The 137,939-nt window shown below is 39.1% G+C and overlaps 2 protein-coding genes across 5 annotated transcripts; one reads left to right on the top strand and one right to left on the bottom strand.

The window, feature by feature from the left end:
- Positions 1–8,632: 8,632 nt before the first annotated feature.
- LOC148843813 (pathogenesis-related protein PR-1-like) lies at positions 8,633–10,017 on the top strand. The gene has a single exon (XM_088956760.1). It carries the CDS (start codon positions 9,296–9,298, stop codon positions 9,851–9,853), a length of 558 nt encoding a protein of 185 aa, XP_088812886.1. The 5' UTR covers positions 8,633–9,295; the 3' UTR covers positions 9,854–10,017.
- Positions 10,018–62,751: 52,734 nt separating this feature from the next.
- Positions 62,752–131,521, bottom strand: LOC148843812 (uncharacterized). Of its 4 annotated transcripts, none has more exons than XM_088959774.1 (16): positions 131,311–131,521; positions 122,456–122,535; positions 122,123–122,240; positions 121,832–122,010; positions 110,025–110,107; positions 109,653–109,837; positions 95,443–95,504; positions 95,129–95,237; positions 94,928–95,062; positions 88,267–88,386; positions 88,003–88,123; positions 87,750–87,906; positions 82,888–82,960; positions 63,947–64,074; positions 62,983–63,151; positions 62,752–62,916 (listed from the first exon to the last, which is right to left on the bottom strand). In XM_088959774.1, the coding sequence occupies exons 1-15, from the start codon at positions 131,381–131,383 to the stop codon at positions 63,029–63,031; spliced, it is 1,746 nt and encodes a 581-aa protein (XP_088815900.1). In that variant the 5' UTR covers positions 131,384–131,521; the 3' UTR covers positions 62,752–62,916; positions 62,983–63,028. The 4 variants fall into 4 exon arrangements, with proteins under 4 accessions (XP_088815900.1, XP_088815899.1, XP_088815902.1 ...); XM_088959773.1 differs by having other exon boundaries at positions 62,987–63,151; positions 131,311–131,520; XM_088959776.1 differs by having other exon boundaries at positions 62,987–63,151; positions 94,928–95,044; positions 131,311–131,520.
- Positions 131,522–137,939: the final 6,418 nt, after the last annotated feature.

Here is a 137,939-nt window from a genome sequence, read left to right as displayed (position 1 = left end):
GTTGGCTTCACGCACCCCATGTGATTTTTGACATTTCTAGAGACATTCCGTCGTCTCCGTCACTGAGAAATGAGGGAAATCTTAGAGATGAATAAATGGGAATGGAACATAGATTAAAAGCCATATCTATGTAGGTAACTTGAATCAAACTAAGGTTGTGGACTAATGATTTTGCTGTTTTATCAGAAAATGGAAAACAGTCAATTCGCAAAGCTTCTAGATGATAACAAGCTTAAGGGCCCAAACTATGCCGACTAGTATAGAAATCTTATGTTGGTCCTAACTTTTGAAAAGTTAGATAAGGTAGTGAAAAATCCTGCCTCGGAGCATCCGGGTGATAGGGCTTCTGAGGCCCGTAGAAGGGACTACCAAGATTGGGAGGATAAGAACTCCCTAGCCCGTTGCATTGTCATTGCCTCACTAGACAACTCAATACAAAGGCAGTTCGATCAGATCAAACAAGCCAAGGACATATTGGACAGTCTAAAGACAATGTATGAAGAGCAGAACTGTTCTACTCAACAGAAGGTCCTGAAACTGTTCATGACCGCGCAGATGTCCAAGGGGTAGAAAGTTCATGACCATTGTCTTCGGATGATGGGCTACATTAACGAACTTGAAGCCCTTGGATCCGGGCTAGATCTTGGCACGCAAGTGGATGCCATCCTGAATTCTTTGCCCTCTTCCTTCAATGCATTCACAATGAACTATAACATGAATAAGCTGAATGTCAGCGTCTAGGAACTCAGCAATATGTTGCAGAGGGCCGAGGATCTACTAAAGAAGGATGAGCATGTGGTTATGCTTATTGAATCTAACAAATCGGGTAAGAAAAAGAGAAAGGCAAAGAAGCCCCAGAAGAAAGCTACCAAACCCAAGAAGCAGAAGAAGAACAAGGCATCTGATGTCTGTTACTTCTGCAAGCAGACCAGCCACTGGAAGAGGAACTATCCTACCTACCTGGAATCTAAGAAAGGTAGCATCAAAACTTGTGTCATAGAAACTAATATGTTAGTTACTTTTGTGTCCTGGTGTGTTGACTCTAGGGCTTCAACTCATGCGTGTAACTCACTGCAGGGGTTCAAAGTTAGCAGAAGATTGAGTGGAGGTGAATTGACACTGTTTTTTGGAACAACTGCAAGTGTTGCAGTTGTGGCAATAGGAACCGTAGAATTAGTTTTTAGAGAAGGAGTGATTGTACTTAAAGATTGTCTTTATGTATAGAATTTGAGAAGAAATTTGATTTCTGTTTCTAAACTGTGTGTTGATGGATATACTGTTTATTTTAGTAATATGATTACTATTAAACGGAATAACAAATTCATCGCATGCGGAGAACTGGAGAACGGTCTCTATCTTCTACATCCTTCTTTAGAAACTAACTTAACCGAAACTACGTCGGTCAAAAATCCCAAAAAAAGAAATCGTGATACAGTAAATCCCACGTGCCTCTGGCATTACTGACTTGGCCACATCGGTGTTGACCGAATCACAAGGCTGGTAAAGGATGGTCCTTTGGATTTTTTAACTGTAGAAAATCTTCCCACTTGTGAGCCTTGCCTTCAAGTTAAGATGACTAAGCGGCCATTTGACGGTAAGCCTGAAAGATCTGCAAGCACGCTTGACCTAATACATACTGATGTATGTGGTCCCTTGAGTGTTAGGACACGAAATCAACACGTGTATTTCATCACCTTTACAGATGATATTTCATGATATGGTTACGTGTACCTAATGAGACACAAGTCTGAGTCATTTGAAAAGTTCAAAGAATTTAGACAGGAAGTCGAGAAACAGTTAGGGAGAGAAATTAAGGCTCTTCAATCAGATCGAGGTGGCGAGTATCTCTCTGACGAATTCAGGAACTACTTAAAGGTCAACGGGATAGTGTCACAATTAGCTCCTCCTGCCACACCTCAACTCAACAGTGTTTCAGAGAGGAGGAATAGGACCTTGTTGGACATGGTCCGGTCACTTCTCGTCCACTCAGAATTACCCACATCCTTTTGGGGATATGCATTAGAGACTGCTATCTACGTACTGAATTGGGTTCCAACCAAATCAGTTCCAAAGACTCCATATGAACTATGGACCGGAAGGAAGCCAAGTGTAAGACACTTGAAGGTTTGGGGTTGTCCTGCACACGTTAAAAGAACAAGTGCGGACAAGTTGGAATCCAAAACCAGCCGTTGCCTATTTATAGGCTACCCAAAAGATTCGGTGGGTTATCTATTCTATGACCCAAGTGAGCAGAAAGTGTTCTGGAGTCGAAATGCCCAATTCTTAGAAACCGATTACATCCTGGACACCCATCGTCAAGAAATAGTTCTTGATGAGGAGACTCAGGTGCAGTGGGAGATGTCCCACAAGCTCTAGGTAGTAACCAACCTAGAAGATCCACTCGGGTATCCAAGCCACCAGTCCGATATGGTTATGACCAGGATAGTTACCTGGTGGAAGCCTTGACTAGTGAAGAGGATCCCGTAACTTACGCAGAAGCTATGTTAGACATAGATTCCCATAAGTGGGTGGAGGCCATGAGAGTTGAGATGGACTCGATGGAGACCAATGGAGTCTGGACTCTAGTAGATCCGCCCTCCGGGGTAAAAGCAATTGGTTGCAAATGGATCTACAAGAGGAAGAAGGGCCCAGATGGCAGGATTGAGACCTACAAAGCTCGTTTGGTGGCGAAAGGGTACACTCAGAAAGAAGGTATCGATTATGAGGAGACCTTTTCGCCCGTGGCCATGCTCAAATCCATTAGGATCCTGCTAGCTATAGCAGCATACCATGACTACGAGATTTGGCAGATGGATGTCAAAACCGCGTTCCTGAATGGAGATCTTAATGAAGATATCTACATGCAGCAGCCGCAAGGCTTCATTGCTGCTGGTCAGGAACACATGGTATGTAAACTAAATAGATCCATATATGGACTTAAGCAAGCTTCTAGGAGTTGGAACATTCGTTTCGATTTTGTTGTCAAAACGTTTGACTTTGTGTAGAATCTAGATGAGCCCTGTGTTTACAGCAAATCCAATGGGGATAAGATCACCCTTTTGGTGTTGTATGTGGGAATGATGTAGGAATTTTGACTTCGGTCAAGGTATAGCTATCACAACAGTTCTCCATGAAAGATATTGGAGAAGCTTCATATATACTAGGTCTTCGACTCTATAGAGATAGATCAAAGCAGATAATTGGATTATCCCAGGCTGCTTACATTGACAAAATTGTCAAAAGATACAGCATAGAAAACTCCAAGAAAGGAAATGTTCCTTCCAGGCATGGAGTCACTCTCTCCAAGAAGATGTCTCCCAAGATTTCTGAGGAGATTGAGGAAATGAGAGACGTTCCCTATGCCTCAGCCGTAGGGAGCATCATGTATGCCATGCTGTGCATCGCCTGGACATAGCTCAGGCGGTGAGTGTGGTAAGCAGATTCCAGGCCAACCTAGGGTAGGAGCATTGGACTGCTGTGAAGAACATACTTAAATACCTTCGAAGGATAAAAGAGTTTTGTCTGGTATTCGATGGTAGTTTACTACAAGTTCTAGGGTATACCAATGCCGATTTCCAGTCGGACCAGATGATAGAAAGTCTACATCTAGGTATGTTTTCACAATAGGATTGTGTGCTATTTGCTGGAAGCCGTGTGGATGAAGAAATTCATACACAAATTGGGAGTGATTCCATCCAGCACATCACCCATCCCGTTGTTGTGTGACAACAATGGAGCGATCGCCCAGGCTAAAGAGCCTCGGGCTCACTCGAAGTCAAAGCACATCGAGAGGAAGTACCATGTACTGTGGGAGATCGTTCGTAGAGGGGACATTCTAATTCAGAAGGTAGCATCAGTGGACAATGTGGCAAACCCATTGACTAAGCCATTGACCTAGAAAGTGTTTGAGAAACACGTGGAAAGTATGGGACTCCGGCTTGTACCGAATTGGACCTAAGTGCAAGCGGAAGCTGTTAGACAGTTTTGTATGCCCTTAGCTTCAATCCAATTTGATGTACTTTTGACATTTAGTGTAAATAAATAAAGTACAAGTTTGATTCATGTTGTTTGGTATATTTCTGTGTAAGACCCTAAAACTAGACACTTATAGAGACTGGTGTTAGTTTTAAATGTTCACAGCCATTGGATAAGTCTGGGGAGATTTATCCTGCCAAGGCTGATACTGATGTGCCACCAAGTGTTGGGATGGCTTGTCTCGGCCATCAGGGTAAGACCCAAAGCACATGTAGTATGGGATTGCTTGAACCCTTGAACCGGACCAGATTTCCAGTATTGCCCTAGACCTTGGAGACAGATGGGCAAAACTGGAAAGTTACACCTGACCCTTGGACTCGATTATGACACTTCACTAAGTGTTGGATCGGGCTATCTTTGATATGTCAATCAATGAGATCCTTAGTGGGGGTCAAAACCTGGACATATTGGGGCAGTCTGAGAATTCATCTGAGTGAGTGATCATAGTGACAGGATCAGCCCCTTTGTCGGACAATGGTAATGATCGGGAATGCACTCTCTCTGATGGAAACCAAACTACCGGCAGTTGATTTCAATCGTTAGAATTATGTTTTGCAAAATTAATATATATATATATATATATATATATATATATATATATATATATCTGTATATGTACGGTTTCAAAAACATTTGCAAAAGGTTTTAATTCCCGGGATCCATGTGAGTAGAGAGTGCGGCACTGTTCCTTGCAGCCGAGGGAGAGGTCTTCTCTTATCGGGCAGTGCTTGATCATTAAGGGCTGAGAGGTTAAGTGTAAGACAATTTAAGATAATACCTGATGGGATAATCTTGCACCTGCCCATAGTCCCTGGGTTTTTATAAGATGACTTGGCCCAGGGACCACTTAATGTAAGTGTTGTGCCCATAGGGTCCATGTGATGGGCTCAAAGGGTCACTGAGTTCTTCAGTGAATTCGGCTGGGTCTTGTAATAAAGGCTAGGCCAAACCCATGTGGCTGGTGTATAGATCAATGCTTGGGTTCCACGCCATACAAAGAAGCCCAACTGGTCAGTAGATTGGAAACTAATTAAACACTGAACACTTAATGGGCCAAAAGCCCATTACGAGCTGGGCTGATATGATCACCCATCTATGGGGCGGATCTGAGATTAATGTTAGTAAAAAGGATTGGGCTTATGACCTTATCCACTCTGCAAGACCAAATTCAAATCAGATTTGAATCTGGTAACCTCCTGATAAGATCAGGAGTAAACTAACTTGATCTGCAGATAGGATTAAGATTATCCCCTATCCAAATATTGATTTGGATTGGGACAACTCCTAATTAGGAGAATTTCTTAATCAAGAAGAAAGGAGGAGAAAACTAATTCGAATACTAGATTTTGAACCAAGTTTTTTTCCATGAGAGAGAAGAAAGTCTTCTACAACAGAGATTTGATTTCAAGAACTCTAGAGAGAAGAAAAGTTGTTCAGCCATCTTCGTCCCAGGAGTTCTCATCCAGCCGCCGCCAATCCCTCTTGCAAGATTCAATCTTTGTAGGAGAAAGAATTCAAAAAATCAGTTCTTGACATCAGTCTTGTAGAAAAGACTAAAAAGGATTCAGTGTTCAGAGTTTCCAGTGGGTTCTTGCGAAGGATCCAGTGTGTAGGACGCACCCTGCTGGTTCCGTTCCATCAACAGCTGTGTCATCTTCATTAGGAGCGGATCTTGGCATCTTCTTTGGGCGTGAACACCAACTTTGGGAGATATTGTTTCTCCGGATCAGGTATAATCCTTCCTATTTCCTTTTGGTTCGGATCTGGTTTGATTATGGTTCAAGTAGAATCCTTGAATATTGTATTATAAATTTAGGGAATATGATTCCTAGTTGTGAGAAGGTAGGAAAATTTTTTGAAATTCGCCCACCCATTCTGTGCCCTTCATGGCGTCCATTAGATGGAACCTACCCTTCTTTCAGTATTTTTACCTATAAATAATTTATTTTATTAAAGGGTTTGCAAAAGGTTGTAAACCCATGATTCATCTAAGAAAAAAGTGTGACACTACATTTTACAATTAGGGAAGAGGTCCTTCCCTATAAGAAATGTATTGCAGCAGTTTAGAATATCACTTGAGTACGTGACCATTGTGATAGGATCATGCACTTTGTCAAATAAAAAGAATATCATAGTTAACAATCTCTAATGGAAACCTATAATTTCTATTATTGGATTTCCATCTGTTTTGAAGTCAATTTTCAAAATGTATTTAAACTTATAAATATTTTATTTTATGAAAAGAATTGCAAAAGGTTTTAAGCCCAGGGTCCATCTGAGCAGAGAGTCTGTCATTGCATTTTTCAATCAGAGAAGAGGTCATTATCCATGAGTAGTGTATTGTAGTAGTTTGGAATGTCACTTGAGTGTGTGGCCACTATGATAGGATCAACTTTGTCAGATAAAGAGAATATCTTGGTTAACAATCTTTGATGGAAACCTAAAATTACTAGTATTGGATTTCAATATATTTTGGAGTCAATTTGTAAAATGTATTTTTATTGATAATTAGTTTATTTTATGAAAGGGTTTGAAAAATGTTTTAAACTTAGGATCCATCTTAGTAGAGAATGACACTGCATTTCAAAATTAGGGAAGAGATTCTTCCCTATGAGTAGTGTATTGATATTATAGGTTAAGAGTTTAAGAGTAAAAGTCTTTTGGGGCTGAAACTTGATGGGCTTTTTCCTCACATTAAACCATTGTTCTTGATGTTCATAGGTGGCTAAAGCCCAAAGCCTACTTATGTTTGCGTTGGGCCGATCCCTATCCCAATAAGATTGGGTAGGTGGTTCACTAGTGAATCTGGCCCATGTAATTCATTAAATGGGATGAACCAGCATGGTTTATTGAGAAGGCTTAGTTGGTCCCATGCCATATAAGAATGAGGTAAGTGAACTAGTCAATGGTGTGAGCAAAAACAACTTGAGATTTTAATGCAATTACATGTGAGATTAGGTTGACTAGGAAATAGGGTAGTTGCATAATTTGGTTTTCATTTGATTCTAATAAAATTAGGACTCTTTCGTAATTAGAAACTTGTATTTCAGTTCAAAGCCTGATTTGGAAACTCCTTGTAGGACTCAAGAGTTTATCTCTTTATATGATAGAGAATAGGAGAGTTATGAGAGGGATTATCACTAGGGGTGATCATTTCAGCCCGACCCAGCCCGGCCTGCACAAGTCCAGCCTGGAAATTCCGGGCTTAGGCCTGGGTTTTGTGTTCAGGCCTGGCCCGGGCCCAGGCCCACATCAGGCCTGCAAATTTGAGGGCCGGGCTTGGGCTTAATACTTCAAACCCGGCCCGCATATACTTAAACTTACACATTTTGTGTATAATGTATACATATGTATACATGTTATTTTACATTATATTATATATTTTATATACAAATATTATAACATGACATGTATAATTTATATTATATGTAATATTTTATATTATATAATGTATAAAATAAGTTTATATGCATGTTATGCCATTTAATATATAGATATATAATGTTTTATATATGAGTGATATTGGCCCAGAATCAGGCCCAACCCAGCCCGGAACCCCGGGCCTGGGCCTAAGCTATAGCCCTTATCATAAGTGCAAAGCTCGGCCTGGGCCCGGCTTGGCCCGGCCCATGATCACCCTTAATTATCACCAAACTTTCGACCACCAAACCCTAGTTCGACTAAGGCCGAAAGTAGAGAGATATTTTTCTTTTTTCACATTGAGTTTTCGAGCAACAACACAGTTCTCAAGTGATTAACAATTGCATTCAATAGGAGATCAAGAGTTCACATCGATTTACACAAAAGGACTAGATCGAGTTCTTGCAATTGGGGCTGCAATATTTCATACTTGGGCATGTATCACCACTTTGGGAGCTGCAATTGTGATATCCACATTAGGTAACATCCTTACTTTGATCTAGACATCAAATTTTGATTGATCAATTCTAGATCGATCCTAGGAGAAAATTGTTTCTCCATGGAAATTTTGAATTCTCTTCTTTGTCTGATTCAAGACTTGATTTTTACACCAATTAACCCAACAAGGTTTTCCCTTTTTGGGCTTAAATCAGTCAACATAAGACTCTCAGGTAGATCCGATCCATTGACATCCCTACAAAAATTAGAAGAAAACAAGGGGCCGAATTTATTATTAATTATATAATCGGTCTGGATTTGAATTTGTTCAGAACATACAAAAACCTGAATTGAGGCCAAACCGAGCCAAATATTTTGATATTCGAACTTGGGCTTGACAAAAGAAAAAAAAACATCAGGATCAAGAAATCATATATATAAATTATTATATAAAAATGAAAAATATTATATATAATATATTTTTAATTAGGTTTGCGATCTTTAGTAACCGAGCTCGATCAAATAGCATAAAACTCACCCATTGACAACTCTATCTGGAATAGGCCCATGACAAATAAAAGGAAAAATCATTGTATTTCTCGTTCGCAGCAGATCTTGGTCTCGTTGGTTGGACTTGTTCAATTAGGATGGACTACTTTTTAATAACTTTATTCAGACCTATTATTCCGGGCTGTTCTTCCACTGATTCCGGTGGTTGGTCTTCTGAAACCTGTTTATTATTTATTTCTTTTTTGACTTTGGACACAAATTGACATCTTTTTCTATCACATTTTGCTCGTCTCATTCACCTAATCCCCTTACGACATTTTCACTCTCTTCAAACTAAAAAATTAACTCCAAGATACAAGCTACTTATCTGACCTGTTTTCTACCCGAAAGGTCTACTTTTGAAAAAAAAAAAAAAAACAAAAAGCAAAAGCTTCAAAGATAGCATCTTTCTTTTCTAAGAACTTCAATGGAGGAATCGGTCTCCTGCCCAGAAAGGTTGATGTCCATTGCTCCTCCAAATTAGGCTTAATTATGCTCTAACTTGCTTGCTTTCTTCCTTTGCCTAATCCCAACTACAAATGCTTAAATAGAAAAGTAGCATTAACAGATGTTTTCAAAATACTTCCAAAGCCATTCAATATTCTCTAATATATAGTATTAGAGAGAAAGAGAGAGATGATGATATTTGTATAATAATTTACGCGTAAATATAATGTAATAATGGGCCCACAAGAACAAATATGGCAATCATTAGAGAACATGGGTGCCACCCACAACGACTCCCAACCAATTTATTATATGAGTTGTCAAGTAGTTGTACTCACGCGGATGCTATAGACCAAATAGACACTTTTGAATTAACCTCCACCAAGATAGACAGAGAGCGGTGTCCATGGTCGTCCCCAAGCTGCAGAAAACAGCAGGCCGAGGCCGGGGCCGGGGCCGGGGCCATGGCACCATTGTTATTGTTATTCTTGTGGTGCTCTTCATGTGCAGGGCTGCTGATAGCAAACAAAGTGCATATCTGAATCAAGTAATTATAAGCCAGTTCTTAACGCCGCACAACGTGGCTCGGTCGGCATTACAGCTGCATCCATTGGTGTGGGATCCTCACGTAGCCCATTACGCAGAGTGGTATGCGAGGCGAAGGCGCAGGGACTGTGCTTTGGAACACTCCAACGGACCTTATGGAGAGAACATATTCTGGGGAAGCGGCGACGACTGGACCCCAGCTCAGGCGGTTGCGGATTGGCTGTCGGAGAGGAGGTGGTATGACCGGCGGAGGAATTCGTGCGCCTGGGACCGGGAGTGTGGGCATTACACGCAGATCGTGTGGAATAGCACCAGGAGGGTTGGGTGTGCCAGAGTCCTTTGCTTTGGTGGTAGAGGCGTTTTCATTACTTGCAACTACGACCCGCCTGGCAATTACATTGGTGAAAGGCCTTATTAATGTTTCATGACCTTCCCACAACGGCATTCAGGTCACCACATTTATGAGATTAGAATTTGTGCTTCCTACTGCTTCTTTTTAAGCTAATCCATCGGGTGTGGGTGTGTTTTATTCTCTCTCTCTCTTGATTGAATGCTAGCTATAAATGTGGTCTGTCTTCTGCATTTTTTCCTTCGTACTACGAGTTATAAATGAAAAATCACCCTGACAAAGTTCCCTACGACTCTTAAACGATAAATATTAGAAACAATGATTCTCGAGTTTAACTTTTCTTTTTGGTAAAGAATAATTTTCATTACAAGAACCAAAAAACAACAAGGCTACAGCAACAGAATAATCAAAACAACTCCAAGCCAGACAAGCGTGATCCAAAGGCTGGGTTTGGGATCAGTGTAAAACGTCATCGGGGTAAAAGTACACCAATAACGTTTTACACTGAACCGTGAAAGTGAGTGTTGCTTTTTGAAAAACGTGATAGGTGAAGAGTGTAAAGTTTTATATCAATAAAATTGATGTAGTAATTACATAGATAATCGATGTAAAACTCCACTCCATTCAATGTAAGCAAAATTAAACTGGATTGAAGTTTTACGTTGATCATGATTACACTCTCCTTCAGACGTGGACAGAATCAAACAGGTGTAAACTTTTACACCATTCTTGTTTTACACAGACTCCAAACGCACCCAAACCAACGTTGTCCATGCTAAAAAAAAGGCGAGCCACTCAGGGCAAATGCCATAAGAAAACAAAATAAAATAAATAAAATAAAAGACAGTTTCAACCAGAGTAATGAGCCCCTTCTAGCGAGATAGGATTAGCTGATTAATAACTGCTTAGCACACAACCAGAGCAACGAGCCCCTTCTAGTGAGATAGGATTAACTGATTGCAATAGTTGTTCAGCAAACCGTGGAACTTGTTGCTGCCAAATCTGGAGTTGAGGGTAGCAACATAACTTTCGAGGCCAAGAGTCGAGAGCCAAGGGTCCAACACGTCAAAGGCCCTAGGAGTATTCTAGGGGTGAGGACTCTAACGGTGAAGTTAGCCGAGAGCCGAGAGTCGAGGGTTCAACACGTCAGAGGCCCTAGGAGTATTCCAGGGGTTAGGACTCTAACGGTTAAGTTAGCCGAGAGCTGGGAGAAAGCCGAGGTCACAACAAGAGAGTATAGTAGAAAACTCAAATGTGTGTAAGTGAACCTTTAGACTTTGGTGCCCTTTTATAGTTGGAGTCACCCAGGAGAGGAGTAATGGGTAGTCAGTAACCATCCCATGAATCTTAGTAATGAACAAGGTTGTTATAAGGACGACAACCAAGCGTTAACTCTTCATAAGTGTGTTGGGAGTAAGTGTGGCTGAGAACGTGACACCTGTAGTAAATGCCCCACAGTAATGACCCATTGGAGTTACAATATCACCCTTAATCGAGGTCAAAATGGAAAAAATGCCCTTGAGTGATGCCACGTGTCATCATCAGGTGAAATGGCCGATTATACCCACATCACGTGCCCCCCACTCTCAAGGCCAAGGCCAAGGCCGATGATAGTGTTTGATTATATGTTAAGGCTCGGCCTCGACCGATGAAAGAAGAGAGAAGTTCAAAAATCTTCTAAGTCCCAGGCCATTAGTGAGGTAGTGCTGTTTGGAAGGCTTGTGCGTCTAACGTCAAGCGGTCATGAGTAGGATGGCTATGTGCATCGATTATTGGACAGTCGTAACTGGGATAGATGCATGCCTCTACTGTCTTATGGTCGTGACCCAGATGGGCGTGTGCATCTACTGCGATGTGGATATAACTAGCCATTTCCTCTGATGACAACATGTGGCACCACTCAAGGGCATTTTTTTCCATTCCGGCCTCTGTTAAGGGAAATATCATAACTATCACAAGTCATTATTGTGGGACATGTTCTACAGGCATCACGTTCTTCGCCACAATTACTCCCAATGCACTTATGAAGGGTAACACTCAGTTGTCATCCCTGTAACATCTATATTCATGAATGAGATTCACAAAATGGTTACTGACTACCTATTACTCCTATCTTGGTCAACTCTAGATATAAAAGGGCACCAAAGTCTAAAGGTACACTTATGCACACTTGAGTTTTATACTAAACCCTGTTGTTGTGACCTCAACTTTCCCTCAACTTCTCGGCTAACTTAATTTCTGGAGTCCTTGCCTTGGAAACACTCCCGAGGCCTTGTTGGAAGGGTTAGGATCCATCATATGGATGGCCGAACCATGCTAGATGGATGGGAGAAATTTCAAAAATTTTCTAATCCTTCCAGGAATCAAATTCCCTATGTTTTGAAAAACTGCATTCTTTAAGATTGGTCTTGCATTGAACTAGACCAAATTTGAAACCAACCAAAGAGGGAGATGTATACCTGATATGGATACCACAAACGCAGATCCCAAGATGAAAGTTCATGCCCAAATCAGTCCTAAAACCAGCCTCCATTGAATATGGCACAATGTAGTCCTGAAGCTGGTTCAGTAACTCAGTTTTCAGCAAAACTTCTACCCAACAGCATGAAATTCTTTTGGATTTTTCTTGCAAGAAACAGAAGAAGACTGATCTCCATCAATCCCAAATAGCTATAATCGAACTAGGGTTTCTTGGGAGACAAAAAGAAGAAGAGAAAGAGCAGAATAGAGAGGTGTTTTTGTTCAATTCGCCATCTTCTTCTTTTATCTCTTTATGGAGCACTTCTCCTAATCAAATTAGGAGATTATCCAAATCTAGTTTGGATTTGGACTCTATTAATAGATAAGCCTTATCCTCTAAAGAGAATGGGGGCTCCATACCCATTTCCAAACCCACATTTGCCCAATATCACATGACAACTTAAATTGTCATGTAACAACTTAATTACTCATATTAATTATGGACCTTAGGCCCATCAGCTATAAGGCACACGACCAAAGAGTGTTGCATCGCCAACTTAGGCCTGATTTGTATGGTGTGCGACCCCACAATGACCTCCCATAAGTCCACATGGGTTTGGCCCAACCTTTGTTAAAAGGCCTGGCTATTCATTGCTAAATGCAATCAACCCCTAAGCACATCACTATGGGCTCAAAATGGGCCCAACATTTACACTTAAATGATCATTGAATTCAAGCATCCTATGAAGACCTAATTATAATAGACTTAACTAAGATAAAGCCCATCAGATAACCAGCCCTGTAATGGTCTCTTACACTTAACCTCCTGGCCCATAACGATCAAACACTACTCGACAGGGAAGGACCTCTCACTTGGCTACAAGGTGCAGTGTCACACTCTCTGCCTGGATAGATCATGGGAATTAAAACCTTTTTGCAAACATTTTTTTCATAAAACATAATATATATCATATAAATATATTTTGCAAAACCAAACCTCAGACACAATTGAAATCTACTACTGGCAATTTAAGTTTCCATGAGAGAGAGTAAGCCCTATCATTCACTTTGTCCGACAAATGGGCCAATCCTATCACTATGATCACCCACTTAACTAAATTCTCAAACTGCCCCAACATACCCAAGTTTTGACCCTCAATGGATCTCACTACTTGGCATATCAAAGACAAGCCTCAGCCCCATATTGTCTATGTTTTTCTTAAACACTTTCTATGTCAGTGGCTTAGCCAATGGGTCTACCACATTCTCCTCTAATGCTACCTTTTGAATTTGTATGTCCCCTCTGCCAATAATCTCCCATAAATCCAGTGTTGTCACATAACAGTGGAATGGGTGATATAATAGGATTCCAAATTCCAGGATAAATTTCTTCATCCATACTACTTATTAAGAAGCCTCACTTATGACAATATGCTTGGCCTTAGTCGTGGAATATTTCTCTTACTACACAAGGTCCTAAAGCATCCAGATATAGACTTTCTATCATTTGGGTCAGGCTGGAAGTCAGCATCAGTATACTCGACCATTTGTAGTGAACTACCATTTAAGACAAGACAATAGTCTTTAGTCCTCCGTAGGTACTTTACTATGTTTTTTACAACAATCCAATGCTCTTGTCCTAGGTATGATTGGTATCTACTTACAACACTAACGACCTGAGCAATGTCTAGCCAAGTACACAACTTAGCATACATGATGCTCCCTACGGCTGAGGCATAGGGAACCTTTCTCATGTCCTCAATCTCCTTAGGAGTCTTAAATGACATTCCTTTGGAGAGAGTGACTTCGTACCTGAAAGGAACGAATCCCTTCGTGGAGTTCTGCATGTTATATCTGTTAACGATCTTGTCAACATAAGTAGATTAAGATAATCCAATTATCCTATTCGATTTATCTCTATAGAGTTGAAGTCCCAAGATATAAGAGGTTTCTCCAAGATCTTTGATGGAGAATTGCTGCAAAAGTCATACCTTCATCATAGTCAAAATTCCTACATCATTCCCAATGAGCAAAATGTCATTTACATACAGAATCATGAGTGTAACCTTATCTCCCACTATCTTTCTGTAAACACAGGGTTCATCCAAATTCTGCTCAAAATCAAATTGTTTAATTGTTGAGTCAAATCGGATGTTCTAGCTTCTAGAAGCATGGCCTCAGGAGAGAAGGTCTCAATTTTTCCATTAGGGCCTTTCTTCCTCTTGTAGATCCACTTTCAACCAATTGCTTTCACCCCAGGGGGTGGGCCTATGAGAGTTTAGACTCCGTTGGTCCTCATCGAGTCTATGTCCACTTCAAGGAGTTTATGTCCAACATAGCTTCCGTATAAGTCACAGGATCTTCCTCATCACTCGTAGCTTCTATCAAGTAACTTTCTTGATCATAATCATAACGAACTGGAGGTCTAGAAACCCGGGTAGATCTTCTAAGCTAGATATTATTATCTAGAATCTGTAGGTTATCTACCACTACTCCTAAGTTCTTTTCATCAAGAACAACTCCCTAATGATGATTGTTCAGGATGTAGTCCTCCTCCAAAAAGTAGGCATTTCGACTAACAAACAATTTTTGTTCTCATGGGTTATATAAAAAATGCCTTACGAAGCCCTTGGTTGGAACCCAGTTCAACACTTGTCCTTTTGACGTGTCTTGGACACTCCCATATTTTCAAGTGTCTTACACTTGGTTTCTTGCTGGTCCATAGCTCATAAGGAGTCTTAGGAACCGAGTTGGTTGGAAACCAGTTCAACATATAAATTGTAGTTTTTAATACATGCCCCCGAAAGGATATGGGTAACTCCAAATGGACGATGAGTGATTAGACCATATCTAATAGAGTCTGATTTCTTCTCTCCGACATGCTATTTAGTTGAGGTGTAGTAGGAGGAGACAACTGTGATATAATCCCATTGTCCTTTAAGTAGTCGCTAAGTTCGTCGGAGAGATATTCACCTCCCCAATCTGATCGAATGGTTTTAATCTATCTCCCCAACTATTTCTCGACTTCTTGTCTAAACACATTGAACTTTTCAAAGGATTTAAACTTATGTCTCATTAGGTACACATAAACATACCGAGAATAATCATCGATGAAAGTTATGAAATAACACTGTTGGTTTTGTTTCCTAACATTCATTGAACCACATACATCTGTATGGATAAGGTCAAGTGTGCCTGTAGATCTTTCAGGCTTACCTGTAAATGGCCTTTTTGTCATATTGCCTTGGAGGCAAGGCTTACAAATTGGTAGATCTTCCATAGTGAGAAAATCTAGAGGACCATCATTCACCAATTTTGTGATACATTTTATATTTATATGGCTAACTCAGTAATGCCACAGGCACGTGGATTTTATTGTATCATGTGTTCTTTTCTTAGGGATATGCTTCGACACAATTTCTGTTATATTTGCTTCTAGAGAATAACCATCCTTACATAGCTTAGAAACTAAAATAAAATTTATTCTAAGTAATGGTACATAAAGACAATCTTTCAATAGTTATAGTTGTCCCCAAGTAAAGCACAACCTCATCATCATTCAGCCTTCTACTTTCCTTGAACTCCTACAATGTATTACATGCATGAGTAAAAGCCCCAAAGTCAATACACCAAGACGGAGAATTGACCAACATATTGGTCTCTATGACAAGAGACTCAAAATTACCGTCTTTGTTCTTGTGGGATTCTAGATACTGAGGGAAATTACTCTTCTAGTGCCCAGTCTACTTGCAAAAGTGGTATTCATCTGATTACTTGTCTCTCTTCTGTTTCTTTGGTTTGCCTCCCTTTTTTTTAGGCCTCTTCTTACCCTTCCTTTTCTTTTTACTAGAGTTTCCACCTTCAATAAGCATGGCTACCGGCTTGTCCTTCTTGATCAGTTCTTTAGCTCTTTACAACATATTGTTGAGCTCCTACAAGCTAACTTTTAGCTTGTTCATATTATAGTTCATGAAAAACTGATTAAAGGGTGAGGGTAGAGAGTTCAAGATGACATCTGTCTTGGTGTCATCATCAAGTTAAGAGACAAAAGCCTCCAATTCATTTATATAACCTATCATCTACATGACATGGTCATGAACTAGTTGGCTTTCGGTCATCCTCATGGTCATCAATAGTTTGAGGACCTTCTGTCTTGCAAAATGATTTTGCTCCTCATACATGGTCTTTAGACTATCTAGGATATCTTTGCAAATATTAGTTTTGTCAAATTATCTCTAGATAGAATTGTCCAAAGAGGCTATGACATAACACAGTGCAAGAGAATTTTTCTCTTCCCATTCATGATATTCCCTCCTTTTTGCTTGAGAAGTCTTGTCACTCGGATGTTCCTGTGCTGGGATTTTGGCAACCTTGTTTAATTTCTCAGATGTGAGCACTAGATTTAGGTTATGATACCAATCTACATAGTTGGGTCCTTTCAGTTTTTTGTTGTCTAACAATTTAGCGAACTGCCTCTGTGCCATTTTTAATAAAAGGCATGTATAATTAGTCCATGACCATAATATTGTTTCATGTTATCTTTCATAGAATGGCCATTTTTCTATGTTCCATCTCCATTTGTTCATCTCAGAGATTTTTCTCTTATCTCAATGATGAGGACAATATTTTTGCTCCTAGAAATGTAGGAAATCACATACGTGCCTGGGCTAACTATTTCAGCTGCATAACCCCACCACTTTCTGTAAAGGATCACATATCCACCCATCCAAGGAGCTTTCCCTTTGGCCTCCATCAGACAAGGTTCATTTGCCATTTTAGGTTAAACCTTTCTGTTTGGTAAGTATAGACCCATCATATCGGGAGCCCCAAGGTACCGTGGAAGAGTCTTCCATTTTAGGATAGGCCCCTCCCACTAGTCTATGATGTCTCTATCATCACATGAAGCAATCCCATTGACTGTCTCAGTGGAATAGATAACCCAATTTTATGGTGCATCTCCACCCGCCAATTCAGCCCGTTTTCATGCTAATGGAAGAAGGCCTTTAGAGAAATCATCTTATGATATTCCCTATCTCATTGCACTTATATTAATCATGAGAGAACATGTATATCAGTCCCTAAGTCAGATTTAGGTCATACCATACTGACTCCTATCGACTTTCATAAAATCATATTGAAATGGGCCCTTAATGATCTAGGGTTCCTATAGCTTCCTCTTAGGGAGGAAGAAATTTAGGGGGCCCATTGGAAAAAGGAAATCATACAATGATCTATGGGCATCATGTAAATGATGTGCATTCAGCCATGATGTTAATAGAGAGCCACATAAGTCAATACATAGGCCAAGTATTTATGGCCCATTAACGAATCACATCCGCTCAACACATCACATACACATATGCATACAAAATTGATCGAAATCAATTTAAAACATGTAAAACCCATATCCACTTAGATTAAGACATGATCATCCCATCAATGGACCAAATTATCTAATAATTTTATCTTAGTATATGGGCTAAACTGCAAAAAGTTGTTAGGCCCATATATTAGTCCAGTTGAAATGGGCTAGTCTTGTTTTAATCTATCATAAAAGGGGTTTTCAAGTATGGGCCGAATTGGTCAATGCAATGGACCATCAAACCCTTGGCCTAAAACCAATTTTGGATCACTTAAACCATGATCCAAGGGGTTGTGACCAGACCCCCAATGAACCATAGGTTTGGCCCAACAAGATTGGACCAAAACTAGGTCAAATCGGCCTAGGGTTTGGTGTCCAAAACATACATCAATTCACATAGGTAATGATCTAAAATTATTAGTTATGATTCACAATCATATCAGCAAACAAATAGCAAATAAACAAAAATAAATGGCTAGGGCTGATAGTGTGATGGTATGAATCCAATTCGGACAAAAACTGTAGCCCTACAAAACTTTAAACTATAGATCGATCTCCATCTGCAAGCTCTATCTTCTCCGCAAGCTCCAGAAATTTCTCCAATGTAAAAAAATAGAAAAACCTTAATTTCTATTAAAAAGAACCTAATACATTCTTTCTAGAAAAGAAAAATAATTAATTACAGACCACATAAACAAATTAATGAATTTAGTGTACACAGAATTTGCTGCCAACAAGATTTCGATCTCCAACACACTTTTATCCCAAGAATTCAAGAATCTATAATAGAACAATTCCATAATGTATCAGAATATATTAATCAAAATTTCAAATCATTCGACCTCTCTGAGAACCGATTTCTCAGAGTTTTCTGCAAACTGCTCAAATCGGCTAGACTAGTTCTTGCCGATTTGAGTTTTGGTTCAAATCTGATTTGGTTCAATCTAGGGGCTGAACCTAGTGCTCTGATACCGCTATTGGAAGGGCTGGGGCCATACCATGCTAGATGGCTAGGCAAATTTACAAAAATATCCTAATCTTATAGGAATTGAATTCCCTATGTTTCGAAAAACTGTATTTTTCAAGATCTATCTTGCACTGAACCATAATAGATTTGAAACCAACCAAAGAGGGAGATGTATACCCGATGCGGATACCACAAACACAGATCCCAAGGTGGAAGTTCACACCCAAATCAATCCTAAAACCAACCTCCACTGAAGATGGCACATTGTAGTCCTAAAGTTGGCTCAACAACTTTGTTTTCAGCAAAACTAGAATCCAACAGCTTGGATCGAACTAAGGAAGGTGAACAAGAAATTCTTCTGGATTTTTCTTGCAAAAAGCAGAAGAAGACTGATATCTATCAGTCCCAAATAGCTGTAGTCAAAGTAGGGTTTCTTGGGAGACAAAAAGAAGAAGAGAAAGCATAATAGAGTGGTGTTCTTGTTCAATTCGCCCTCTTCTTATTTTTTCTTTGTATGAAGCACTTCTCTTAATCAAATTAGGAGATTATCCAAATCTAATTGGGATTTGAACTCTATTAGGAGATAAGCCTTATCCTCTCAAGAGGATGGATGCTTCATACCCATTTCCAACCCATATTCATCCCATTTCACATGACAACTTAATTAATCATGTAACAACTTAATTAATCACATTAATTCTGGGCCTTAGGCCCATCAGCTATAAGGCGCATGACCTAAGAGTGTTTCATGGCCAACTTAGGCCTGATTTGTATGGTGTGGGACCCCACAATGACCTCACATAAGTCCACATGGGTTCGGCCCAACTTCTATGAAAAGGCCTCGCTGAATTCACTACTAAACACAATGAACCCCTGAGCACATCACTAAGGGCTCAAAACGGGCCCAACATTTACACTTAAATGATCCTTGAATTTAACCATCCTATGAATACCTAAGGATAATGGACTTAAGAAGGATAAAGCCCATCAAGTAATCAGCCCTGTAATGGTCTCTTACACTTAACCTCTCGGCCCATAATGATCAGACACTACTCGATAAGTAAGGACCCCTATCAGCACCCAATTTTTGCTCGATCTTCCGCCTAAACCTCCAATTCACCCCAAATCCCCAATCAGACTCTTCCAATCTATCTGGAACATCCAAAAACCCAAAAAACCCAAATTTTACCCTGAAAGCCCTTTGATCCACCGTTAAACTTATCCAATACCAATCCAATGGACCCGATCGACTGCCAGTTACACCTCAACCACAAAATCCGAACCCACCATCAGGCCTTGGACCCTCCAAAACACCTACCTGTAAAATATCAACTCAAGATTCCCCCGTTTACCCCCTCATTAAATGAAGATTCCATTTCGACACCTCTCGATAGCCTAAACAAACAGAAACCAGATAACCTTCATCTTGACACATCCAAGCCAATCATACCACACCATTAAACTTAGGACTCATCAAAACACCTGCCCACAAATTTTTAACCCTAGATTCCCCCAGTTGTTCGTTCATCAAACAACGAATTCATTCTGAAATATCTCGTTGACCTACACTTCTACGATCTTGACCCCTCAACCAATTAGACATCATAATCAGATCCTGGACACCCCTAAATACTCACCTGTGAAATTTCAGCCCAAAATACCTTGGTTCACTCTTTAGTCACACCAAGATTACATTTCAATATCCTATATTAATTAGATTCCAACTCCTCCCAATCTAGGCCTACTTGACTCAATTAAACGTTACCAATCACCTCAGACTACCTAACAACCCTACCCTCTAAAGTTTCATCCAAAACAAACCTTGTTTGCTACTCAATCACACAAAGATTCCATTTCGAGCACCTAGTTAGGCCAATCTGACCCCACAAATCAACTAAGAATGTCCAAAAACCCCATCCTATGAAATTTCAGCCAAAAATGCCATTATTATATCTTGGACACTCATCGTCAGGAAATAGTTCTTGATGAGGAGAGCTCAGGACCAGCGGGAGATGTCCCGCAGGTTCTAGGTAGTAACCAACCTAGAAGATCCACTCGGGTATCCAGGCCACCAGTCCGTTATGGTTATGACCAGGATAGTTACCTGGTGGAAGCCTTGACTAGTGAGGAGGATCCCGTGACTTACGCAGAAGCTATATTTGACATAGATTCCCAGAAGTGGGTGGAGGCCATGAGAGATGGACTTGATGGAGGCCAATGGAGTCTGGACTCTAGTAGATTCACCCTCCAGGGTAAAAGAAATTGGTTGCAAATGGATCTATAAGAGGAAGAAGGGCCCCGATGACAAGATTGAGACCTACAAAGCTCGTTTGGTGGCAAAAGGGTATACTCAGAAAGAAGGCATCAACTATGAGGAAACCTTTTCGTTCGTGGCCATGCTTAAATCCATTAGGATCCTGCTAGCTGTAGCAACATACCATGACTACGAGATTTGGCAAATGGATGTCAAAACTGCATTCCTGAATAGAGATCTTAGTGAAGATATCTACATGTAGTAGCCGCAAGGCTTCATTGTTGTTGGTCAGGAACACATGGTACATAAACTAAATAGATCCATATAGGGACTTAAGCAAGCTTCTAGGAGTTGGAACATCCATTTTGACTCTATCGTCAAATCGTTTGACTTTGAGCAGAATCCGGATAAGCCATGTGTTTACAAGAAGTCCAGTGGAGATAAGGTCACCTTTTTGGTGTTGTATGTGGACGATATCCTACTCATTGGGAATGATGTAGGAATGTTGACTTCGGTCAAGGTATGGCTTTCGTAGTAGTTCTCCATGAAAGATCTTGGAGGTGCTTCTTATATATTGGGTCTTCGACTCTATAGAGATAGGTCGAAGCGGATAATTGGATTATCCCAGGCTACTTACATTGACAAAATTGTCTAAAGGTATAGCATGGAGAACTCCAAGAAAGGAAACGCTCTTTTCAGGCACGGAGTCACTCTCTCCAAGAAGATGTCTCCCAAGACTTCTGAGGAGATTGAGGGCATGAAAGACGTTCCCTATGCCTTTGTCGTAGGGAGCATCATGTATGCCATACTATGCACTCGCCCTGACATTGCTCAGGCGATGAGTGTCGTAAGCAGGTTCCAGGCCAACCCAAGGTAGGAGCATTGGACTGTTGTGAAGAACATACTCAAATACCTTCGAAGGACAAAAGAGTTTTGTCTGATATTCAATTGTAGTTCACTACAAATTCTGCGGTATACTGATGCCGATTTCCTGTCGGATCTAGATGATAAAAAGTCTACATCTGGGTATATTTTCATGATAGGATTGTGTGTTGTTTGCTGGAAAAGTAAAAAAATAGGGGTCCACGACAAACTCCACAACCGAAGCCAAGTACATTGTCGCAAGTGAAACTGCCAAGGAAGCCATATGGATGAAGAAGTCCATTTACGAATTAGGAATGGTTCCATCCAACACATCACCCATCCCGTTGTTGTGTGACAACAATGGAGCGATCACCCAAGCTAGAGCCTCGGGCCCACTCGAAGTCAAAGCACATCGAGAGGAAGTACCATGTACTATGGGAGATCGTTGGTAGAGGGGACATCCTAATTCAAAAAGTAGCGTCAGCGAATAATGTGGCAGACCCATTGACTAAGCCACTCACACAGAAGGTGTTTGAGAAACACGTGGAAAGTATGAGACTCCGGCTTGTACCAGATTGGACCTAAGTGCAAGTGGGAGTTGTTGGATAGTTTTTGTATGCCCTTAGCTTCAATCAATTCTGATGTACTTTTGATATTTAATTTAAATAAATAAAGTACATGTTTGATTCATGTTGTGCGGTATGCTTCTATGTAAGACCCTAAAACTGGACACTTAATAAGACTCGTGTTAGTTTAAAATGTTCACAACTGTTGGATAAGTTTGGGGAGATTTATACTGCCAAGGCTAACACTGGTGTGCTGCCAACTGTTAGGGTGGCTTGTCTCAGCCGCCAGGGTGAGACCCAAGGCACACGCAGTGTAGGATTACTTGAACTTTTGAACTGGACCAGATTTCCAATATTGCCCTGGACCTTGGAGATTGATGGGCAAAATTGTAAAGTTACACCTGACCCCTAAACCTGATTATGGTACTGCACTAGGTGTCGGATCGGGCTACCTTTGTTATGCCAATTAGTGAGATTCTTAGCGGGCTAAGAATTCATCTGAGTGGGTGATCATAGTGACGGGATCAGCCCCTTTGTCGGACAAAGATAATGATCGAGGATGCACTCTCTCTTATGGAAACCCAACTGCCGACAGTTGATTTCAATCATTGGAATTTTGTTTTGCAAAATTTATATATATGATATATACTTATATATCGTTTCAAAACATTTGCAAATGGTTTTAATTCCTGGGATCTATGTGAGTAGAAAATGTAGCAATGTTCCTTGTAGCCAAGAGAGAGGTCCTCTCTTGTCGGGCAGTGCTTGATCATTATGGCCTGAGAGGTTAAGTGTAAGGCCATTTGGGATAATACCTGATGAGCTAATCTTACATCTGCTCACAGTCTCTAGGTTTTTATAAGATGGCTTGACCTAGGGACCACTTAGTGTAAGTGTTGGGCCCATAGGGTCCATGTGATGGGCTCAATGGGTTCACTGGGGTTTCTAGTGAATTCGGCTAGGCCTTGTAACAGAGGCTAGGCCGAACCCATGTGGCTGGTGTGTAGACCAATGCTTGGGTCCCATGCCATACAAAGAAGCGCAACTGGGCAGCTATTTGGAAGACTATTGAGCACTTATTACTTAATGGGCCTAAAGCCCATTTCAATCTGGGCTGATTTGATCAGTTACTTAAGGGGGCGGATCTGAGATTAGGTTAAGCCCAAAAAGATGATCTAATCTGCAGATAAGATTAAGAAGAGTTCTAATCCAAATACAGATTTGGATAAGGGAAACTTCTGATATGATTAGGAGGCTTTCTTGATCATTAAGAAAGAAGAGCAAAAACCCTAAATTCAGACTTACTTGAATTCGAACCCTAGGTTTTTCAAGAGAACACTTTGTATTCTTGAGATAGGATCTCAGAAACCCTAGAGAAAAAAAATAACAGTTCGCAATCTTCTTCTCTAGCATTCTCCTCCAACAGTAGCCGCCACCTTTTCTGCCAGTTCGAATTCTCAGTTTGAGAAAATCAACAAAGGTTCTTGATTGCATGTGCGGTGCTCACAGTCTTCCACCGAGTTCTTCAGAAGAGCCTGGTTCGTGGGACGAACACTGCTGGTTCGGCTCCATCCTCACCGTGTCATCTTCAATGGGAGCTGATCTTGGGATCTTCTTTGGGCGTGAACACCAACTTTGGGAGATACTGCATCTCTGAATCAGGTATAATCCCTCCATTCTCTTTTGGTTCAAATCTGGTCTGGTTTGGTTCAATTAGGATCCTTGAATTTTAATTCTAAAAGTAAGGAATACGATTCCTAGTTGGAAGGAAGGTAGGAAATTTTCAAAATTCGCCCACCCATTCCGCAACAGTTTTGGCATCCATACGATGGATCCTACCATTCCTTCCATGTTCATCATCTTCACCTATTCGAACCACCAGAGGTGGTGGCAATTTTGTTTTCTCTCTTATATCAGAACTCCCTCTCGATTTTCTCTCTTTTTACATTTCTCTTTGGTTCTTCTTCTTCTTCTTCCTTGAACCTGAAGCTTCCTGCCATTGTTCATTGTCATCTCTATTCAACAACGACAAGATTTTCTTTTCCCTTTCCCCAGTAATCAATCAGAGCTTTCACAAGATTTGTGAAGAACCTATCTCCAACGCCATTACCTCTATCCTACTTCATTGGCATCATCTCCTTTTTTTTCCGACTTTCTACAACTAACTGAGGCCTCCACTTTCACACCAGGAGGGACTCGTCCAAACCCTCTGATTTCCACCTATGAAGTGCATTGATTTCACCAGTTTACAACATCGATCTACCTCAGGCAGACATACTTCAGATCAAAACTGGAGGAGGTTACGAGAGCAAGCACTATTCATTCTCCTCTCCACATGAACCAGCGGCAAAGCAGTGAAAGAAGATTTGTAGAGCAAGCTCTTGTTCAAACAGAACACCTGTGCAACACTGGTGTTGACTTTGCCAAACAACCTGGGTTTCTTTAAAGTCCAGAAGCGAGTCATTCCTCCTCCAACTGGAGCTCAACCAGGCTATTCTCTTCTTTCATTTTTTGGCAACATTTTGGGAATAAGTGTGATTAGGTAACCCTTCTTTTTTCTTTTTTATCTATTTTCGATTGAGGGATGAGGGAGGGGAAGAGCCGACAGAATTGACTTCATTAATCCCTGTAAACTTGCATACCCTTCCTAATCCTGCCATAGGTTGTCTTGTTTTAAACCTGCTTCTCCATATTGCATCTGTATTTGCTTATTGTCGAGCTTTTCAACTGATGATGAATGCATATAGACTATATTACAATTTCTTTGAGGTAGCTTTCAGTTCATGCAATTTCTTTCTTGTTTATGTAAGTTTAGCCGATTAGATTGCTAAAGAAATAACTGCTAAAGTTGCAAACTTAGTCTACCTTTATTTCTATAAATTAGCATAGCATGACTGTCTATCCCTTTTCATCTTAATACAGTTTGTTTATTCTCTTTATTTAAATCTCATTATACTTTATTTTTTAGGTTACTTCCTCTTGTTATCATTTTCACTATGGATCAACTGCGTCGGATTTGATTAAAGAATTTGCTTCCAATTAGTTGAGCAAATGCAGGTGCAGTGATAGTTAATCTGTGTTTTTTCTATAATAATGATCAACAGTGTTTTTCTTTCTTTCGATTTATTTTTTCTAACATGATTTAGGCTCCTAATTAATTCAGATTTGTTAGTTCTTTCATGCGGGCCCCACCTACTGGATATGGGAGAGGGGTACCTAATCCCTTCCCTCTCTCGTCAGAGTCTTATCCTAACTGGTTAGCTAGTGTCTTGGGTCTTGGAGACACTACAAAAAATAAAAATATTTTTGAAAATCATTCCCAGAGGTGCAATCACCTCTATTTCTTAAACTGGTGTATGGTGACTCCATTTCCAGCCCAAGTGGCAAGTGAGCTCGTTTTCCGATGCTCACAACCTCTCCCCTGGCTGCAAGGTGTAGTATCACACTCTCTGCCCATATGGATCCCGGGAATTAAAACCTTTTCACAAATGTTTTTTCATAAAACATAATATATATATATATATATCATATAAATATATTTTGCAAAACTAAATCTCAAACACAATTGAAATCCAATACCAACAGTTTAGGTTTCCATAAGAAAGAGTTAAGCCCTATCATTCACTTTGTCCGATAAAGGGGCCGATCCTATCACTATGATCATCTACTTAAGCAAATTCTCAGACTGCCCCAACATACCCAAGTTTTGACCCTTAATGGATCTCACTGATTGGCATATCAAAGACAGTCCAATCTAACACCTAGTGCAGTACCATAATCAAGTCTAGGGGTTGTGTACCTTTCCAATTTTGCCCATCAATCTCCAAGGTCTAGGGCATAACTAGAAAATGGTTGAGGTTCAGTGTTTCAACCAAACACACACTACATGTGCTTTGGGTCTAACCCTAGCAGTTGAGACAAGTTGTCCTAACTTCTTTGGCAACACATCAGTGTCAACCTTCGTAGGATAAACTCCCCAAGTCTATCCAATGGTTGAGAATATTCTAAACTAAAATGAATCTCATAAGTGTCCAGTTTAAGGGGCAATTTCACAAAAACATACCGATATCAACAAGAAATAGCAATATACCTTTATTCATTTACAATAAATGTTTCTTTGCTTGTAGTTAGATTTGAATGTTTTAGCCCCCCTATGTCTTGGCAAAGTGTTTTCTATCGAGAAACACTTCTAAGTGCCTATACAGCTACCTTGTGTGATTAGCATTCATCCTATACTTGGCTTCTCGGTTCTTATACCCTAGTAGCCCTGATTATGGGTTACGAAGGAAATTGGTACCGGTTGTCGTCATGGCTGCTAGTGGGCATCAGCTAGCTCTCGCATCAATGATCCTTGGTTATTTGTACGAATAGATGGATGACACCATTCATCAGATTATGGACCCCAACTGCAAGCGATGGTCATCTTATGTTTTTTCACCATTTCTTTTTATGTTCCTCTGTGAGCGACTTGACCTTGATGTCGTGCTTCGCATGCTTTCTCCTCTCCCTATGTGTGTCACTACCCTGGATGAGTCTAAGTCACGCAGGGTTTCTCTCGATGTTTTTCGAGGGAAGTGGCAATTGAATGTGAAGAGGGGTAAGGGTTTCAACATCAATGAGATAGAGTCACAGTTTTCTAATATTGATTGCTTCTTCCTTTGCCCTTACACAGAGTACGTTTCTCACTCTATGCCCTTCTGTGTTGGGGTAAATGCAGTGGAAGGAGGTTATCAATAGTGTGTTGTTGGTATTGACAAACCTGTAGTGGGTGTCGCCCATTTGGTGCTATGCCTTTGGGTTGTTTGCTATTTGGACAAGTCTGGTGAAGCTTAGGCCACCGCATACTGGCCAGATCATCTTCTCCACTAGTTTGGTTATGACAACTTGGGGTCGTAGTTCCTTCGTTGTGAGGGTGAGGATGTGTTTTGGCAATGTCACAATGACCTTGCCTTCGTTGGTGTTTCTTGCTTCCCTCTAGTGAGCTATAAGAGCCTGGAGGTTTGTTCTTCTCTCTGTCGTGGGTACTTGTGCGCACTATTCGGTGGGCTATAGATGCTCATGGCGGTAGAGCCGCGACCGAGGCACATTATGGCCCCTCCCCCAGGTCACGCAGCGGAACAAGTTAAGTCAGTCCTTTTTGGTGGTCGCATAGATGTGTCTATGCCAGTAGCCCAAGTTGTTTTGGAGGGGCAGGTGCGCACTAGTGATGCTGCTAAGGGTAAGTGTCCCGTTGTTGAAGTGGGGGGGAGTAGTCATCCCCTTGTTGTTAAGAGATAGAGGACAGTGAGAAGAGCTCGTCCCGCTCTATCTTCTAAGATAGGTGCTGGCAGTGATTCTATCAAAGCACCAAGTGTGGAGATATCTCAAGAGGACCTCGGTTGAGGTCCCTCGTGAGGAAGTTATGCAGGTGGCTCCCGAAGTTAGGTGTCTTGATTTTGGAGTTGTTCAGGGCGCTAGTGTGGAGACTACATAGTCGATGAGGGATGTCGTGTTGTCGGTTGTGACTGTTATAGTTCCCGTCACGGGTGGACAGGTTAAAAAGATAGTGTCCCATGTTCGGAAAGGGAAGTGAAGATTTCTGGATTGGTAAGTTCATTCCATTGTTATTGTATATATATTTTTGTTAACAACAAAAGTTGTTGGTTGTGTATTATGGCTGGCCATCGTTGTTTATTCTGTTGTAGTATTTTGTTCTAAAGTAGGTGGAAGCGGAGGATGAATGCGCTGACTTTATAGGTCCATGTTTTGTTGATGGTCGTATTAGTTGCGATGAGGAATGTCTATATTTGAATGTGTATCCGTTGTGTATTGTTGGTAGTTCTGACTTCTTTGTTTGTTCTAGGTTTCCTTGAACGGCTGGCTATAGAGTTGAGTGCTCTCTGTCTTGAGGCTGTGGAGGGAAAGGTGTCGGATGGTGATGGTAGCGTGGCTCCAGCTCCGGTGGGGGCTTAAGGCCCTCGGTAAGATGATTGTGTACGGGAGGGTGGCGAGTTTGTCAACAACTCGATTGCAGAGCCCATGCAGCCTCGTAATGAATTGAAGGAACCTGCTGCCATTCATGATCCTACGGAGGTAATTCCTCCGTCTGATTTGACGCAAGTGTAGGTTGTTGTGGATGATGACAGTGTTTTAGAAGAGCCTGCGGCCGATGTTCAGCCGATAGAGGATGATATGCTAGGCCCACATCATGATGATTTGGAGAAATCCGCAGAGCTTATGATAGTGCACCAGGAGTTAACAAACAGATACAAAAAAGAGGAAATGGTTCCTATAGGGTTTGTAGTGTCTAATCCTGTCATTGTTCAGGGAGTTCACAACAGGAGCAGTTCGTCGTATCCCGCAATGTCGCTGATACAAATGTCATTAGTTATTCAGAAGGGGTGGTTGCCTACTTCCGAATTTCCACCTGTGGTTATGAGTGCCTCCTTATACATAGGGGTTGGGTTGATGAACTCCATTATGTCATAGTCCATGGAGTCATTGTCATGGTCTCTATTCACCTGGTGGTTGAAAGCTGCAATGGGCTTCCAAATGGAGCAAATTGAAGAGCGAGTGACTCGCATGGATCATGTGTTCTAGAAGACCAGTCATATGGAGTCCAACCCATTGTCTTCCAAGAAACTGGATGAGTTTCACATGCGATTAAAGGGTGTGGATGCCTACATCACGAAGACTGAGGCGAAGATAGCAACCTTCTTGGTGAAGCCGCACGTCAACAGAAGGGATTATCGCAACTATGGGAGGAATATCAGGAGATCGTTGAGATTTTGGAACAAAGGGAAAAGTTAGAGGAAATCACTAAGATGCTCAATGAATGGTTTAGTATGAGTTAAATAGATGATTTGTGTTCAATAGTTTCGTTTTTTATCATTTTTTCCATGTAAATGTAAAACTGTTTATTCTGCTTAATGGAAACATTCTTTTATCATGTGGGTCAGTTTGCTTTCTTCTTACTTTGTATTGTGTTTATCAGTTATTCCCATTGGACGGGTAGCTTACTGTTTGCTGGGAGTGTGATAAGATTCCAGGGTAATGATAATGCATGTGATCAATGTTTAATGAGTGAAAAATGACTAAGGCACATACATAGTGTCATGTCGATATTATATTCGGGTGATGTTAAGTGTGTGTGCTTGCGATGATCAAGGATTATTATTGTTTGACTCCCGCGATGGGTGCTTAGTGATACCTTGAGTCCGTGATGGACTTAGTTTGTAATTGGCTAATTGTAGTGGTTTCTTATTAGTTCTGAGTATTTGTTGCTTCTTGGTGTAGTCAAGTTGTGTTTGTGTGATATGGGTTGAGAGCCCCATTAGTTGAGCCATGATCTATTGTTGCTCTTTGTATGGGAAAAGCCTCACGGACTCTATGCCTTTTTGTTAGCGATGATTGGTTGGGCAGAGTAAAGGTTTTCCTATTTGTTTTATCATGCATGTGACTCTACTCTGATATTATAGTGTAGTCGGGGGCAGGTGGCTGCTTACGATCGCCATGTCTTCTGTCAACTATGTGACCAGGGTTGCCAGAACCTTCCTAGTGTTTGTTAGGAGGTGTGAACTCATGCCTGGGGTTATCAAGGAATGTAAGATCACTTTTAGGTTGCCAAGGTATATAAGATCGTTCTTAGGGTTGTCAGGGCCTTCCTAGGGTTTCCAGGGTATGTAAAATCGCTCCTGGAGTTGCCAGGGTGTGTAAGATCACTCATGAGATTTCCAAAGTGTTCCTGAGGTAGCCAAGGTATGTGATCTCATTCCCAGGGTTTCTAGGGTATGTAAGATCGCTCTTGGGGGGTTCTAGGGCCTTCTTGGGGTTGCTAGGGTATGTAAGATTGCTCCTGAGGTTACCAGGGTGTGTAAAACTGATCCTGGGGTTGTCACAACCTTTTTGGGTTGCTAGGGCATGTAAGATCACTCCTGGGGTTGTCAAGGTGTGTAAGATCGCCCTTGGGGTTTCTAAGGCCTTCTTGGAATTGCCAAGGTATGTAAAATCACTCTTAGGGTTGCTAGGGTATGTAAGATCACTTTTGGGGTTGCCAGGGTATGTAAGATCGCTCCTAAAGTTGCTACGGCCTTCCTAGGGTTGCCAAGGTATGTAAAATTGCTCCTAGGGTTGCCAAGGCCTTCTTGAGGTTACTAGAGTATGTGAGATCGCTCTTGGGATTGCCAAAGCCTTCATAGGATTGACAAGGTATGTAAGATCACTATTGGGGTTGTCAAGGCCTTCCTAGGGTTTCCAAGGTATGTAAGACCGCTCCTGGGGTTGTCAGGACCTTCCTGCGGTTGTTAGGATATGTAAGATCGCTCTTTGGGTTGCCAAGGCCTTCTTGGCTCAGAGTTGTGGGCTGCATATAGTTCCTTTTCTATTTCATCATCGGCTAAGCATCACAAGGGTTTTCTTGTATAAGACTTTTTGTATAATAGATCGTCTTGTATGTAGAATCTCTTAATCTTGGACATGATCTTTTTCCTTAATGGGGAATCAAGGGGTAAGACTCCACCTTTGAGGTAGGCTATTTATGCATCTCTCTAGTCTACATCTCTCACAATAAGGCATTCTTTCTTGTCAATTTCCAATATGCACTTATCACAATCATTATGTGCCTTGGCTACATCCTTTTTCATCTCAAGCCAGTAATATCCAAGTCTTTGTTGTCTGCAGTACAACGAAGTTGTGATGTCTTCACAATAGGTTTCAAGGGTCTCTCTTCACACTATAGCTACTTCTATGGGTCCTAGGCACCTTGCTTCGACTCCGTTTGCCATTTTATGGTATAGTACCCCATTTACTAGTTGGTAGTCGAGTAGCACTTTACTATCTTGTGTCATGGATGTTGGGTTCCTGAGTTTTACATTGATGGTCTATCTCCAATCACCCTTCTTGATAATGTCTCTAGACTCCACCCAATGCGCTAGTCTTTTTGTTGATGGTTTGCCTTGCATCTAAATAGTTATGCTGATCGGGCCTTCACTCAACTGAATTTTAAAACCTAGTATGGCTAAGGCATCTATGTATCTATTCTTGGCTTTGTTTTGGTGATCATAGTTCACATCCAAGTCCATAGTCAGATTTTGTATCAAGGTTATATATGGTAGAATTTTCAGCTCTTTCACTATGGTGTTTCCTCCCATTTGTCCTATTACTAGCTTGGAATCCCCAATTACTTTCACTTTCTTTGCTTTAGAGTCTCTTGCTTCTGTTAAGCCCAACACTAGGGCTTCATATTCTGCTATGTTGTGTGAGTAGGGGAGTTGCATCTTGAAGGAATAGGCTAATGTTTTGCTGATGGAGAAGGTTAAGGTGATCCTCATACCTGCGGAAGAATTGGTACTACTTTCATCAAAGTTAAGGTCCATTCAACATCTTCTATTGTTGTAATGAGCGGGAGGACGCCTAGTATTTCTTTAGAGATGGGAAAGTTATTACTAGATGGGAAAGCTACTAGGAGATCGGCGATAGCTTGAACTTGATAGCTTTGGGTTGGGTGTACTCAATATTGTACTCGACCAGTTGCATCATCCACTTGACTTGTCTCCCAGACAGTGGTGGTCTATCATGAAATATTTGATTGCATCACTCCTTTCTATCAAGACCACCTTCTATCCTAATATATAATGCCTAAACTTCTAGGCAACAAAGACTAGTGCTAGGCATTATTGTTCCATGTGAGAATAGTTCTTCTTTATAGGTTTCAGTGTCCTACTTGCTTCCTTTTGGTTTCAAGTCTAGTCCGGTTTGTCTCAAGAATGAACCTTGAAAATGCAGATTTCTAAATTAAGGAATAAGATTCCCAGAAGGGACAAAGAAAATTTTTGAAACTACGCAGACCTGATTTGAAACTACCCTTTAGTAGTATTAGAGTAAGGTTTAATTATTGAACCAAATCAGACCTAATTTGAAACTACGCAAATGGGCAAAATCGGTTCTACCCAATTTACGCAGTTTGCAGTGTTTTTGGGAATTGGTTCCCAGTTTTTGGGCGTATGATCTGAAATTTATTATTTTTTTCATTATCTACATTAATTATAGAATTGTTCTATATTTATTTCTTGATTTATGGGCTGTTTATATAGTGGAGATCGAAATATTTATTTCGTCAAGAATTTGCGCACCCTACTATATTATTCTATTCAATTTGGTCTGTAAATAATTTTTTTTTAGACGAAATGTATAGGATTTATTCTGATGTAAATTAATAGAGAGAATAGGTTTTTCTTTTTTTTTCATTGGAAGAGAAGCTGGTACGCATGGAGTAGAAGAAGACCCATTCACAGATACAAGATCTGCAATCTAGGATTTACAAAAAATGAACCTGCAAACTGTTACTAACCTTTTTCTTGCAAAATTGCAGCACGATGAACAACCCTCTGATTATTGTTTTCTAATCTTGAATGTCTTTTTCTGCTATAATTGATTTTCAGATCATTTTCTTGAATTGGATCTTGCAATAGACACCAAACCCTAGGACAATTTGACCCAAATTGGACCAAACTAGTTGGACCGAATCAGTGGTTCAATAGGGTCTGTTCTCAGCTTTAAATTTTGATTATGGGCCAAGGGTTTGATGGCCCATTACAAGATCTAATTTGGCCCACCCCTATAAAACCCAGTTTTCTTAAGTTGAAACTACATTAGCCCAAATCAACACAAGTGCTATATGGGTCGAACTGCCTTTTGCAGTTTAGCCCATATACCTAGATAGTGTTATATGATAATGTTATGGTTTGTAAATGGGATGATATTGTTTTAACCAAATTAATTAGGGTTTTACAGTTTATGTGATTGATTGGACCAATTGTCATGCATGTGGATGTATATGATGTGTGATGTGCTATGTACATGGGCCATAAGCACTTGGCCCATGTTCATTCATTAGTGGCTCTCCATGCACACCATGGTTGAATGCACATCATTGCCATGGTGTCCTTAAGATCATTGAATGATCTCCCTTCTAGATAGGCCCCACATCAGCTTCCTTCACAAGAGGAACCGTACAGAACCCTAGCCCATTTAGGACCCATTTGAATCTGACTTTAAGAAAGTCAATGGGAGCCACTTTGGTTTGACCTAAATAAAGAACTAGAGTGTAATTACTTGTTCCCCCCAGGAAAATATAAGTGCACGTGATAAGGAGATTCATATAATGAACTCTCTAAAGACCTTCCATCATTAGCATGAAAATGTGCTTATTAGTAATGAGGAGATGCACCATAAAATTAGGTTATCCATTTGCTGGTGAGTCTATTGAATTGTTTCATAAGATGATAGGGGCGTTATGGACCGATGTGGGAGGGGCCTGTCATAAAATGGAAGACTCTCTCACGGTACCTTGGTGTTCACGAATATGATGGGTAAGCACTTATTGGACAGAACCTATGACAAAGGATTTGAAATTACCTTGTTTCTTGGTCTCCAGATATTGAGGACAGTTCCTCTTCTAATGGTTGGTCTGTTTGCAAAAGTGACATGCATCTGATGCCTTGTCTTTCTTTTGATTTTTAGGTTTGCTAGTTTTCTTCTAAGGCTTTTTCTTTGCCCTTCTCTTTTTCTTACCTGAATTGCCACCTTCAATAAGCATGGCTATTAGTTTATCCTTCTTGATTAATTCTTCAGCCCTCTATAACATATTGTTGAATTCCTAAAGGCTAACATTTAGTTTATTCATGTTGTAATTCATGATAAACTGATTAAAGGAGGGAGGCAAGGAATTTAGGATGGTATCAACCTTGGTGACATGAACAACTTCAAGACCTTCTGACGAGTAAAATGATTCTACTCTTCATACATTATCCTCGGACTATCAAGGATATCCTTGGACATTTCGATCTGATCGAATTGTCTCTGTATCAGATTGTCAAGGGAGGCTATGATGTAGCACCAGGCAAGAGAATTCTTATCTTCCCATTCTTGATATTCCTTCCTACGTGCCTCAAAAGCCCTATCACCCGGACAATCCGGAGCAGGGTTCTTAGCAACCTTGTCCAATTTCTCGAACGTTAATACCAGCATAATGTTATGGTACCAGTCAGCATAACTTAGGCCCTTAAGTTTGTTATCGTCCAACAACTTGGCGAATTATCCATTTGCCATTTCTGATAAAAAGCAAGGCAAATTATTAGTCCACAATCTAAACTTTTTATTGTTTACTACATAGATATGGCTTTTAATCTATGTTCCATTTCCATTTGTTCATCTCTAAGATTTCTCTCTTATCTCAGTGACAAATACTACGAAATTATGTCTCTAGAAATGTGGGAAACCACATACAATGCATGGAGCCAATTGTTTCAGCTGCATAACTGCACCACCTTCTGTGAATGATCATATCCACTCATCTAATGAGCTTTCTCGTTGGCCTCTGTCAGACAAGGTTCATTACCATTTTAGATTAAACCTTTCTGTCCAGTAAGTGCTTACCCATCATATTCGTTAACGCCAAGTTATGAGAAAATCTTTCGTTTTAGGATAGCCCCCCCCATCGGTCTATGATGCCCCTATCATCTTATGAAACAATCCAACAGATCTAACAGCAAATGATAGCCCAATTTTATGATGCATCTCCTCATTATTGAAGGACCCATCTTCATGCTAATGATGGAAGGCCTACAGAGAGTTCATCATATGAATCTCTCTATCACGTGCACTTATATTTTCAGGAGGGAATAAATAATTACGCCCTAGTTTTATTTAGGACAAACCAAAGTGGCTCCCAATGACTTTCATAAAGCCAGATTTAGATGGGCCCTAAATGGCTCTACATGGTTCCACTTGGGGAGGAAGTTGATGTGGAGCCCATCATGCAGGGAGATCATCCAATGATCTTAAAGACACCAGGGTGTGTGAAAAGAGCCACTATTGAATCAGCATGGGCCAAGTCCTTATGGCCCATCGACGTAACACATCACACATCCATACATCACATGCATGAAATCCATAATTGATCCAATCAATTAAATAACTGTAAAACCCATAAATAAAGCCCATTCAATTCCATAATATTATCAATTAATATTATCTAGGTATATGGGCTGAACTACAAAGAACAAATCGGCCCATATAGCATTTATGCTAAATTGGGCTAAGGTAGTTTTAATAGATTAAAGCTGGGTTTTACAGATGTGGTCCAAATTTTAACCATCAATTCATCATCACAAGAAGGAAATTTTAGGGCTGAGAACAGCCCCCGACGAACCACTAATTTGGTCCAACCAATTTGGTCCAATCTGGTTCGAATGGGACTAGGGTTTGATGTTTAATTCAATATTCAATTCAATGGAGGAGAGGGATATACCTGATATGAAATAGCAGTAACTCCTAATAAAGGTGTTCACGCCCAAGGAGAAAACCAAAACCCGCTTCCACTGAATATGACACACTGCATAGTGAAGCAAATCAGCAAGATGACTCTTCAGCAAGAACCGAATTCTTTAGCAAAAATGGAGTAAAGGGCTGGTGAGCACGATTAGAGATTGTTTCTTCAGCCAAAAAACAATATCAAGAACTCTTCTTGATCAGTTCCATAGGTGGAGATCGAACTGGGTAGGGATAGCAAGAACAATGAGAGAATTCAACATATTGTTGTGTGTTAAAACTGATGAATTCGCCCCCTATTTATAGTCTTCTTAGGATCATCCTCCAAATTTAATTAGGAGAGAGTTTCTTATCCAAATCTGATATTTGGATCTGGACTCTTAAATGGATAAGACTTATCTTATCCTTTCAGCTAATCCTAATCAGATCTTATCTCCTTTTAATTAACCAATTTAAGACCAATTCAAATTGGGCTTTAGGCCCATTAAGCCTATGTGCTCACTTACACCTTTAACCTGCTGTCCAGTTGGCTCTCTTTGTACGACAAGGGACCTTTACATTGATCTACACATCAAACACATGGGTTCAGCCGAGCCTTTGTTACAAGGCCTGACTGAATTCACTGTACGAGACAGTGAACCTCTGAGTCCATCACCATGGGCTCTTAATGGGCCCAAGGACTATGGGCAGATGCAAGATTAGCTCATCAGGTATTACCCTCAGTGGTCTTACAATTAACCTCTCAGCCCATAGTGATCAAACACTACTCGACAAGAGCGGACCTCTCCCTCGACTGCAAAGAACAGTGTTGCACTCTCTACTCACATGGATCCTGAGAATTAAATCCTTTTGCAAACATTTTGAAACCATATATATATATATATATATATATATATATATATATATATATATATATATATATATTGTAAAAACAAATTTCAATGTTTGAAATCAACTATCGGCAGTTTAGATTTCCATCAGAGAGAGTGCATCCCCGATCATTCACTTTGTCCGACAAACGGGTTGATCCTGTCACTATGATCACCCACTCAAATGAATTCTCAGATTGTCCCAACATACCCAGGTTTTGACCCCCTCTAAGGATCTCATTGATTGGCATATCAAAGACAACCCAATCTGACACCAAGTGCAGTACCATAATCGAGTCTAGGGGTCAGGCATAACATTCCAGTTTTGCCCATCTGTCTCTAAGGTCTATGGAAATATTGGAATTTTAATCCGATTTAGGTTTTCAAGAAAACTCACACTGCATGCACCTTAGGTCTCACCTTGGCAGCTAAGACAAGCCACCCCAACAAACTTGGTGGCACATTAGTGTCAGCCTTGGAAAGATAAATCTCTTTAGATCTATCCAACGACTGTAAAGATTCAAAACAAACATGAGTCTCATAAGTGTCCAGTTTAAGGGTATTACACAGAAACATACCAAAACACAAGAATCAATTATGTACTTTTATTCATTTACTATAAAGGTCATCAAGTACATCAATCTGATTGGAGCTAAGGGCATGCACTATCCAACATATTGAAGGTGGCAATTCGGGTAAGAAAAAGAGAAGGGCAAAGAAGAAACCTCAGTAAAATGTTAGCAAGCCTAAAAGGCAAAAGAAAGACAAGACATCGGATGCTTGTCTCTTTTGTAAGCAGACCAGCCATTGGAAGAGGAATTGTCCTCAATATTTGAAGACTAAGAAGAAAGGTAATTTCGAATCTTTTGTCATAGAGACCAATTTGTTGGTCACTTCTGCTTCCTGGTGTATTCACTCTGGGGCTTCTACTCATGCATGTAAAACATTGTAGGGGTTCAAGAAAAGTAGAAGACTGAGTGACGGAGAAGTTATGCTCTACTTGGGGACTTCTGCAATAACTACAACTACAACCATAATTAGTTTTCGAAGAAGGAATTGTTATACTTAAAGATAGTCTTTATGCACCTACACTTGGAAGAAATTTGATTTTAGTTTCAAAATTGTGCATGGATGGATATTCTATTTTGTTCAGTAATGTGATTACTATTAAACGGAATAACAAATTCCTCACATATGGAGAACTTAAGAATGATCTCTATTAACTCCACCCTTCTCTGAAAACAAACTTAACCAAAACTACGTCAGGACTAATCCTCAAGAAAAAAAACATATGAAACAGTTAATCCCACGTGCCTGTGGCATTACCAACTTGGCCACATTAACATAGATCATATCATAAGGTTGGTAAAGGATGGTCCTTTGGATTTTCTAACTGTAGAAGACCTTCCAACCTGTGAATCTTGCCTTCAAGGTAAGATAAGATGACAAAGCGATCATTTACAGGAAAGCCTAAAAGATCTACAAGCATGCTTGACCTAATACATACTAATGTATGTGGTCCCCTAAATGTTAGGACACGTAACCAACACATTTATTTTATAACATTTACCGATGATCATTCACAGTATGCTTACGTGTACCTAATGAGACATAAGTCTGAATCCTTTGAAATGTTCAAAGAGTTCAAGCAAGAGGTCAAGAAAACAAATGGGGAGATAGATCAAAGACCTTTGATCAGATCGATGAGGTGAATATCTCTCCGACGAATTCAATGACTACTTAAGGGATAATGGGATTGTTTCACAGTTAGCTCCTCCTGCTACACCACAATTTTAAATGGTGTGTCAGAAAGGAGGAACTGGACTTTATTGGATATGGTCTGATCACTTCTCATACACTCGAAACTACCTACATCCTTTCGGAGGTATACATTGGAGACTACGACATATGTGCTCAACCGGGTTCCAACCAAATCCGTTCCTAAGATTCCATATGGGCTATGGACTATTAAGAAACCAAGTGTGAGACACTAAAAGATTTGGAGTTGTCCAGCACATGTTAAAAGAACAAGTGCTAACAACTTAGAATTCAAGACCAGTCGTTACCTATTTGTAGGCTACCCCAAAGGCTCTGTGGGATATTTATTCTATGACTCAAAAGAGCAAAATGCGTTTTCCAATTGAAATGCCAATTTCTTGGAAGAAAATTACATCCTGAACAATTATCATCAGGAAGTTGTTCTTGATGAGGAGAGCTCAGGGGTAGTAGGAGATGTCCCACAAGCTCCAAATAACAACCAACCTAGAAGGTCTACCCGGGTATCTAGGCCTCTAGTTCATTACAGTTATGATCAAGAAAGTTACTTGATGGAAGCCATGAACAATGAGGAAGAACCCGTTACTTATACGGAAGCTATGTTGGACATAGATTCCTTGAAGTGGGTAGTTGCCATGAGAGACGATATGGACTCAATGGAGACCAATGGAGTTTGGACTTTGGTAGATCCACTCCCTGGGGTGAAAGCAATTGGTTGCAAATGGATCTATAAGAGGAAGAAGGGCACCGATGGTAAGATTGAGACCTACAGTCTCATCTTGTGGCGAAAGGGTACACTCAGAAAAAGGGAATCGACTATGAGGAAACCTTTTCGCCCGTGGCCATGCTTAAATCTTTAGGATCCTGCTAGCTGTAGCAGCACACTTTGACTATGAAATTTGGCAAATGGATGTCCAAACCACATTTCTAAATGGTGATCTTACTGAAGATATCTACATGCAGCAACTGTAAAGGCTCACTGGTATAGGTTAGGAACACATGGTGTGTACACATAATCGATCCATATATGTGCTTAAGCAAGCTGTAGGAGTTGGAACATCTGGTTAGACTCTACCGTCAAATAGTTTGAGTTTGATTAGAATCCAGATTGGCCCTATGTTTACAAGAAGACAATGGGAGATAAGGTTACATTCTTGGTTCTGTAGGTAGATGACATTCTAATCATTAGAAATGATGTAAGGATGTTAACTATGGTGAAAGTGTCTTTTACAGCAATTCTCCATGAAATATCTTGGAGAAGCCTCCTACATCTTAGGTCTTCGACTCTAAAGAGATAGATCGAAGAGAATAATAGGATTATTCCAATTGACTTACATTAACAAAATTATCAAGAGATACATGATGGAGAAGTCCAAAAAAGAAATGTTCCTTTCAGGCATGGAGTCACTCTCTCGAAGGGTATGTCTTCCAAGACTCCCGAAGAGATTGAGAGCCTGAGAGAGATTCTCTATGCCTTAGCCATAGGGAGCATCATGTATGCCATGCTGTGCACCCAGCCTGACATTGCACAGGAAGTATGGTAAGTACATATCAATCTAAACCCATGACAGGAGCATTGGACAGTTGTCAAAAACATACTGAAGCACCTATGAAGGATAAAAGAGTTTTGTCTGGTATTCGATGGTAATTCACTACAGATCCTAAAGTATACCAATGTTGATTTCTACTCAGATCTAAATGATAAAAAGTCTACATCTGATTACATCCTTACGATGGGGTCCTGTGCAGTTAGCTAGAAGAGTAGCAAACAGTGGTCCACAACAGATTCTACAACCGATGCTGAGTACATTGCCGCAAGTGAAGCTACCAAGGAAGCCATTTGGATGAAGAAGTTCATTCAAGAATTAGGAGTAGTTTCATCCAGCACATCACCCATTCCATTATTCTGTGACAACACTGGAGCCATTACTTAGGCTAAGGAATCACGAGCCCACTTAAAGTCGAAGCACATCGAGAGGAAGTACCATGTACTATGAAAGATTGTTGGTAGAGGGGACATTCAGATTCAGAAGGTAGCATCAGTGGAAAATGTAGCAGACCCATTGACTAAGCCACTGACATAGAAAGTGTTTAAGAAACACATGGAAAGTATGAGACTCTGGCTTATACCCAATTGGACCTAAGTGCAAGTGGGAGCTATTAGACAGTGTATGCCCTTAGCTCCAATCAACTTGATGTATATTATAACATTTACTGTAAATGAATAAAGTACATATTTGATTCATGTTATATTGGTGTGTTCATGTGTAATACCCTTAAACTAGACACTTATGAGACTCATGTTAGTTTAGAATCTTCACAACCGTTGGATAGATCTGGGGAGATTTATCCTACCAAGGCTGACATTGATGTGTAGCCAAAAAGGCTACAGTGGTTTGTCTCAGCTACCAGGGTAAGACCCAAAGCACATGTAGTGTGGATTTTCTTGAAATCCAGAACCGGACCAAATTCCAATATTGCCTTAGACCTTAGACATAGATGGGCAAAACTGGAATGTTTCTCCTGACCCCTAGACTCGATTATGTTACTGCACTAGGTGTTGGATTAGGCTATCTTTGATATGCCAATCAGTGAGATCCTTAGAGGGGGTCAAAACTTGGGTATGTTGCGGTAGTCCAAGAATTCACCTGAGTGAGTGATCATGGTGACAGGATCAGTCGCTTTGTCAAACAAAGTGAATGATTGGGGAATGCACTCTCTCTGATGGAAACCTAAACTGCTGGTAGTTGATTTCAAACTTGTTTAAACTTTTTTTGCAAAATATATTTATATAGAGATATACAAATATATATATATATATATATATATATATATATATATATATATATATATATATATATATTATGGTTTCATAAATTGTTTGCAAATGGTTTTAATTCCTATGATCCATGTGAGTAGAGAGTGCAACACTACATCTTGCAGTCGAGGGAGAGGTCCTCTCTTATCAGGCAGTGAATGATCATTAAGGGTTGAGAGGTTAAGTGTAAGACCATTTAGGGATAATAAACCTGATAGGTTAATCTCAAATAAGTCCATAGTCCTTGGGCCTTTATAAGGTGGCTGCACTCAGGGACCATTTAGTGTAAATGTTATGCCTACTAAGAGCCCATGTTGATGGACTCAGGGGTTCACTGTCTTTAGCCGTGAATTCGGCCAGGCCTTGTAACAGAGGCTAGGCTAAACCCATATGGCTTTTGTGGAGATCAATGCTAGGGTCTCACACCATACAAAGAGAACCAAACTAGCCAATATTTAAAAGAAAAAGTGAGATATATGACTTAATGGGCCTAAAGCCCATTCCGAACTGGGCTTAACTGACTTAATTAATTGGGGCGAATTTAGTTTATAAGCTGATTAGGATCAGTAAGAGGATAAGATATGTCTTATCCATTTAAGAGTCCAAATCCAAATATCAGATTTGGATCAAGAAATTCTTTCCTAATTGGATTAGGAAGCTGATCCAAAGAAGGCTATAAATAGGGGGCGAATTCACCAGTTTATTACACTCAGCAATCTACAGAATTCTCCTCTAGTTCTTGCCGCCCCTACCTAGTTCGATTTCCACCTTTGGATCTGATCAAGAATGGTTCTTCATATTCTTTCTTGCTAGAATAAACAATCTAAAGTCATGCTCACCAGCCCCTTGCGTGATTCTTGCTGAAGAATTAGGTTCTTGTTGAAGAACCACCTTGTTAACCCTGCCTCACCATAAGCTATGTCATCTTCAATATAGGCAGGTTTCACATCTGGTCCGGTTTGTTTGAAGAATGAACCTTGAAAATGCAGTTTCTAAATTAGGGAATAGGATTCCCAGAGGGAAGAAAATTTTTGAAATTTCTCCCAACCTCCCTACAAGGTTCAGCCATCCATATGATGGATCTCCCTTCCCTTCACATGGTTGGTGCCTTAGCTAGGGCCTATTTCATTTGGTCGAAAGCACTCTGATGCTACGATGACCATTTATATTCTATAAATTTCTTGGTGAGCTTGAGGAGGGGTGGTGCAACATGTACCAGGTCAGGAATGAACATCTAAAGATAAGATACTTTCCCTAGGAATGTCTTCAGCTATGATTTGGTGCCTAGCAGAGGGGGGTCAAGGGTTGCTTTCACCTTGCCTTCATCTAGGTGGATTCTAGTGTGGTCGGCTTGGTAGCCTAAAAATTTTCCTAATTGCACTCCAAACGCACACTTTAGAGGGTTGAGTTTTAGGTTGAAGGCTCGACATCGTGTGAATACTTTCCTTAGTACCTCAGTGTGATCCTCTTTTCTCTTGGATTTCATGACGATATCATCCACATAACATTCTATCTTTTTGTGCATCATATCATGGAAAACACTCGTCATTGCTCTCTAGTAGGTGATTCCCGCATTCTTTAGACTGAAGGGCATCATTTTGTAATAGAAGTTCCCTATCGACGTTATAAGCATTGTATGGGGTGCATCTATGGGATCCATGTAAGTCTGGTTAGGGCCGCTATGTGCATCTAGGAAAGAGAACAATTGGTTCCCAGTTGTGGCATCACTAAGGATCTCCATGTTGGGTAGTGGGAATTTGCACTTGGGGCAGGCTTTATTTAGATCTCTGAAGTCTACGCAGCACCTAGGGTATTTGGGAGGAAGAAAGGCATTACATACTAACTATAAGAACATTAAGGGGATGAGGTTTGGGTGTGGATACTAACCTTAGCTGTCCATTCTTTTTTTTTTTTACCAGAATGGCGTATTTACTATAAGAACAGTCAAGAGTCATTCAACTTCCTCTTTGATCTTCAAGACAACTTCTGGTTTGAAGACTCGTTGAGGTTGTTTCACTAGTCTGGACTTAGGGTTGATGAAGAGTGAGTGCTTGACTAATGCCGAATCTACCCCTGTAATTTGGTCATACAACTAGGTAAAAACATCTTGGAGTTCTGTCAATTACAGAGGAAGAAGGGTTTCAGTAAAACGTATAATAGGATTTCTAGATTTTTTCATTTTTTTCAATTGGGATGTAAGTTTTAGGCTGCACTTGGAAACAATGCAAATGGAGTGTAAATCCTGGTTTAGGGTAAATTTGCACTCTGGTTCACTTTTGCTTGTGTTTGGCAACATTACATTTTTGTATTAACAAATGAAAGATCAATGCATATTTACATTGATAATAAGATGTAAAAGTACATCAATAAAAAAGAAGTAAATCTGCATTCAAGTGGGCTTTTGATAAAAAAGAGCATATGCTTTATTGGAATTAGTGTTTGCATCCATTACAGCTAAAAGTTTGTTTGGTAATAAGGTAAATTTGTCAATGCAAAACTAACCCAATTTTGCAATTTATATGAACCGTTTTACACTATATATTTGCATTCACACATTTGCAACATTTCCAAGTGCAACCTTAGTACCTTTCAAGAGACCTATCAAGTTTATCTTTTCTTCTTGGCTCAATTTAGCTGATATGTATAAAGGCCTCTTCTCTCTTTTTCTAGTGGCCATGTCAACCTCCTCTAATGGTTCCTCCATTGCATTGTTTGAATCTTGCATATGCTTAGGAGGCACATGGATTTCATCGTAGTACTCTACTGTTTCTTTTGGTTGATCTTGTTGTAGGTGGGATTTCAGTTGTTTGTTTATAATTGTTTATTTTCAATGACTATGAATGTTGTACTATGTACCTTATGCTTTGTTATGTTTTGCTGTGATGAGTTGTGTTTTGGATGCGATGTGAATACCGCAATATCATTATGTGACAATTCCAATAATTTGTTTTTGACAAAATAGCTCTAGGCATAGGAATATGATGTATTTATTGATGAAAGAGAATGAGATTATAGTGGTTGCTGAACTTATTGCATAAACAAACTAATAATAAATCATACCTTAGGGATGGCTTTCTTTGCAATGGGAGGACCGACTTCTTCAAACTCTTCGACAATCGTGTAGTAATCTTTCCCGCTTTATCAGTCACTTTTTCACGTCTGGATTGCTTCTTCTATTTTGCTGCCACCAGAGGTCCACTTGGTTGCTCTAGTAGTTGTAGGTGCTTCGACTTTGGCCACTCGGATCTCTCCATCCTCAGCGAGCTCAGTGTAGTAGATTGCGTCTTGTAGGTAGGCTTCTGATTTCTCAAACAAGATGCGAGTAGGCAGGATCCTTATGGTTCTACCTCTGTATTTGGCTTTGATACACTAGTGGGAAGTGGATGGGGTTAGTGCTAAGCCATGTATCAGTGGGCCTCTGAGTAAGGCACGGTAAGAGGTTTTTCCTAACACCACTTGGAACTCCTATTCTATGGAGAAGGGACCGATGGCTACCGGTAGCACGAGGGAGCCCTCCGTGATGGACGCATTTCCATTGAAATCAGTGACTTCCATTGGAAAACCCATGACGGCATCATGGGGTATGCTCATCAACCACAAGGTGTGAATGGAAATTATGTTCACAGAGCTTCCCTGGTCGATCAAGGACTATTGCATCCCATACCCCTTTAATTTGGCAGTTATGTATAAGGGGCAGTTGTGGTGCGGATCTATCGCTACCTCTGTATTTGGCAATTATTTTGTTCATAGGATGTGGTTCTAGGGGCTTTCAGAATGCCTCCGCAAGGGCTCTAATGACGAGTCTCCGGACCAGGTTGCTTGCTTCTTGTTTGCTAAAAAACTATTGGAGCTCGACACTATTTTCGAATCATTGGATCAACAAGCCACCATCCCCGCAAGCTGACAACCTGACCACATTTATGCTGCCCCCTTGCGAATGTGTTGGGAGAGGATCAGTCTCTACCTAGGCGAGCTTCTGGTGTGTCTGGGAGCACATCGTTAAACACCCCTGAACACTAATTTAAACATTTATAATTTTTTACCATTTCTCAAAGAACTACTAACGTAGTAAATGGCTGAGAACGGGTCGTATCCACAAGGAAGCAAGTGAAAAATTAATATATACTTAGATCCGGACAAGAGAATGAAATCGGGAATGGTAGAAAATACAAAAATAAAATCTATAATTGCTGAAATTAAATGTTTCAAATTAAACAAGACAATAAATAAAAATCAAAATTTCATAAAGTATGGGAATCAACAAAGGAAATAAAAGAAATAAATAAGAAAAATGATCCAGAATCCGGATCTGGTGGCAGTAGCTACAGATCGGCCAGACAGCTTGTAGAAACCCCACCTGACAAGAATCGGGCATCCGTCTTTTCTACAACCCTCGAACCCCTCGAGACACCCTAGCCTTGAATTGAACAAATTCAGATCTAAAAAATAGAGAAATAAACAATAATTAAATCTAAAAGATTGCAGAAATAAAAATAACAAAAAAAAAAGAATGATTGATCAGATCCAGTGGCGATAGTTGCAGATTGGTTAAACAGCTTGTAGGAACCCCTCTTGACAAGAACTGGGTGTCCTCCCCTTTGAAAATCCTTGAACTCCTCAAGAAACCTTAACCATGTGAACTAGGTGGGTTGGCCAACCCCTTCTATAGGGCCCCTAGGACCCTTTTTATGGAGAAGGGTGGATACAACTGGAAATAGGGAGAAAGATGGGGGGTGATAGCTGGGATTTAGCAAAGTTAGGGACCCCTAGAGTTTCCAATCGATGGCTAAGATGGTTTTGGGGTGATCCTATGGCTGAAAATGGAAGGAGAGAGCACCCAATATTATGTATGGCTGAGATTTGGGTGCCCAGAAATGAAGGGTGTAGATTAGAACATCTAGGGTTGAAGGGTTAAGATTAAAAGAATAGGTGGTGCCCTAAAATGAATGGTTGGGATATAAGATGGAAGCAGTGGCTAAGATTTGGAGGTGAGGGGCTGAAAGGTGAGGATTAGCATAATAGGCCATGCCCTAGGGTTTAAAAGCTATAAAGGAGAGCCCTAAAATGAGTGGTTGAAATTAAAAGAGGTGGAGGGTGGAGATTAAACACCTAGGGGAGGATAAGGTTTGCTAAGAGTGAAAATATTAGGTTAAAAAGGCTCCCTAGGGTTTTCTAAGAGAGGGGAGCATGGGCGCCAACTAGGTTTAGCAAATAGGAGGCGCCCTCCTGTTCTTAGTTCTTTACAAAAATACCCCCTCTCTCAACTGGTCTTCACACCAACTTCCCAAAAACTACATTTCAGTCGAGAAAACTTTCCAGATTTTTACATAATTTGCACAGAGACCCTCAGAGGTCATATAATTGATTTTAACTAGAAAAATGGTACACTTTGACTATTCTAAGACCAAAAATACCCCTGAATTGATGCCCTTAAGGCATCAAAATGTAGGGTTATCACACCCCCCAACTTAAACATTGCTAGACCCTTAGCAATGCAACCTTAAAATTACACTAAGTATATAGATCTTTCCCATTACATTATCCCAAACATAATTAATCGAACATCCTAATTCCAACATTCTCAAACTCTGTATAGATCGGTATTGGGCTTTAGGGGTAAAACTATCTTATTTTGAATATTACTGAAACATGGCTTAAAAATCTTATTTACCCTTCCATTTGCAAACTATCTTGATAAGATGATATTGATTTTAAGATCAAACAGGTATTCTTATTATTTATGACAGCGAATTTCTACCCCTGAACTTATTTTTATTGTTATCTTTTACCATTTTACGCGAATCTCGACACTTGACTTAGGTGAAGAGACCCTGTTACCAAGTGTTAGGTAAGTGTCTTTGGCATTCCCTTTTACGTTTGATGCGAATCTCGACACTTGACTTAGTTGAAGAGACCCAGTTACTAAGTCTAGGGTGTCTATTGACCTTTTGTTCTCTTTTTTTTTTTTTTTGCAGAACTATTCAGGGTAGTCCAATGTCTCTTATGAATTTGAATAATTTTTTGTCTAATTTCTCAATCTTTCTCTTCTTGTTTTGATAGGGGCCGACTTGGGAGTATTTTCTAATTTCTAAATGGTTTTGACAATATTCAAATAGGACCCATTTTGACTCCAATCACTTGTTACCAATTTCTACTGAATTCAATATTCTTTTATCAATTTCCTTAACTTTTTCTGTTTGGGAATCTCTTTTAACGTTAAATTTTAAAAATTTCAATGAAATTTTAGTTCTACATATTTAAAGGCTTAGCTTCACTATTTTTTTTCAATTTTTCTCTCTTTTTCCTCACCCCCAATTAAATGCCATTGTCCCCAATGGCATGACTAGAATGATGCAAAGAAGATTTGGGCCAAAGGGAACAACGAGTAAGATTTTCCTGAGAGATTCAAGTTATGCCACCTGGTCTTGAATCAAGAAAATAAAAAAACACTAATCCTAAAATTAACTGAAAAAAAAATTATGTTGGGTTGCCTCCCAACCAGCACTAAGTCTAACATCTTCAGCCGAACACATTCAAGCATTTTTTCCATCTACACTCTCTGACTCACTTTCATCTTCTGACAGACAAGGGTCAAACTAGGCTAACCAAGGGGTAAACAGGTCATTTAAAAAGTTAACTATTATATCCACCTTGCACTTATCTTCCCCTAGGTTTGGATACTTAGAGGCACTAAAAATGTTTAACCGGACTTTCTACTCCCCTAATGAAATGTCCATTTTCCCCGATTTACAGTTGATATTTGTATTGGCCGTTGCTAGAAACGAACATCTTAAAATTATTGGGATGTGGTTCAATTCCTCGGTTAGGGTCATGTCTAGGATAAAATCCAATGGGAGGTGACAATGCTCTACCCTGACCATAACATCATCAATAACACTTCGAGGAGTGTTGACTGACCAATCAGCGAGTTGTAGAATTATTGGAGTTGATTTTAACTCGTCGATCCTGAACCTATCATAAATGGATGGAAGCAAAATTATACTAGCCCTAAGATCCACTGGTGCCCAATCGAAGGTGATTCCAGTGATGACACCACATATGATAGGAGTACTAAGGTCTTTCATGCTCTAGGGGAGTTGATTTAGGAGAGTTGCACTAACATTTGCCGAGAGCATCATTTTTTGTGGGGCCGATTGTCGCTCCATCATTTGAATACCCAGTTCTTTCAAGAACTTGGCATAGACCGGGACATGTTGGATCGCACTAAAGAGAGGGATGTTAATATGAACTTTCCGCTTCTCCTCGTTGTGACTTTCTTTGTTCTTTAGCATCGGCTCGATTGTGAGTGCAGTTGGAAAGAGAACTAGTCTCTTCTTCTAAAGTTTCCTTCCCTTCTTCTCCCCCCAACTTAGGGTCTTCCTGCTCATTTTCTTCTTCTTCAATTTTCTTTTCCTCACATGGGAACTCTAAAATCCTCTCACCCCTTAAGGTTGTAATGGCCTTGGTATTTTCACATTGAGGGTTCTTAGGAGGTAGTTAAATTTGTTGTGGAGGAAAACCTGGTGGCTGATTTCAAGGAGTTGCAACCAGTTGACTCGGTATTTTTCCTACTTCTCTCCTTGCCTTGGCTTCAGCTAGCTGTCCTATTTGTCTCTCTAATCTATCAATGGACTGCTGCTAATTTAGGATTAGCTGCTGAAGCTGCATGAATTGGTCATCTACTGTACGTGCTTGAGGAGGTTGTGGGTAAGCTTGATAAAGTTGGGCCGGTTGGTTCCTATGATGCATCTACTGGAATTGACTTTGCATTTGTGGCCTCTGAAATTGGTGGGCCATGGAGTTAGATAGGTGGTATTGCTGTTGGGACGATGTATAGGTTTGACATGGTTGAGGCAGTTGTGTCCCATGGCAATCATTGTACTCCTAGCGGGTCCGAGCTTTAGACCACTGAGAGTGCATATCTAGTGGGGGGTTTTCTTAGACTTGGACCCTATAATTGAAGTTGGGTTGATTTTCCCACCCAGGGTTATATGGGCTAGAGAATGGATTAGCATTGAGTTAGAAAAATCTATTAGCCACATGTACTTGGTTTGGAATAACTGGTTGACATGGGCCTACCGCAGGGCGCTGGCTGACATGGTGGGTCGGGCTTGCACGGACAGAACATGATTGATATGATGACAAGATTGGGTATGTGCCACTTTGTTGATTACATGCAAGGACTTCGTCAAGTCTTTGGGCCATACCATTAATCTTATCTAGTTGTTGAGACACGTGGTTACAATCAATTTGTGGCTTAGGTTGGAAGTAGTTTCTCATTCCACAGACTCCAGCCATTAAATTCATTTTATTTTAACCCCATTTTTCTTCTTTTTGTTTTTGAAATTTGAAATTTTAATTTTGAATTTTAATTTCAAATTCAGATCTTGAAATTTAAATTCTGAAATTTAAACTCAAATTTGATTTTTAATAAATTTTTAATTCAAATTTTAAACTTTTTAAATTTAAATTCAATTTCAAATTTTGAAATTTAAATTCCTAAAATTTAAATTCAAATTTGATTTTTTTAATTTTTATTGTTTTTTGTTTTTTTTTTTTTGTTTTTTTTAAGGGCAAGCAAACCAACCACACAACCTAAGGGCTGACCTAGGGTTTCCTAAACTAGTGGTTCAATCGATATGAATCATTTTAAGATCACTTGGAATTACACCACTTCCTTTGGTTAGCCAGGTAAGAGGTGGGAATGTGGGAGGCTCCCCTTGCTCTCACAAGGACCTAATTAAGTAATCACAAAACCTGCTTAGGCGTAGCCATTTAACCTCTTTCCTTAGACACCAACCACCGGTTATGGAAGGTAATTACAAGCTTTCCTAAAATTCAGCATACCTTTGAACCAAGTGCGAGGCTACCCTAAAGGATCTCGCTATCCAAATTTTAAATTAGGGTTTAGTGTAAATCACACGTGAAGGGTGGTGATTTTTTGGCCAAGGAAGGGCGATGAAATCCCCACCTTATCTTATTTAGGTTGGATGCCCATAAAATGGATTAAGGGAACAAAAATAACCAAACAAAATGGATGCAATTAATTACAATGCATGAACAAGTATTTCTAAAAAACAATTCAACAATATAACATAAAAGAATAAAATAAACTGAGCACAAGGAACAATTAAAATAAAAAAAAAAGAACACTTAACACATTCACAACTAACAATGATAATTTTAGCAATTAAATAAACCTATATGATGAATGCCCTAGAATATCAAACATTAAAATATTGGATTTAAAATGCAAGAAAAAAAATAACCAAAATTTTTTTAATTTTTTTATATTTCCATTTTTGATATTTTTTAATTCATAATTTAAATTTTTGGAAATATAAATTCAAATTCAGATTTTAAAATTTAAATTCCTAAAATTTAAGTATGAATTTTTAATTTTTAATTTTTTTTTAATTTTTAAGTTTTATATTTTTTTAATTCGAAAATTTAAAATTTAAATTTTGAAATTTGAAACTCAAATTCAAATTCAAATTTAAATTCAGATTTGAAATTTAAACTCAAATTTGAAAATTTCAATAATTTCCTATTTAGCAATTAATTATTCAATTAAACAACTAAAAGAAAAGAAATTAAATAAAGTAACAAATAATAATTGCAAACCAAAAATAAAACAACAATTAATTGTGCTAAACAGAATTAACAACTCCCAAAAATAAATTCTAACAAACTAATTGCTAATCTAAAAATTAAACTGAAAATAAAATGATCAAAAAGAAAATTATGCAAGAAATAGATAAAATAAATGAAAAAAAATAGAAATAAAAAAATAAACAAAAAATAAAATAAACAAAAGAAAAAAAATGCTGATTTTTTTCCTTTTTTTTAATGAAAGAAAATCACAAATCTGAAAATTAATAAGAAAATAAAATTAACGAAAGAAAAATATGCTGAAAAAATAAAATAAACTAAAATAATTGAAAATCTTTTTATGTATTTTTTATTGTTTTTTTTTCTGAAATAAAAAAGAATAAATGAATCTAAAAAAATTAAACCGAAAATAAAATAAAAGAGAAGAAAATTATGCTGCAAGAAATAAATTAAAATGAAATAAACGAAACAAAAAATTGTTTTTTTTTTTAATCTGAAATAAAAGAAAAACACAAACACAATAAAGCAAAAAAAATCGAACAAGAAATTAAAATAAAGAAATAAGAATAGATCTAGAAAATAATACTAGAAAAAAATAAATCAGATCTAAAAAAATTAATTAAACTTTCAAAAACCAATATTTAACCAAAAAGATAAAGAGTTTGAAAATAAAAATAAAAAAAAAAATCAAAAGTAAAATGGAACGACTACACCTGAAACGCAATCTAATTTCTCTTCTCTTCTCTTCTGTCCCGCAGTCCCGCAACTTTCCGGTACCCCACCATTCACTAATCCGTTCTACAAAATCAAAGAAAAACAAGAATTAAACTAAGATAATGGATCAAGTAATAAAAACACAAAGAAAAAATAATGAATCAGATCTAGAAAATGTAAATAATTTTTTTCTCCGTGTTTCCCTAGCAAAGGTGCCAAAAACTTAGTGTGTCCGAAAGCGTGTCGTTAAACACCCCGGAACACCAGTTTTAACATTTATAAATTTTACCGTTTCTCAAACAACTACGAAAATAGTAAATGGGTGAGAACAGGTAGTGTCCATAGGGAAGCGAGTGAAAAATTAATATATATTTAGATCCGAACAAGAGAATGCAATCGGGAATGGTAGAAAATATGAAAATAAAATCTATTATTACTGAAATTAAATGTTTCAAATTTAAACAAGACAATAAATAAAAATCAAAATTTAATAAAATATGGGAATCAACAAAGGAAATAAAATAAATAAATAAAAAATGATCCAGAATCTGAATCCAGTGGCGATAGCTGCAGATCGGCTAGATAGCTTGTAGAAACCCCCCCTGACAAGAACTGGGCATCCATCCTTTCTACAACCCTCGAACCCCTCGAGACACCTTAGCCTTGAACTGAACGAATTCAGATCTACAAAATAGAGAAACAAACAAGAATTAAACCTAAAAGATTGCAGAAATAAAAATAACAGAAAAAAATAAAGAAAAGAAAAGAATGGTTGATCAGATCCAATGGCGATAGTTGTAGATTGGTTAAACAGCTTGTAGGAACCCCTCCTGACAAGAACTGGGCGTCCTCCCCTTTGAAAAATCCATGAATTCCTCAAGAAACCTTAACCTTGTGAATTGGGTGAATTGACCAACCCCTTCTATAAGGCCCCTGGAACCCTTTTTATGGAGAATGGTGGACACAACTGAAAATAGGGAGAAAGATGAGAAGCGGCAACTGGGATTTAGCAAAGTTAGGGACGCCATAGGGTTTCTAATGGATGGATAAGATGGTTTTGGGGTGATCCTATGGTTGAAAATGGAAGGAGAGGGTACCCAATATCATGTACGGCTAAGATTTGGGTGCCCAGAAATGGAGGGTGTAGATTAGAACATCTAGGGTTGAAGGGTTAAGATTAAAAAAATAATAGTGCCCTAGATTGGATGGTTGGGATATAAGATGGAGGGAGTGGGTGAGATTTGGAGGTGAGGGGCTGAAAGGTGAGGATTAGCATAATAGGTGGTGCCATAGGGTTTAAAAGCTATAAATGAGAGCCCTAAAATGAGTGGTTGATTAAAAAAGGTGGAGGGTAGAGATTAAACACCTAGGAAGGCTAGGGTTTGCTAAGAGTGAAAAGATTATGTTAAAAATGCTCCCTAGGGTTTGTTAAGGAGAGGGAAGCATAGTAATACAGTAGGATGGGCGCCAACTATGTTGTGTTTAGTAGATAGGAGGTGCCCTCTGAGCTTATGCTACTCCTACTGTTCTCACAGTTGACTAAACAACCCGGGCCATCAAACATAGATGGAAAAATGTAAAATGACAATTTCACCCTTAAACTCAACCGGTCAACTGGACAGAGGAAGGAGGACGACAGTGATCTCTTCGCCTTTAGCTTTGATATTCTGAGAAAAGAGGCTACTATCTATGAGGACGACGACCAAGGTGAATCAGAGAATAACTATGCCGACTGGTTTTGTTATGAGGTAGCTCTTCCCGGTCATAGCGGATGGAGAACGGAGGACTGACTGAAATGTACGTGCAAAAGGCCGACTGGTTTCGTTACGAGGCAGCTCTTCTTAGTCACAGCGGACGGAGGACGGAAGACCGACTAAAATGCGTATACAGAAGGCCGACTGGTTTCATTACGAGGCAGCTCTTCCCGGTCACAACGGATTGAGGACGGAGGACTGACGCGTGCAAAAGACTAACTGGTTCCGTTACGATGCCGACTGGTTTCGTTACGAGGCAGCTCTTCCCGATCACAGCGGGAGAAGGACGGAGGACTGGCTGAAATGTGTGTGCAGAAGGCCGAATGGTTTCGTTAAGATGCCGACTAGTTTCGTTACGAGGCAGCTCGGCCTTCTGCACCCACGTTTCAGTCAATCGTGCCTCAGGGACAGGCCAGATGGAGCAGAGCGATGCCCCGAGAGTGGATTCCCCACTGGCAAGGATATAGGAGATGGCCATCTCGAGGCACATCATGACCTACAAGCAACACCGTCGAGACCTGGGAAGGCAACCCAATTGGGAGTTAGAGGTTCCATAGTACCTGCAGCCTCCCGTTCGTTGATGCTTCCAATTGCTCCATGTGACCTTGAGAGATGTAGAAAACCCTCTCGTTCGTCTGAGGAATGTCAATGGCAGCTATCTCCACACACCATGAAACAATCAGAGAGAAAGCATTAGACTGACGAGAAAGTGGGGGTAAGGGATCTCTTTTCTGCAACGGAAAAAAAAAAGTAGAGCAGATTTCACTCGACACAACCTAATGTGCTCTGTGAGGAAGTGAATCAGAATCCGTAGCTATTGAAGACAGTCTTCTTGGCTTTCTCTTTTCCGGGATCTCTCCTGTTGCTAGATTAACTGTTGTGGTCAAAGGAAGGAGATAAGGGAGGGGTAATATTGGGTTTTATAAGAATTTTAAATGTTACATTGACCGAATACTAATGGATGTTAACTGTAACTAAGGGTACACTTAATTAAGGGTAGTTTAAGAAATTTACCCTTAATTAAATTCCCCCCTCTCTCTTGGTTATTGAAAGAGAATATGTTATTTTAACTATGTATTGTTAACCTAGGGGTTAGAATGGTTCACTTTAATTTGGTTTCAAGGCAAAACATGGAGCCTACCTTGTAGGGGTCAATTCTACGTTTTTGAAATCAACAACAACAACAATAACAACAACAACAACAACAACAATAATAATAATAATAATAATAATAATAATAATAATAACAATGTACTGTTCAAAACTTATATTACCTTTATTGATTATATTGATTAAATTGAGTAATTTAATTTGGAAATTAACATATATAATTTCAAACATGTCATTATAATTTAAAATTTGTAAATATTACAATTTACGTTACTTATTATACAAATTCAAAAATTAAATTGAAGAAAAGTGATCAAACCATTCATGTAACTTAGTGGTCAAGTGGGACCATGGTCTTTGTAACCATGAGTGCTTGGGTTCAAATCTTCACATCCTCATAGGTTTTTTGGGATTTATTAAAGCAAGTTTGGTTCCAAGGTTGATTCCACGAAGGTCAACAAATGCCTATTCCACCAAGACCAACCAAGTTGGTCTCTAGATTGGTTTGGGTATGCTAAATTCCTAGACCTTAGAACCAGTGTGGGTGGGGTTGGTTCCTAGTATTTGGAACCAGATCTTGCCTAATAACAAATAGGACAAGGTCAGTGTTAACAAGATATCTAACCCAAGAGAAGGTCAATTGGGTACATAAAAGGTTTCCCCCTTTTCTTGAAGCCTTCTAAAAATATAAGTGCAAGAACAATGAATGTGAAGGCGGAGTGTGTGCTATGTGAATGTAGTGGAATGTAATAAAATAAACAATATTCATAAAGAAAAATAAAATTTGGAGTTCTCATGTGCCAATTAAATTGTTGACAAACTAGCTGGGCTTCAAGATGCCTACCATACCTGGATAGACTCTCTTGGTGCTATCCCTACCAATAATGGTGTTCTCTTCTTTGAACACCTCAAATAAATTAATGCCTCTCAGATGATAGCAAATACATAGTAAACTAAACACAACAAGATATTACACAAACTAATAAACTTAACAATTTGATGTGATTCTTAAATCTGAATAAGAAACATATTAGTCAAGATGGCTACTCATTTTTTTCACTTCTAACTACTTTATAGCACAAAAAAAAAAAAAACTCTTCTCTCTTAAGGATTCACAATAATGCTCTCTTACTATAGCTGATATTCATAAATGATGTGCTTATTTTTCTTTTAATCCAAAAGCACTTATTTATAGTGGTTTGAGCAATTGATTGTTAGAGAGGATTCAAACCAATCTTGGAGATGCACCCATCACCTATCAAAGGTGTTAGGCATTGAATTTGGGCTCACTTCATGGCTAAGAGTTGAGGAGATGTCATCCATCATAAGAGGGAACAAGGGAGTGATGGCCCTCCCAAGTTCAAGGAACGAAAATGAGACTTGACCCAAAGTATAAGACTAATCTTGGCACCTTAAGGGGGAGAGATAAGGTGTTAGGTTCCCCTTTCCCCTTTCTTGTGATTGTCAATCCTAATTCAACTAGATGTGATGAAAAACTTAAACAAAATACTAAAATTTGAGCTTAAGTGTGGTTTCTTTGAATTTATGGAGGTGCTACCAATAGTGAGAATGCCCTCTTCCATTATTTAGACACTCTGCCCTTTTTCCACGTCTAAGAATCCTTAAAGGGACAAAGGGGAGAGGGATTTAGCCATAGGGATTGCAATCCCTATAAGCTTCCCTTCTCTTTGAATTCATTAACCCAAGACAATAAGCTTAAACAAAAAAATGCAAAAATCCAAGAAAAAAGACAATATCTAAAGTATTCAAGGAGTAGAGAGAATCTTTTTGGCTTTTTCTAGGAGTTTCCTTCACATATCTAGGTCGACTAGTGTGGTGTTGTTTTGGATATATTCAGTGTACATGCCTCACCAGTCTACATCACCCACTATGAGGCACTCATTCTTGTCCGTCTCTGGTATACATTTTTCATAGTCATTCTGTGCTTTGGCTGCATCTACTTTCATATCTAGCTAGTAATACCCCATCCTCTGTAGTCTCCTATAAAGTGTTGTAGTCACATCTCCACAATATGCTATGTGAGTTTCGTTTAGGACTACTTCTGCCTCTTTGGGCCCTAAGCATCTTGCCCTGACTCCATCTGCCACTCCATTCACCATTTGGAATCTTACGAGGATTTTGCCATCTTGCATTGCCACCATTGGGTTACTTAGCTTTTGTATTATATTGTGCCTCCAATCATCCTCTTTTACATCATCTTTTGTTTCAACCCTGTGTCCCAATCTTTCTATTGATGGCTCACAATGCATTTGGATTGCTATGGTGACTAATGAGTTTCAACCCAATCTCCAATCACTCGGCTGTATTTTGGATCTCAGGGTGGCTAGTGCATCGGCATATATATTTTTGGCTCCGTTCTAGTGCTCATATGTTACTTCCAGGTCCTTGGTTAACCTCTGGATCAGTGTCCTATATGACACGATTTTCAACTCTTTTACTATTTTGTTGCCATCCATCTGCCCAATTAATAGTTTGAGCTCCCTATTACTCTTATTTTCTTTGCCACAAAGTCCTTAGAAACTTTCAGACCCAATACAAGTGCCTCATACTCTACGATGTTGTGCAAGTAGGGGAATTATAGTTTGAAAGAATAGGCTGAAGTTTCCCCAGCAAGTGAAGTCATTTTGACTCTAGGTCTTGTGGAGGAGTTTGTACTACTCCCATCGAATGTCAAGGTCCATTCTCCATTTTCTACTACTACAATGATGGGAAGTTCCTCGGGTACTTCTTCAAAGATGGGGAAATTGTCATTGGTTGGGAAGGCAGCTAGGAGGTCTACAATTGCTTAGCATTTGATTACCTTTGGTTAGGTGTACTCAATGTTGTACTCACTTAATTGCATCACTCACTTCACAAGTCTCCCTGAGAGTGGGGATCTGTCAATGAAGTATTTTATTGGATCATTTCTTGCAATCAACTTCACCTTTTGGCCTAGGATGTAGTGTCTGAACTTCTGTGTAGCAAAGACTAACGCTAAACATTGTTATTCCATGTGAGAGTAATTATTTTCCATCGTCTTCAAGGTTCTATTGGCATAATAGATTGGACACTCAATGCCCTCATCATTCTCCTGGACTAACATACATCCTACGACTTCTGAGTTTGATGCTATGTACACCCTAAACTCCCAGCCATTCTTTGGAGGGGACATGGTTGGGGCTTTGTCTAGCGTTTGCTTCAGCTAGTCAAAAGCATTCTAGTGTTCTATTGACCACTTGTATTCTACAGACTTCTTGGTCAACTTTAAAAGGGGCATCTGCATGTGCTAGGCTAGGGATGAACCTTCTAAGGTAGGAGACTTTCCCTATGATGGTTTTGAGTTGTGACTCGGTGTTTAGGGAAGGTAGGTCTATGATTGCTTTCACCTTTATCTCATCTAGGTGGATCCCAACGTGGTCAACTCTATACCCCAGAAACTTCCTTGACCATACTCCAAACGCACATTTCAGTGGGTTGAGCCTTAGGTTGAAGGCCCAACATCTAGTGAACACCTTTCTCAATACGTCAAAGTGGTCTTCTCTTTTCTTTGCTTTCACCACTATGTCATCTACATAGCACTCATTCTCTTTATGAATCATGTCATGGAACACACTTGTCATTGCTCTCTAGTATGTGGCTCCAGCATTCTTCAGGCCAAAGGGCATCATCTTGTAGTAGAAGTTCCCGAATGGCATTTTGAATGTTGTGTGGTGCATATATAGGGTCCATATATATTTGGTTGTATCCACTATAGGTGTCTAGGAAAGAGAACAGGCTCCCATGCCATACCATGGGACTTAGTCTATGAGGATGCCCTTGGGTCATGAGCCTTATGAGCCTAAGGCCCATAATTAATATGATTAATTAAGTTGTCACATGACAGCTTAAATTGTCATGTAACATGGGGCGAATCTAGGTTTGGAAATGGGTATGGAGAACCCATCCTCTTAAGAGGGCAATGCTTATCTCTTAATAGAGTCTAGATCCAAATTAGATTTGGATAATCTCCTAATTTGATTAGGAGAAATGCTCAATAAAGAGATAAAAGAAGAAGATGACGAAATAGATTAGAACACCTATGTCTCTTGTTCTCTCTTCTTCTCTTTTTGTCTTCCAAGAAGCCCTTTCTTTAGTGGTACCCATTTCAAGTATACATATCCATGTTTGGTTGGTTTCAAATTTGGTCCAATTCAATGCAAGACCAATCCTGAAAAATATTATTTTTTGAAAACATAGGCAATTTGATTCCCGAAAGGATTAGGAAATTTTTGAAATTTCACCCAGCCATCTAGCATGATTCCGCCATTCCACATGATGGATCCTAACCATTCCATCAAAAACATCCTAGAAATCTTTCAAAAGGTCCAACAATTTTTATTTTTCTTCAAGTTCTAGCTTAGTTGAAATGTATAACGACCTTTTCTCCACTCCTTCTGTGGCCATATTGATCTCTTCTAGTGGTTCTTCCACAGCACCATTGGAATCTTGCATATGTTTCGGGGGTGTGTGGATTTCATCGTAATACTATATTGTTTCCTTGTTGTGCTCCTATTATTTAAGTGATTTTAGCATTTCCCTTTGTTGCTAATCGTGTTTACAAATTTGTTATGTCGTACCTTTGATTCTGATGATCCCTATTTTGTATTTTCATAGTTCTTTTGCAACGAGATCATCGTGATATCCTTTCGTGGAGATGGTATGGTAAATATTTTTGATTGAACCAAAATTTAGAATATGTGCATATATTTCTTTATTTGTTGAGACATAACTATAGTGAACATTTTCTTTTAGTGGCTATGGCATATAATATGATAAATAAATTCATACCTCGGGGATGACCTTCTTTGTGTTCAGTGTGTCGGCATCCTCATATTCCTCCACGATCATGTAATAGCTTTCCCTGTTCTCATTGGTGACCCGTACAGACCTGGACTGCTTCTTTCTCTCAAGCGCTAAAGGAGGCCATCTTCCTAGGTTCGGCAACTATACACTCTCCACCTTAGCCACTCTAGGCTCACCTTCTTCAGTTAGCTCTGTTTAGTAAATCATGTCATGAAGGTGGTTCTCTATTCTATCGAACAGGACACAGTCGTTGGGATTCTCACTACATGGCCCCTATGCTTGGCCTTGATGCACTAGTGGTATGTAGATGGGACCAGTGCTAGGCCATGTATCAATTGGTGCCCTAACAATGCGTGGTATGCTGTCCTCCTCGAGATCACCGGAAACTCTTGGTTGATGGTGAACAAACCAATGGCGACTGACAACTCAATGGACCCCTCTGTGATAGACGCATTACCATTGAAATATGTAACTTCCATAGGCAATCCCTTGGCGGTCTCCTTCTATATGTTCATCAGCTTCAATGTGTGATTAGAGATTAGGTTCACAGAACTTCCCTGATCGATCATCGATCGTTGCATTTTGTAGCCCTCTATCTTGGTCGTTATGTATAGGGGCTAGTTGTGGTGGGGGTCAGTAGCTAGCATGTCATCTAGAGTGAACTCTACATGTGACTTGTCCAATCGATGGGGCTCGAGTGGCCTTTTGAATGCTTCTACCAATGCCCTAATGGCGAGTCGCCTTGTTGCAGCACTGGCTCCCTGTTCGAACCACTAGATCAGCATGTCGAGGTGGTCCTGACCTGGTGCTCCTACCACGTTGTTACTACCTCCCTGGGTGTGTGAAGGGAGGGGGTTGGTCTCCACCAGAGCTGGTTTCCTTTTAAATCATGGTTTGGCAACTAGCGAAAATTACACCACCTCCCCCCATGCCTCTTTTTCTCTCGATCGACTCTTGGTGGTGGCGGTGGTAAGTTGATAACACGATCCTCCACCAGTTTGTTCATTATCATTATTACTTCATCTTTGCTACAAGCCAAAGGATGAGGGGGTGGCGGTAGCAGGCTATTCCCCTGGTTAGGCCCCCTGGTGTTTCAAGGCCTTCAATCAATGACATACGCTTCATTCCTTCCATACTATGGTGCCGCCAGGGTAGACTAGGGTGTGGTACTCTTGATAGTGTGCGTCGTCCTCTCTACACACTTCCACAACTGACTAAAGGTTTCAATTTCAACATTTTCAATGCCTATCCTGTAGACTGAATGCATCCCTTACATGCACTATTCAACAAAGCTCTTTTTAATAGCATGCTCATCAAAAGCCGAGTGTGTCAACTTTTAGAACATCATGACATAAGCCAAGAGGTCCTCCCCTATGTGTTGCTTTGTGTTGCGCAAGTCCGCCATTGTCAACCTCCGCTCTAGGGTAAACCATTTGGACAAGAATCTTTTAGCCAATGCTACTCGTAGTCATATTAACGAACCAAGTATATGCAGGTCCAATCAAGGATTTGGAGAATTCTCGAACCTTCAGGTCTCCATCCAAGGCAAACAATCCCAAGGCGTCCCTAAACTTGTTCACATGCTCTTGTGGGCTCCCTTTCTACCCATTATACTATAGCCTCTATTGTGGTGGGACATAGCCAGAGGGATAAGGTTTGTACAAGATCCGGTCATAGTAGGGTTTTTGGAGGATACATAAAGATTGGGCCCTATTTTGGCTCTCCTCCATCAGGCCCTGGACATTACTCATTCAATTCATTGCGACTGATGGGTGCCTCTGTTGCCGCGTTGTTTTGTGGGGTCACATGGGGCTGTTCAGCATGGAAAAATAGGTCCTTTGTACCATATCTTGTGTAGGCACAGGGTTGGTCCTAGGAGGGTGTTTGTTCATGCTGGGGTTCGGTTTAACAGGGTGAATGGCAGGGATTGATGTGGAAGGGCCAACAGGGGTGAAAGGGGAACGTTCGGTAGCAGACGACCTCTAAAGGAGTAACTGCAAGGTGCTTCTCATCTCGGCCTGCATCTATTCTATGTGGTCGAAATGAGTCTTGAACTCGTACACCTTGTTGGAGAGGATCTCGATGTCAACCTGCCCGGCTGATGTACGGAGGTCTCCTTAAAGGATGAAGGAAGGTTAATTCTAATGTGGTAAGGTTTCATATGGAGGTCTCCTTAAAGGACGAAGGAAGGCTCGAAGGCAAAAGGTAGGCTAAAGGCTATGGTTAACAGAATGTTCTCTCATTATGAGTGAACCTCCTTTTATAAGGAAAGATCCCAAGGTCCCGAAAGGAATGAGCCAAAAGAGTTTGATTCCTATTTGAAAAAGAAATCTTTGATTCAGTGTTAATTATCAAGGGAATACCTCTAGGGTTTCACCATGTGTCTTATGAGATATCTCAAGAATGATATTTCCTTTTGTCCAAGGATTCTCATAATACATGTATACTACTCCTTTTGTGAATCTACTAGACTGGTGTGACACGGATGATGTCAATATTAATATCGCATGTTTTTTAATCCTATTGGATATTTTATCACAAGTGACGTTAGTCGGTCATCATGTTCTTTCATTCGTCATTAATACATGATGGATGTGAGCTCATCGCAAATTTGCAATGGCTCTAAGCTCATCGTAGCCTCGTAATGGCTTTGTGCTCATCGTAGGCTCACGATGGCTTCGAGTTTATCTTTGGTATTGTGGCTTTGGGTCTATTGTAGGTCTACAGCGGCTCTTAAATGCATAGAGAAAATTATAAAGATAAGACAAAAATACAAAATAAAAGTTTCAAAACATAAGATCCGTATTAAAAAGAATACGTATGTAATAAAATGAAAGTATGTAAAATGGCTACTAAAAGAAATAAATTATATTGACACAAAAATTTTAAGAAAAATATATATTTCAAAATGACATTGTCTGAAATATTACAGCTGCTTCACCTCTTCCTTTACCTTCTAAAACCTTGGTAATAAGGCTGCAAATAGATTAAATCGAATCAGATATAGCTAGATGAAAATTTATTTTGTTTATATTTGAACTCGAATTGGATTTATATGGGATTCAAATCAAATTCGTATTGCCAACAAATATTAAATAGTATAAATAAAATAAACTAAAGTAATGAAAATATTATATTTTACGTATAAAATGATCTAAAATGAGTTTGATATTGAATATGGAACCTGATCCTATGAGTTTATGACTATGACTAACTAGTAGTTAGTAGAAACACAATATCAATCTAACTTCACTAATAGACATAATATAAGTTCTAATCATTTATTTAAATTGAATTGTATCTATCAAATAGGAGTCTACGTTTCAACCAAAAAAAAACAACAGGAATATATCTATATTTGGTGGAACTACAAATGGATCAATTCATATCACCTTTTAAATGTATCGAATTGGAATTTAGAAAATCGGATACCGTTTGAAGCCCTACTTGGGTAAATGCTTGGAGCACCCATCGTCAACACAAGGCTAAGCTGTACAGGAAGAAAATATCTCTACAGTGCTGCTGTATTGCGACGTCAGAACGGGTTTTGACCGTCATTAGACAAATTGCTTGGTACAGTTGCACAACTGTACTGTAAAACATGATCTATCAAATCATTCAATCTTTTGTCCTCAGTAAGGAATTAACTAGGCGAAGAAATGCACAAAAGAAAAGAAAAACAAGATGAGGCTTACAGATAATAATTTTGCAATTTTTTCATTTAAAAAATTCTCTCAATTACATAACAATTATCCAACACTTGTCAACACACAATACCCAACAGGCAACAGTAAAGACCATCATTTCAGGTGTTTCTACATCCAAACCAGAGTGGTTAATCCCACCCCCCTAAAAAAATATATATATATATATATATATATATATATATATATATATATATATATATATATATATATATATATATATATATATATATATATATATATATATAAGGAGGACTACAAGATCTATGACAATGCTTGATCCATGATTGAACGATGAGACAGCTGCTGCTCATAAAGCTCCCGGAAAATCCGATACTTGGCATCATGGTACTTCTTCACGTTTGGGTCTTTAGAAGGAAGGATAACCTGGAATTAAAAAATTAAAAAAAAAATCAAAATATATTAGATCACAAATCCAAATTCGCCATTTTGAATGGTAAAAGTAGTCTTAGAATCAGTTATGCAACCAATGAATATCACATCAAGGTTTTGAGTCTCAAATTTTCGCAACCCAAAAGTTCGAGGGTACAGGAACAGAGTTTTATGGCTATTGAAAATTATAGTCACTGAAAATATACAGCTATTGCGAATTGAATTCATCATGCCCCATCATCTTTCAAACTCAAAACATTCAATATTTGGTGATGGAAAATGTCCGTATGAACCAATGCCATGTTATCATATCAACAGGGTGAAGCTTTCGCTGCTTGGACAAAACAGCTTGGGATGTTTGGAAGCATCCTCTGCATTATCATTACCCCACTCGATCCATGTCTTTTTGGTAAAAGAACATTGGTTGCAATTATTCTTTTATACCACACCCATTGTCATGTGCAGGAACCTCTCAAACAACCCAGGCTGTTTTTGTCAAACAGCCGCAGTTTTCCCTACGAACAGAAGTACCTCTAGTAATCTTTATGGGTGACTACTAAGAATGGATCTTTTACGAGACCATGCAAAATGCACATATTCAGATCATTGAAAAGTGTTTTAACTTTTGGGCCACATCTAGAATGTTTACATTTAAGTACCAGAACCAACTAAAGCTCGAAGAACCTAGCTGTTCAAATTATTGTTTTGGTAGCTCCATGCAATTTCAATTAGTGCAAGGAAAAAGAAAACCGAAAAAAAAAAATCAAGCTCAGGTTCTTTAGTCCATACCTGCCCAGCTGCATTTAGTGCTTTCATGGCTTCAGTGAGACTAGAGTACTTCTTCGCAGCAACAGCACCAAGAATAGCAGCACCCAAAAGTACAGACTCACTTTCTCTTGGAAGAATTACTGGACAACCTGTGTTGCTCATGGATCAGGAAGCCTTGACATTGGTAAATATAGAGGATAATAGGAATCTCAGAATCAGCTTTATCAGTGAACCAATGCTATAAAAAATACTCTTTAAGTGTTCAAGCATTATCCGGTGTCATATCAGGCATGTTACATGTATCGTGTCTGACACTAGTACATCAGATTTGTGCAGCCATCAGGGTTATCATAACTTATTCTGGTAGCCGTTCAATGTGTAATGTTAGAATCAGTGCCTAACTAAATTGACCATTTATAGAACTTCCTTCCCTTTCGCCCACAGTATGTATATACAATATATAAAAGCAAAATGGTGTACAGTGAAGGTCTCTCTAATTGTGAAGGCACAAAATGTAATTTGAGCTACTACATTTCTCCTCATTTAATTCTCTCATTAAGTCTTATATTGAGGCTAATAACTCCCATTCTTTTAATGAATCCTATATTAATTAACCATATTAAAGTATGATAAAAAATAATTATTTTTATTGATGATAGAAATGAAATACAAATTTCAAACCAACCCAATAATAGAGTTGTTTTCCTGTTTAGTGGCAAGTCAACAATTCAACTTTTAAGGTCAAAATGTATCAGCCCTTGATATCAAAGTTAAATAATAATAAAAATTTAAAAAGATGAAAAACACAAGTATAAAAGATACAAAAAATTTTATAGAAAACATTTGAGCAAATCTCTAATATCATATATTCTTTTCATTCATTTTTTTTTTTTGTGGTCACATTGCTTATTATAACTTGAATTTAACTGATCATATAGTTTACAGCTTATAATACAAGAAAAGATCATTATCATCATCCATGCCTCATCCCCACTATACAGGGTCGACTACATGAACCCTGCTTCACTAATCTGTTTTATTTAAAGCCATATCCACCGTTAAATAATTAGTTTTTAAATCATTTCTTACTACTATCCATGTCCTTTTTGGTCTACCCCTAGCCCTTCTAGCTCCTTCAACTTGTAACAAAAATCACTTCTTCCAATTGGTGTTGTTGATGGTCTTCAATGCACATGAACAAATCATCGTACTCTACTTTCTCTCATTTTGTCACCTATTGGAGCTAATTCTAGTCTCCTACAGATGACTTCATTCATCATAATATCCTTTCTAGTTTTTCCACTCATCCATCTTAGTATTCACATTTCTCTCACACTCATTTTCTAGACATGTTTGTTTATTGACTACCCAACACTCTATTGAGCTCCATACAACATAGTTGGCCTTACAACTGTTTTATAGAATTTTTCTTTTAGTCCAAGTGGTATTCGTTAATCACATAAAAGTTCAGATACACCCCTCCATTTTTCCCATACTACTTAATTCTTTGGGTGGCATCCTCCTCAATCTCTCCCTTGTTAAGAATTATTGAACCAAGGTACTGAAAATGGTCACATTGAGTTATCTCTTGGTCTCCAATCCTAACTGTATCATCATTTACACTCCTATTAAAACTAAATCTACATGTCAAATACTGTGTTTAGTCCTACTTATTTTAAAACCTCCAGTTTCTAAGACAGTTGTCCATAAGCTTAATTTTGCATTAAATCCCTCTTTAGTTTCACCAATTAAAACAATTTCACCTGCAAACAACAGGCACCATGAAACTTCCTCTTGAATATGTTTAGTCAATTCATCTATGATCAATGCAAATAGATAAGGGCTAAGTACTAACCCTTGGTGAAGACCCACTGTAACTGTAAAATCTGAAGTCTCTCCCACTAGTTTTTTAACATTGGTTTTGCCCCTTCATGCATATCCTAAGTCTATATACTTATTTTGAACCCCTTTCTTTTCCAAGACTGACCATATTATATTTCTACGAACTTTATCATATAACTTCCCTAGGTCAATGAATACCGTATAGAGATCTTTTTTCTTCTCTCCAAAATTTTCTACCAGTCGTTTCAAAAAAGAAATAAAGTTTCCATGGTTGATCTCCTTGGAATAAAGGAAAATTGGTCCTCTGATAAACTTGTTTCAAGTCATAATCTTTGTTCAATTATTCTCACCAAAAGCTTAATAGTGTGATTCATGAGTTTAATCCCCTCCAATCATCAAGCATCTTCTTTTCTTTTGCTATCTTATTAAATAACTTAGTTGGCCAAAACAAGCATACCTCTCCCACACCTTTCCACACTTCTATTGGAATCCCATTGGGTCCTAATGCCTTTCCCTTTATCTCATTTAGTGCCTCTTTTGCTTCAATAAGCCTAACTCTGCGAAGGTACATGTTATTTCTAACACTACTAGAATTGCTAGATTTTCCCCCATTAGCACCCTCTCCTATTGTTTATTAAATAAATTTTCAAAATAGCTTTTCCATTTCCATTTGATTTCCTCATCTTTTAGCAAGACTCTTTGATTTTCATCTTCAATGCACCTAACATGGTTTAAATCTTTGCCTTCCCTTTCTCTTAAGTTTGATGGTTTACAAAGTCCTTTTTCTCCATGTCTAGTACCTAATTTATGGTAAAACTCATCATAAGCCCTACATTTAACATCATTCACAAGAAAAGTCAAAACCATTAAAATTTTAAAGTGATTTCTTCATTTAAAGACAAGATTTCAGATATTTTTGGACAATAGGTTAAGATTGTGCATTCAACACTTCTAAAGAGAACCATGAAATCATTTTAGATGGCTTCCTAATTAGCTTCCTAATTCAACTTTTTTTGATATTTAGGCTTCCCAATTCATGCATTCTTTTATAAGTAAAGAATCATATTCCATTAATTCAAAGATTGGTTACATGAAAATCCCCTTAGAGAGGCACGAGGTGCTGCCTCTACACACAGAAAACACAAAAACTACATAAATAAATGCATGACTATTAAAAAACACAAATTACAGTTGCGCCCAGAACAATGTTTCCCTATTTGTTCCTTGTTTTTCCAAGACATCAGAAAATGCATTAGCTGATCTCCCAACCCACTTTACTATTATAGACATATTCCTTGTCAGCCATTTGAATTTCATTATCTCATTCTTCTAATCCCACGTGACATCCTCCGGATTATTTAACTAGTTCACCACTGTCTTAGAGTCCCCTTCAACCAAAATCTGTTCCACACCCATTTCTTTTGCAAGAATTATTCCTTGTATTGCAGCTAACAGCTCTCTACCCAAATAGAGTTCCCAACACCTAAAGGGCCAGAGACCAGAGTATGGTATGACAGCCTCTCCAGCCTCATTCCTCAATACACTTCCCAATCCACCCGGGTTGCCCTGGCTACTCCCATCAAAATTCAGCTTCAAAGAACCATGAGGAGGGGGAAACCCAGCTTGTCATCACCTTTACCTTGGAGGAGGAACAGCTTGCTACTGATAACCAATCCCTCCAACAATCAGTAAAGGAGAAATGATCAAGCAAATCTAGTCTTTAACCAATTTATTGCCCTATACATAATGCAATCCTTCAAGGCCTGACTGCTCTTCCCCTTTTCCGGGAAGATCCTCACATTTCTTTCTTCCCAAACTGTCCTTAACAAGGTGGCTCGTGCACACCTCCACATTTTCCTTCATCTTTTATGGGGCCGATAGAACATAAAAGGGTTAAAGCCTGTACTTATTTCTGTTGGCATATCCCATCTACACCCAAACAATGATATAAGCCAAATCAAGAGCTCTGCCTACATGATATAAATGAGTGATAACGGTCCTCACCATGAGATCTACAAAGAGCGCACCAGTTTGAAAAAATACATAGGAAGGGTTTTCTCTTTTCTAGGTTAACCATTGTGCTTACCTTACAACATTACAGGAAAATCTTCTTAACTTGGTTTTAGGGCCTAGAACTTTGGTTGGTATCGCCAAGAAAATCTTCTTCATTTCCGGAAGCTGAACATTCAGTCTAATTGGTTTTATTCAAATAAATTATTTTCTTTACAAACCATTCAAAATAATTTAATAATATAATTTGATTGAATTTTAGTTCTCAAGTGATCTGTGACCATTTGAGTCTTGGAGTAAACATAGGGCTACAAAGAGTTGGTGTAGCGAGACAAGGAACCCATTTGCAAAATTGGAGAAATACAAGGGCATCAACCTTCTATTCCCATCGATTTATGGCTCCACTGTTTCTAATTTTTGCTTTTTCTAGGCTTTCTTTTAGTTGTCTTCATTGTATTTCTTTTTCAAATTGAAAGTAATAGAATAGAAGCCATATGACTACAAGGCTAATGTTTTCAATTTTGGAATTGTGCTTTGAGAACAATTAAAAGGAAAGATAGCTTGTAACTCATTCTTAGAATTGAAATGGATATTCCAATTTAACATCTCTTTGTCTTTTCTTTTTGAGGAGTTTATTTAATATTTGTTTCATCAAGGTGGAATAAACCTATCAACCCTAATTTGTTGTTTTGTTTTTGTAATTCATTCCCAACTTCCATGTAGGTAATTTCTTTTTCTTTTTCTGAATTTTGGGTTATGGATACACAAGGAGTAGCCCTCCCCGAAACTCCTAGACCCCCCAACCTAGCTGAAGGCAGGACACAATCCCAGGTCTTTACAATACCTAGGTGACTAGGTGGTTTCCAAGGGTCACCTTGCCTAGATGACTAAAGGTTTTAACATAAGGCGCTTGCCCAAAGTATTAGATGGGTCGCCTAGGTGACTAGGCAGACACCTTGTGCAATAAGTCTTGATTTGTATTGGATCCTATTGGTTGTTTTTGTGAAAATTTGAGAGAAAAAATGAATTGATTGTATTGTCTTGGAAGGAGCATATACACAACTTTATATAGAATTACAGAGCTAACTTACAGGGTGATAAAATAGGAACCTAACTTTTCCTAAAAGACTAATTTCTATATCAGTGGGATTCTCCAATTAATATCCCATGATTTTAGGATATCCCATGATTCTAGGAAATTAAGTTTCCTAAACTGATGGACCTAAAATTATGGAGAATCGATCAGGGAGTCAATCTTCTACTTTCCAACACTCCCCCTCAAGCTGGTGAATATGCATCTTTCATTCCCAGCTTGGAGATAAGTCCTTGGAATGCCACACTACAAAGCCCTTTTGTCAACACATCTGCCAGTTGACCATTCGTTGAGACGTATTGAGTGCAAATTAATCCGCTATCCAGCTTTTCCTTTATGAAATGCCTATCTATCTCAATGTGCTTTGTCCTGTCATGTTGGACAGGATTGTAAGCAATGTTAATAGCTGACTTGTTGTCACAGAATAATCTCATTGGACCTTCCCATATGATCTTTAGGTCTTCCAAAATTATCTTGAGCCATAGTAATTCACATACTCCCTAAGCCATTGCCCTGAATTCTGCCTCCGCACTTGATCTAGCTACCACATTTTGCTTCTTACTCCATGTCACAAGATTTCCTCCAAGGAACGTACAGTAACCTGTAGTGGACCGCCTACCCATGGGAGAGACTGCATAATCTGCATCAGTGTATGCCTCTAGGGTTAATCCAGTATTTCTTTTAAACAAGATTCCTTTGCTAGGATTAGCCTTTAGGTAATGTAGTATCCTATAGACCGCCTGTAGGTGAACCTCTATCGGGTTGTGCATAAACTGGCTAGCCACGCTCACGGCATATGCTATGTCTGGCCTTGTGTGGGCAAGATATATAAGTTTTCCTACTAATCTTTGGTACATTTCCCTATTCACGGCTGGATCTTCATTTGCTTTTCCCAATTTGTGATTTGGCTCAATTGGTGTGGAGGATGGTTTGCATGCTAACTTTCCTGTCTCTCTTAAAAGATCTGTTACATATTTCTGTTGTGAGATAAAAGATGCCTTCTCTGGAATGAGCTACTTCAATCCCTAGAAAATACTTCAATCTCCCAAGTTCTTTTATTTCAAATTCTCTGACTAGGCATCTTCTCAAGGCTTCCTTCTCCTTTTCATCATTTCCTATCACAATTATGTCATCGACATATACCAGAAGAGCCATGACTCCCCCTGCATCCGAATGCTTTATAAAGAGTGTATGATCTCCCTAACTTTGTTTGTATCCGATGGAAAGCATAACTTTAGTAAATCTTCCAAACCACGCCCTAGATGATTGCTTGAGACCATATAGTGCTTTCTTCAACCTGCAAACTTTATTTCCTTTTAGATTTCCTTTGAAGCCCGGAGGAATATCCATGTATATCTCCTCCTCTAAATTACCGTGAAGAAAAGCATTCTTTACATCAAATTGCTCCAAGTACCAGTCAAAGTTAGCTGCTAGTGACAACAAAATTCTTACCGTATTCATCTTAGCCACTAGAGCAAATGTCTCCTCATAGTCAATACCATAGGTTTGTGTATATCCTTTTGCCACGAGTCTTGCCTTTTATCTTTCTAGAGAGCCGCCTGACTTGTACTTAAATGTGAAAACCCATTTGCAGCCCACGGGTTTCTTTCCTGGTGGTAGGTCAACAATTTCCCATGTTTGATTCTTATCTAGAGCCTGCATCTCTTCTCTCATAGCATCTTTCCATTTCTCATCAGATAATGCCTCAGATAAAGTATTAGGAATATGAATGGTGTTTAGACTAACTAGGAAACTCCTATGTGATGATGAGAATTTTTTAAAGAACACAAAATTTGCTAAGGGATATAAGGGATGTTTAGTGCATTCTCTTGTGGCTTTCCTAAGGGCAATAGGAAGATCTTGGTCATATGCTAATTCAGAAGAAATTTCTAGAACTGTATTTACCTCATTCTCAGGATTAGGAGTTGAATCTTGAACCTGCACAAGATTAGGGTCCTAGTTTCTTCTTCTTGAATATACCTGCAATCTCAGAGTCACAAAGTTCATCATTCTCTGTCATGGGTCTAGTATGAATGGGTGAAGAAGTTGGTTTGGTTTGAGGTGGTTCGGTAGGTGCAGATACGGATTGAACTAGTATAGATGCTGAGTTTGGGTGTTGAGAAACTGTAAGTAGACCAAGCGGGAACAAACCTCTGTCCTTATCTTCAATGAGTGACAAGGACTCCCCCTGAAGATAAGGTTGAGTGAAATGTGGTGTTTTTTTCTTCAAAAGTGACATCAATAGAGACAAAGAATTTTTTAGTAGGTGGGTGGTAACACTTATAACCCTTTTGGGTGGACGAATAACCCACAAAAATACACTTGACGGCTCTTGGATCTAACTTCCCTCTATTATGGGTATGAACATGGACAAAAGCAGTGCATCCAAAGATTCTTGGGGTGAGATTATTTGTTGTACGTAGATCGGGATAAAATTGAGAAAGTGTTTCCATTGGTGTTTTAAATCCCAACACCCTCGAAGGTAATCGATTTATAATGTATGCGGCTGTAAGCACAGCTTCCCCCCAATAGGTTTTTGGAACATGCAGGTGGAAAAGTAAGGCTCGGGTTGTAGCTAGTAGATAACCATTCTTCCTTTCTGCTACTATGTTTTGTTGTGGAGTATTAATACAGGAGGATTCATGGATAATCCCTTCTTTTTGAAAATATGGGGATAAAGTTTGGTTGTAATAATCCCGTGCATTATCCGATCTAAATTTTTTGATTCTGACTCCAAACTGATTTTGGATCATATTATGGAAATTTGGGAGTACACTACTTACATCTGATTTAGATTTAAGAAGAAAGATCCAAGAGACCCTAGTGCAATCATCAATAAAAGAGACGAACCATCGTGAGCTAGACACATTTGGAACTATGGAGGGTCCCCATATATCACTATGGATCAAAAAGAGTGGGACTGAACTTCTCTTGTTACTGATTGGAAAGGGCACACGCTTGTGTTTTGCAAATTCACACACATCACAATGAAAATATTCAACACTCGATCCTTTAAACAAGGAGGGAAACATAGTTTTCATAATTCCAAAAGATGGATGTCCTAGTCTAATGTCCTAGTCTAAAATGATGAAGCCAAATGGTGCCTTTGTTGGATGATGAAAGGAATGACAGAGATAACTTATCCTGGACAATATTTGATTTGCATGATTCTTCAAGATAGTAGAGTCCATTCTTCTCCTTAGCAAGTCCAATCCTCTTCCCCGAATCCTGGTCCTGAAATATACAGTAAGAAGGATAGAAAAGCACATTACAGTTCATGTCATGGGTGAGTTTTTGGATGGATATCAGGTTAGTGGACAATTTTGGAACATGAAGGGCACTTTTTAGTGTAAGTGATGGATTAATATGGATATCCCCAAGGCCATTTACGGTTGTAAGGGAACCGTCTGCAATGGCTATTTTTTTATTGCTTGGGCAAGGGGTATAAGTGCTAAAATGTAGTGAGGAGTCATGTGACCTGTGGCTCCTGAGTCAATAACCCATAAATCCCTAATAGGTTCATCTAAGACATTTAGTTCGTGAGGAATAGAAAACTTACCTGAGATTGCAAGAGAGCCTATACCACTAGGTTTCTCCAACGATCCCGGAAGCCCCCTTAACTTTTTGATCTCCCCCTTATTGAACTCGGTCTTGTCTAGAGGCTTTTCTTGGCTCGGCTGATTTGTGGTGAAGTTAGCTTGACTTCGACTCTTCTGTTGTCCTCCTCGGTAGCCCCGTTCCCTATTCGATGGTTTACCATTCAGCTTCCAACACTTCTCTTTGGTGTGCCTTGGTTTCTTGCAATAGGTACACCAAAGAGACTCCTTATTGTCCCGTGCAGAGGACAAATCTGTCTTCATTCCTTCCAATATTTTCGGTTGTTCCATCCTTGTAGTCATGGCTGAACCTTCTAGTACTTGGGGTTCAAGCATTACCCCCCTACGGCTTTCTTCAGCACGAATCAGAGAAATAGTCTCATTTAGAGATGGTACCTCTTCTTTGCTGAGAATCTGGACCCTAACTTGATCAAATTCTGCATTGAGTCCTGCAAGAAAGTCATAAACGTGATCTTTTTCGATAAAACTCTTTAGGATTGCTGCATCCGCTGCACATTTAGTCTCAATGCACCGATAATGATCGAGTTCTTGCCACAGGTTCTGTAGTAAATTTGCATACTCGGTAACTGTCTTGCTGCCTTGTTTAGTTGCTCCAGTCTTGACTTTGATTTCGTACACTTGTGTTGCATCACATGCTTTTGAATATGTTGGTCAGACGGCATCCCAGATCTCTTTAGCCGTGGATAAAAACATACATGTGTCGCTGATTTCAGGGTTCATTGAATTCCATAACCATGACATGATCATGGAGTCAGATTCGTCCCATGCATCAAATCTTGGATCTCCTTCCTTCGGTCCCGTCCTTAAGAGATGGCTAAGCTTTCCTTTTCCCTTTAAATATGTTTGAACAAACTGAGACCACTTCAAATAATTTTTCCCATTCAACCTATATGCTGCATGAATGTTTTGTAGGTCGCCAGATGCTTGATGTGAGGAAACTTCTTCCGATTGTGCAGTGGTATTTGATACGGTGGCTTCTAACATATTGGGCGGGCTTCAAGAAAGAGAGAAAAACAGACAATGAAGGTCTGAAAAACTTAGTAAGGGTTGGTGATGAAGGCCTAAATAATATTTCAGCCAATGTAAAAAAAAAGGTAACTGTAATGCTCCACCAAACTGAAGAATGGATCAAAACCACTCAAAATCAAAACTGATCCAAACCAAACCAAAGGGATTCAGTAAATCTGCTCTGGGCAACACCAGATCTAAGATTTCAGACTGATCTGATGTCTCTACAAAGAGATCCAAGAAAAAAAGGATGAATCCGGATGGCGCAGCAGTCCAGAAGAAGCAAAAGTGTAGAGTTCAGATCTGTAGCCGATCTCGAAGAAGAATCAAGGACACTCAAGAACCTCCCAAATACTGTTAGAGAGTTCTTGAACCAGCAGCAGAGATGACCAAAGAGATACTATGTGTGGATTAAGTCGTGACCAGCTCTGATACCATGTGAAAATTTGAGAGAAAAAATGAATTGATTGTATTGTCTTGGAAGGAGCATATACACAACTTTATATAGAATTACAGAGCTAATTTACAGGGTGATAAAATAGGAAACTAACTTTTCCTAAAAAACTAATTTCTATATCAGTGGGATTCTCCAATTAATATCCCATGATTCTAGGATATCCCATGATTCTAGGAAATTAAGTTTCCTAAACTGATGGACCTAAAATTATGGAGAATCAGAGTCAATCTTCTACTTTCCAACAATTTTGCCTTTTTAAAATACACCTATTACATAGTGAAATTGTATTTTTATTACAATTTTATGATACAAACAAAATACAAAACTTAAACCCCACTTTTTGTTTTGTAGGGTTTTTGTTACATTCAACCAAACACTGAACAACAAGGAAGAAGGAGAACTACATTGTTCCTCACCTCCAGCTCCAAGTATGTAATGTTACATACAACCAGACACTTTTTGTTTTCTCAGTTTCAGTCCGCCCAAACCCCAGACCATCATTTTTTTTTCTTCTTCTCTTCAAATGAAAAACAGGAGCTCCACCACCTTTTTCCTCTTTATATTTTTTTCTTCTACTTCTAAATTTCAAACTTTCAGTCCACCTAGACCATGTTCTTTTCTTCTTTTTTACTTTGTAATTGTCTTCTTCTTCTTCGAACAGAAAACAGGGGCTCCACCCACTATCATTCTTCTTTTCTAATTCTTCGAACTGGTTCAATCATCACTCATTAGTGGTCCTTCTCCTTCTTTGAATAAAAACAAGGGTTCTGCCCTTGTTCCTTTTCCTTTTCTTTGCCAGGTTTGGCTGAAATTTGTCTTTTTAATGTGAATTTAACATTTTTCTATTTAATTTCTATTTGTATACTACTTGCTTGCATAGGAATATTTGCATAATCCCTATTTAGGAATATTAAATTTCCAATACATCAGGAAATAGGAATGACAGCCTCCCTCCTTCTCCATTACCCATCTCATTATTATTTTTTTTATCACTCTCCCCTAACCATCTTATTGTGTTTGCAGAGTCTCCTTTTATAGTTAGAACAGACAGGCCTTATTTTTAGCAATTCGAAGAACTGTAAGTGCAGCCATGATTTCTGATTTTGATGAATCAGCAACCCCGATTGGGCCACTAAAAGCCCACTTAATGCTTTTGTCCCTTCCTCTAAAAGCTCCACCAATCACAGCAACTCTGGGGTTGCCCAAGGCACTGCCATCAAAATTTAGACTCAGTTCTGATACCAAACTTACAGGAACAGCAATTGACCTGGTATAAGGTCTTGGTGAAGAGAACGGGATTTCCCCCAAATTTCTTTGCATGTCACTTAGAGATAAGCCTTTGAACTCTGCAGAAACAGAGGCCCATAGATTTCCAAAGAAAATAATGTGGGAAAGTAAATCTTCAAAAGATCTGGTTCTGTTTTCAAAAAGACGATTTTTTCTTTCTTCCCAAACACACCATATCACTGCTTGGGCAATTGTGCACCAATAAACTTTCCCCCTGCTTCCAAGACCACTTCCTATCCATTGCCAGATGCAATCAATTACATTTCCCGGAAAAACCAAGCTGTACCCTACATGATTAAGGAAGTAGAACCAGATCTTCCTTGTTCCGGGGCAATGAAGAAAGAGGTGATCAATGGATTCATCTTCCTTCAGATATAAAGAGCAAGCATGGGGAAAGATAAACAATCTGCCTTTGTTCTTCTTCTGAACCAAGTCGCAAGTGTTGATTTTGTGGAGGCAGGCCTCCCACACAAAGAAATAGACTCTAGGAGGAATATTTGAGCACCAGATCCTCTTGCGAAGAAAACTAGAGTTGGGAGATTCCCAAAACCAAGGCTCTGAAGGACTTAGTTGAGAAATTGCCATCAAGTTAAAGCTTCCAAATGCATTGGTTTGGGGTTGCTAAGGAAATGTAAACCTCACTTAGAGAACTTAAAAGGTTTACTGTCTCATCAATCTCTAAATTTCTTACTTTCTGAAATTTCGATTCCAGTTCATTCTAGAGGGCGAGGATCAGATACAGGAAGCAATTTGTGTCTAGCAATGAACTCTGAGAAATCCCTCATACTTCTAGTCAATCTTCTGCTGTTTGAGTTGTCTCTGCAGAATCTTGTGGTACTAAAATCTCCCCCGGTACACCAGGGGATCTCTTCTTACTCATGAATTGAACCTAGCTCTTCCCATAATCTCAATCTTTCAGTGGGAGGAGTTGGGCCCATAAACCCCTATCAAATCCAATTCAAACCATCCAAAATACAGGTGAAAAGTATTGACAAAGTGCAATCCCCTTGATCAATTTCCAAGACTCTGACCGTCTCTTCTCTCCAAGGTTTTTAAACCGACCCGGAGAACAAACAAGTCAGGGGTCCGGTTCCCGGGTTAAACGGTCCAACCATTCGAACCTGTTATAATTCGGCCTGCCTTTGAGTTCTGTTAGTCTGATAACAGCCAAGAAGAAAGAAGAAGAAAGAAGGAAGAAAGAGAGAGAGAAGGGAGGAGAAAAGGAGAGAAGAAAAGATCGGTTCGAATTAGGGAAAAGTTACTCTCCCATTCGGCCAGACATGTTTTTATATTATTAATATAATGGAAAAGACACATGTGCCCTTATTTAAGTGAGGGACACTAGTTCTAATATAATATTACAGATCAACAACCTCATTATAAGTATAAACACAAAAATACTCCTACACTAACACTCCCCCTCAAGCTGGTGAGTATATATCATATAATCCCAGCTTGTTACATATATAGTCCACTCTTCCCCGACTCAACCCTTTTGTAAATAAGTCTGCCCACTGGTTTCCTATATTAATGTATGAAGTGTCTATCACTCATTCAACACCTTCTCTCTCACAAAGTGACAGTCAACCTCTATGTGTTTGGTTCCTTCATGAAACACCGGATTAGAAGAAATATGAACTGCAGTCTGATTGTCACAATAGAGCTTCATTGGAGTATTAATGTTGTATTCTATCTCCTGTAGAAGGTTCCTTAACCACACTAATTCACAAGCAGTATGTGCAATAGCTCTATATTCTGCCTCTGCACTGCTTCTTGCCACGATTGTTCGCTTCTTACTTTTCCATGTCACCAAATTACCCCCTAGAAAAGTGCAATAACATGTGGTAGACCGCCTATCAGACATAGAACCAACCCAGTCAGCATCAATATACCCTTCTATTTCAAGTTTTCCACCACTTTTGTATATCAAGCCATGACCAGGGGCCCCTTTTAAATACCTCACAATTCTTAGAACCGCATTCCAATGAGGAACCAGAGGTTTCTACATGAACTGACTTACCACACTAACCGCAAATGAAATATTTGGCCGAGTAATGGTTAGGTAGTTTAGTTTACCTACAAGTCGTCAGTATCTGCCAGGGTCTTCAAACACTTCACCCATATCACTACTCAGCCTAGTATTTGTTTCCATAGGTGTTTCAGTTGGTTTAGCACCTAACAAACCTGTTTCTTCCAGCAAATCAAGCACATATTTCCTCTGACACAAATTAATACCATACTTAGATCTTGCTACTTCTATCCCCAAAAAATATTTCAATTTACCAAGGTCCTTTGTTTGAAAATGTTCCTGTAGAAAAGTCTTCAACCTGTCAATGCCCATTTTATCATTCCCGGTAATAACAACATCATCTACATACACCACCAATAGTATTTTTCCTGCCGGAGAGTCATGTCTGAAGACGGAATGATCAACTTGGCACTGTTTCATACCAAACTTCTTTACCACCTCACTGAACCTACCAAACCATGCTCGAGGAGACTGTTTAAGCCCATATATAGCCTTCTTTAGTCTGGATACCTTACCATCCTCCCCCTGAGCAACAAACCCTGGTGGTTGCTTCGTGTAGACCTCCTCGAGGAAATCACCATGCAAAAAGGCATTCTTGATACAAGCTGATATAGGGGCCAATCATACATAGCTACAAGAGAGATCACAACACGAACCGACCCTATCTTAGCAACTGGGGAGAAGGTCTTTGTGTAGTCAATACCATAGGTTTGGGAGTACCTTTATGCAACCAATCGAGCTTTTAGGTGCTCAACACTACCATCAAGCAAATACTTATCAGTATAAACCCACTTACAACCGACAGCCTGCTTCCCAGGAGGAAGAGCAGTGAGGTCCCAAGTATGATTATGAAGTAGAGCTAAGAGCTCTTCTTCCATTGCACGGCACCACCCTGAAGAGGCAAGAGCTTCTTGGACATCCTTAGGGACAACAACTGAGGATAACAAAGAGATAAACTGGCGATGGGAGGCGGAAAGGTGAGTGAGTGAAACATGATTAGAAATAAGATGACGGGTGCAAGTGCGTTTACCTTTCCGCAAGGCAATGGGAAGATCAAGATCAGATACTGGGTTCGGGGCTGGTGTGGAGACAACTACCAGATCTATCGACGATGATGGAGCTAGAGGAGTAGCAGCCGGTACACGTGGGCAATGTGTATACACTTGACGGATAGGTGGGCGTTCAACAGGTGGTGGCACTAGAGGCAAGGACTTGGTCACGACTGGAACAAGGGGGACAGAATCAGCAACTAGAAGTGGAAGAGGGGGAGGTGATGAGGAGGAAGAAGCATCACCGGACCCCAGGAAAAACGGAGTAGACTCAAAGAAGGTAACATCAGCACACACAAAGGAACATCGAGAACTAAGATGGTAACACTTATACCCTTTCTGGGTCCGAGAATAGCCAAGGAAGATGCACTTAAGGGATCGTACATCGAACTTGTCGTTCCCGGGGCCTAGATTATGGATGAAGCAGATACACCGAAATACCCGAGGAGAAAGAGGAAACGGAGTCAAGGTGGAAAACAAGGTAGTAAATGGGGAATGACCATCAAGGATAGACGTGGGCATCCGATTAATCAAGAAGCAAGAAGTAAGCACCGCATCACTCCAAAAGGGTTTGGGAACATTCATCTGATGCATGAGGGATCATGCTATTTCCAAGAGATGACGATTCTTTCTCTCAGCCACCCCATTTTGTTGTGGGGTGTAGGTACATGAGGTCTAATGTATAATGCCATGTTGGTCCAAGTATTCTTGAAATGATGAAGATAAATATTCATGGCCATTATCAAAACGAAAAATTTTAATGTGAACACCAAATTGATTGCAAATCTCAGCATAAAAATTCTGGAAACGGAGTCAAGGTGGAAAACAAGGTAGTAAATGGGGAATGACCATCAAGGATAGACGTGGGCATCCGATTAATCAAGAAGCAAGAAGTAAGCACCGCATCACTCCAAAAGGGTTTGGGAACATTCATCTGATGCATGAGGGATCATGCTATTTCCAAGAGATGACGATTCTTTCTCTCAGCCACCCCATTTTGTTGTGGGGTGTAGGTACATGAGGTCTAATGTATAATGCCATGTTGGTCCAAGCTATTCTTTGATTGCAAATCTCAGCATAAAAATTCTGGAAGATGATAAGCAATTCATTTCTTTCTTTCATTAAATAGAGCCACGTCATCCTTGAAAAATCATCAACAAAAATGACAAAATATCTATATCCATTGTATGACATCACTTTATAAGGACCCCAAACATCCGAGTGAATCAAAGAAAAAGGACTCGACACACAGTTATTAACCCTAGAACTAAAGGGAACACGATGGTGTTTCCCAAACTGACATGACTCACAATCTAAAATAGAAAATTGACTCAACGAAGGAACCAAAGATTTCAAAACTTTCAGCGAAAGATGACCAAATCAACAGTGCCACTAGAGAAGAGAGAGAGATAACTGGAGAGTTGTTGATGTTCTTCCACCACCGTCAAGATAATACAATCCACCAGCTTCATTCCCTCCACCAATCTTCATCCCCGTCTTGAGATTCTGAAAAACACACATAGATGAGTAAAAGGTAATGGAACAATTAAGTGACTTGGTCAGTTTACTAACAAACATAAGGTTAAACAGAAATTTAGGGACATGCAAAACTGAGGATAGGGATACAGGGTCCAGGTCAACATTACCAACACCACAAATGGAGAATGTGGAATCATTAGCAAGGGTAACAAATTGTGATGTTGAGCAATGAGAGAGGGAAAGAAAACACACCTGGAGTTCCATTCGTGTGATCGGAGGCTCCAGAGTCAATAATCCAGGGATTGGGTGTGGATGCCAAACAAGCCATACCTGAGTGTGCGAAAGTAACCAAGTTCTGCTGAGATGTGGATTGGACAAACCTCTCATACTCATCACGAGGAACACTCACCATCTCCTTCCCGGGACCATCTGTGGATGTAGGACGCATCTGATCAGTTGAACAATTCTCCTGTCTGAAACTGGAACTAATGTCACTAGTCATGGCATGATTGGCCCAGGTTGAGGGTGGGCCATGCAATTCATAGCAATAATTAATGGTATGTCTATCCATACCACAATGAGTACACCTCCTCGGACCCGAGGCATGTCCTCTACCACGGGCTCCCCCTGAATCTCTACCTCCAGTACGACCACCACCACGACCCCTTGACACTGCAAAGGCTTATCCATCTGAGACATTAGAGTTCTCAGTAGATCCAATAGAAGTCCTCCAAAGTCGAGCAAACACCTCTTCTAAAGAAGGGAGAGTTGACCCTCCTGGTATCTGAGCCCGTACTGGTTCATACTCAGATTTCAGCCCCACCAAAAATCGTGTCACGTCAAGCTGTTCTCTTTATTGTTGCTGAATTTTGACATCAGAAGTGAGAGGGTGATAAGCATTCAACTCATTACGGATGTTCCTCATACTAGCATAGTACTCCTCAAGACTCTGATTGCCCTGTTGCAAATTAAAGTATTCCAGATACAGCTGATATACTCTGGTTGTATTGTCTTGACCAGAATACAACTTCTTAGCATGGTCCCACACATCTTTGGTAGTGTCAAGAAACATGAAATTTACACTAATCTTGGGTTCCATACTATTCCATAACCACGTGATAATTTGTGCATCCTCTTGTTCCCAGTTTACATACTCGTGAGAATCAGTGGAGGGTTTCTCCTCCCTTATGTGTTTCACCTTTTTCTTTGCCTTTAGAAAAACTTCTACAAATTTAGGCCAAGGTACATAAATCTCTCCATTCAATTTAATGGAGGTCATTTGAACATTCAGGTAGTCAATAGGTATCATCACCCCATTGCTGAATTTTGTTGTCACTGAATTCGGCACACTGCACACTACTTGATCACACTGATCACACTGGTTTCAGCACTTGTAATTGCTGAAAGTTGCACTCTTTACACCACAAACCCTACCCTACAACTACTTGAAATCTCACCACTATATGAGCACCACTCCTCCTTCGAATCACACCAAAAAAAACAGCATAAACCCTAGCACACTACAGTCTGAAATCCCATCATAAGATCAAAAACATACTTCATATTTGATTCATAACAGAAAATATGCATAGAAATCTCTTACCTCATCACTTGAAAGACAAACCACACGAGAAAAAAATCAATTCACACAAGACACCCACTGCACCACACGAATCAGTCCTCTTCTCTTCATCGATTAGGGGAGGGCTTCTTAGAAACCACAGCAACCGACCACACAAGACACAAGTGGAGGCATAGAAACCACCAAGGGAAGAGGGCGACCACTCCTTTTCAGCCCTTTCCCTTATCTCCAATCAACGACAGAGAAATCAAGGGAAAACCCTAGATTGAGTGTGCAGAGAACAGAAATCCGGGCAGATCCGAGTTGCTTAGTTGAGATCTGATACCATGTTATAATTCGGCCTGCCTTTGAGTTTTGTTAGTTTGATAACAGCCAAGAAGAAAAAGGAAGAAAGAAGGAAGAAAGAGAGAGAGAAAGGAGGAGAAAAGGAGAGAAGAAAAGTCAGGTTCGAATTAGGGAAAAGTTACTCTCCCATTTGGCCAGACATGTTTTTATATTATTAATATAATGAAAAAGTCACGTGCCCTAATTTAAGCGAGGGACACTAGTTCTAATATAATATTACAAATCAGTAACCTCAACATAAATATAAAGACAGAAATACCCCTACACTAACAGAACCGAAGGGTCGGCCCATTCTGACAAAAAAATTAAAAATTAAAAAAAAAAATTAAAAACAATCAAACCGCCCAAGTCAGTGGTTTGCTGACCAAAATCAACGTTTTTTGTGAAAATCCGGTTTTGGGGAAAAACGGAACCGATCACCTGACCGGTTCCCGGTTTTTCTAGTCTGAAAGTCCGGTCTGGTCCAGTTTTGAAAACCGTGCTTCTCTCCAGATGATAATGATCCCTCCTGGTCCCAATAACTGGCTATTAATACCACATGTTAAGAAAAAAAATGTATACTTATACAGAAAACTTCACTGATCATTAAACAAGTGAATACCTTCACCACGTTTTTCTTCTTAATGAAAATGAGGCTTAGAGTTTGGAAAGTGAACTAAAAACCAGCTAAAATCCTAGTTAGAGAAGTTGGTTGAGGAACTTCACAAACCTATTCCACTGGATGAGGCTCTTTCATCTTAAAAATTTAAATCACTTTCTTAGAGTTATATTAAATATAAGTTGTGATAATAATTTTTTCTTATTCCCTTTCATTGGGTATGCAGAGTATCATTTATTTTTCAAATTCCAATAAAATTTTATTAATATCTTATGTTGCAAGCAAGAATCAGCAAGCTTGCAAACAAGCAAAAACTAATCCATTTACCAGTTAGAAGAGTGGTGCAGAATTGGAAACACTACAGAAACTAGCACTGCATTCCAAGAAACCTTTCTTATGAAACATTAGCTGAAACAGTCAATGTGAATTGACTTTTCCTCACAGAGAAAGACTATTAAAGGGTTAACTAAAGTCAACAGAAAATGTCAAAGCTAATATACTGCATACATGTACTAGTAACACACACATGGAGAGAGAGAGAGAGAGAGAGAGAGAGAGAGAGAGACCAGTGATATCTGCATGTGCTTGAATGTACAAATGGTTCTTGGCAAGTCCACCACATGCAAGAAGTGTGTCAATCTGATTAAAAAAGGAGTGTGTCAACCAATACATGGAAAGAGAAATAACAAATCAAATTTACAAGGCATAAACTCTAACAGACAAAGCATCTAATTCACATCAACAAAAATATATAAGCAATACAAAGTGAATACAAGTTAAAAATTCAATACCAAATCAAAATTCCTACCTACAAGTCAGGCTTGGGACCTATATTCATAAATTAGAAAAAAAACAAAATTTATAAACAAGTGTCATGGCTTGGGACTAGGGAATTGAAATGGTACTAGAACATCCTATATTTCCATATTATTTATGTTTAAAGGATTGGGAAAACTGTTTTACAGATCCCATATGAAAAAATTCACAAGGAAAAAATAAATCATCAATGATTATATCAATTTAAAGGTGCATTTACATTTCTGAGATTTCTTGAGCCTTCAAAGTACTTCTCAACCATCCAAATACTGGAAATAATTTAGAAATGAATCAAATGACAACCATGGACTATCAAACCTATTTACAGTATCTGCAGCTCCAGATTCATAGTATTGCCAACAAGAAACATTATGAATACATTTACAATTCAGAGATATACCAAGGTGCCATCTCGAATCTCCAATCGGATCTGCCATGAACAGTGTCAAACCAGATTCGGATATACCCTTATTCGAATCCGATCCGATCCGTTTGCATCCCTATTCCCCCTAAAGTTATTCTATTCTGCTGGGAAGTGTTACATGGGAAGATCAATACTTTAGACTGTTTGCAAAAGAAAAAGCCTTTCATGTGCTTATCCCCTACTTGGTGTACTCTTTGCAAAGCTAATGGTGAGAATTGCTTCCACTTACTAACTTCCTGCTCTTTTTCTGTTGCTATTTGGGATTCGATTTTTGCCTTGTCTGGATGCAGATGGAACCGGCCTTCAGATGTAAGTCTGATTTTTTACCAATCGACCTTTGTGTGGCCCACCAGAAGAGGGAGGACTATGTAGAAATGTATTAGAGCTGCTACATTTTGGACAATTTGGGAAGAAAGAAATGCAAGAATCTTTCAAGAAAATGGAACAAAGCCTCTTACTTGTCAAGGAATGTATCCTAACAAGGGAAATTAACTAGCTGAAAACTTTGGATATTTTCTGCTGTGTTTCCTTTTCCTTTGATGACTTTTGGAGAAACTGAACAACAGTGGCAAACAGCTCCTCCAAGAACGAAAAGGTCATTGTAGATTGGACTCCGCCACCTAAGGCTGGGTTAAACTGAATTTTGATGGTAGTAGTCAAGGAAATCATGGCCCCTCAGGTATAGGAGGGATTTTAAGAGATAAGGACAGCAACATCTGGGCCTCGTACTCTGGTCCAGTGGGAATAGGAGATTCAGTAAAGGCTGAAATATTGGCAGCTCTACAAGGTATCCAGATAGCAAATCAAATAGGAGTGGAGCATCTCCTAATTGAAAGAGATTCTAAGGTGGTTGTGGGCTAGTTAACAGAGCCGAGCTCAGTAATTTGTTGCTACAAGGGTTTCCTAAAGAAGGCAAGCTGGTTAACAAGCAACATGAATGTTAGTCCAAGTTGGGTGAGAAGGTCAGCAAATGCTATGGCTGATAGTCTTGCTAAATAGGGGGTCTTGAGGAACATCTGTATTGGGCAACCTTGTAATGATTTGATTATAGTGTACTGTGGTTTCTTACACTTACTTTTACTTTCAAGAGAGGTCGCACCCCATGCTTCTCTTTGGGGCGCTGTAACTTGGATTATATTTTGGTAATGAAGAAACTTTTCAATTATCAAAAAAAAAAAATTCTTTCTCGTCTCTTCTCCCTTTCTGTCTTCCCTCTCTCCTCTCCTCTTCCTCCATATTTTCTTCCTTATTTCACTGATAATAGTATCAAAGCCACCTAATCAGACTGGCTGGTCTCTGATGTCATTTGCTTCCTCTCCTATTGCAAGTTCTCTCTATTCATTGAGAGGAAGAAAAGAAACACAAAAGGAAGCTTCCACGCGTCTAGTTGTTGTTGTTTGTGAGTTGGTGGTGAGTTTATAAGAGTCCTCTAGTCAGCAGTTCAAAGAGGGGCTGGTTGTTCATGTTGAAATGATTGTAGTGTTTCTTCAGTTGTGTCAAGTAGCTGATATATTGTTATGTGGCTGAACTCCAATTGTGTTATTGTAAAAGTAGTGGTTGATTCAGGTGAGTGGTAAACCAGTTGTTTGATTTTTCCTCAGTGTTGGAAACAATAGTGGCAGTCCAACAGTGAACATTTAGTGAAGTAGGGTTAAACTATCGCTGCATCTACAAATGGCTCTAAGTCTGCTATAGTGATACAATCAGACCTAATAAATGTCCAGTTGACCACAGATAAACTTAATGGTACTAATTACATACTATGGGCTAAGTTGGTTTAAGTATCCTTGATTCGATGAGGAAAATTGAAGTACATTACAGAGGAAAAACTAAAATTTGGGTCTAAACAGTGCAGAGTTGGAACGACAATTTTCCCCATAAAACCGGGGCCTCGCCCTGCCCCAAATTAGGTGGGTTTTACCCAACCTTAAATGGCAATGGGACAGGGAGGGATTTGCATATAATTCCCCGAACCTGGTGGTAAATTACTAAAATATGCCTAGGTTTAATATTAATTTCCAAAATATCCTTAAATTTCCCCCAAATTCCTAAAACCTTTAGGATCCCATAATCCCATAGAATCCCTTGCAAGAAGGAACATCTTTTCTATTAGATGGATAAGGAGAATAAATGAAATGCCAGATGTTTTAGCAAAACAAGGAGTTGAATAACCAAATCTATTCTGGGCAAAATTGTAATTTGGTGCTGATTGGTTTGATGGTTTCCCAATCAGTTGTAATTTCCACTGAAATTTAATAAAATTACCTTTTTCTTTACTAATAAAAAAAATTAAAAATACCCCAAATTCAAATAATCCTATTTCTAGAACACCCCTAAATATGATGTATTTTTAGGTGGTTGCCTCCGCGTAGAGAAAATTCAAGGTCCCCTATCCCCGATGGGTAGGAGTTGCCCCACCATCGGGAACGGGATAGAGGGGTGCCCTGCCCCGAACCCGCCCCATTGCCATTCTTATACAAGAGAATGCATAAATTATGGCCTCTCTATGGAGATGCATGGAAAATCATGTTAGTGTCAATCTTATATTCTTGGATACTATAAAGGAGATTTGGGAACACGCTAGGCAGTTGAATTCAGAACATGATAATGTGACGTGAACATATCGGTTGGTATTAGGATTATTTCTCCCCAACAGCCAACAGGGTGATAAAAGTGTAGAAAAGTATTATGTAGCCTTGAAGAGCTTGAAGAACAGCTGAATGTGTATCCCAAATTCGATCTTGAGGAGAAAAGCATGTTTTCTCACATGTATTTTGCTATTCTCCTAGCTGAATTCCTGGGTTATTGAACCCTAATTTCAAAAAAAAAAACATTGACCGGAAAATTCTTTTTTTCTTTGATAGACCATTTTGAATGGCAAATTCACCCCATGTGATAGTCACATCTTTCAAAAATATGTGCATTCTATTAATTCTCAAAAAAAAAAACTATGTTATTTCTATTTCATGTAATTTATGTGACTTACACATCCATGAGATTAGTAATTATTGAGCCATGTTTGTGTACATCGCTACTACACTGATCATTTATGACTCACTGATGAATAATGAGATCGTTTGATTCTAGATTACTAATTCTAGCAATATGAATGATATATTTACAGTTAGTTGTCGCTTGATTAGGTTTTCTATTTTATTTATTACTAACATAGATCGGGATATCAAATATGTTGGTACTGTTATCAACTTAGAAGAAAAATGTTTCATTCAATTTTCCTATTTCCCTATCTTTTTGGAAACTCATTAAATTTTCTAGTTATTATATTTTATTTTTTACTTTTTTATTTAATTAAAAAAATTAAATGGTCAGAAGGCATGACTTCTGGCATTCCAGTTATGCCCCATGCCTTAAGATAATTGAATGCCTTGCATCACACTTCCATGTTTAAAACACTAGTTATTGGCTTTGTTCAGTTGTTCCTTCTCAGGTTCTATGTATTCGATGCTGGTACTAGCAATGACCAGTATGCAAAGGGAACCTATATGGTCATATAGTCTCTGTATGGAAATTTCGGCATTATTTTTTTTCCAATTTATTACATCCCCCATTAACAAAATATTATTGGAATAACCAATGAAGCTTGCAGTAGCCCTATATTTTTGAATGCTGCATAATATGTCATAAGTATTTAATTAGACATCCATAACGAGCCAACTTAAACCCAACTCAGTTCAGGGAATTGAGAAGAAACTACAACAGGTTTCCAAGAGAATGTATTACATCTAATAATTACAAAATAAAGGTTAAAGTGGAGGGTATAAACCTAGGTAAAATCGACCTTAGCCTCCATTTCTTTGCAGTATGCATGGAAGTGCAGATTTTGGTTCAGATTATATTTTTACTTTATTTGGTAGGTAGGAGTAAAATGAGAAGTAAATAATGTGTTCATTGCTTCATATGGAAGAGAATGAAGGTGGGAAAACTGATCAAGAAAATGAAGGTGGGAGAAAGGGACACAATTTGCATTACCAATAGGTGTTAAAACATGGGAAAGTGCATCAAATTTTATTTCTAGGAGTGCAAATTGATGTGACAAACAAACTTTTGCAAATCTGAACTGCATGTGAATTTAAGACCCATATTTTCAAAGTGATGAAGCCTTAAGAATAGAAGTTGAGAAAGATTAAGAAGATGTTGATTATGATGATCTAAAAAGCATATTCTTACTTTGTGCCCATTAGAATTGCAATGTTCCACTATATGTCGTGTGCCATATGCAATGCCCTGCACTGTGGAAAGGTATAGAAGAGCCAGCTGCTTCTCACTTGTATCAAGTGTTAAGCCAGAGACTACCCCTTTTGCTTTTGGGTCTGCAATGGGTGACCTAAGCAATTGAAAAATGTGCACATTTCAATATTTCAGAACCAACTTTCGGTCATTAAAACCTAAATCCATTATATATCATATCAATAGGCTATACCTGTTCCCATGGAAGTCAGGAAGGACATGTACATCTTTGGTCAAGGCAGCAAGAAAAGGAGCATTCATTTCATGCATCATTGATTCTAAGATTCTGTTTAGCAGTTCAAAGAGGGAAATACCTGGAAGATATTGAAACAGAATGAAAGAATCAACCTGATATTTTAATAAGTATATGAAAACAATCAGTATCACAAAAATGATAAATAATTTTGATTTAATAAAACTTCAAATAATAAATCAACACGACAAGAGTAAAAGTTACTTTGAGAAGCTGCATGATTCGCAAGATGAGGAGAAGCAACATGGTTCTCAACTATATAATCCAATAAAGCACCAGTTGCACTCTGCCCCCCTTCTGTTAGCCAGTACTCAGGTATCATTGCTGAAGATATAAAAACAAGTATTAATGATGTTAGTAATCACTTATTGCCATACCTGACAATGCCTGACTGAATAACATAACTTACAGGGGCTGAATGCAGACAAGGAATTTATCTTGATTGAAACTGTTATGGTGATGTTCTATTGGTTGATTTGCATAGAAAAAGGATGGAGGTGGCTGCTTCAGGTCCAGTTATGGCTGTTACAGTTCCTATTTGGTCTCCATCAATTGGTGGTTTCATGAAGTTGAACTTTGGTGGTGGTAGTGAAGGGAATCCTGGCCCGTCAAGCAATGGAGGAGTGGAATGAAGAAGGTAAAATTCTTACATTTTATTCAGGACAATTGGTGTAGATGATTTGCTAAGAGCTGAGGTTTTGGCAGTTTTGGAATGAGTGCAAAGGGCAAATGAGATGAACATTAGAAATTTGATTGTTGAAGGTGACTCAAACTTGGTAGTAGGTTGGTGCAAAAGGAAGAAGATGGATTTTGGTGCTACCTTAATGAAAGGAAGAGGTTTAAGTGGCTGACAAAAAATATGGAAAGAAAACTGCAATGGGTTAAAAGGAGTGCTAATTCGTTTGCTGATGTGCTAGCAAAAGAGGCAGTGGCAAGAGATCAAATGTTCTGGGTTGTTTTGTAACTTTTTATTTTTGTATGGAGGAGTGTTAAGAGAGTTTCTCTCCCCTCTGCTCTTGTACTTTGCTTTAACTTTTAATAAAATATTGCACTAATTCATCAAAAAAAAAGCAATATAAATAAGTGAACAGTTAGATGTTTATGCTGTACAGGCAATATTGTCTTTTTTCCTTTTGTTTCTTAGTCTGATAATATATATAACTCTTGGAGGGTATATTTGTAATTTTGCTTTTTATCAGAAGCTTGATAAAACAAAGGTCAATAAGAGGGAGAAAGCAGTTTGAATCTCTTTCTCCTGGACCTTGTTTCTTCTCTCTTCTTCTTCATTTTCCTCTCTTTTTGGACCTTGCCTCAACTAAATCCCTTCCTTCATCCGTTTTCTTCTTTATTTCAACTTTTTTTCACTCCTTTATTGGCTTTTATCACATGGTAACATAGCACTAGGCTCGGCTGTCACTGTTCGCGCTAGCTTTTATGCCCAAGGAATAGAGAACTCACTCTATTCACTACAAGGCAAAGGACCTAAAAGGAGTAAACGTCCATCAGAAAAGGAGGCTTTTAAGGCCTCCAGTTGTAGCTGATATGGTGTTTTAGATGTTCTTAAAGTTCCCTCTTGCCACAGCCCAAAAGAGGGACTGTTATAGTGTGATTAGTGCAGCAGTTAAGTGACAGTGGGTGGAGTTCAAACAATGTATTGTTGGTGTGGTGATAACCCTATTGTAAGTGCATGAAGTGATTGGTCTCCCAAGTGGGAATTCTGTGGTTTCCAATTGTGGTCTCTGGCTTTTTTCAGTGCTGGAAACTGGTGAAACAAGTTGATTTTCTTGTCGTGGGTGACTATAGTGTATTTGTTCAGCCTTTTGTGACCTTTATGGCTTCTTCCACTAGTAGCACTAAATCAGCTGTAGTAGTGCCATTAGATTTAATGAATACCCCATTGACTACAGTTAGGCTTAATGGCACGAGCTATGTACCATGGCCTCTGAAAGTTTCTTTAATTGGAAAAGTCAAGCTGAAATATATTAGAGAGGGCCAACCAAAGAATGGGTTTAAAGGGTATAATGAATGGGTGAAAAAAAAATGCACAGATTATGACTTCATTGTGGAATAGTATGGAGAATCATATAAGTGGAAATCTTATATTTCTGGACACGGTAAAGGAAATCTGGGAACATGCCAGCCAACTGTACTCTGGATAAGATAATGTAACAATGATAGACCAGTTATACCAACATTGTTTTACCCTTCAAAAAGGAGACAAGAGTGTGGAGGAATATTATGCTGCTCCGAAAGACTTGGAGAACGAGTTGAATGTTTACCAGCCTCTCTCTACAGATTTGAAGGTGCAACAGGAACAGAAAAAATGTTTGGATGTTGCTAGATTTCTATCCATCTTGTGATCTGAGTTTAAGCCAGTAAGAGCTCAAATTCTGGGAAGTAGTGATATCCCCTCTCTTTCCGTGGTATTCTCTCACATCAGGAGAGCTTCCACTCCACATTTTCCTTTCAGTCTTTTGTCTATAAGTAAGCTGCCTCAAACACTTGTTCTATAACCTTTTATCCTTCTTATTGTGTTTTCCAGGATCTTACGACAAAGAAGATGATTGGTGGAGTTCATTAAGTTGGAATACCTGGATGACAATGGTCCACAAAGAGCCCTTCACTTATCTCTCCTCAACAGTAGCATTGCCATTTGGGTCATCCATCCATTTGTGTTTTGAAGAAATTGGTTTTAGTCATTCACTAAGTTAGAATGTGAGTCATGTGAGCTTTGTAAACATCACAAAGATGTAGTCCTTCAAAGATGCAGAAATCTTCAACCAATGTTGTCTGAGGCATCCTTCAAAGATGCAGTCAAGCAGGTCAATCAACTAGGCTTTGATTGAAGGGATGAAAGATTCATCATATGAATGGCCGAACCCTGCAAGAGGGTTTGGCAAAATTTCAAAAATTTCTCTCTCCCATGTGGGAATCGCATTCCCTATTTTAGAAAACTGCATTTTCAAGAATCAATCTTGAAACCAAACTGGACCAATATCTGAAACCAAAAGGGAGGAAAGGGATATACCTGATACGGAGTAACAGTAACCCCCAACGAAGGTGTTCACACCCAAAGAGAAGACCAAAGATTGTTTCCACCAAAGACGACACGGTGTGAGGTGAAGCAGAATCAGCAAAATGGCTCTTCAACAAGAACCGAATTCTTCAGCAAGAATATGATGGAGGGCTGGGAGCATGACTTCAGATTGCTTCTTCTAGCAAAAGGCAATATCAAGAACCGTCCTTTGATCACTCCCACTGGTAGAGATTGAACTGGGTAGGGGCGGCAAGAGCAGGAAAGAAAATAGAAGACAAGAGCAATCAAACTATAATGTCCTCTCTCTGTGATCTGCGAACTCTGAACTCTATTCTGTTGTTATATCTTTCGAGGTTCGCCCTACTCTTCTATTTATAGCCTTAAAGAGAGGATGTCCTAATCCCACTAGGAGTTTCCTAATCCAAATCTTTTATTTGGATCTGGACTCTCTTTAAGAGATAAGGATAATCCCTTATCTTATCTACAGATAAAGATCAGCCTTTCTAATCAAATTAGGAGTTCCTTTTATCCAAATAAGATTTGGATCTGCACTCTTTAAGTGAAAATAAAGATCAGCCTTCCTAATCAAATTAGGAGTTCCTTTTATCCAAATCTTTATTTGGATCTGCACTCTTTAAGTGGATAAGGATAACCCCTTATCCTATCTGCTAATCCAAATCTCAGATTCGCCCCTATTTAATTAATCTTATTAAGCCAGTTCGAATTGGGCTTTAGGCCCATTAAGTCTATGTGCTCACTTAACCTCTTAATCTGCTGCCCAGTTGGCTATCCTTGTATGGCGTGGGACCCAAACATTGACCTACACATCAGCCACATGGGTTCATCCCAACCTCTGTTACAAGGCCAGGCCGAATTCACTGTAGGAGACAGTGAACCCTTAAGTCTATCACCATGGGCTCTTAATGTGCCCAACATTTACATTAAATGGTCCTTGGGTCAAGCCACTTTATAAAAACCCAAGGACTGTGGGCAGATGCAAGATTAACCCATCAGGTATTACCCTCAATGGTCTTACACTTAACCTCTCAACTGCAAGGAACAGTGTTGCACTCTCTAGTCACATGGATCCCGGGAATTAAAACATTTTGCAAACATTTTGAAACCATAATATATATATATGTATATCTTTATATAAATATATTTTGCAAAACAAATTTCAACGGTTGAAATCTACTGCCAGCAGTTTTGGTTTCCATCAGAGAAGGTGCATCCCCGATCATTCACTTTGTCCGACAAAGGGGCTAATCATGTCACCATGATCACCCACTCAGATGAACTCTCGGACTGTCCCAACATTCCCAGGTTTTGACTCCCTCTAAGGATCTCACTGATTGGCATATCAAAGACAGCCCAAACCGACACCTAGTGTAGTATCATAATCGAGTCTAGGGGTCAGGTGTAACATTCTAGTTTTGCCCATCTATCTCCAAGGTCCAAGGCAATACTGGAATTTTGGTCCGGTTCAGGGTTTCAAGAAAACCCACACTACATGTACCTCAAGTCTCACCTTGGCAGTTGAGACAAGCCACCCCAACCAACTTGGTGTCACATCAGTGTCAGCCTTGGCAAGATAAATCTCCCCAGATCTATCCAACGGCTGTGAAGATTCTAAACTAACACGAGTCTCATATGTGTCCAGTTTAAGGGTATTACACAATAACACACCATGATAACATGAATCAAATATGTACTTTATTCATTTACATTAAATTTCATAATGTACATCATTCTGATTGGAGCTAAGGGCATATACTGTCTAACAATGATACCATGTATAAGACCTGTATTTTGTAATATAATAAAGAAAATCCTGGTATAAACCTAGTATAGAGATAAGCAATGGAAAAGAGGCAGAAAAGAAGAGGAATACGAAGAGAATAGGGCTGAAGATAGTTTTAGTCGAAAGACCCAACAGCCACCCATATATCATTTATATTCACAACGAAATAAAATTAAAGAAATACCCCTGATTATGTAACTTAAGAACAGAGAAAAAAAAGAACCAAAAAGAGAAGGGAAAAAGCACAAAACACTAGAATTTAACACTTCTCATTCTTGTAAAGTTGATGTGAATGAAATTTTCTTTTCAAGAATTCTTTTTTTTTTTGTATGTTCATTTCACCAATTCAAAATCAAATGGTGCTCTCTGCTCACTTACAAGGATGTAACTAAATGGAACTATCCATATGATTCCCTAAATGGGCCTTACCGAGAAAGAAAAAAAAAAAAAAACAAGAACTTAAGATTTCCACACTAACACATACCTATATCCTACCTATAAGCTAAATCCAATATTTTAAAAAGTGGGAGGCCTGGAGGCATGATCCAAGGCATTCCATTACCTAGAGACGTAAGGCATAGTTCAGAACACAAATGGCAATAGCCAGCAAAACAGATGGAGGCAAAAGGCTCCTAATACAAAGGGGTTTGAGGTGTATGCCTCAAAGGAGATCCATCGATACATTCTGTATACCATCTACATCCTCTCACCTTCTTGTCATTTAATGGAATTTGGTTCAAATTGAAGTTTGTAAATGAAGACCTTACCCCCTTTGGTGCTTATACAAACCAATTTATTGTGATCGAGTTGTATAAAAGAAGAAAATGAAACAAAAGTTTGACCAACCAAAATAATTGGAAAAAAGGTTTGCTTTGAAGTTACATATAGGTCAGATACTTATCTATCCCATTCAACTGTGATCGTCTCTATTGACTCTGTGATTTCTCTCTTCTATTCTGTTATACTTATTCTTCTTTATACACCATTTACTCTCTAGTAGGTCTTCTCTCCTCCCATCCTACATAACCCCCTTTGGTGCTTATACAAATCAATTTATTGTGATTGAGTTGTATAAAAGAAGAAAATGAAACAAAAGTTTGATCAACCAAAATAATTGGAAGAAAAAAGTTTGTTTTGAAGTTACATATAGGTAAGATACTTATCTATCCCATTCAACTGTGATCAATTGTCTCTATTTACTCTGTGATTTCTCTATTCTATTCTGTTATACTTATTCTTCTTTATACACCATTTACTCTCTAGTAGGACTTCTCTCCTACCATCCTACATAATCCACATGATTAATGAAATATCAATAACCTTCAAAACAAAACAAAAGACACACTGGTCTTTCTTTTTCTGGTTGTTTAAGTTGGAAATGTGATCACCTGAACATCCAAGAGAAATTTTTGCAAGTTGGCCAGACTGCAATAAGAAGGAGAAGATTTTCTGGAGCTGCATACTTTCTGCTTCTTGTTGGGAGGTGTGAAAAGAAAGGAAATAGAAGATTATTTTAAGGGAAGTTGAAGAGCAAGGATAAAATGTGTGCAGGGATAATTTTAAAGCTGGGTGATTGGGTACTATGTCTTCAAGATTTTGCAGGGATCAGAAGAGAGGATTTTGGGGATAGCTTTTGGTGTACCCTTGAATTAGTTTTATTTTATATTTGGACCTATCAGGATTCAGGTGATATCTTATCACCAGCACCTTATTGTATTGGTCTTGATTTTAATGAAAAGTTTCTTATTTATTTACTTCTAAAATACAAGATATACTAGTGTGTGTGTGTGTGTGTGTGTGTGTGTGTGTGACAGAGAGAAAGAGAAAAAATTTTAACGAAAATTTTTTTATTTATTTACCTCCTAAAGTTGTCTAATTTCTTATGCCAGTAGCCATACAAAATGCAGCCACTTATTAACATCAGCATGTGGCTTCTCATGAGAAATATAGTGCTTACTTATAAGAGATGAATACAATTTTATCCTTTTCTATCACCTACTAATGATCATGGGGTATTTCAAACACACCTGACCAGTATGGGCCCCACACCCCTGGAATGAAAACTTTGCTCCGAGATACAGCCATATGGCAACTGGATGTTCCACAAACTAATACCATTCGATGGCAGATAACTTCCTTATCATCTTCTGAAACATAGAGCACTTCATCAAAAGAGATATGGTACCTTCAGCATAGATTATTAATATTATGCTAAAATCATATAAAACCTTTAGCCTTCGATTCTGGAACTAGCAAACTTTCCATCACCCCCACCCCACCAGCATGAGCATCTATCAATGAAGTCCCAACTGGTGTTCCATCTTTCAGTCCTAGCTCCTGAAATTTTCAATCTCTTGTAAGGAAAAATGAAAGACACTGCACAAAATTGTATCAATAGTCCCAAGCAAAATCACCCTGAGAAGCCCACAGAAAGGAGTGCACGTCTTTCTTTTGACTAAAATAGTTGTGTTTGCTGTGTTAATGGACCTCAAGGGAGCGCCAGTTGAAATCAATGTGAATTCTTCACTACTAAGTTTCTTGCCTTCGCAGCAGCTGGAGTCAGACCAGAACCCAAAGGATGGCCAGGAAATGCAACACTTCGTCCTGTTGACATTAATTATGGCAAAATTATTAACTTAAACCAAAAAGAGGAAACATTGCTAATGGTAAAAGGCAGCATTGAGAGTATTAAATTGTTACTGTACTGGAAATGAACTGTACAAATTCAGGGTTTGCTTACTTGTTTAGCACAATCGTAAATGAACCAAAAAAAAAAGGTTTTCCAAATAGCATGACGAAGAGGGAAGAAATATTTGTGGATAAATATAAATGCATTCAAGCATGAACAGATATGCATACGAAGATGCATGTATAAAAGTGCACACACTCTCACAGAAATTTTCAGGCTTTCTTTTAAGATTAAACACATACTTCATTAGCAAACATAGGATTGCGGCTGAAGGATGGGATTTTGGAACTTCAATTAGGGTTACAAGAGCTTCTCCTTGGAAATCCATTTGTGATATCCTTCCTTCTTTCCTACCTCATATCAGATATAGTCCTGGGACTGGAACTTTGGTTAAATTTTGGGACAATGTTTAGGTGGGCAATCTACTGTCAAGGACACAATTCCCCTCTCTGTATGCCACCTCCAATCGTAGGTAGGAACCCATTTCTTTTTTGGTTCCTTCGAATTCAAGTAATGGATTTCACTGGGATTTGAGTTTCAAAAGGGGTCTACATGAGTGTGAAATAACAAGTGTCATGAGCTTTCTTCAAAATCTTGATGGTGTGTGACTTGATACTGTTAAAAGGGATAGGAGGATATGGACTCTGTCATCCTCCGGTTCATTCTCTTGTGCTTCCTTTTCTCATCCCTAATTCAGTCGAGTGATAATCAGGGGTTGTCTTTTCCGGTCAAGGTGTGGAGTAAACCTATTCCACATAGGGTGGCTGGTTTTTGCAGCAAAGTGTTCTTAGAAAGAATTAATGAATTAATGCTTGTGAATCGGTGCAAAGAAAAATACCTAATTGGTGTCTTTCACCTCATTGGTGTTCTCTTTGTAAGGTCAATGGTGAGAATTTCTTTCACTTATTAATATCCTTGCCTTTTTCCTCTCCAATTTGGGAATGGTTTCTTTCTTTGTTTGGGTGCAGGTAGAACCCTCCATCAAATGTACAAAAATCTGCTCGTCTCTACCATTGTTAGGTGGCCAAAGAACAAGGGAAGAATCTTATAGAAGTGTACATGAGCAGCAATTTACTGGACAATCTACAAAGAGAGGAATCAAAGAATTCTTCTACATAAAGAAAGAAGCAGGGGTGCTATTGTTGAAGTCATTACCACCAGAGTAGTCCAATGGTAGGAGGAGGAAGAACATTGTGGAGAGGCTGGAATGGAATGGAGAAGTGCTTACAAGGGAGGAAGAGATAGCAAGAGCATTTGTGGACCACTTTAAACCATTTATGACAGTCCTAGCAAGATGAGAGAGGACATTTCTGATTTTCAGTGGCGAACAAGGAGTAGAGAACTAATGGAGGAATTGGAAAGAAATTTTGAGGTCCAAGAAGTCAAAGATGTTGCTTTCTCAATGGAAAGAACTAAAGCCCCTGGTCCAGATGGGTTCACGATGGCCTTTTATCAAGATTGCTGGGAAATCATAGGTGGGGATTTAATGGAGGTGTTTCTAGAATTCTTTGAGAGAGGTAGGATTAACTCAGGTGCCAATGCTACTTTTATAGACCTGGTCCCCAAAAAGATGGATGCAAGACACCCAAAGGATTTTAGACCCATTAGTTTGACTGGCAGCATGTATAAGATCATCTCTAAGGTGTTAGCCTCAAGAATTAAAAAGGCACTTCCTTATCTGATATCTCCAAACCAGGGGGGCTTTGTGCCTGGGAGACAAATCACAGACCAAATCCTTATTGCCAATGAGTGCATTGACTACAAAAAGAGAAAAGGAGAGAAGGGGCTGATTTGCAAACTTAATTTGGAAAAGGCTTATGACTTGGTGGATTGGGATGTTTTATTGGAAGTTTTAAGAAACAGAGGTTTTGGAGAAAGGTGGTGTAGATGGGTAAAAGGTTGTGTGGCTTCGTGCCACTACTCTATTTTGGTGAATGGAGTAGCTAGGGATTTTTTCCCTACAAAGAGAGGTCTAAGACAAGGGGACCCTCTCTCTCCCTTCCTCTTTGCCTTAATAGTGGACGTATTGGGTGGTATGATCTCCAAAGCTGACTCCAGAAATCTCTTTAATGGGTGGAGAGTAGGGAGACAAGTAGTGGTTAATCATTTACAATTTGCAGATGATATAATTTTCTTTTGTAAGGGAGAGCCTGAGGATATGGTCAATCTGAAATTGTTGGTAGAAGGTTTTGAAAAGGTCTCTAATCTGAGAGTCCTCCGGTTGTTTCTCTTGTTCTTTCTTCAATGCTTCGGTGGACTCTTCCAATTTAGTTTACTCTTTTCCTATAAAAGAAGTGTGGAGTGCTCCTGTACCTCCAAAGGTGAGGGCTTTTTGTTGGGAAGTGGTTCTCCAAAAAATCAACACGTTGGACTTGCTTCAAAAAAAAAAAAGGCCAAATTTGTCCTTATCCCCTCATGTTTGTAGCCTTTGCTTGAAGAGTGGTGAGACGGTAAATCATCTACTAATCTCTTGTATTTTTGTTTCTGTTATTTGGGATTGGTTTTCCCTCTCTCTTTGGGTACAAGTGGGTTCCTCCTACAAGCATGGTGGATCTTTTTGAATCTAACTTTTACAATCAGTCAAAGAAAAGAAGAAGGATAATGTGGAGAGCAATGAGGGCAGCAGTGGTTTGGGCAATGTGGGAGGAGAGAAATACCATAATCTTTCAAGGGAAAGAAAAATCAGCACATGAAGTCATAGAAGGGATCACCATCAAGGTCATATGTTGGCTGAATTCACTAGACCAGTTCAATGACTTCTCTGCATATGACTTAATTAGAGGGTGGAGTACAGTAGCAGCTTCTTCCTACCCCTCTTTAGCTATTCAAGAGGATTGGCCGCCCCCGTTATCTGTGGCTGTTAAGCTAAAATTTGGTGGCAGTTCTGTAGGTAACCCAGGCCCCTCTAGAATTGGGGGTGTCTTTAGAGATAGGGGAGGAAAAGTCCTGGCCCTTTATTTTGACCCGATAGGATTGGGGAACTCTCTTAGAGCAAAAGTTCTAGCACTCCTACAGGGACTCAAACTGGCTAAACAGCTGGGTTTTCAGTAGTTGGAAGTGGAGGGAGATTCGAAACTGGTAGTAGGTTGGATGCAAACAAACAGCTTAGGTGCCTAGTCCCTTAGACAACCTGCAAGGGAGATTATGCAACTAACGAGGGAGCTTGAAGTCAGATTTAAATGGACTAGGAGATCAGCCAATGCAATGGCCGATACTTTAGCAAAGCAAGGAGTTAGTAGGCAGAACCTTTTTTGGGCCTGTTTGTAATTTGCTGAGGGATCACCTTGCTTTTGAAGGTGACAGATTGTACCAAGTTTCCTGAAAATTAATGATAGTTACTAGTTCTTCCTTTACAGAGGCTATTAGGCCTCTTTGGTCCTCACCTCCTCAGGGCTTCATCTAGCTCAATTTTGATGGCAGCAACAAAGGTAATCCGGGTCCATCAGGTATTGGAGGAGTCCTTGGGGGTCATGAAGGAAACGTCATTGCAATCTATTCAGGTCCAGTTAGAATAGGTGACTCATTGAGAGCTGAAATTATGGCTGTTACAAAAGGCATCCAGAAGGCCAGAGGGCTGAATATCAGAAAGTTGTCCGTTGAGAGTGATTCAAAGCTTGTGATTAAGTGGCTTCAAGGGGAGGAGGAGGACGGATGGTGGCTCTATATCTTTAAGAAGAGAAAAATCATGAGATTGCTACAGGGGGTGGAGGTGGACTTCGAATGGGTGACAAGGGATGCCAATGCCCTTGCTGACACACTTGCTAAACAAGGGGTGGGAAGGGATAATTTGTTTTGGGATACGTTATAATAGAAAATTCTGCTGGGGAGGGCTAAGAGAGTTTACCTCTCCCCCCTTCTGTTTTTGTACCCATTGTAATTCTTCTTAATTAATGAAAGATTCTGTTATTGATCAAAAAAAAGTATTAAACACGTACTTTGTTTCTATTGGTAGGTTATACTGAAATTCATTATTAACAAGGCAATTTCTTTTGTAAATTAAACTGAGTTTATTATTGATAAAGGAGAAAACCATGCAAACCTCATGCAAAGGCGAGAACAGTATCCTAATTTAGAATTCCAAGGCACAGAAACATAACCCTGTGAACTAAAACCGACCACTGGAATCAAGATAGACAATCAAAACAATGCAAGTAGGGGTACATATGGTTCAGGCAATGATCAGGCCTGGCTTTCCCATTAACAAGCATACCCAGCTCATCAATAGAAACATTAATATGCTCTTATTTATTTTTTTGATTGATAACTTCAGTAGTTCATTAATAAGAAAGAAAATATAGGAGTACAAAGATTGTAATTATTACAGTCAATGAGAGATAAAACCTCTTTTGTCTTCCCACACCAGGTCCTCTGGTTTGCAATTGTGCTTAGAAAGTAGTCTCTCTCTCCTCACCCCTCCATTTTTTGGTTATATCATTGTTGAAGGCATATTTTTTTAATCCAAATAATATTTAATAATTTAATAACCCAAATAAGTGGGTTAGCTAGTCTGCTAGCCAAATTATCAAAACTATAATCAAGTATCCCGTATGGGAGTTCCCTCTCTTTAAGTGGGAGGGACAGGTGTCCTTCACCTAGGAGGAGGTAGTTACATAACTACCCCACTCCCTATTTAAGCTCCTTAAGGGGAAGCTAGAGGGGAGGGGAACGGAGACACTCTTCGGGGAAAATTATCTCAAGAGATCCTTAAGAAAAGCAAAGATAAAGAGAGAAGAAAAGAGAAATGCTCAAGGGAAGGTAGGGAATAATGTAATTATTATCTGAATTTTTAAATCTAATTTGAATAGGAAAATTTGTTTTTTTTTAATTAGGTCGGGCTTCGGGCTTTTTATCAGGGCCAGGCTCGGGCTTGAGCCTAGTATATTTTCATTAGTGACAAGTGAAAGCCCGGCCCGAGCCCAGCCCAGCCTGGCCCATGAACAGGTCTAGTAATACCCTTAAACTGGACACTTAATGAGACTCGGGTTAGTTTAGAATGTTCAAAGCCGTTGGATAAGTCTGGGGAGATTTATCCTGCTAAGGCTGACACTGGTGTGCCGCCAAGTGTTGGGGTGGCCTGTCTTAGCTGCCAGGGTGAGACCCGAAGTACATGCAGTGTAGTTTTACTTGAAACACTGAACCGGACTAGATTTCCAGTATTGCCCTGGACCTTAGCGATTAGTGGGCAAAACTGAAAAGTTAACCTGACCCCTAGACTTGATTATGATACTGCACTAGGTGTCGAATTGGGCTGTCTTTGATATGCCAATCAGTGAGATCCTTAGCGGGGGTCAAAACCCGGGCATGTTGGGACAATCCGAGAATTCATCTAAGTGGGTGATCATAGTGACAGGATCAGCCCCTTTGTCGGACAAAGGTAATGATCGGGGATGCACTCTCTCTAATGGAAACCAAGACTGCCGGTAGCCGATTTCAATCGTTGAAAATTGTTTTGCAAAATATATTTTATATACGGATATAAATATATATATTATGGTTTCAAAATATTTGCAAAAGGGTTTTAATTCCCAGGATCCATGTGAGTAGAGAGTGCAGCACTGTTCCTTGCAACCAAAGGAGAGGTCCTCTCTTGTCGGGCAGTGCATGATCATTATAGGCTGAGAGGTTAAGTGTAAGGCCATTAAGGGTTATACCTGATGGGCTAATCTTGCATCTACCCACAGTCCCTGGGTGTTACAAGGTGGCTTGGCCCAAGGACCACTTAGTGTAAGTGTTTGGCCCATAGAGTCCATGTGATGGGCTCAAGGGGTTCACTGGGCCGAACCCTTGTGGCTGATGTGTAGATCAATGCTTGGTTCCCACGCCATACAAGGAAGCCCAATTGGGCAGTAGTTTGGAAGGCTAAGTGAGCACATATACTTATTGGGCCTAAAGCCCATTTCGAACTGGGCTGATTTGATCAGTTAAAGAAGGGGGTGGATCTGAGATTAGATTAACAGATAGGATAAGGTCTTATCCCTATCCACTCAGAGAGTCCAGATCCAAATAAAGATTTGAATCTGGAAACCTCCTAATAAGATCAGGAAGGGCTGATCTAATCTACAGATAAGATAAGGACTCATCCTTATCACTTAAAGGGGTTTTAGATCCAAATAAGATTTGGATCAGCAACTCCTAATAGGATTAAGAGTTGACCCCTTTAAGGTTATAAAAGGAGGAGGGGGCGGTAGCCTTTAAGAAGAACACATTCTCACCTACAGAGAAAAGATTGCAGAAGAGAGAAAACAGCTTCCAGTAAGACTACGTTGATTTCTCCCTGCCACCGCCACCATTGCCAGTACATCTCTACGACATTAGGAGTGATCAAGAACGGTTCTTGATACCAGTCCTTTGTGAAAGGGCTGATTGGAAGTTGTGCTCACGTGTCATCCAGCTGATTCTTGTGAAGGATCTGGTTCTTTGGAAGAACACTGCTGATTCTGCTCCATCCTACACTGCACCATCTTCAGTGGGAGCGGTCTTTGGTTCCTTCCTTGGGCGTGAACACCTCCATTGGGAGATATTGTTTCTCCGTATCAGGTATATCCCTCTCCTGCTTCTGGTTTCAGATCTGGTTCGATTTAGGGTTCAAGATTGATCCTTGAAAATGCAGATTTTCTAAAACAGGGAATGCGATTCCCAGATGAGGGGAGAGGAAATTTTTGAAACTTCGCCTAACCTACCTACAGGGTTCCGCCATCCATATGATGAATCTCTCATTCCTTCAACTTCATCAGGGATCTTTCTCTTACTGGCTCTATTTCCCTTCCTCATATAGCTTCCGACTTGCAGATTGCTAACATTTTCACGAAGCCTATGACAAGATCGAGACATCTATTTCTTGTGGGCAAACTGATGCTTATGTCCCAGCATCAGTTTGAGGGGGAGTGTAGAGATACTTTGTTAGGTTGAAGGTTTTTTTATGTATTGATGGTTTGGCTGATAAGTGTTCTTATTAGCCTGTATTTGAGTTTAAGTTGCTATGTACTAGGCATGTGTTAATAGGCCTAAGTTTGCTTAATGTTTTAAGTAGTTTGGGCATCCCATCACTAATCAGGGGCATTCCAGACATTTCCTGTAACATTGTACTGTACGCTAATATAAATAATAGTACTGTCGACTAGGTCTTGCAGTTCGACATTCACAGCATCTCTTGGTCTCCTCTTTTCTACTACTTCGACTACAGCATTTCAGCTTTCATGGTATCAGAGCATTGAGCACCTTCCTGGTTACAGCCAATGCCATCTCTTCTCTCTTGCTGTCTTTCTTTCTTTTTTTTATCTTGGTTGCTGCTGTGAAACCCTAGGGTTGCAGGAGAACAATACAAGGTTCGAACCTAGGGTTTCCCTTGGTTGTAGGGCGCAAGGGAAGTAAGACCTAGAAGTTGATGTCCTACTAGATTGATTCTAGTAGTTAGTGGTCATTTGGCTGCTAAGAGAGGTCTGTATAGGACAGACCTAGTTGAGGACTGATTTCAACAGTCCAAGTATTGGCAGTAAGGGGAGAAACACTCTACAGTTGCAGTAATCGAAGCCCAAGTGAAGTCTGCATAGTACAAGTGGTGGAGGCTCTCAGTTTCAGGTCAGTTACTAGCTCACAGAACATCTTATTTGCTGTTGTAACTGAACTACTTCAGAACTGTGGCAGTCACAGCAAATCTGAAACAGTGTTGCAAGGTGTCAGAACCTTCTTCAATACTGCAACTAGTATCTTTTCAGCATTGTGATCGCTTCGGCTAGTCTTAATCTATGTTACCTACACAGAGTCTACAGCTAAGATGTCTTCAATATCCGGAGAGGTCTCTTCTAGGGATAACAGACCTGGTGGGAGGTCTTTAAATCTGGAAAACCCTAATCTGCACAGCTTGTAGATTACAAGTGTGTTGCTAGATGAATACAACTTCAGGGAGTGGCCCGTTTTTGCAATGCTTTTGGTTACTTCCCGTGATCTCACGGGCTACTTAGATGGGAATAAAGAACCTGAAGTTGGCAGTGCGGAGTATGCAGTGTGGCGCAAGGAGAATGCCACAGTTATGTCATGGTTGCTTGCCTCTATGACTCCACGAGTTGCCAAGACTGTTCATCACTTTCCCACAGCAGCCAAGATTTGGAAAAAAGTGTCTAAAACCTATGGACAGAAGAAAAATAATGCTAGAATCTACAGATTGAACCAAGACATTGCTGCCTTAAGGCAAGGGGATATGACAGTTGCAACATATTTTGCAACTCTGGAAGGACTTTGGAAAGAACTTGACCATCACTTGATATTGGACTGGGAAAATGCCGGGGACAAGGAGAGACATGATAAGCAGATTGAAGAGAGTAGAGCCTTTAAGTTCTTGGCTGGCCTGGACCCAGTGTATGAGAGAATAAGGTCACAAATTCTAGGAAGAGATGAATCGCCTGAGTGACACCATGTTTATTATCTGGTGAGGAATGAAGAAGTCAGGAGAAAGGAGATGCAGGTTGACTCTCAGATTCAACCAACTGAACAATTTGGAGAACATTTAGCCCTAATTTCTACTAAGGGAAACAGACATCCAGACAAGAAGCATCTTAAGTGCACTCATTGTGGTGGTGAGAGACATGTAAAAGAGAAGTGTTGGGTCCTATATCCTCATCTGAAGCCAGCTGCATTGAGAAAGGACAAGAAGCAACAGAAGGGTCATGCGGCAAGTGGGAATCTTGTCACTAGCAACACTGGTGACAACTCGCAGAGTATTCCAACAGTGTCTTCTTCTCCCATGGGGCAGGTTGTTGATTCCTCTGGAGTCGATGCCTTGGGCTTCACTGCTAGTGAGGTAGAGGTCCTTAGCCGGGCTTTAGCCCGTCTAAGGAGTAATTCTTTTGCTTCCACCTCTCTTGCCAGATCAGGTATAGTCTCTGCCTTTAGTGCAACTAGTTCTATTGACTCTACTTCTTGGGTTATTGATTCCGGTGCAACTGACCACATGACACATATGTCCTCCTTATTCTCTTCATATCATTTGTTGTCTGGTCAGGATAAGATGAGAGTTGATGACGGGTCTTTCTCCACCATCTCTGGAAAGGGGGTGGTTGACCTAAGCAAGGACCTCTCTCTTAAATCAGTTCTACATGTTCCCAGTCTTGCCTCAGATCTTGTCTATTTCAAAACATACCAAAAATTTGAACTTTAGTATATCCTTTTTTCCTACTCATTGTGTCTTTCAGGACAGATTGACGAGGAGAACGATTGGGATCGGTCATGAATATGGAGGCCTCTACTATTTTGATGCAGACATCGGTTCAGCCTTACAAGCATCTACTACTAGTAGTCCGGAGAGTGAGGAGTCAATAGCTAGGTTGCATCTGTAGCATGCTAGGTTAGGTCATTTATCTTTCTCTTCATTAGAAATGTTGTTTCCCGAATTGTTTAAGGGCATTTAAAATCAAAGCTTAGTCTGTGAAGTGTGTCAAATATCAAAACAATGTAGAACTGTTTATCCAATTTCCAATAATGAAATTCGAGCTCCTTTTGATTTGGTTCATTCTGATGTTTGGGGCCCTTCACCTATTGTTTCCATTGATGGCTTTCGTTACTTTATCAATTGTATTGCCCATTACTCCCGATGCACATGGATCTACATGTTAAAAGGACGAGATAAAGTGCCACGGATAACTATGGAATTTTTCAAAATGATTGAAACACAATTTGATAAGAAGATTAAACAATTCCGGTCAGATAATGCTGCTGAATATTTTGAAAAATCCTTGAACTTATTCATAGAAGATGCTGGCATGTTACATCAATCATCCTGTGCTAATACCTCTCAGCAAAATGAGGTTGCTGAGCGTAAGAATAGACATCTATTGGAGACAACTCGAGCCCTACTATTCCAACACAAGGTTCCAAAGCAATATTGGTCTCAAATTGTACTTACTGCATCATATCTGATAAATCAGATGCCATCTAAGGTGTTGGGTATGAAAACCCCTTTCTCTGTTCTGTGTCCCACTCTTCCAGACTTTCCTCTTCCTCCACGGGTCTTTGGCTATACATGTTTCATACATGTGAAGGATCCAAAGAATACCAAGCTGGATCCTAAGGCTACGAAAGGAATATTTTTTGGGTACTCTCCTACACAAAAGGGTTATAAGTGTTATGATCTTGTCTCCAAGAGAAAGTATGTCACCAGAGATGTGGTCTTTTTTGAGTCTCAACCCTATTTTCAGTCTTCTCAGAATCCTCTTCAGGGGGAGACTAGTGGGATGGAAGAGGATTCTCATTCTCCCTCCTTTTTTTTTAGATGCAATTTTCGACTACAGGATTCTCATTCTCTCCTTGCTGATCTTTGTGTTCACATCCCTATGCATATTCCTCTCTATGTTGACAACACTAGTGCTATCAAGATTGCATCTAATTCAGTGTTTCATGAGAGAACCAAACACATTGAGGTGGACTGTCACTTCATCAGGGATCTTTTTCTTACTGGCTCTATTTCCCTTCCTCATATAGCTTCCGACTTACGGATTGCCGACATTCTCACGAAGCCTATGACAAGATCGAGACATCTATTTCTTGTGGGCAAACCGATGCTTATGTCTCAGCATCAGTTTGAGGGGGAGTGTAGAGATACTTGATGTAATGTTGTTCTATGGTCCCTATTGTACCATAGCATTCTTTTTCTTTCTTATCTTTAAGCCCACCAAGGGCCTCTTTGTAATTATTCCTTTTTTATCTTTACCCCTTCAAGGGCCTCTTTGTAAATACTTATAACTAGTAAAATATATAGGCTTTTTGGGTGTGGGGGTCAGATATATTGTTTGACACCCCTGAAACTCTTGGTATCTCTCAACCTAGAAGATTAACAGGTGCAAGGTGCAGCCTCAACTGTTTAAAAGAAACACACACACACACACACAAATTACAATTGGTCCCAATACAACTGATCCCTAGTTACTCCCTGCTTGGCTAGATAGTCAGCAAATGCATTAGCCTCCCTTCCCACCCATTGGTGATTAGACCATTAATATGCAAACCAAGCCATAAATAATTATATGAAACTTTAGTTGTTTGCTTTTTTATTGTTTTTGTTGTTTATGGACTATGCCCATAATTTTTATATTTTTTTAGTTTGAGGTTACGCCTCTCCTCTCCAAGACCCAACCTTTGCCTTTAGCCTTTTAAAACCTTGGGTCCAACTTGCAAATTATACCTTTCTTTCAGGATCTTTTCATTTCCTCGACATATTCATTAGCAATCAAAATCAGATCAATAATTTGTCTACTCTACACAAAAGCCCCTCGATTCAAGGAAACAATGAGGGGGAGAACTATGACATTTATTGTTTTATTTAATTTTTATTAGAAATGTATAAACAATATATATTCATATAAACAAAACAATGTTAATAAATAACACATTCAAAGTATGTAAAAATAAACCAACTCAAAAAATATAATTCAAATAAAAAAACATATTAAGATTACTTTGATGACAGAAAGGAGAAACAAAAGCTAGACCAAGTAATGATGGTGGTTAAATGCCTATGGCACTACCATCAAAACAAAACTTCTGTTAATTACTATTATACTAACATTTCATAAATAAAAAGGTATTGAGTCACATAGTTCATGTATACCTATAGCATCATGGCCCATCAGACCAGACCCAGCAATCCATGCCTGGATGTGGACTAAAATGGAGCAGAATTCAGCCCAGGCAGACCTGGTCCATGTGCACCCCTAAATGCAAGTGACATTAAAGATTCCCAAACTAACCCGACTTGCAACACCACTGCAATTAAGTCCCTTGTGTGAGCGTCTCTTATGAAGAAATTAGTGGCACCAAGAGATGGACTTTAATGTGTCTCCTATATCACCCTATAAACAAACTATGAAGGCAGAAAAGTTGACACCTCTGAGAATCATCCTCAGCCTGAAGCAATCAAGAGGTAGGTGGATTAACTAAGGATTTCTTAACAGATCCGGATCTTCTATTAGCATGTCAGAAAAATCTTCCTGAAGCAAGGTTTCAAAAGGCTAATGGTGGAGGTGATGTGTAAGCCTCAAAGCATGTGCGTGCATGTGCATGTGTATGTATATTTATATGATTTTTTATCTTTATGTATATCTAAATAAAATACACAATATATATACATATATATGTAAATATTATAAGTTTTTACGTATGTTGTAACAGTTTATTTCTTTTTATAACCAGTTTACGTATTTTCTTCGTATTACATATCTATTCTTTTCAAAAGAATCCCATGCTTTTGAAATTTTATTTTGTAATTTGTTTATGTTTTACAATATAACCTTCTCTATCTAAAGTAAATTATCTATATATGCATACAAAATTTATTTGTAATATTTTTATGCACTTAAAGATATAAATTATGTGTTCCATAGCAATCTTTCATGTTTACTTACATATACATTTGTTTTAATAATAATCCTATGTTTTCGACATTTTACTTCTAAGCAAGGTTCAAAGTATCGATACGATACGAGTTTCGGCCATATAGTATCGGTACTTAGAAACGGCCGAAACATTTATTTATTTTTTTTCAAACTTTGGTTTTTTGGAAAGATTATAGGCTGCTTTTTATTATTAAAAAAAATGGGGGTCCGAAACACCTGCAAACAGGCGTTTCAGACCGTATCATTTGTAAAAGATACAACACGATACGCCCGATACGGGGCGTATCGTATCGATACTTTGAACCATGCTTCTGAGCTCGTTTCATGGTTATAGCTTCTTTTTTATAAGTCACCATTGATTTTATTAATTTTATAACCAAATATGTACAAACATACAAAACCTTCGAAAGTTCAAAGAAGTTATCATCTCTCCCTAAATTAAAACTTCAAAACTAAGCCCAAAAGAACTGATTCTTAGACACCCTTCTTTAGCTAATGCATCAGCAATGCAGTTAGATAACCATGAACAGAACACCCCCATAGTAAACATGTATCTTTATATGCAAAATTCATTATTATTGGCTTTCTTCTAGTATTTCGGATACAAAATAATAATAATAATAATCATTATCATCTAAGCTTTGTCCCAACTATATGGAGTTGGCTACACGAATCCTGTTTTGCCATTCCATTCTGTTCACACAAAAAGACAAATCAGGATCCATGACCATGAGAGTTGGGCAAAGGTTTCAGTGTCATCTGCCAACCTAACACAACCCTCCTTAGTTTATCCGCGCTTGGGACCAGTGGTGTAAGACAAGCTCACACTAGCGGAGTTCTAATATGAAACAATGAGAAATCAAAAAAAGTGGGCATGTCAATATGGATAAGAACCAAAAAATTATAGGTCTTATTTGTCGAGAAGCCACTGCCTAACTGGCACTTGCCTAGGCATTAAGCACTTAGGTAACAATGCAGTACCTTGTTTCCTAGTCTTGCCTTGCCACCTCAACTACTATGAACTGCACAACATGATATGTTGATGATAACAAACAAGGTTCATTATTTTAATTCTTAACGTGAAGTCACTTAGGGGTGACAGTTTTCCTCATCCTCACTACGTTTAAATGACTCTATTGGACATCCTTGAACAGGATGGGGAATAATTGGGATACCTTTCGAGTTCATGGACGGGGATGGGGAGTGAAATCCCTGCCCCAACCTGAATCCAACTGCAATATTTGAAAATAGTTCTGTATAGTTACAATAATACTACTACATACATACCCTAGGACTACCATACATGGATAAATAGTTTTCTTTCTTTTAAGTAATTTTTTTCCCAATCATATATGGGATCCTATGCCCTTCAAGCCCACAGCAATCTTTTAAAGAAAAACAAAGAATTCAGTTATTCAAATCCCCGATGGGGAACCCATCTCCAGTTGGGGATGGAGGTTCATATTTTCTCCCTAATGGGGATGGGGATTATGGTCCTACACCGAACCCACCCCATTACCATTCCTAAAGTCACTAAACCAAAAATATTGAGTAAGCAATTTAAATTCTTTGCTAATTTCCAGTTTTAGTTTTTTTTTCATTTTATTTTGAGGTTGGATGCTAATATGGATTCTATAGAAATATATAAATATATATAGAAAGAAACACAAAATAGCATACCTATCTTAGCATGATGCCCTTCTACAAGGTCACCCAAGCCAATCTCCTCCCAAAAGTCATCATCCCATCCACAAGCTTCCATATCTCGAGAACCTTTTTCATTGATAAGTTCCATGTGTGCATGACCAAGATACGTCCATTTGCAGACTGTGGTGCACAAACTCCTAGTATCGTCTCCTGTTGCTCTAGGAAAATGCAAAGAATCAAGATAGTTTTAGTAGAGTAAGAATGACTTAATATATATCACATAAAGATTTTTTTGTAAATAAATAAGAAAAGAACATTTATAACATAAAGAACTCACAAGCATCTAGCAGTTGTGCAATCAAATCAATATGAAAGGATATCATAAAAGTAGCTAGCATGGAATACCTGTATGACAACCAATCACTCAGGTCCATCCACCTAAATGCCATTGACCAAGATTCTTGCAAATTTTCTTTTAGCCACAAGAGCTGTGAAATTAGTTTTCCTTAGTACTTTATTTGGAAACAACATCAAATTCAAAATTCAAAAAGAAATTTCATTTGAAGAATAAGAAAGAAATGTTATAAATGTTAACTATAGAAGTGGAGAGAAGAGTAGAGAAAAACATATCACCCACTACAACTGAAATAGCATACCCATTATAAACAAAGTTTCCATGCTTGAAAACCTCCCAAATTCATCGAGATAGGGCCAACCCATCTAAAAGGATGCTAACACCCATACCTAGCCTTGCATTGGGAATTCATAAAGATCTAAGGCCTCCCAAGAATTCAACAACCCTCCTATTTCTTTTTTCTCACACCGTTCGCAGTCACTTGCAGCCTTCATTGGAAATATCAACGTACTTGTATGCTTTTTTTCATGGGGAGATACTCCCAATGCAAGGCTGCAAGGGACTGTGCGAACAGTGTGAGCATGGTCTTGTGAGGACCAAATCCGTTTTCCAAAAGACCACGTTCCACAAAACTGACCCTTTACCATTCATGGAGCAAGAAGAACAAGATAAGACAGATTCCAAAATAGAATAGAGGCAGAACCAAGGCATTAAAAATAGGAAGAGAAATGAATTCCCAAAGAACAAACTCAGGCAAAAGAGAAAAAGGAACTTCATCAATTTCTCAAAGGAATTGCACATAACTTTTTTTGATTGGTAACCGGTAAATCTTATTGATCATTATTGAAAGAATAAAGAATAAATAAGATATGCATAACATGGGCCCAGCACTCCATGATTTGGCCTTCCCCTTTTAATTTGCATTGTTACATGTCCCATCAGTAGGTTGTGCCCCTAAATAAGTTTTCCCAAGTAGCATCCTGTTTAGCCAATCCATCCACTAACAAGTTGGCTGATCTTGCAATCCAGTTATAACCAATATGTATCATGCTTGTTGGTTCCCTTATCTCCCTCATCATGTATCAATGCTTCCATGAGACTCTTCTCCTACTAAAAAGGCATTTCATTATCACCATAGAATCCTCTCCATTTCCAGATTCATGATATTCAGCACCACAGCCATTTCCAAACCCTTTTTAACAGCTAAGAGTTACATACAAGTTAAATTCCTGAAGACAATAGGGCCTGAAAATATGGAAATTATGATCAATTCCCCATCTTGAAATACTCCAATTCTAGATGGTCCTTGAGTTCCTAAGTTACATCCATCAAAGTTTAGTTTTTTTTTTTTTGTTTTTGAAGATAAATAAAGAATTATTAAAAGAAAATAAAAGCACGCGAAAGGTAATAAGCAATAACCCAAGAGAAGAGACTAAACCAAGAAAACCCAGAGAAAACTGACAAAAAAACCTTGGCAATACAAGGATCAACCCTACTATCACACCCTCCACATAAAACAAGAAAACAACAAAAAACATCACAAGAACTCTTAACCCCCAAAATAAAACCCACTCCTTTATCTCTTCTTCTCTGTTTTTTAAATGTGGTCTTCTTGTCTTCTTGTAATTGGTCTTTTGGATTTTTTAACTAACTTTTTAGGCCCTACCCCAAACAATCCTTCATTTATCATTGCAAAAACCTTAGAAACTGGAATCTGCTGTTTATTTCTTTGATTCTTTTGAGTTTTGAACCACCTAACTGTGCTCAAAGCTCCCACAACTTCCTTTGACTTGCCCGAGACAGTCTGATTCCTGTCTGAATCCACTGTGACCTCTACCTCTCCTTCCACCCCTTTAATGATTTTCCCACAACCTCCTTTGAAAGCTTCCATCTCTTAAATAATTGATTTATCAACATTACAATTGACCGCTGAAACATTTGTTCTCTCATTCTCCCCATTCCTTTCCTCCACTGATCTGAAAGCTTCCTTGGCAAACACCTCCCCACCTAACAAAAAAAACGGCCCAAAATTTCCCTGACCACCAATCCCCTCTTCACCGCTTTCTCAATGTCAATTGTCTTCTCAACTTTGTGTTTCATCAATCATTGGCTCGTCCTATATTTCTCCTATGGACCTGCTTTTAACCCCTCCTCTCTGCCTCCCTCAAGGGGAAAAGTTCTATACTTTTTCCTCCTATACTTTCTAACCTCATCCCAAACCTCATCCCCTTGACCCTCGCTTCCACCTCCCTCAGTCCCAATATCTTGCTCCCCTCCTTTCTCTTTTTCTAATCCCATAACACCTTCCCCTCCTTTCTCTTTTTCTAATCCCATAACACCTCCCCCTCCTCTGTTCCCCACCCACTCTTCCCCATCTCTTGCTTTCCTCTGCCCTTAACCCCCAAACACCTCTTCTCCCTGACTGCCCTCCCCAACTCCCTCAAATCTAGTTTCCTTCCTTCCCAATGTAGTTAGGAATGTCTCCCCAGCATTTTTTTAATCAATACCATTCATTAAGAAGAAAATTAGTACACTTGAAGAAAAAGAAGGGGGAAGGGATAAACTCTCTTAGCCACCCTTCATTTGAAAGAAAAAATTACAATAGAACACAAAATAAGCTATTCCTTCTCACCCCTGTTTAGATTAGCAAAGGTAGAATTTATTAAATATATAATTAAAATGGGTGTCACATTGCTGTGGGTAGATTACCCACTTTCAACTGACTACCCCTATATGAATTGAACTTTAATCCCAGACCAAACATTACAATTTAGCCCAAAATATCTGCTGCCTATTTGCCCCTTGTTTAGCTAAAGCATCTACCAAGCCATTTGCCAACCTTCTCACTCAAGTAAAAGTAGCATTGAATTCCCTTATTGTGCATCTAAATTCCTGGATCTTGTGCCTGTAAATCCAGGGCATTTGATTGTGAACTTTTGTCCATGAAATAGCCACCTGGGAGTCCCCTTCTGCTGTCAGTGAATCTCCTTGCTTGACGGTACATGAATATAGTGCTAGTAAATTACCTTCTGAATCTCAAAAGACACACCCTAATCCAGGCCTTCCTTGGCTTCCCAAAAAACTTGCATCAAAGTTTAGTTTCACAACAATGATTGTTGGTAGGCTCCATTCCATAATCACTCTCTCCTCCTGGGTCGAATTTGCTACTTCCTTCCGTGATCTCAAAATATCATTAAAGGAGAAATCACAGAAAGTGTCCAAGGCTTTTACCCAGTTTGCAACTTTTATCTTTATAGTATCTATGATCTTCAATTCCAACATGCTCCTCATTCAAAGTTCTCCCATTGCTTTCTTCCCAAACAATCCAAATAAGTGCTGCTCACACTGATTTCCACAAAACCCTTCCTCTCTTCTTTGGCTGTCTCAGAAAGATTGGATCAAAGAGACTCACCATGTCTTGGGGAGGAGTCCATCTACATCCAAAAAAGAGGACAAAAATGCTACCAAACACAACGCACAAAAGTATAGTGAATAAACAAATGGGAAATACCTTCACCACTAGCTTTGCAAAGGCAACAAAAATTAGGGGAAAAGAATTTATTTGGACCTCGTTTCTCAGAAAGTCAGGTATTTATCTTTCCAAGAAAGATCCCCCAATAAAGGGCCTGAATTTTTTATGGAATAGCCTTGCTCCAAGTTTTTTTCACTAGGAGGTTTAAACCCAAAGTGGTAGGCTACAAACCCTTGAGTCCTCTGTTCTTTGGTCCAAGAAAATTGAATCTAGCTTGACCAAGAGAAGTATGAGAGTTTCAGATTCCATCTCCCTTAGACCCCTTCTGAAACCAAAATCCTAGTTTAACCCAGAGTTGCTGAAGGTCACAAATTTGGAAATAGGTACAGAATTATAATTTGACAAATCAAAGTGTAGGGAATTGGATCTTTAGAGGTTGTTCTCCTAACCATAGGCCTTCCCAAAATGATACTTTATTCCCACATCCCACATCAAAACAAATATCACTAAGGAAGGATAAACCCCATGAATTGCTTTCCAAGGATATGTTGATGATGCATTAGGGGCTACTTTTGCATCCCAGTCGTTGTCCAACTGCCCATGTATACTTTTGATCTCCACTACTTGCAAATCGCCAATATAAACTTCTTACAGGACTCCATCAGACAGCCTCGATCTTTTCAAAGACATGCTTCAATCACAAATTGAAAGTGTAGAGAACACTGATGTGGGCCCCACAGCTATGGTCCCACTGTGTTCGTAGGGTAGAATGTGTTCTAGTCATCCTAGGGTTAGCTGGTGGTCAGTTGGTTATTTCAGTTTTATTTTGTTCTATTTGTTATGTAAATACTAAGGGTAGATCTGTCCTTTCCATGTAATGAGCATAACCTATAAATACTAAATAAAAGTGGCAGCGGCAGAACATTAAGATCCTATCCCTCCTTTCAACCCTTGTGTTCTCCTGCTCTCTTTTTCCTCTCTTCTCTATACTTTTTCTTCTATTTTTGAACCTGAAATCTATTAGGGTTCAAGGCTGATAGCAGTCTTGAACGTCTACTTGGTATCAGAGCTAGGGTTTCTCATGTGAGTCTAGTCCAGCCGACCACATGAGAACCATCTAGGGCTGGAAGCTGAGAAAGTAGAGTTCATTGACTGATTCTTGGAGACCGCCAGAGGGTTTAGCAGTTGTTGAAGACTTGCCACGGTTGCAGAGTGTTGGTGATCAGGAAGAATCAGAGAAGGCTAGGGTTCGGGTAACCTTAGAAGGCAGCGAACAGCATTCTCTTGTAAGCTTTTTATTTTCTGAGAGGTACTATCAGAGAAGATAGGTTGGACCTATTTAGAAAGGGCGGCCGAACCACTCTAGGGTTTTCTTCCTTCTATTCTCTAGGGTTTTGTCTTAACCCTGCGGCAAACCCTAATGTTGGGCCGAGCCTTGTGATCTACCTGTGAAGCTCTTCTTAAGTTTTCTCCTCAACATTGATCAGTTTTAGACTTTCATATTAACCCTACTACAAGTCTTATCTATACGGTACTGCCTAGAATGTGCAGCTGAGAATTTTCTTTTAAGGACTGATTAAAACCCTAATTCTCCTTCAGCATATCAGATTATTCTCTAAGCTGTTTTCAAATTTTTTTGGGGGTTTCGAACTCTTCTAAGGGGTGAAAACTGTACGGACTATTGCTGTTGTATTTGCTAATTGGTTTCAGATCAGACTTATACCTATTTCATGCACATATACCATGAATACAGATTGGCTCTATACTGATTTTTTATTGTGATTGATAGTCCAAGTGTTGTTCTTTGACTTTAGTAACCCTCATTTTTGAGACTATTGGTTCTTGACCGAAATGGAGTTTAAGAATTAGGCAGAAGGCAGTTTTGGGAACAACAGTTATGGTGGTGTTTCTAAGACAGGTTTTCAGATTACAACCGTAAGATTTGATGGATCAAACTATTTGGAATGGGCCCAATCAACCATGATGGCTATTGGGGGAAGGGGTAAAGTAGGGTATCTCTTGGGAGATGTGAAAGAACCCTCCAAGGGAGACCCCATGTATACCAAGTGGGTCCAAAAAAACTACTTGGTTATGACATGGCTGTGTAATTCTATGCAGCCTCATATCAGCCGAAATTACTTGTGGGCAAAGACAGCTAAGGAGATATGGGATGTTATGAAAGAAACTTACTCCCAACCCCTTAATGTTGCTAGAACATATGAATTGAAATGTGAATGAATACTCTTAAACAAGGAGAGAAACCAGTTTCGGTCTACTTCTCTACCTTAAAGTCCCTCTGGCATGAGATTGATCACTTAGAGACTCTTGAGTGGGAGAGTCCCAAAGATGCACAGACCCATAGAAAGCACATCGAGACAAACAGGGTGTTTGAGTTTCTAGCAGACCTGAATTCAGAGTATAATATTGTGCGGCAACAGATTTTGACCAGAGACAGTGTGACCCTCTCTCAGGCATACTCCTTGGTGCATAGTGAAAAGACCAGGAGGAAAGACAGAAAGAAAAAAGATAAAAGGGATGTGGTATATGAGCATTGTAAGAAACCCAAACACACAAAAGAAACATGTTGGAAGTTGCATCCTCATTTGGTCCCGGCAAAGTTGAGAAGCAAGAAGGGTAATGCTCATGTGGCCATGACTACTGATTCAGCATCCTTGTCTGGCACAAGAGGCACACCCTTAGAGACCTTAGCTACAGCTCGGGTTGCTCCAATACAATTGGAAAAGGAAGTTGGGAACACAGCTCAGTCACTGCAGTCACCATCAGCCCCTGCCACATCTGCTTTCGCACATTCAGGTACTCGAGCCTCAGCCTACCATGCCTCAGCTCCAGGTACTACTGAACCCTATTGGGTAATAGATTCGAGTGCATCCAACCATATGACTAGCTTGCCTTCATTGTTTACCACTTATCATTTATCTTCTGGTAGGGATAAAGTATCTATTGTTGATGGCTCTCTTGTCCCCATTTCTGGCAAGGGTGACATCAAACTGCCGGATACTATCTCCTTGTCTTCTGTCTTGCATGTTCCTAAACTTGATACTAACCTTCTTTCAGTTAGCAATATTACCAAACATATGAACTGCTCAGTAACTTTCTTCCCTGACCGATATATTTTTCAGAACCTGGAGACGAAGAAGGTGATTGGGACTGGCCGTGAGACGAATGGGATCTATCTGCTCGGGGAGAGTTCTCGTTGGGAAGAGTCAGTGAATAAGAAGTCACTTGTTTCTCAGATTGTGAGTCCGGTCATTTGTCTTTTCGATCCTTAAAGAGTCTGTTTCCTACTTTGTTTGAGTCTGTTGAGTTGTCCTACTTGAAATGTGAAAGTTGTGAGTCTGCTAAACATTGTAGAAACCCTTATTCATTGAGTAATAAAAGGAGTAATAGTTCTTTTGATATTGTGCATACTAATGTTTCGGGGCCATATCACATCCCTTCTATGGGTGGGTACAGATATTTTTTGTTATTTGTTGATGACCATACTCGGTTTTCTTAAGTTTATCTTATGCATTCACAAGATGAGGTTCCCGCCCTGACCCAAAACTTCCACCAAATGGTCCTAACCTAGTTTGATGCCAAGATCAAAGTTCTTAGATCTGATAATGCAAAGGAATACTTTGCTAAGCCATTGGCATCTTACCTCCTTAATCATGAGGTTATCCACCAAAGCACTTGCCCTCATACACCTCAGCAGAATGGGGTTGCGGAAAGGAAGAATAGGCACATCTTGGAGGTGGCTAAAAGTATTATGTTTACCTCCAATGTCCCTATTTGCTTCTGGGGTGATGCTATCCTCACGGCGGTATATCTTATTAATCGGGTTCCTTCCCAGATTCTTGATATGAAACCTCATTTTTCCCTTTTATACCCAAATGAGAAGTTGTTTACTGTTTCCCTTAAAACATTTGGTTGTACCTGTTTTGTTCAGCTTCTCGAACCCCATCACTCCAAGTTCGAACCAAAGGCCTCCAAATGCATCTTTCTTGGTTATGCACAAACTCAAAAGGGTTATTGTTGCTATGATCCTGTCTCAAGGAAGAAGTTTGTCTCCATGGATGTCACTTTCTTTGAGGAGACACCCTATTATTCTCGGGTTTCTCCTCAGGGGGAGAGCAGTGAGAGTGGGGATTTGGGTCCTTTTCTTCAAGGGGTGCACAGTGAGGGTAGGGTTAATACTTTTGGGGCTGTTCCTTTACCTATTCCATTGGGTGATGAGGGTTGCAGTAGTGAGGGTGGTCAGAGGGATCAGAAGTTGAGAGTTTATCACAGGCGATGTAGGCAGGTTGATCCCGGTCATCAGTAGTCCAAGCCAGCTCCAACCTCTTTTGCGGCTCCAAGTCCAAGTATTACAGTCCCAGGGCCCACAGAGACTCCCTCCATTGTTGCCACTTCACCTCCTACAGACAACCTTGACCTTCCCATTGTCGTCCATAAAGGGAAACGGCATTGAACCACATCTACAGCCCACTGTATTTCCCATTTTTTATCCTATGATCGCCTATCTCCCTCCTACAGGTCCTATCTTACTTCCGTTGCTAATGTCCCTATTCCAAGAACAGTGCAAGAAGCCCTATCAGTCCCAGAGTGGAGAGGTGCAATGCAAGTTGAAATGGATGCCCTGTTGAAAAATAATACCTGGGAGCTAGTTGATCTGCCCAAAGGAAAGAAACCAGTTGGATGCAAATGGGTGTTTACTGTGAAGCACAATGCAGATGGCTCCATTGAGAGGTACAAAGCTCGACTAGTTGTAAAAGGGTTCACCCAGACTTATGGTATAGATTACTTGGAGACCTTTGCCCCGGTAGCCAAGATGACCACCATTCGAGTTCTATTATCTCTTGCAGCAAGCCACACTTGACCTTTGTACCAAATGGACGTTAAAAATGCTTTTCTGAATGGAGACCTGCAGGAAGAGGTTTACATGCAGTTGCCTCTTGGATTCTATGATACAGAGACAGGTAAGAAGGTCTGCCGGTTCAATAAGGCATTGTATGGTTTGAAACAGTCACCTAGAGCTTGGTTCGATAGATTCAGACTAACCCTTGGGAAGTTCGGTTATGTACAGGCCCAGTCAAATCATACACTATTAATCAAGAGGGTGGAGTCATCTCTAACACTACTTGCAGTATATGTTGATGATATTGTGGTGACAGGAAATGATAGCCATGAGATTGAGTCTCTCAAGCAGCTCCTTCATCAAGAGTTTGAGGTGAAAGATCTTGGTGCACTACGGTATTTTTTGGGTATTGAGGTTGCTAGATCTAAACAGGAGATCTTTGTCTCTCAGAGGAAATATGTTCTAGATCTGTTGGCGGAAACTGAAAAGTTAGGTGTCAAGCCTGCGAATACACCCATTGAACAGAACCACAGGATTAGTGCAGAGAGTGGGGAGCCTCTTGAAGACAAAGTTATGTTCCAGCGATTAGTGGGAAATCTCCTATATCTCTGCCTCACTCAGCCAGATATCAGTTATGCAGTTAGTGTTGTCAGCCAGTACATGCATTCTCCTAGAACCACGCACCTTCTTGCAACAGAAAGAATATTAGCATACTTGAAGAGATACCCGGGTAGAGGTATACTGTTCAAGAACAATGACCACATGAAGGTAGAGGTCTATAAGGATGCCGATTGGGCTGGGAGTGTTGATGACAGAAGGTCTACCTCTGGATATTGTGCCCTTGTGGGAGGTAACATTGTCTCTTGAAAGAGTAAAAAACATAGTGTTGTCTCCCGATCTAGTGCTGAAGCTGAATACAGGTCAATGACTAACGGAGTGGCTAAAATTCTATGGCTGAGATCACTACTTGAGGAATTGGGTATTGAGTATGAGAAGCCCCTAACACTGTATTGTGATAATCAAACAGCTATTAATATTAGCACGCAATCCAGTGCAGCATGACAGAACTAAACATATTGAAGTTGATCGACATTTTGTATGAGAGAGGGTCTCATCACAAAAAGTGTCTCCCGTACATCACATCCAACATGCAGCTAGCAGATATCCTCACCAAAGCTGTACCAAGAAAGAAGCTAGAGGCGGATCTTTCCAAGTTGGGAATGATGAACATTTATTTTCAACTTCAGGGGGAGTTTAGAGAACACTGATGTGGGCCCCACAGCTATGGTCCCACTGTGTTCATAGGGTAGAATGTGTTCTAGTCATCCTAGGGTTAGCTGGTGGTCAGTTGGTTATTTCATTTGTTATTTATTTCAGTTTTATTTTGTTCTATTTGTTATGTAAATACTAAGGGCAGATCTGTCCTTTCCATGTAATGAGCATAACCTATAAATACTAAACAAAAGTGGCAGCGCCAGAACATTAAGATTCTGTCCCTCCTTTCAACCCTTGTGTTCTCCTGCTCTCTCTTCTCTTTTTCCTCTCTTCCCTATACTTTTTCTTCTATTTTCGAACCTAAAATCTATTAGGGTTCAAGGCTGATAGCAGTCTTGAACATCTACTGAAAGTAAGTCCAAAAATCTTCAATATCAAGCTTCCTTTAGGGATAGTTTTTCCATTGCAAGGAGTCTAGTTCGCCACTATAACCATGCCTTCCAGCATTTCAACATTCATGAAATCTGCTTGAAACTCCCCTAAATCAAGCAAAGCTTTGTTGTTTTCAAATGGGAACAGCATAGCCAACTTCTTAGATGGAATTTTGTCCATGATATCATTTAGGCTCTTCTTCCATTCTCCCACTTTCTTCTTAGGTGACAATCATTTTTTGCTCCAATCCTCCTTACATGCTCCCAACAATATTCTGGAAACACTTGTGGACCCTCCTAACAAGAGCTCCTGCATCTTCTTTTGTTCATTGTGAACCTGAACCATCTTCTAGGTCACCGGCCTCATATAGTTTTCCTTTTTACACCAGCACCTGTCTTCAAACTCCTGCAACACCTCAGCTATTGCGGCCCAACCTTGACTATTCCTCCCTTCTGCCAAACAAATAATACATCTTTCATCTCTAGATGTTTCAAAAAGCATCAGGAAAAAAAACCTTTACTGTTTACTTTCTTCTCTATTGAAAAATATTTCATATCTCTTCTGAATTCACTTCTTCAACCTGGTGTTCTCACCGCTTGGATCGCCCCATCAATAAATCCCTTAAACCAACCTGCAACATCATGAGTCAAGAGGATCGTGGATCTCCTACCTTCACTTAGCTTCAAAACTAAACTCCTCCTCCCTTGAAATATTCCCCACCTTTACTGTTAGGTTTTTCTCTATTGAAAAAAAAAAATAAAAATCACGTCTCTTTTCAGTTCACTTCTCCAACCTGCTATTATCACCACTTGGATCGCTCCATCAATAAATCCTTTAAACCAACCTGCAACATCTTGAGTCAAGAAGATCGTGGATCTCCCACCTTCACTTAGCTTCAAAACTCCTCCCCAGCTTTCATCGAAAAGAAAACTCTTTTTTCTTCTACTAACACTTCCTTCTTCCACATCTTGGAGACCTCTTTGAGGTGAAATCCTATCTCTGAAAGTATCTCCCATCAATTGACGGTTTCAGTGAAATTCAATCTCTGATAGTTTGATGCTGTTGGAATATGGTGGAGGTGATATGCTGCTGTCAAGATCTTTTACATGAATATTTAGCCACCTGCAACAACCCAACTGCTCTCATTGGCCAAGTCGTGGGGCACTCACTTGGACCCTCCAAGCAAGTCAACCAAACTCACCCCCAAGAGCACTCTTGCTAGGTTTCTTAAGTGCAAAAGACACCCAACCAAGGCACATAAAAACACGCCAAGTATTATAAAAGGAAAGGCTAAGTGAGAATGCTTACAAGACTTGGATGGTTACAAATAAGGGGACACCTATAATATGAGTTACTCCCCTCCAAGAAGACTCTAGAACCATGTACAGTTGATACAATCAGGAAGCATCAAGATCACCTTCTAGAACCTTCAAGTTTCTACACCTTTCTAGAGAATATTCCAGATGCTCCAGTATGTTGGAGATCCAGCTAGGATGTCCAAAGTGTGCAAGAAATTCTAAGTGCCCAGCCTTAACCTCTTGCCCACGGCTCCTTTCTGTCACTCCATGACACACCACTTGCCAATACCTCATGATATCATCACTGTCTTTACCCAATGCACAACCTAAATAGATGCATTTCTAATGATGGGCTTGTCTCTCTCCGTATCTTTGAACATTCTTGCATTCCTTTCTTCCCAAATACACCACAAGGTTGCTACCTGTGTACACCTCCACAAAGTTTTTCCTCATTTCTTCTTGCATTCTCTTCTCTTCTTCTTTCTCTTTCATACAGACATCCACATGCATACTAAATTCCTAGTTACACCCACAACAGAGTATGATTAAATATGAGAAAAAAAATCAGATCAGTTGCTTAACCTTTGGAGGTTGCATCTCAGGGGAGAGTGAACCCCCACAATACTGCAATACCGGTGAATTGCAGGAATTTATCCTTTCAGCTTGCTTTACAGCCCTATGGTCCATCCACACTATAATGTTTCTCCTTGTATCACCACTCCAAGAAACTGTAACAGGAGAGCCATCAGCATCCACTGCAACTGCAAATGGCAATCATGCTAAACAGTTCAGGTTATAAACTCCATACAATATAAATATTTGGCATATAAGTGCAAAAAAATGAAATTTAAGAATAAGAATGAGGTCACAAACCAAGAGAACAAGTAGCTGCAAATCCCAGACCGCTAACTTCTTCACCTGCAACATTTGCAAGAGCACATGCTGCTTTTACAGCTGCACAGACTGCATGCCAGATATCTGTTGAAGATTGCTGTTTAAAAAATAAGTTATTATAAAAGCACAGGTTTTCTGGTAAGGATGTAAGCTTCACATGTCTAAATTCTTGAAACTGAATTAAGTTATTATTGATTTATTATTTCTTTTTGAATGTGAGAAAGAACTTATTTCATTTCACCCAACTCCTACAACTTGTTTAAAATACTAGTTAGAAATCATTATGACCAACAAAGCTTAATTGTATTTCACCTCAATGCAGTTACCATCCTTCCAAATCTGCATCGGGCTACTAGCCGAACCTAGAAGCTTTCCATTCCCATCAAAGAGACCTGCATCAAGTAGTGGTTGATAAGAATAACTAATAAAATCCATAATAACTATAACAAAAAAGTTTAAATGACCCAGTTGGACATCCTGTCATCCATGCAAAACTAAACTCACAAGTTACAACTAGAATTCACAGATTAGGCATGAATTTATGTCATGTGAATCTAAAAAAAAAAATTATAAACCCTTCTAAGTAGGGGTCATCTTGGGCAGTCTCAGAATAAGATTTTGTCAAAATTTGAATAAGCCTGGCCCAAAGGCCCAAACCTGAAGCAGTGTAAAATGCTAAGTCGAGCCAACCCTTACTTCTGAGATGTGATTAAGTCAATTAAGATTTACTGTTAAGCAAAATTATGAAGAAACTGATTAATTTAGCAAAATATTAACTGATCAATTAGTAGCTAAGAAGAACAAGGTTATCCTCTCAAATGCTATATATATTTCCAATCTAACTTCCAAATCTGAATGGCAAAAGAATAAAAAAATATGGCTTGCTTTCTTGAAGAAACTAAGTTGATTGCTACTAGATTTAATTAGAGGAGAATAAAAGAAAGAAACAAGAAAAGAAGAATTTAAGGATGAAATAACTTAGGTGGTGTGCTGCCCCCTTTTCCATTATATGTAAAATTCAACTTTACAAAAGACATTTGTACCCAGGTCACCCATAACTAAATAAAAGACTCAAAACATAAATAAAGAATTGAAACAAATAGCACTAACAGTAACTCACTCAAATAAACTCTCTCAACACTCATTCTCAACCTGGACAAAGATAATAACCATACCTAACTTGCCAAATATGTATCTTAACTTTGACTTTATGACTTTTTTAGTGAATATATAAACCAGTTGCTTATAAAGTGACAAAAGGGTCTCAAACTTCTCCGGAGATAATGCTCTCATGAATAAAATGTCAATCTACCTCAATGTGAGTTCACTTGTGTGCGATATTAAAAGCATCTTGATTACTACGGTAGAGCATAAATGGATTTTCATAATGAACACCTGCTTCATCAAGCAAAGAACTCAACTACAAAATTTTTAAAATGCCTTGTGTTAAGGGTCTTATGTTTAACTTCTGCACTTAAGATGCTCAATTTCTAGAAGATTTTTCCCAGTCACCACTATATCACCTATGTAGACAATGAGCACTATTAGCAAGTTATATCTCTCTTAAGAAAAAAACATGTATAATCTAAGACTTGGAGTAACCAAACTGATATAGAGGCCACAAATAGAAAGCAACAAGAGACAATAATACCCAAACATAATTCAGCTTGGCAAGAGGTGTAAAAGTCTAAAAACAATCTATCCCCAAGTCTTTGCACATCCTACAGCTCTTTTCCAAATTTATTTTCAAATTTGATACTCTCTCAAAGCACCGTATCAAAGACTTGAGATTACTTACCGTTCCCCTATCACCCCCTTCACAAAATATTATTAGGTCATCAGCAAACTATAAATGGATCACCCTAATCCCGTTCCTACCTATCCTCCAGCCTCTCACTACACCTTCCCTGTCTGCCTTCGAGATCAAGCTACTAAAGACATCTGCAACTAGGGTAAAAAGAAAAGGGGAAAGGGGGTCACCTTGCCTTAAACCTCTAAGAGCTTGGAAAAAATCCTTGATTATCCCATTAACCAAGACAAAAAATGGCAAGAACTTATGCATCCCTTTACCCAATTACACCATATGACTCCAAACCCACAACACCCTAGGATTTCTAGTAAGAAGCTCCAATCCACCAGATCATAGGCCCTTTCTAAGTCCATCTTACAAACAAACCCTTGCTTTCTGGACTTTCTCATCTCCACACATCCATTCGCTATTAGAATCTGATCTATTATTTGTCTCCCTTGCACGAAAGCTCTGATAACCCTACATTTTGATGCCTTAAGGGCATCAATTCAAGGGTATTTTCGGCCTTGGAATAGTCAAAGTATATCATTTTCCCAATTAAAATCAATTATGTGACTTCTGAGGGTCTCTGTGCAAATTACGTAGAAAACTAAGAAGTTTTCTTGGTTGAAGTGCAGCTTTTGGGAAGCTGGTGTGAAGACCAGCTAAGAGAGGGGGTGCTTTTGTAAAGAACTGAGAACAGGAGGGCGCCTCCTATCTCCTAAACTCAGTTGGCGCCCATCCTATTGTATTACCATGCTCCCCTCTCCTTGGCAAACCCTATGGAGCCTTTTAACCTAATCTTTTCACTCTTAGCAAACCCTAGCCACCCCTAGGTGTTCAATCTCCACCCTCCACCTCTTTTAATCTCAACCACTCATTTTAGGTCTCTCCTTTATAGTTTTTAAACCCTAGGGCACCACCTAACTACTAATCCTCACCATTCAGCCCCTCACCTCCAAATCTCAGCCACTCCCTCCATCTTATATCCCAACCATTCAATCTAGGGTGCCACCTATTCTTTTAATCTTAACCCTTCAACCCTAGATATTCTAATCTACACCCTCTATTTCTGGGCACCCAAATCTCAGCCCTACATAATATTGGGCACCCTCTCCTTTTATTTTTAGCCATAGGATCACATCAAAACCATCCTAACCATCCATTAGAAACCCTAGGGGGTCTCTAACTTTGCTAAAACCCAACTGCCGCCCCCGTCTTTCTCCCTATTCCCAATTGTGTCCACCCTTCTCTATAAAAAAGGTCCCAGGGGTCCTGTAGAAGGGGTTGGTCAATTTACCCAGTTAATAAGGCTAAGGTTTCTTGAGGAGTTCAAGGGTTGTAAAAGGGGAGGACGCCACGATCTTTTCAGGAGGGGATCCTGCAAGCTGTTCAACCATTCTGCAACTACCGCCACTGGATCTGATCAACCATTCTTTTCTTTTCTTTATTTTCTTTTCTGTTATTTTTATTTCTGTAATCTTTTAGATTTAATTCTTGTTCGATTTTCTGTTTTGCAAATCTAAATTTGTTCAGTTCAAGGTTCAGGTGCCTCGAGGGGTTCGAGGGTTGTAGAAAGGACAGACACCCGGTTCTTGTCAGGAGGGGTTTCTGCAAGTTGTCTGGCCGATCTGCAGCTACCGCCACAGGATCCGAATTCTGGATCAACTTTGTGTATTTCTTTTATTTCTTTTTGTTGATTTCTGCACTTTGTTAAATTCTGAATTTTAGTTATTGTTTAGTTTAATTCTGAATCATTTAATTTCAGCAACAATAGATTTTATTTTCTTATTTTTTTGCAGTTCTCGATTATATTCTCTTGTCTGGATCTAAGTACATATTAATTTTTCCCTCGCTTCCCTATGGATACGACCCGTTCTCACCCATTTACTACGTTAGTAGTTGTTTGAGAAATGATAAAATTTATAAATATTTAAACTGGTGTTCCAGGGTGTTTAACGATGCGCTTCTGGCTACACCAAGCTCCCTGTGCTTGACTAATGATGGAGGGTAGCACTACTTTAATCCTTAAGGATAACACTTTAGCCAAGATTTTGTAAATGCTAGTCACCAAACTAATTGGCCTAAAATCTTTAGGGTTTTTTGCTTCTTTTCTCTTACTTTTTACCTACTAGAAGATCAAAAATTTACCATGTCTGATTCTTTAACAAAGCATCTATCTCTACCTATATTGTATATCTCCACTCAGGTTTAGAAAGTAAATTTGCAACACTCCTACGAATGGCTATAAAAGAAACAAAAGCAAGAAAGGACCTATAAAATAAACAATACCCAATATTTTTTATTATAAAAATAAATTTTCATTAATAGAAAAAAAGATATGCAACCTAGCAGGTGATGATACTGTATCACACATACAAGAAAACAACAGAAACTACTATTCTGTTCATGTCACATCCAAGTTACACATCTAGCAAAAAATTAAAAAAAAATAAAAAATAAAAAGATTTTCCAAGTTATACATTTGAAACCTAAACACTTCCCCAAGCTTTTCCCCCATATCCTCCTTGGTGACTTGTCTAAATTCTGGTAATATCAACACCCACTCCGCAACAGATTTGCTAATTGTCGCCACTATCCCGGCTCTTTACAAAGAAAGCACATGTTAGCCATATTGAATCCTCAAGATTTCAGGTGGTCGGTGGTTCACAGTCAAAATGCTGTCCATTGCCACAAACCAAGCAAAGGCTTCAACTCTGGGGAGAACCAGATTTCCCATAAACCTTCCACTTGATTTGAACTTGAATGGTCCCTACAAAGAGAAAGGTAGTAGGATTTCATGGAAAATTTCCCATTTGAGCATTCTTTCCACCATAGTTCATCCCTTGACTGATCTGAAATTTTCACCTTCTCTAGTTTCTCCAGCAAAGCAATGCATTCGCCAACCTCTCTCTCCAGCAAAGCAATGCATTCCTTCTACACCTCTTCCCAATTCCTTCTTTGTTCTGTCCTGCACAGCACCCCTCTCCTCCATTCAACTCCTGAGGCTGACCAGACTCAACACCAGGCGGCATCTGAAGATATTTCGATCAATTGGGGTAGGGTCTCAGGTTTAATCCCTGCCACACAAAGCTCCACGGCACGCAGGTTTCTTTGGTTTACCCCAATCCTCCCAAAATTTTCGCAATATTGTCAAAGATTGTTTCTCTAAAAAGATTAAAAAGTTGTATCAGTTTTATCAGGAATCTACCTTTGTTTTGTTCGATATCATTGCAGATTGGAGTCCATTATTGGATCTGTATCAACCCTCCATCCACTATCACCATATCAAAATCCAGCTCATTATCGCCAGGATCAAGTATGCTTTCCTATCTGCGAACGGCAATAGAACGGTGCCGACTTCAATCCCATCTTTTTCCTACTGCATATGGGAAATACATGGACCACCTCTACCCACCTTGAATCCTTCAATCAAACCCAACTGACCACTTTTCTCCAGCAATAAATTCAGCATCTCCATGACCAGCACAAAGAGCATAGGAGAGATTGGATCCCCTTGCCTAAGACCCCCTTATGCTTGGAAGAACTCAGAGTCAAAGGACACACCATTTATAAGAATTGAGAATGAAATTGTGGACATGTATGCAAATATCCAGCTTCTCCACTTCTCTCCAAACCCCATTAATCGTTGAATCTCTTCTATAAAAAGCATTCCACATGGTCATAAGCTTTCTCAATATCAATCTTACAAATCAATTACGCACAAGGTTTAGATGATGATGACGATGACCCATTCTTCTTTTTTTTAAGATAAATAAAGAGAAGAAAGAAAGAGATATGACAGTGATAAGAAATCACCACAAACAGAACAAGACAAACCCCACCTAGATAAACCTCAGAACACACCACTCCCATCCCAAAAGACCAAAAATTAACAATAAACCGACCCAACCCTTAATGCCCAACTCTCTGACTAGAGACCTAACCCTACTGATAAGGGTGGCCACGAGCCGAGCTTCTCACAAGCTATTCGAGCTCGGCTCGACTCGATTTAAACCGAGCTTCGAATCGAAGTCGACCAGTGAAGCTCGGCTTGTGAGACTCACAAGCCTAATCAAGCCTAGTATATACATACATACATATATGTTTTATATATAATAAATAATTTTTATTATATACAATAATATGTTTTATATATAACATTTTTATTTTTTATGTATAATAGTAAATAATTTTTATAATTCTTATTTTTTTTAATTTTAGAAGAAAAACAGTCCCAAAAGAATAAGAAAAGTGATTAGAAGAAGGGAAAAACAAAGGAGATAGCAACAGCAAGAATAGAGAAGAAGAGAGTTCAGTTGTGAGAAGGGTGAGGGGAAGAGTTGTTCATACTATCCCTCCTTCCCCTAATCCTTTCATTAAAAAATTAATTACTAATTTTCAAAAATTACAAGTAAGCCCTTAATTGGGTGGCTAGCTAATTAAACAAAATAAAACTGATAACAGACCCATCAACAAAACAGAACAGAAGATTAAAGAGAAATAACAACTGTGGGTTATGGGTCATTCGACCTATCTTCTCTATACTCCCCTCAAGCTGGGTATAGATGTCAATCATGCCCAGCTTGCCAGTACCATGTTGTAGTTTGGCCTTGGAGACTCCTTTGGTAAGAATGTCAACTAATTGTTCTTCAGATGAAATGAAAGGTAGACAAACTTCTCCAAAAGCCACTCTTTCTCTAATGAAATGCCTATCAACTTCAATGTGTTTAGTTCTATCATGTTGCACAGGATTATGGGCAATGTTAATAGCAGCCTAATTGTCACAATACAGCATCAGTGGTCTATCATACTCAACACCTAATTCCCCCATCAGGGATCAAAGCCAAAGTAACTCAAAAACTCCATGAGCCATAGCTTTGTACTCTGCCTCAACTGAAGATCTAGCAACCACAAATTGTTTCTGCTTCTCCAAGAAACAATATTACCTACCACCATACTACAGTATCCCGAAGTTGACATCCTATCATCAATGTTGTTTGCCCAGTCAACATCTGTATAGGCCTCCAATTTCATAGACCATGTTTAGCAAAAAGAATACCCTTCCCCAAAGTGCTCTTCAAGTAACATAAAATCCTCTCTGTTGCTACCATATGCGTATCTCTATAACTATGCATGAACTAGATAATGCAGCTAACAGCATATAAAATGTCAGGGCGAGTCATACAAAGATATAGCAGTTTCCCTAGTTACCTTTGAAACACTCCCTTATCCTCCAATAGTTCTCCATTAGAGGCAGAAAGCTTGTGACTCGTATCAATAAGTGTAGCCACTGGTCTTGCACCCATTCTACCTGTTTCAGTGAACAAGTCTAGCACAAACTTGCATTGAGAAATAAAAATTTCATCTTTAGACCAAGCCACTTCAATACCTAGGAAATACCTCAATTTCCCCATGTCTTTGATCTCAAACTCTGCATGAATGAAGGATTTAAAGTTACCAATCCCTGTCACATTAGTGTCAATCACTATAATATCATCCACATAGACTATAAGATATACTACCAATGAACCTCTCCTCTTCACGAAGAGGGTATGATCAGACTAAATTTGTGTGTAACCAAATTTAACAAGAGCAACCCTAAACCTTTCAAACCAGGCTCTAGGTGACTATTTGAGCCCATAGAGAAACTTCTTCATCTTGCACACCTTACCCTCCACGTTTGTGCCATACATCCCTGGTGGGAGAGACACATAAACATCCTCATGTAATTTTCCATTCAAAAAGGCATTTTTCACATCTAGTTAATAGAGAGGCTAGTCTGAATGAGCTGCCAAAGATAATAGGACTCTCACAGAGGTCATTTTCGCAACAAGGGAAAAAGTCTCTAGGTAGACAATCCCATAAGTTTGTGTGTAGCCTTTTGCAACCAATCGGGCTTTGTATTTCAATAGAGTCATCAGCATGATATTTGATAGTGTACGCCCATTTATAGCCCAATGGCTCCTCCCCTTCAGGCAAATCAATCACTTCCCATGTGTCATTCTTGTATAGAACCTCTATCTCAATTCTCATAGCATCCCTCCATTCTAGAATAGAGAGTACTTCTGATACAGACTTGGGTATAGGGTTAGAAGCAACAGAAGAAAAAAATGAATAATATGAAGGAGAAAGAAGGCCATAGGAAAAATGTTTACAAATGCAACGTGTAGTACACTTCTCTTTACATTTCCTTATGACAATAGGAACATCAAGGTATGAGAAGAAAGGCTACAAGGGTGTGACCTCAGTACCTGTTATCTCTTTAGCAACTGGAAGTATAGTAGGCTCATGTGGTGTAGAGCAAAGTTCAAAGTATCGGAAACGCAAGGTGGATCGAAAAGGTAATTTTAAGAGACGTATCGAGATACGCTTTGGAAACGCATAGATACGGAAGAAAAATCAAGATATGCATGGATACACTAAAAAGTCAAAAAAAAAATCTTTAAAAACATGAACAACAATAAAAATGAGTTTTATGTGATTATAACTAATTTATTTAAACAGGAAAACCATTCTTTAATGATTTATATAAAGTATCGGGATATAATTAGTAACCATTGAAAAAATAATAGAAGAACTAAAATATATGTGTGTATATATACTAATATTTATTAGTTAATATTCTTTTAAGTCATTTATTAGTTAATATTTATTACATATAGATTTAAATAATATTTAATATGTATACAAGTTAATATATACCTTAACTTTTAATAAATAAATATAATTTGTATTCATCTTATTATTATATAAACATTAATAATAAAATTTTAGCATTTGTTGGGAAAAATCCACCAAGGCAAGAAACATTACTTTAAGTATAAAAAAACATATTGTTTTAATAAGCAATTAAGGTTGGCATAATGGTTAAGTAATTATTGTTGTAAGCAAATGACTTGGGTTCGAAATGTGTTACCTCTTTGATTTGTGCTTTTTAATGTAGGAGAGTGGCGATACAGCCATCTGGTGATCATTCTGCTCTTCTGTCTTATATGGTAAAATTTTAATAGGACCAATCATTTAAAAGAAATTATCAAGCAAGAGATGACAAAGCAAAAGATCATCAGTAGTTGAAGAGCTATGAATTCAAGGATCAAAATGAGCTTAACAAGTAAAAATACTACGAGAAAATGCTGAAACAGCTTTGTACAAAGCCAGGAAGAAGCAGGAAAATTAAAACAAATTATCAACCAAGAGGATTTAATTAAAACATCCTAGAAAACTAAAACCCCAATTAAGAAAAACAAAAGAACCTAAAATCCAAGATTACTGAATAGTAGCAATAAAAAAAAACAAAAATACACAATGATCAATACAGCCACAGAGAATAAACTCACTAATAATGTAAAAATAGGAAAAGCAAAGAGAGTCGGACCTGCTCGAGCGCTGCCGGTGCCAACGTCGACGCCAAGAAAGACAGAGCGGGAAGAGGAACCGGAGGCTGCCATCTCGAGGGAGGTGAAGGAAGAGCTGCAATCGGAATAGATAGAGGAGAGATGGCCAAAAGAGGAATCGTATCGGACCACGCCCTTCGACCGCCAGAGAGTGCTATTTTTCTCCCACTACGCAATTTTTTATGGTGGTAATTAGGAAATAAGATTCGGATTTTGGAATCTTCCTGGATGAGTGCTGTTGTGCAAAGTAATCTAACATCCGACATTTACTACGCAGTCACCCGTGTAGACACGTCCTAAGGCCTGGCGCCCCAAAAACGTCCCACACAATGGGAGGCCGCCAGCTGTCCTTTTACATGTGTTTTTTCTTAAGCTTGTGCGGAGCTTACCGGACTGTCGTTGGTTTGTCCCGTTAATTTCGTAATTGGGACATGCTATGAATGATATCTAATAATAAATATTAAAGTGTATGTGATTGACTATTAAGAAATTCAGAAAATAAAATGAAATATGATTAAGACATTAATTTATTTTTTCTTGGTATTTTAGTCATTTTAATTTTATTAACAATAATTCTTATTTTTCAAATAAATTTTTGTTTAATATGAAAAATATATAATATTAATGCATGTTCAAATTTTTTTATAAATTTTATAAATTATGAAAAATATATTGCAATTCCAATATAATGCTTGACCATTGGCTTTAATATTGTGGTCAAATCAATTATTTATATTATAGTATATATATATATATATATTGTTTATTATTTTTTTATAATTATGCTATTTATATTGCATTTTTGTAAATTTTTTATACAATAGAAATAGTTGAAAAAATATTTATACTTTTTTGTTTTTTATTTCAATTGTTATATTTCTCTTTTTCTTTTCTTTTAATAATTTATTACTTTTAAAAAAAATTAAATACAACCGTATTAGATTCGAATATCTAACATATTGATCGGATTCGGATTTGAATCAATATTTATGAGATCCCGTGGAATCTTTGGATCATATAATTCAAATCTGATATAATTTGTTTGCATCCCTACCAAACCACTTGCCTATGATGACATAGCTAATAAAATTACTAAACCATTTGACATGGTTATTTGGCTCATGTGTTAAACATTAATTCTCTTTATTTTTTATTTTAATTTTTATCCTATTCCTATCATTAAGGAAAATAATTCTCATTAATCACAGGTTTTATATGATGAATATATAATATTATAGAATGTACCCAAAAATATTGACAAATTTCTACATTTTCTAGAATTTTATGTATTTTATTATTTAATAATAACATTCATTTGACACGAATAGTTTAGCCACTAACCTGTCACTTAGATGGAAAAACCATTTTACTTTTTCAGTTGATTTTAAATCATGTATTCCATTTTTATCATCGATAAAAGTAATTCTTATTTTCACATTTACTTTTTGTTTAATACGTTGCATATATAATAATAGAATTTTATCAAAATGTTTTATATAAAGCTTATATTTTTCTTTGAGTTTATATGTATGTATTTAATATTTGTTACTCAGTTTTGACATCATAGATCGACCAATTTTACCTAGAATGTTAGATCATTGACCTACCTACCATCTACATATGGAAATGGTTTCATTTTCAAACAGGTTTTAAATTTTGCATTTCATTTATATCATTGATTAAATAATTATTATTTATCATACTTATTTTTGTTTATATTATTAGTATACAATATTATAGATGTGCCCAAAATTGTTTCATATTTTTTTGTACTATTCTATTTAAAAATAATTATTTTTAATTATACATCATAGGTAACATATTTGACCTGAGAGGTTGAACCACTAACCCACCCCCTAGATAAGGAGGTGGTATAATTTCCCATCAGTTTTAAGTTGTATATTTGATGTCCATCATTAATAAAATTATGTCTGTTTTATCATAGTTATTTTCTAATATGACAAATATATAATAATAGAAATGTGTCCAATTTTTTTCAAATTTTATTTTTTATATTTCTAAAATTGTGTTATTTATTTATAACATCATGAAATTATCCATTTGACCCAAATGGTTGAAGCACTTACCCATGACCTAGATAGATAATATGATTTTATTTCTAGGTTTATTTTAAAAATATAAAATTTCATTCTATTAATAATTATTGTGTATGGATTTATTAGTGGATTTTAATGATGATAAAAATGTATTTTTTATATTTCTAAATTTGTATTATTTATTTATGACATCATGAAATTATTCATTTGACCCAAATGGTTGAACTACTTACCCACCACGTAGATGAAAAATATGATTTTATTTCTATGTTTATTTTAAAAATATAAAATTTTATTCTATTAATAATTATTGTGTATGAATTTATTAGTGGAATTTAATGATAATAAACTAAATTGGATTCAATGAGATAGAATGTGATTTATTTAATGACTTAAATGTGAGACTTAATGAGAGGTAATTAAATGTACTTAATGGTATTCTTTTAATTATATTTTCTACCCTTTCATTGGAGATGAAATAAATTCAAGATGAGAGGTATTTTAGTAAAAAAATTCCAAAAGCTAATACCTCCTTATTCACACTTTTATAAGTAGTATAGACATAGATAGATGGATAAAATAATATTTACACTTAATAATTTTTTAATTGAAAAGAAAAATAAGAACCTGAATTATCTAAGATGTATGTTTAGAGAATTAGAGGCTCCCAAAACAACCCAGGCCAAATAGCTAAAGTGATCTCGTTAACTCCAAATCTGTGCCCAAACCCAAAATCTCCCTCCCCCATTTCTGCCTATTCTTTTCTCCACTCTTGACAAAGACACTATGCAACCCTGCACTCCTCATATCCAATGTCTCCGGCGTCGACTACCATTCAGCAAATACATCAAAGGTAAAAATCCGTCTCTTTCATCTCATCGTTCCCATTCTCATATATCATTTATTTATTAACTTATTTTGTTTTTTAAATACACAACAGAACAGGAAGGATTATTGGTGGCCACCCAATCATTATATTGGTGTGTTTTTTTCTCTCCATTCTCATATGTTTTTTTATTTATATTTTCCCCATATCCCCAACCCATTTCCTTTAGGTTATGTTTGGTTTCAAGGAAAAGGTAGGGAAACCTGTACAAGGCTTGTAAAGATTTTCCTACCTTTCCCTATTTTTTTCCTTCAAACCAAACACAACCTTAGGGTTTGATTTTATTTTTTTATAAGGAAAGGTTCCACCCACCTCTGGCTGGGTTTGAAGGAAAAGGTAGGGAAACCTGTACAAGGCTTGTAAAGGTTTTCCTACCTTTCCCTACTTTTTTCCTTCAAACCAAACACAGCCTTAGGGTTTGATTTCATTTTTTTATAAGGAAAGGTTCCACCCACCAAGATCGAGGTTCCTAACTGGCTCTTCCAACAAACTCACTACTTCACTATAGTTATCTCCATCAAAACTTCCACCCATCCCCCCAGTTCCTTTAAGATCAAAGCAAGAAAGGTGAGTGGTTGCCTGGTTTGGCCTCGCCTTCTGCTAGCTAGGGACTGCAATGAGACTTTTGCTCCTTGTGTTTGGTCATAGTAGAACATTGACTACAAGCTGAATTCACGAGTGGTTCTTGTGGTTGGTTGCCTGGTTTGGATTCGCCTTCCTCGATCTTCTGGTAGCTAGGGACTGCATCAATTTGAAGTTGTCGATTATTTCTTGCAGCAACCAAACTGAATTCACAAGTGATTTTATCATTCTCATTCTTTGTTAGGTAGCCATAAAGATGTGCATCAGCACAAAGTCCTTTTGAATGTAAAATCAAGTTGGTTCAAATTAACAAAGTTCTGTAAGTTGGGTTGGTATCTTTGACAATTATCAGAGGTAGCTCACAAGAGACATGCTATTGTGCAATTGTTATGTTATATTTGTACATAACTTGAACTTTTGTCCAGATATACATATATATATATGGTAGTAATAAAAAGAATGAATAAATGTTGCCTTTAGCTTTTTTATAAGTTTCCCCCTCGATAGTGTTACTAATGCCATAAATAAAACTCAAATGATAGTAATACAAATTCAGATTAACATCTTCATATTTTTTGGATGTTTTTTCTTTAGAAATGTTGTTTTATCAGTAAACAAATTATAGGTGTTGCTGCCAAGGATGGGCCGAGGGCAACAGTGTAATTATGCTTTCATAGATGAGGACTAGTTGAGTTTGAGGACCATGGTTTTCAAAACCAGACCGGATTGGACGATGGGATCGGAAAAACCAGGAAACGGTCAGGTGACTCGTTCCATTTTCCCCAAAAACTGGATTTTCCCCCAAAGTTGTTGATTTTGGTCAGCGAACCACTGAACTGGGCGGTTAACCATTCGAACCGTTCGAACAGTTTTGACAATTTTTTATTTTTAAATTTTTTAAAATTTTTTTGTCAGAACAGACTGAGCGTTCGGTAATGCTCAGACCGTTCAACTCGATAACCGGACCCCTGACCAGTTCGGTCTCTGGGTCAGTTTTAAAAACCATGCTGAGGACTAGTGGATCCGAGGGCTTCGATGTCTGACCTTTGAAGGAGGAAGTATGTCAGAGACCCCAAGTGTTATCCCAGGGGTAGAGACTCCCACAGTCAAGTTAGTAAGTGCATAACAAGGGATCGGACAAGGCCTAAGGAGAAAATACTCAGACAAGGTCACCCAGGAGCTAGACAACTTAGAGCAATAAAAGCCAAGATAGCTTACATATGGAGTGATGCCACTTATTTATACTTGCACTTGCTAGGAGTTTATTAGTAATGGATGGCTAGGATGCAACCCGACCCATACCATGTGTCGCCTTCTTGGGCCTGCCATGTGCGCCTATATCATTTGTCCCCACTCTCGAGGTCGTGGTGGAGGTCTGAGTGGGGATCTTGGCTTTGTCAGAGATAGCCCTAGCTCAAAAGCACAGAGGTGTCGGCCTCAGCTTCTTAGGTCTTCCCTTAGTTGTCTTTGTGGTAGCAGCTTTGCTGTTGACTCCACCTGTTGAGAGAGTTATGGATGGCCAAAGGCAAGGGACCATGTCTTACACGGGTGTGAGGTGATCCTACCCCCTGGCCAAGTGCTTCACAAACATCGTAGTGAGCTTGTGCGCTGGATAGGTGTCAGCATCGATTGATCGTTGTCATACATGGGACGGGGGATGGACCAGTCCATCGTAGCCAAGCGCAAGACAATACTGGTGTTGACGAGTAATGGCCATATGAGAGACGGATCTCTGCGTTGATTGGTCATGATCATGCGTGAGATGGGCGTCGGGTTGTGATTGTATGTGAGACAATCATCGAGTCAACCAGGTTGAGTTGCTTCTGGCTCAGAGTCGGCGAGCAAACCGACTGACTTGATCAGCATCGTTCCATCTTCCCGAGGTGAACGACACGTGTCAGACATCGGTTTGGACTGTTAGGTTGGCCGCTTCGTGGCTGTTGGATCATAGACGACACGAGCCATCCATTTTCCTTTGAATAGGGCACTGGTTGAGGCAGTCATCTCCATTTGTCTTCTTTATTTTTAACCTTCAGAGCCCTCGTCCACCATCTTAGTCAATCCTTTAGACTTCAAAGACCTCGCCCACTAGGTAAAAAACTACATTCTTAGCCATGTCTTACTCTAACTCTGGTCCTGAGTGCTACAATCTCCTTGACCTGTCAGGCGCAAGCTTGCCTCCTCCCACTACGTCCAATAATAGTAGCGAGAGTTGTGGTAATGAGTCTGAAGGCTCAACTCTACAGCCCGAGACCTAGGTTCTGAGGGAGAAGACTGCTCCTAGAGGCGCCGAGTGCAGCTGGCGGGGTGATGACTCTCCTTGTGAAAGTGCCAGATCTACAAAGCCAATGGGTGACACCGCAGCCGATGCCCTAGCCTCCCCTGTAGTGGTGGAGGGCGATGACGCTGAAGAGCCGAGCCCCGAGTTTGAAGTCGAGGCCACGACCCGAGACATAGAAATAATGTGCTACCCGCGCTCTGACTTAGATAATGAGCTTCACATAGAGCATGTGAAGGCTCTTGCTAAGATGTACCACATACTGAGTGGATATCGGCTTAGAGTCCCTAATGCTGGTGATTGGCCGTGGTTTTCAGAGGAGGGGGAGGTGTGCATCCACGAGCACTACCTCCATTTCAGCCTTAGGGTCGATGGCCCCTTCTGAGAGGTCACAAATAACAGAGATGTAGTTGCTTGTTACTTATCCCTTCGCTTAGGAAATTAAATTTAAGGGAGTCAAGCCAAAGCCGAGCTGCACCGCCGAGGGCTTGGGGCCCCCTTCCTTAGCGAGAAGGAAAGAGAGGCGAATGCCTTACCCACCTGGCCTAATTTACCTTGGGGACTTATCATATGAACTTGCGTGTAGCCTAGGTATGTCTGGCCAAGGTCCTGGGGTGTTTCCTATCTTAGTGAAGTCACATCCATTTTTTAGTGTGTCCGTTTGCTAGGTAATGGGTTGAAGTCGTTGGCAAATATTGTGGACGAGGTCCTTGAGATTTTCTGTCTTAGTATAAAAGGCAAGTGGGCGTACAACTCACCAATAGTCGTATGCCCTAACCGTCGTCCAGTCCAAGTGTATAACCTCGG

Source organism: Nelumbo lutea, chromosome 8 (assembly GCF_056320005.1).
Source record: "Nelumbo lutea isolate HS-2025 chromosome 8, American lotus-T2T, whole genome shotgun sequence".
Lineage (NCBI taxonomy): Eukaryota > Viridiplantae > Streptophyta > Magnoliopsida > Proteales > Nelumbonaceae > Nelumbo > Nelumbo lutea.
The sequence above is the reverse complement of the archived record's forward strand: the minus strand, read 5'-3'. Positions and strand labels throughout refer to the sequence as shown.

Coding starts and splice junctions, on each gene's coding strand:
- LOC148843813 (XM_088956760.1), top strand. CDS start 9,296: ATGGTCGTCCCCAAGCTGCAGAAAACAGCAGGCCGAGGCCGGGGCCGG.
- LOC148843812 (XM_088959774.1), bottom strand. CDS start 131,383: ATGGCAGCCTCCGGTTCCTCTTCCCGCTCTGTCTTTCTTGGCGTCGAC. Junction 110,108..121,831: donor CTGAGATGCAACCTCCAAAG/GTTAAGCAACTG, acceptor CTAATTTCACAG/CTCTTGTGGCTAAAAGAAAA. Junction 95,505..109,652: donor AGGGCATCATGCTAAGATAG/GTATGCTATTTT, acceptor TAATGTCAACAG/GACGAAGTGTTGCATTTCCT.